The sequence below is a fragment of the Pogona vitticeps genome, chromosome 4 (assembly GCF_051106095.1).
Source record: "Pogona vitticeps strain Pit_001003342236 chromosome 4, PviZW2.1, whole genome shotgun sequence".
NCBI lineage: Eukaryota > Metazoa > Chordata > Lepidosauria > Squamata > Agamidae > Pogona > Pogona vitticeps.
In genome coordinates this window covers 232,544,991-232,689,169 of record NC_135786.1, presented here as the reverse complement: position 1 = coordinate 232,689,169, position 144,179 = coordinate 232,544,991, and the positions used below count along the sequence as shown (strand labels likewise).

General features: G+C 42.4%; 1 protein-coding gene across 1 annotated transcript; it reads right to left on the bottom strand.

Annotated features, from left to right (window-relative positions):
• Positions 1–46,225: 46,225 nt before the first annotated feature.
• On the bottom strand, positions 46,226–130,164 carry LOC144589100 (uncharacterized). The gene is made up of 2 exons (XM_078393057.1): positions 127,586–130,164; positions 46,226–46,238 (listed from the first exon to the last, which is right to left on the bottom strand). The coding sequence occupies exon 1, from the start codon at positions 129,604–129,606 to the stop codon at positions 127,987–127,989; it is 1,620 nt and encodes a 539-aa protein (XP_078249183.1). The 5' UTR covers positions 129,607–130,164; the 3' UTR covers positions 46,226–46,238; positions 127,586–127,986.
• Positions 130,165–144,179: the final 14,015 nt, after the last annotated feature.

Below are 144,179 nucleotides of genomic sequence, written 5' to 3'. Positions count from 1 at the left end.
AGAGGGATTCTAGCCAATTGAGTTTCATGTAGTGAATATGATGATCTCAAAACTCAACATTTCCAATCGGAATCAATGTCATGACAGGCCCATAACACCAACAGACTAGGGTTCGAATCCCCACTCAGCCATGGAAATTTACAGGATGGCGATAGGGGAACTGGTAGAACCACTCCTAAAATATCTTACTTACCTCGAAAGCCCTATTAGGGTCTTTATGGGTTGGTTCCAACTCTTTGGCACATAGAAACGGCCACCTACCTTTGAGGGTAGATTAATCTACCTCAGAAATAAAGTATTGTTTCAAAGATAACTACGTAAAGTACTGATTTCAAAATAACTAACATGCATGCATATTTGACTGGTGCAATAAATATTAGGTAGGTAGGTAGGTAGGTAGGTAGGTAGGTAGGTAGGTAGGTAGGTAGGTAGGTAGGTAGGTAGGTAGGTAGGTAGGTAGGTAGGTAGGTCGGTCGGTCGGTCGGTCGGTCGGTCGGTCGGTCGGTCGGTCGGTCGGTCGGTCGATCGATCGATAGATAGATAGAGACAGACAGACAGACAGACAGACAGACTAGACAGACAGACAGACTAGATAGAAAGATAGATAGATAGATAGATAGATAGATAGATAGATAGATAGATAGATAGATAGATAGATAGATAGATAGATAGATAGATAGATAGATAGATAGATAGATAGATAGATAGATAGATAGATAGATAGATAGATGATAAGAGTTTAGCTGGGACATCTGCACTTCACTTAATAGACTTTGAACTGGAATAGAAAAATCGAAGACTAACTAAGTAAAATGGGGCTCCTTGGATGCAGGACAAACTTTCTGTGACTATGGATAAATTCAACTAATGCAGCATTTATGTGCATGCAATTTATGCCCCAACACATGTACAAAAAGAAGATCTAGCAAATGGCCCAAATAATGCTATTGAAGTAGCCTACTGGTGGTCAAAGTAGTCTAATTATCTTAACGTTTTAATTTGTTTTAAATTTTACCTACATTCATCTAGGTCCACAATTTTAAATCATGCAACACTCTGATATAAAGAAAGAAAGAAAAAAGACAGAGTAATCAATTAAGAGGAGGAACGGGAACAGTGAGTTTGGAAAAAATAAGCCTAGTTTTCAGGAAAAGAAATCTTTGGCTTTGAATACTGCCCCTTCCTCCCTCCTCACCTCCAAAAAGAGCAGGGTGAATGTCTGTGCCACAAAAGCCAAATGTTTTTTCCCCTACCTCTCTCTCCCCCCTTTTTTTTCAAAACACGTTGTGTGCTTTTTATGGCTACAGCTCTTAGCAATTCTAGAAATATTTCTCCAGTTTAGATGATGGGAAGAAAAGTCTATCCAATGGATTTCACCTTCAGGAGCAGGAGACAATGGAAAGTCAGAGAATGGGATTCTGGGTAACGGAGGAAGTTGCTGACAAAGGCCAAAGTTTAAATAAAACATGTTCCACCGAGTTAAATCAATACTTTATTTGTTAAGGAGAAGTAAAAGTACAAAAAAGCTTGTACGACTAGGCATAAAAAAAGCAAGAAATCAATTCTAGTTAATTCAGAATGCTTGAGGAGTCACCTATGCTGTTATGTATGAATAATTCAAGAACAGATATTTATTGCCAGACATACATTGTTTGGTTTGGATAGAGCTTTGCCCCTTGTTTGACCTGAATCCTGTAAAGAATGATATTCAACTAATTGAAATAACATTTTTGCAAGTCAGACAATGCCATGGGGATGTTTCCAGACTAATTTTGGAACCGAGTAGAACGGGAGAGATGAAATGTCTGATAAGTTTATATAAACAGCAACCCAAATCCTGTTGCAAAATCCTGTGTGCTTAAAGGCCATCGCACAAGCACAAACTGCAGAAGCTGCTCTTCGTGTGCTCCTGGCACACAACTGAGTGAGTCACCCATTGTACAATCTGGGTGTGTCCAAGTGCTCAAGAAGTAGCCTGCAAGATCCCACACATTTCTTGTGTTATCTGCTCAAAGCCAATAGGAATCTAGTTACGGATATTTTTATAAATAACAATGTGTGCCATCAAATCGGTTCTAGGTTTCTATAGATGCAAGATACACCAAAGTAGTTTACTATTCCCTTCTTCTGGAGGTATCCTGGGACTGTGCAGGTTGCTAAAGGCCACACAGGCTCGCTCTGGTCACAGGAAGCACACAACCTCTGGCTTTAAAGCCAGACACCTAATTCATCCAGCACCTATCTATATTATTCCATATATACTATTCACAATTGTTTTGTATTTGGATAATAACTGGTTAATGGACAAAAAAAAAGGAGTCAGCTTCTGGGATTTTCCTTTGTGTGGTATCCCTTTGCGAATGGTAGTGAGCAAAAGAGGGGATCCTGTAGACCATCTTGACTGCTGCCATTGGTGTTGTCAACATTCAGGCTGCCCTTTTTCTACGTAAAGCTTGGCATCCCTTTTCCTGCTGGCAACATGGGCATGATACTGAGCAGCAATATTGGGTCATTTCTTGGCTTTTTGAATCATGGATACAGAAGCACAATATTCCACATTCATAAACCAGAGGTTTTTTGAAGAATTGAATCTAAACTTTGATCCCTAATTTTCAACGTATCTAGCAGCTAAAAACATAAATACTGCTTAAAATTCTAAACACAGTTTGACAATAATGTAGCCACTGAATGCTAAAATGGAAAAGAGACAAAAATACAAACAATTATCACAAGTAATTTAACTACAGCAGTGAACTGAAGCCGACTTCAACAACCAAACAAAATGGAATATCATCCAGATAATGAAGAGATACAAGGTTGGGGTTTGTAAAAAGGGTTGCTGAGTAATGTCATAATTTACAGTTTTAATTTAGGAAGGAGAGGTTGATGAAAAGAAAATGAGACATTTTCACCAAGTCCAGACCTCCCCCAGATCCGAATGGGGAGATGACAATCATCATCAAGAATCACTGCATTGTGAAAAATTGCATGCATTACATGGGAGAGATAGCCTGTTTAATGATTTAACTGGGAAGATAAGGATACATGCTTCAATAAAAATTGTTCACAGTAATTATAATTTTAGCTACAGGTCACTGGCCTCATGCTTGTTGCTTCTTTCTTTTAAAAAAGGGAGAGAAACTGGAGGTGAACTTGCCTTTCCCTCCCCCTTTCTCTTCTCAGACCACAAATGATGCTGAGGATGTTGCTTTTTTCCCCCAGTTCCTTATTTCACTGACTTTGAAACAAAGCTCATTCATTCAGCTGAAGAAAAAAACTGAAGTTCAAATGGACCTGACTCCCAAATCCAGCATATCCCTATGCCATACAGAAGAGCACCACGCTTAGAAAACTCCAGATGAACTTCGTTAATTTCTAGTCAGTATATTCATTTTGGGGGAACAAAACATAAAAACATGTTAGCTGTCATGGACAATAATAACCTTTTAAAAAAATGTCCATTCTTTTTTAATCATTGTTGTTTTATTCGAAGATGTAATTTTGAGCAACCTTTGGTATTGGCAAAGCCAGCTCAAGAGGAGGTTCTAAAGCAGCGCCTTTAGAGGAGAATCTTTGCAAATCAACATAAGTTCATCTTTCACAGAGGGGCTGTAGTTTTGCTCTGGAAAATTATATTTTGCAAGAATATCCATGAAAGACCAAAGTCTATATTGTATTCATTTGTGGGAGACTTGCATTGAACTGATTTGGGTTCCGGTAAGAATTGATTGCTGGGACCATCATGCTTAGGCTAAGCAAGCTCAGAAAGTTATCAATAAACAGCAAGAAGTAGACTAAATAACAAGATAAGAGATACTGCATGTAAGGAAGGAATACAAAAAGCTGTGTGAGTAGCAGCAGGAAATTGGAGAGGATGAAAGTAGAACATCAAAGGGGGAATCAGCCGTGATCTAAGTCTTACATAGGTTACATTTACTGAATAGTTGGAATTAACAATTGGATTTAGGCCCTTTAATAATCATCATAGAATCATAGAATCAAGAAGCTGGAAGGAGCCTATAAGGCAATTGAATCCAACCCCCTGCTCAATGCAGGAATACAAATCAAAGGATATCAGCCAGGTTGTTGTCTAAACTTTGTTTGAATGCCTTCAGTGTTGGAGCATTCACCAATCACCCCTCAAGGCATTTGGTTCCATTGCTGTACTGCTCTGACAGTTAGGAAATGTTTTCCTGATATTCCACCAAAATCTGGCTTTCTATAACTTGAACCCATTCTTGTGTGTCCTGCACTCTGGGATGATTGAGAACAGATCTTGCCCCTCCTCTGTATGACAGCCTTTCAAATATTTGAAAAGTGCAATAATATCACCCCTCGGTCTTCTTTTCTCAAGGCTAAACGTGCCCAATTCTTTCAGCCTTTCCTCATAAGGATTGGTTTCCAGCCCCTTGATCATCCTTGTCCTCCTCCTCTGAACTTCTTCCAATTCGTTAACATCCTTCTTGAAGTGTGGTGTCCAGAACTGGACACAATACTCAAGGTGAGGCCTAACCAGTGCTGAATAGAAGGGAACAGGTACCTCATGGGAGTTGGAGACTATCCTTCTACGAATGCAGCTTAAAATAACATTTGTCTTTTTTGAGCTTGTGATCTATGACGATTTCCAGATCCTTCTTGCTTGTAGTATTGCTGAGCCAGGTATCCCTCATCTTGTCACTGTGTGTTTGGATTCTTTCTCCTAGGTGCAGTACTATGCATTTATCTCTACTGAATTTCATTCTGTTGTTTTCAGCCCAGTCCTCAAGCCTATCTAGCTAACTGTGAATTTTGTTTCTGTCTTCTAGGGTGTTAGATATACCTCCCAATTTTGTGTCATTCCCGGCACCACCTGATCTGGGTCATTAAGAAAAATGACCTGGGATATCCCATTTAGAACGGCAGAGCTGCAAATGATACTATGGATCACTTCATCATGCCCAGCTCCTGTCAAGAAGCTACAGTGGGGAATTGAACTCTCAACCTATGACTTCACAACCAGAGACCTAAACTACTGAATGATGCAGAAGTATAATGTAGCACAAACAAAAATAGACAGATTTGTCCATCGAGGTCCAGGGTTGCCAGCACTTAATTAATTAATTTGTTTAAGAATTACTTATTTAAATTGTTTAATTAATTAAATTGTTTAAGAATTACTTAATTAAATTGTTTAATTAATTAAGTAAGTAAATTGTTTAATTAATTAAATTGTTTAATTAATTAAGTAATTAAATTGTTTAATTAATTAATTTGTTTAAGAATTAAGGACAAATTCTGAAGAATTAATTAATTAATTAATTAATTCTTCAGAATCTGTCCTTGGATCCTTGGATATTCCATCATATTAATTATAAATCAGGGTTACCACCAGGGATGGGAATGAACCACCTGTTGGGCAATTCATGCTCATTTGTTTCTTGGCCAAACAAGAGTTTGACACTTCAGAACCCCACCTCCTCCAGCGTGCACCCACTTGGACATAGCAGCCTGGTTTCCCTGCCCTGCCTCCCGAGGAAGTGGTCCTTCGTGAAATAGCTGCACCTTTTAAGCTTGGCTAGAACAAGGGGGAAGAATTTTATTTCAGTTTGTTTTCAAGAATTTACCAAAACACACATTTCTTCATATTTGAGACAAAAGGTACTTCACGGCATTTTATTAGTGAATGCAAATAAATGTGATGCTTACAGATTTTCCCTGTCTGGAAATTGCTGGAAGCAAAGACAGAGGCAGGAAGCAAGGAAACGGAGCAGGCTGGCAGAATAAGATCTTACAAAACAGGAACGTTGGAAAAGGTAAGGAGCAACGATATGGACTTATGGGCTCCGTAGACAGTTGTTTCCCTTAATTAATGCCCATCATTAGAGGCTTCCAAAAAGAGTGGGATTTCTGTCCAAGAGGCACCATAAGTTGGATGGAGAGGGCCCTGCTTCTGTAGTACGGTTAATAACACTGCAAAATAAATTAGCTGGCTGTGTAGCTCAGTGGGTTAGGTATCTGTCTGTGAGGCCAGAAGTTGGAGGGTGGATTCCCCACTATGAGTCTTTTCTCCTTTTTTTTAAAAAAAAAATCGGAGTGTCTAGTTCTTATATTTGTGAAGGTTCCATTTGAAAAATGTATGGGTCATTGCAGAGGACAGCAGAAAGCCTAATACGATGACCCTATAAAATACACAGACATGCTTCACAGGCACATGCAAATTTGCGATACTTGCCCAACTCATTGTGTACCGCTTTGTGTGTGTGTTGTTGTTTCAGGATCTTGAGTTTCCACTTAATCTGAGACAAGAAGGGGCTATTTACAGAAGACAAACAAAATGGTAATTCTACATGAGCTTAATTATTCATAAATGAGCCTCCACTGAAAGCACTTTGACAAAGACCTCTCGATAGTCCGTAAGCATGTGCTGATATCTTGATGAGAGTGACTTAAAATCATTGATTGCACTTGGGAGCATCCGCTCAAACACATCACTTTTTCTGAAAGTGGTCTCCAGACTTTATTACTGTACATCATATAAGTATGTAGGGTGGGCATGAAACAGTCCTGTCTATTTTTGGAACATCTCCAAGATTTCCTTGATGGAGCATTTTTTTGGAGGGGGGGTCCAGAAACTACTGTTCAGAAGGAGACAAATCCATATTTCATGTTGTTTATCTCTTCTGTTTATTTAGCAGTTTCTCGTCTTTTCAAACATTTCCGCATGACCCCCCCAAGGATTAGAGGGATCAATTTGTCTCATTAAATAAGAAATAAGGCAGCTGTGGAGATTCACTGTGGAGTTATTCTGGGCAATGCTAAAAGCAAAGGAGGATGGAGGGAATTCCTTAAAGAGTTGCCCCCACCTACAAACCTTGTGAATGAAGCGCATCCTTTATCCACTCTTAAATTCCCGTTAAAAGCCTTCGCTCTGAATTTTTCTGGTGCAATGTAAAATGGTCCTGCTCTCTAATGCTACCAGTAGAAGTTATCTTCAAAATGAAGAGTAAAGAACACAGTAATCAATAAATCATATTGCAAGGTGTCCTGGCCTCGTTTTATCAAAAGCGAAGTGAAGCACATGTAACTATCTGTTCCTGACATGCCTCCCCTTAGCTTTTATGCCACGTGATGTTCAGCACTGAACTCCTGGATAAAAAACCAAGTCAATATTAATTAACATCTGACTGATTCTGATTATCTGCAGTCACAAAGTGAAACAGTGTCCTTTCATGGTGATTTTGAATATTCCAGCTGTCGGGGAATATTTTCTATGTTGACAAAAGACACCACATTAAGTGCTTTTAGGATTACTCTCAACGGGATCACCATCCTGGATTCTGATGGGGAAACAGGGCCGGCACCTGAGCAAAATGACAATGGATATGTATGCTTGAGACACACAAAACAGTAGGGGCTGCTGGAACCATTTGTAAGTTGGAACCCACAGTAGATGAAAACAGAACCAGTGGTTGATGAATCCATAGTCGATAATAGGTGGACCAAGATTCAAGTATCCCTGCTTTTATTCCCCTCAGCCTCCACAATTAAAGTAACATGCCTTAGCAGATGGCAGATAATGGCAAGAATTGGGTGGAGAACAAAACAAAACATGATTACAGTGAAGTTTGGAACACCTTATGGGAACTGGAAATCGCATTCTGGATTAGAAGTTGAGTCATGGCGACTGGACTTCTTTTTTCTGTGATGGAAATGTTTCGCTACACATCCAAGCAGCTTCTTCAGACAGACTGACAGAAGAAGCTACTTGGATGAGTAGCGAAACGCTTCAACCTAGTGAGAAAACCGTCCAGTTGCCCATGACTCAACTTCCAGATAACTTCACCTGGATGACTGGGAATCTTCACAGATATTCTGGATTAGAATGTCTGTGAATGAACAAAGCACCTACCCCAATCCAGAAATATAATGGCCAGCTAGTCTAGATTCGGAGACAGAAGAGAATGTGGTCATTTTGTTCATGGAGGTGAGCACTTATCTGCTTGCGTCCTTAAATGCACTTAAGAACATGTAGAATTTTCTTTGGAAAATCAAAGAAAGAGGATGAAGGTTTAAAAAAAAAGTCTGAAATGGTTTAGGGTTTGATTCCATACTATGCTTTCTTGTCAGGGGCTGGACTTCATAATCCATAGAGGCACTTGTAGTTCTTCAATTCTAATCTTCTTCTTCTTCTTCTTCTTCTTCTTCTTCTTCTTCTTCTTCTTCTTCTTCTTCTTCTTCTTCTTCTTCTTCTTCTTCTTCTTCTCCTTCTCCTTCTCCTTCTCCTTCTCCTTCTCCTTCTCCTTCTCCTCCTCCTCCTCCTCCTCATTATTATTATTATTATTATTATTATTATTATTATTATTATTATTATTATTATTATTATTATTATTATTATTATTATTATTATTATTATTATTATTATTATTACATAAAATTGAAAAACTGACAGATTTTTCCACCCTGGAGGTACATAAAATTCCCCAGTTCAGTTTCATTGTTTTGGAAGCTGGCTTTGCCCTCCGTCCCGTTCTGCTTGCCTTTTCACTGAATATGAAAAGCAGGACCAATCCTACCATTGAGAAGAAGGAAGCAAGGGGCTAGAGAATGCTTTCTGTTCCCCAGTAATCAAGAAAACTTCACTTGCTAATCTTGTCCCTTTTTCTTACCTGGGACGGCAGGAGATCCCATCTTGTTCTTTGCTTTAGGCAACAAAATCTTTGGGGTGAAGAGTTTTCACAGAAAATAAAATTTCAGATCTGGCCCATGAACAGCTTGGCGCGGTTCCTCCCGCTGACCAATGCTGCTTCCCTATCCATGCTACCAAAGTGCACGAGCAATGCTACAACTCATATGACGAAGTCTGCCCAGAATAAATCAAACCATGGTGGCCAACAGAGCCACTTCTAGGGCAAGGTGTTCGGGAATTTGTCCCAGGATATGAAAGCTTATGGAGCCTAAAAATGTGTTGCTGTATCCCACCCACCCCCAATGGTCTTGATCTACAACTCCTACAAATCCTGGCCAGCCCAGTTCATGGTGAAGGCTTCTGGAAGTGGTAGTCCATGAACATCAGGGGACTCAAGGTTGGGAACCATCGTAAGGGAGGTAACTCTGCCGATTGATATTTGCAGCTAGAAAAGGCACAATCCTGGCTGCATCTAAGCACTCTCCCGTGGACAGAAAGAAACACAAAACAGACAGGCTTGGTGCAGAACCAATATGGCCGGCTCTTGCATGTTCAGAGACAGTTTATTTATTTTATTTATTTTATTTATTGTATTTATACCCCGCCTATCTAGTCATTTCGACCACTCTAGGTGGCTTACAACATAAGGATGTGCAGTTCCTGCACATGCCAGTGTCACACGGGCTTAAACAACAGGTCAGGAAAAGCTCTGGACACAAAAACTCCTAGTTATGGTTCTGGTGAGCACCTAGCACTAGGCTTCATCCTGGCACTTTATTTTCCCCATTTGCAGTTTTTACTTCTTGGGCCTGGAAAGGGTAGGGGTGGAGTCCCTAAAAGCACGAGCAGCCACAAAACATAAAAGACCTGCTTGAAACAAACCCACTAGCACTCTTTTTGCTTCTTCTAAGCAAAATATTTTAAGGAGCTACTGTGAAGTAGACCCCTCACATTAATAGGACTTGATACATCAAGCACTTATATAAACCCAGTTGATTCCGTTAATCTTACTTTAGCCGGAGACTTCAAACCAGATTTAGCCAGATTCGTCATCTCAGGACCCCACGATGCAGATGGCCAGGCATGAAAAATATCTGTTTTTTTAAAAAAACCTACTTAAGGTGAGGAATTGAAGGTAATGACAGGAAGATTAGGATTGCTGTGAGCATGTAAACGAGTCCAGAGTCTTTGGAGCGAACGTACCGCTATGATTCTTTATTGAACTATGCATCTTTTTATAAGATGACAGAAGTAAGTGGATTTGATGACAAGCTTTAGCATGGCTTGACACTTTAAATACCCAGAGAAATAAGAAGTGGATAGAGAGGGTGCAGAATGGAAGCTCTTACCTCCCACTGCAGACCTGTGAGTGTACAGGTGTCAGCGTCCAGTGTGGACGAGAGACGGCATAGGAAAGAAACAGAGGAAGAAAGTTGAGCACAATGTGTTTTTTTGGTCTAGGCTGGTAGGCAGTTTATTACTCTTGTCCCCCAGGATGCCAGCCATTTTATTTCCCCAGCCAACAACAATAAACCTTCAGGCTGTCAAACCTTCCTCAACCGCCCACCTCCTCTTCCACTAACATACTTCTGGTGTCTTCCCGGGCATCCTTGGTAGCTAAGTATTTTAGTCCCAGTGACAGGGCGAGATGTGGTGGAATGTCCGTTACAGCAGCCATGCGGGAGATCGCTGGGATTTGACCTGACTTTGTGGGAGAGAGATGGGAAGCAGGGAGTGACATGAACAGCCCCAAATTAAATTTTGGATGCTTTGGGAAGAAATGGAGCAAAGGAGGGTTTGCTTTTCAAACGGGCTTCTCCGAAAGGCTGCCAAGCTTTCTGATGCACAGTTAACAAGCTGGGCTGCTAATAAATGAGCCAGACTACTGTAGCCTCCACCAGGTTTTCCTGTCCATTGATGGCTCCTGGAAGCATTGCCAATTGTCTGGAAGATCAGCTAGACTCCCCACCCACCTCCTGCAGAGTTACCAGATATGGCTTCCAATGAGATGAAATGAAGAGTTAGTTAGATACTTAGTGAAGGCTGCAAGCCAGCACTGTGGCTGCTGATCATATGGCATTCCCCCTCACAAACGGAGTCTGTTATCTCAGCAGTGAGCTGCATGAGCTGAGCTCTTTAGCTATGGGAGCAACAATCTGAGCAAGTACTACTAGAAAATATGATTTTTATGGTTTAGATCAATGATTGGCTCTCCAGATGTTCTCGGACTAAAATTCTCAGAAGCCTTCACCACCATCCTGGACAGGATTTCTTGGAATTGTAGTCCAAGAACATCTGGGGACCCGAGGTTGGGAACCACTGGTGTAGATGTTAGATTACAGATAACTTGAAATCAGGCAGACTTGTGTGAGAGAGAAATCAGACCTGCGGGCAAACTAATTTGCAAGGTATGTGAAATGAGCAAAGCTTCTGCTGAGACAATTGCAATCTTTCAGCATTTGAGAGATACCCTCTTCAAATAATGTGTTATCTGTGATATACATTACTGAAACAGTGATGTCTACGTTGGCTCGGGCAGGTTGTGAGAATGGCTGATGGTCGGATTCCAAAAGATCTCCTGTATGAAGAATTAGTACAGGGAAATCGCCCCAGAGGGAGACCACAGCTGCAATACAAGGATATCTGCAAGCAGGATCTGAAGGCCTTAGTAATGGACCTCAACAGATGGGAAACCCTGACATCTGAGCATTCAGCCTGGAGGCAGGTGGTGCATCACGGCCTCTCCCAATTTGAAGAGACCCTTGTCCGGCAGGCCGAGGCAAAGAGGCAGTCCCAAAACCAGCAAAACCAGGGAGCTGAACAGGGGAAAGGTTGTATTTGTCTTCAGTGTGGAAGGGGTTGTCACTCTTGAATTGGCCTTTTCAGCCACACTAGACGCCGTTCCTAGTCCTCCATTCAGAACATGTGACCATCATCTCTCAAGACTGAAGGATGCCTAAACTAAATTGTGATACACAGCTTGACCCTAAGTCATTCCTATGGAGTCACAAAGAAGAAAGGATAGAGGTTTCATTAACACAAACCCACCCTGATTTGATCAGATGAATTGTTCCCAAAGAGATGCTTCACAAGAATGTAGAACAAGGAGTTCCCTCATTCTCACCCAGTATGGGCATGCCACCTGTGAGTACTGGGAGTTGTAGACCAAGGTAGCTAAATGGTGCCAGGGGATAGGGAAGACTGAATTATCTCATGAATGCCTTACAGGTCCCCTATGGAGCTGAGGAAATTCTGCATGAGGTTATTCCATTTTGTATTCACATGTTTATTCAGTCAGGCAGAGATAAAGTTAATGGATGTAGGTCTCCCCATTCTTGATGAGCAAAGGGTTTTGAACCCTAGTCTTCAACCTTTTTTTTTCAGTTAGAAAGTAGTGTGCAAAATTAGATGATAAAATATAATACTAAAACAATCATAATTCGTTAAACACATCAACCGTAATGCAAGCATCACACATAAAAATAACAATCAGGGGAATATATGAATGACTTTATTAGCAATTAAACCAGAGCGAAACAGAAACACTGGGGAGGGGGAAGAAGGAAAAGCATGACAGCCTTAATTCAAGACATATGGCTGAAAATGGAGGATCTCAAAACCAGACCTTTAGAGTGAGCACAAAAAAGGTTTTGGTAATGAAGGAAGATGTTTGTCAACGCCAGCTTTGATTTTCTTATCAATTTCGTTCTTTTCACACCAGAGATTGAAACATTGGTGGATCTTTCTAAATTCAAGACAAAAAAAAAAAAAGAAACACTGATTTGAATAAAATGGCATATGTTATTTTCTGTGTATCAATAACTTGGAATAGCCTTTGTCATTTAAATAGAAGGACAATGCTTTCACTCAAAAAAGCCAAGTCTATGGCCTATGTGCCCACTGAGGTTGCTCTCAAGATTTTCACTGTAGATCAGTATTTCCCAAATTTGGGTCCCCAAATATTCTTGGACTAAACCTTCCAGAAACCTTCATTACTAATTGCATTGGCCAGGATTTCTGGCAGTTATAGTCCAAGAACATCTCAGGACCCAAGGTTTTTTAAAATTTTATTTTATTTTATTTATATCCCGCCTATCTGATCAACGGACCACTCTAGGCGGCTTACAACAGGGATAAAACAATAGCTAATGCAACTTATATAAAAACATATTCAACAATTAATTCGAACGCAAGGAGGGAAAAAAGAGTGGAATCAGAAATTGGCTGGGGGGGGACCACTGCTATGGATAGTCAACTTCATGGCTCTGATCTTCTTCCTTGTGTTTCTCTTTATTTACTTTAGATATAGACTAGAAAGCCCTTTAAAAGTAGAACATCTTCAAAAAGAGGATTACCGTCTGACAACCCTTTAAATGAAGGAGCATTTTCCTGGAAGGAGGAAATATGACCACCCTCTACGCCACTGGAATTGAACAAAACATGTATTTCTTTGCCGGATCAGGGCCCATGAATCCTAAATGCTGTTAAGCAAGAGCGAATACCTGGGTGTGAAAATCTCACTACCAGTTCTAATCCAATTTGAACACTGTTAATCTCTAATCCTTAGAAACCAATGAGTTGTGACATTTCAAGGAAGCGTAAACACTAATAAAAACGATTCTAGAAATTCTGATTCCACAGCCAAATAGCTGCAGTAGTACAGCGTGTTCCCTCATTAATTTTTTTTCCTCATTGCTGAAGCCAATTTAATTTTCAATCTGCCTTTAATGCCAATGAACATGTAATTTGGATTTTTCTCTTTATTATTTTATTTTAAAACTCATCTACTCTGCTGTTCTTCCCTAATAGCTTGACGATGGAAACAATTTAAAACATTTAGAGGCAAATGCTAAGGTTAACCTTTCAGTTGAAGCCTCTCTCCTCCCCTCTCTTGATAATGGCCATATATATATGGCCATCACCAAGAGCAAAATGTTAATGTAACTCTGGAAATTGTTAAAAGAACAGTACACATACTGCTGTTTTTTTTTTAAAAAAAGAACGAGCCGAAGCCAAAATTGAAATATATTGACCTAGTTTTCTAAAGATTGATGGAGGTGAATTGGAACAGACCTGTGGGTATAAATTATGTTTTTCACAAATAACTAAGAAAGAAGAGAGTAAGGTTTTAGTGCATTTTTGCAGACATAATAAAAAACAAGAACACTGCAGCATCTTCCAGTCATCTCTTCATGAACTGGAAAAAAATTATAAGTCTGCTGTACTGTAATTTAGGAAGGTCTAAAATTCTAATGAAGTCCATTATTTTAGAGGATGACCAGAAAGTCAGGGGTGCTGGAGGAAACCAGGTTGGAAACTAAAAAAGAAAAGTTTCTGAGCCTTTACTGACTGAATAGCTCAGTAGTTTTGTGTCACGTTCCCAGGGGTTATAACAGCAGAGTCCGATAAGCCAGTCCAAAGTCAGGAATTCAGGGAATGCAGAGCCGATATCCAAATACCAAAGCCAACTCACACAACATAGTCCAGGGTCAGAATCAAAAGCCAAAACGCACAACGTAGTCCAGGGTCAGAGTCCAGGGTCAGAGTCCAGAGCCAAGAGTTCAGAGAACAAGGTTCAAGGTTGTCAGCAGCATGGATGCAAGCCAGAGGTTTGACTTATTGCTTCCACAGATTTTCAGCCGTCTGAGAGCTGTTTATATAGTAAAACAGCCCCTTGAACTCCTGGAAGCCTTTTCATCCTGTCAGTACATCAGGGCTAGTTGATCAGATGTTTCTGCAGGCAGCCTTGAAGCGATCCTCTGACCTTTTGGACATCAGTCTTCCCCTCAGCCTGGCCCTCAGCCTCTCTACTGGGGGAGGAGAATCTGGAGGCGATTCAGGTGTTTGTATTTCTAATTGTTCAGCATTCTCCTCAGCTACAGTGAACCCTTCAGGTTCCAGATCTTCGGCTCCACTCATGACATTTTGGTACCTGGCTGAAGGGCCAGAGATTGAGAGTTCAATTTCTCACTGTGTCTGCCGGAAAACCCAGCCCGTGTAGCCTTGGGCAAGCTGCACAGTCCCAGGGCGCCCCCAGAAGAAGGACTGGTGGACCACCTCTGAGCATTCTCTACCAGGAAACCCCTGAAAGGGTCGCCAACACTCAGAATTGACTCAATGGCACATGGTTATTTATTAGTACACATTTTATGGAGCAGAGTGATAAGATGGGGCTTCTTCTGACAATATGTGGAGGAAGAAGGCAGAAGAAGAAGGAACTCTTAGATTTAGGAAAGATCAGAGAACATCTCCAAGGCAGGAGAGGAGAGATAGATTGCCAAATTTGGCTGTTGAGGAACAGAGAAAATCTATAAGGATGACTTCCCCACACTCACCTAAATGTGAAATGTCACATAATAAAATATTAAATGATGAAAGATGTGTAAGAATTGTAACCCTGAAAATATGAAATATGATTATAACATGGAGGTTTGGACAGGGATGAACCCCCTGTTAGATGTTACGTCAGGGCAAGTGGTTGCAACCTTGAAAGCAGGTGGCAACCATGATGTACTGGATGTCCATTAGAGGCCACTGCAGAGTAATTCACAAAGTCCTATCTAATGGCAATTTGTCATTATCTGTAATTTGTCAAGGTCAACAAATCACAAATCACAAATCTATGATTTTTTTTCTAATGAATCAAATTGTTGATTTCTCTTGAATTTAAAACCCTATAAAGCAGATCTTCAGGCACATAGAGACACCACAATTGCAGAGATGCTTCCTCTATCTCTCCTCTATGAGACCTGCAAGTGTGGTGAATTTTGCATTTCAGGCATCTGAGTTATAAAGCCACAAAGAGGGCTCCCAAAGGAAATGTTTAGTGAAGATTTGGCTTTGGATGTTCAAGTTATACTGTTGATGAATTTTGCAATTCATTTTTTAAATTCATACACATCTCTACTTTTCCAGTATCTTTATGCTTATGAAACATAGAAGCAATGTAAATGAATAAAGCTTGTAGGAATAGACAAGCTAGTATTGCCTGAACTAATTTTCCTCTGTTTGCCATAAGTAAAAACAGTGGTTTATTCTCTTCCTCTGAAAAGAGATGGATCAAGTTGGGAAGCTACATTTCTGGTGAGCCAGGCAAGAGCAAGTAGATGATTTATACCTCGATATTCAGATGAACTTTGATGTGATTATCATGATTATCTGGTTCACACTGGAATTAACTCTTTCAGGGATAAATGTTCAGGTGTAATGGACTACCACAGAATCAAGCTACCAAACAGTCTTGTATAGTGCTCTGTGTGTGTTTAGTCGTTTAGTCATGTCCGACTCTTCGTGACCCCATGGACCAGAGCACGCCAGGCCCTCCTGTCTTCCACTGCCTCCCAGAGTTGTGTCAAATTCATGTCGGTTGCTTTGCAGACACTGTCCAGCCATCTCATCCTCGGTCATCCCCTTCTCCTCTTGCCGTCACACCTTCCTAACATCAAGGTTTTTTCCAAGGACTCTTTTCTTCTCATGAGATGGCCAAAGTATTGGAGCCTCAGCTTCAGGATTTGTCCTTCCAGTGAGCACTCAGAATTGATTTCCTTTAGAACTGATAGGTTTGTTCTCCTTGCAATCCAGGGGATTCTCAAGTGCTCTGAGACCTTTTGATTTTGACATCTGGATTGCTCCTACCATGAGGAAGGTTGAGATGTCTACCTTAGGCAGCAGACATGAGGGGGACAAAATGTAGCCTCTCCCTATAACCAACTTTCAAGGCATCCTGGTTTCTTAAGATTCAGTGGAAAATGTCTTAACACCAGTGTTAAAATATGATTCATCTGTAACTCTAATTTGTTTTTGCAATGGTTTGAGGAAGTAGGAATGTGGAGAGTATGTAAAAAAATCTTTTATAGCAAGGTCATAAAGCTTTCCATGATGAGATTCCTTCCCAAAACCTCCAGCTGTGCCAGTGAGATTTCCTGGCTTCCTTTGAACACAAGAGTCTGTTTCCTTTTCATTTTTCACCTTTTGCACAAGAAGAGATAGCCCGCCGCTAAGTCCGTGGACTTTGAGCGAGCGGGCGGGGTTTGCCGCCTAACCCGGAAGGAGACGAGCGGTTGCGGGACCGGAAGTGGTTGAAGGGCGGAGGGCAGGCTTTATAAGCGCTGCTCCCCCCTTCCATCTGCCTCTTTTTCCAGAGGCAAGCAGGAGAAAGGAAGCCTCGCTGTGACGAGCCTGTGAGCTGCGTCACGGCGAGCAGAAGAAGAGCGTTGGGAGCTCGGGACTGCGGCGGCAGAATAAGTACGGGAGGGGATAGTGGAGGGCTGGAGCAGAGGACGGTCTGCCCAGCCTCGAGCGGTGCGGTGGTGGCCGCGATGGCAGCGCGAACCCCCACCCCCACCCGGGTCGAGGCGGCAATGGGAGGGGGTCCTAGGAGGGGTTTGCTTCCCCCCCTACTGTGCAGCCTGGGGTCCTGGGCGTAGGGTCGCCCGGCCGCAGGCGAGCGGTGCCTTCAGGGGAGCTTGCCCGTGCGGCGGGCCCGGCCAGGAGGGCAAAAAAAAAAAAAAAAAAAAAAAAGGGGAAGGAACCGGCTGCAGGCCAGAAAAGGATCGGCGGCGGGAAACAGGGGGTGCGCGGTGCGGGGGCGGCCTTGGGTAACAGGGAGACATGCGGAACCCTGCCGCGTACCCCCCCTGCAGTGCCCCCCCACTCAGTAATGGCGGTCATTCGCGGGGATGGAGGGCCATGTGCGGGCGCCATTTTGTTTTGGGCGCCATTTTAGGTGGGGCTGGAAAATTATTTAAAAAAAAAACGGAAAGGAAGAGCAGTGAAGATAAACAGAAGGCAATGGGATAAAATAAGGTGAAGGAGAACATAAAGGTGGAATAACGAAGGGATGAACGTCAGCAAAAAAAAAGAGAGAAAAGAAATAATAATAAATAATAATACTGATAAATAAATTTAAAAAAAAAAAGAAAGAAAAAGAAGAAAAAAGAGAGAAGGCACAAGCAGAGTGGGAACGGAGAGAAAGGAGAAGAATGGGGAATGAGTGCATGTCTCTGCTAGTGCTCACTATAATAATAATAATAATAATAAAAAAGGAGTATGGTAATTTAACCTAGTAAGGAATCAGATTTGGAAACAGGTAGAGGTGTGTGTTTAGGGACTGTATGTATATATGTATATGGTGTGAAATCATAGCAGTATTATAAAAAAATATAATAAATTAAAAAAAAAAGAAGGGAATGGAAACGCTTGGTAACAAGTGCAAAGGGCACGGTTGGTAGACATGGAGGGCCAGGGGTTGTGGCCAGGGCCGTGGATGGGTACCAGTAGCGGGGCGGCAACTTCCTATGGCCGAACAGGGCCACGATCATGCATGCATGAGGAGAATAACGGTGGAACTGCCTTTTTTCTAGGACAACGGACAGACGGCTTGGCGAGGAAGCTTTTTGTTACCAGGTTGTATCTTTCCTTTCGGTTTGGACAGGCAGGGCGAACTCCTTCATGAGGGTTGCAGTTGCACTAGAACTACAGTGATAGGCTGGCGGGTCGTCAGTGGTGTCTTCAAGGGCCTGGTAGTGGTGGGGCAGTCGCTGAAGGTGCAAATTAGCTGGTGGGCTAGAATATTAAGGGAGAGAGATTTGGTCGGTCAAATTAGTGCCTGAGGGGCGTTTGGTGCAAGGTTGGAGGATGGCGCCATGCAAAGGACGCGGAACATCCAAGGGTAAGCAACCAGCTAAGAAGCGAAACGTACCACAGCTGTCGCCACCCCAATCATCTTCGGACGAAGATTCATGGCCGATATGGCAGGAGCTGCAAGAAAAAATGGCAGCCCTGGAAGCGCAGAGGTTGGCTGGGCAGCAAACACAGTGTAGGGAGGAACGGCTACGCAGGTCAGCTAGAGAGTCAAGGGGTCTTAGGAAATCTAGGCTGAAGTCAATAGCCCAGGATCTGATGGCGCGTTTTACTGCTTTTGAGTCCTTGCAGGGGCAAGAAACTGGGGGCACGGTGGAGCCCCCCAAGTCACCGCTGCGTTACAGTTCGCGAGGTAGCGATAGGGAAATGGCGACTACTTCAAAGAGTTTTGATGCCCCGACGGCAAGACACGAAGCCCGGGAGGACTTGGAAGAAGGAGAGATTGGGGCGGAAGCACCAGGGGAGCCTTGCGTAGCGGCTACTTCAGAGGGTGAGTACATTATCGCACCACAATTGCACTCGCCTGGGCCCGCCTGGCCGTGGGCAGGCGGGGTGGTGGGCACACCACCCGGGCATACACCGCAGATGTCACACGACAGAGGGTACGTAGGCGCACCTTGGCCCTATATGGGACCGCAGCGGGGTACATGGGGCAGTCCATGGGGGGCGCACCTCCACCGCCGCTGCAGGGCAGTTCAGAAGCTTTAGGGGGCTGGCATCCATCGGTACCTAATACTGGCTACAACACGGTGCCAGCGGAGTCGTTGCCGTATGCAGATTATGCGACGCCCGTGGGAGACCACCTGACGGCAGCCACAAAGGAAAAAATTTGGCGTGGCGAATACGTGGATTTTTTTGATCTCCTTAATAGGGACTGTGAGAAGAAAGACTGGGACAAGGAGGATGAGAGGGAGAAAGAAAAGCGTAGGAGAAAAAAGCCAGATAGGAACTGGACAAATTGGTTGCCTGGCTTTGTGATTTACGCTGGTGTGTTGATCAACATGCAACCCTGGAGGGCACCAGCGTTGATCCAGTATTTAGACACAATGATCAGGGCGTCCACAGATTTTGAAGGTTTGGCATGGCTCCGTTATGATGAGGCATTTAGAATGCGTAGCGCCATTCAACCCAATCTTCGGTGGGATGAACCTCATCCCCGTTTATGGCTCCAGCATATGACGCCAGCCAAATCAAATATGGGGGATAGATTTGACAGTGGACATCTGAATAAGAGGTCCAGGCAGACACAGTTTGCCCGCCCATGGGCGGGTCAGGCGGTTCAACCCCGCTTGTTGTGCTTCCAATATAATGCCAAGGGAGCTTGTGCGAGAAAACCATGCAGATTCAGGCACGAATGCCTTACGTGTGGAGGTCAACACCCGAACACCAGTTGTTTTAAAGCACGGCAGGATAGAGGAGCAGGAGGTCCTAGGAAGCAGGGAGGAGGAAGTGCTCCTGGAAAAGGGGCCCAGCCCAATTAAGTTGGAGGTGTTGGAATTATGGTTGCAGGCATACCCGAGACGGGGGGATGCTGCGTATTTACTGGAGGGATTTAAAAGTGGTTTTAGGATACCCGCTGTGGGAGAGCGTAAAAGTTATTTTGCGCATAACCTGCGATCGGTTAAAGGGATGGAAAGTATTGTTTTGAGGAAAATAAGCAAGGAGGTTAAGGAAGGGCGGGTACTGGGTCCTTTCCGTGACCCGCCCATTGAGAATTTGAGGGTTTCGCCGTTGGGTATCGTGCCTAAGAAGACTCAGGGTGAATTTCGCCTCATTCACCACTTGTCTTTTCCGGAAGGGGAGTCGGTGAACGATGCTATCCCAGCCGAATTGTGCACAGTTCGGTATACGTCGTTTGATGAAGCAGTGGAAATGGTTAAAAAATGTGGTATCGGAGCAGAGCTAGCGAAATGTGACGTGCAGTCAGCCTTCCGGATTTTGCCAGTCCACCCTAAAGACTTTTGTTTGCTAGGCTTTCAATTTGAGGAGTTATATTATGTTGATAGAGCGCTGCCCATGGGTTGTTCGGTATCTTGCGCGGCGTTTGAGAAGTTTAGTACGTTTTTGGAATGGAAGGTTAGACAGGTAGCGCACTGTACTTCGACGGCACATTATCTCGACGATTTCTTATTTTGCGGGGCAAGGAATTCAGGAAGGTGCCAGTTTATATTGAAGACATTTCAGGAATTGGCATGCGAGCTGGCGCTGCCGTTAGCAGGGGAAAAAACTGAAGGGCCGACTACGGTATTGACTTTCTTAGGCATTGAAATGGATACTGAACAGCAAACTTCGAGGTTACCGGTTGAGAAATTAGAGGTTTTGAAAGTCAAAATAAGAGCTCTGCTGGGGAAGTCGAAGGCGACGCTTAGGGAATTGCAAGAGATAGTAGGGCACCTTAATTTTGCATGCAGAGTTGTGGCGCCAGGTAGGGCTTTTATTAGGCACATTAGTGCAGCCATGGCAGGTCTTAAGCGCCCGTTGCATCGGGCTAGGGTTACACTGGGCATGAAAGAGGACCTCAAGGTGTGGATGCAATTTTTGGAAGGGTTTAATGGAGTTTCTTTTTGGCGATCAGAGAGGAGAGTACAGGTAGGATTTCAAGTGCACTCGGATGCCGCTGGAGCTCACGGCTTTGGCATCTACCATCGGGGGAAATGGTGTGCAGGGTCTTGGCCAGAGGCTTGGCAGGAGGAAGGCATTACCAGAGATTTGACCTTTTTGGAATTTTTTCCCATCGTGGGAGCACTTTGGTTGTGGGCAGAAGATTGGGCGGATTCAGTAGTGCGCTTCTGGTGTGACAATGAGGCGGTGGTGTGCATCATTAATAGCCTTACGTCACAGTCAGAACGTGTTATGAGGTTAGTAAGGGCGTTTACGTTAAGGGCACTTAGGTATAACATATTAGTACAAGCAAAGCACATTCCAGGCCTGGATAATAGCATTGCCGATGCTTTGTCACGTCGGCAGATGGATCGGTTCAGGCAATTGGCGCTGGAGGCCAGGGAGTTTCCGGAGGTGCTGCCACAGGAGGTCTGGCACATTGGCGTCATGACGCATCCGAAGCAATAGGTTTGGCTTTGGCGGAAAGGACGCGGAAGGGATACTCGGCTGTGAGTAAAGATTTTGTAGACTTTAGACGAATGGTACGGTTAGAGCAGGTTTGGCCATTGCCAGTGGAACATTTACAGCAGTTCATGATTCATTTACATAGAAAGGGGTTAGCACCAGGGACCATACAAGGAAAATTGTCCGCACTGGCATTTTATTCCAAGGTTCGAGGGTATAAGGACTACTCGAAGGACTATAGGATCAGAAAAATGCTTGAGGGGTGGACAAGGCAGAGAGGGAAGGTGCAGGATTCCAGGTCGCCCATTTCTCCAGCACTGCTGCAACGGTTGTGCGGGCAATGGGCGATCTTGTGCAGGAACGAATATGAGAGGTCATTGTTTCATGTTGCATCTCTGGTTGCATTTTTTGGGGCGCTCCGAGTCAGTGAGTTAGTGGCAACGGGCAAGGAGGACACGTCAGGTATGGCCCTGCAACTGAGGGATGTTCTGGTGGGAGCAAATAGGTTGGAATTGTTTATAAGGCGCTCGAAAGCTGACCAAACAGGAAAGGGACAGCGTTTAGTGTTAGGGCAATGTAGTATTGGGAGTATATGTCCAGTGCGTGCTGCCAGGGAGTACATGGATCAACGGGGGCAAGAGGAAGGGTACTTCCTTCTACATGAGAATAAAGCCCCTCTAACGAGGTACCAATTCTGGAGGATGACTGATTTGGCATTGCAGAAAGTGGGAATACAAGGCTTGCGTTTTGGCACACATTCCTTCCGGATAGGTGCAGCTTCCACAGCGGCGGTGTTGGGTTACAGCCCTGACGACATTAAACGCATCGGCAGATGGTCCTCTGCCAGTTATAAAAAATATATTAGGAACCTATCTAATGAATAGGTAGGGTGTTGGTGTTTTTCAGGTTCCAGGGTTCACGGACGGCGGAAGGAAGTTTGGATCGTCGGTCACAGTTACGTGTATTGGGCAGAACGTTATGCTGCCACCTCCTCGTGGGGGAGGGATTTAGGTTTGGGCGCTTTGGCGCACGTTACATGGAAAGGAATCCGTGGAATGCGGTGGATGCAGTTCAACAGGACAACGGCATTCGGTCAGTCGCCGCCTGCCGTTTTGGTCGTGCATCTGGGAGGCAATGACTTACCCAGAGTGGTTGGTAAGGCATTGATACTAGATATCCTGAGAGATTTCACCTGGCTGCAGAGCAGGTATCCTACGCTGCGGATCCTGTGGTCTAATATCACTCCTCGGTTGGCCTGGCGAGGCTCAGGGAGGACTGATGCAGTGAATAAGGCCCGACGGGGCGTGAATAAGGAGGTGCGCAGAGGCGTCTGCGGCGGCGGCCTCGGATCAGTGATATACCATCATCGAATCCATGTGTCACAGTCGGAATTATTCCGCAGTGATGGTGTGCACCTGTCGGACGCAGGTCTAGAAATCTTCCTGGATGATATAAAAGGGGGCCTGCTTCGCGAGCTCCAGGGGCTCGGTGGCGGGCATGCAACATAGCTGAGCTAGTGCGCATGCGGTGGCGGGTAGTGCGGAAATAACCGGTATTTCGGTGTGTCCCATGGGGTAAATCAAGCAAGCTAACAGCGCATCTGACCTTCCGGCATTGCGGATCGTGCGATCACAAGGCCTGTGGGGGGAGGATGCGCTGGGCCACTCACAGACCAACAGACATCAGCTAAAGATGGCTGGAGGTCTGGGGGTGTTTATTAGCGGCTAGGCAGGATCCGACGGTTGGTTGACCGAAGGAGCTTGGCGGCCGGGGACTCGCCCTTGTTTGTTTCGATGGGGTATGAAATACCCCAGCCTCACGGTTTTCCGCACTACAGCAGGCCCCCCATATTTATCTTGGTTTGCCAAAAGGCAAGTTAATTGAAGTTATTAAGTTTAATAAAAGTGTGGCCCGCATTAACCCAAGCTAACGTCTCGTGTCTTTATTCCGGGGTTGGGGTGGCAAACAGGCAAATTCGGTGCAGTTTGATGCTATTCCTAAGGAATTTGGCACAGGAAAAATCATATCAGTCCTTCCTACTGGGGGACAAGTTACCATAAAAAATCCAAGAACGCCTGTGAGGTTCCCCACAAGATTTCTCAGAAAGTCAAAACCCCACACAGACATTTCGTCTGTTTCTCCCTGATAATGAGAGGCTGCATGATTCACATCCCACTTTTTTTCCCCCTTTTTACACCATTTTCTCAAAACTTTTTAAACCTTTCTAAAGCAAAAGAAAGTGCCAGAATATGTATCAATATTAATATATGGATCAGCCCTATTTTCATTCCCTCTAGATGTAGGATAGCTCTTCCCACAACAGAACTCATTTCTTCATTTCCTTTTGATATGTAAAGGTAAAGGTAAAGGTTCCCCTTGACAATTTTTGTCCAGTCGTGTCCGACTCTAGGGGGTGGCGCTCATCCCGCTCTTCAAGCCATAGAGCCAGCGTTTGTCCGAAGACAATCTTTCCGTGGTCACATGGCCAGTGTGATTTAGACACGGAACGCTGTTTGCCTTCCCACTGAGATGGTACCTATTTATCTACTCGCATTGGCATGCTTTTGAACCCCTAGGTTGGCGGGAGCTGGGACAAGCGACGGGCGTTCACTCCGTTGCGTGGATTCGATCTTACGACTGCTTGGTCTTCTGACCCTGCAGCACAGGCTTCTGCGGTTTAGCCCACAGCGCCACCACGTCCCTCCCTTTTGATATGGCCCAAGTGTAAATGCTCACACTGTTGCTCAGTCCCATTTTTATATGTGTCCTCCTCCTTCTCTGTTCCCTTCTTAGGCTGAAAGCTGCTTTAGTATCTTTGTTCCAGAGCTGTAGAAATGGGAACCAGAGGAAACCAGCTACATTGGACCCTCTACTTACGGAATTAATCCATATTGGAATGGTGGCTGCAGGTCGAAAAGTCTGTAGGTCGAGTCTCCATTGACCTACAATGCATTGAAAACTGATTAATCCCGTAACTGGCCATTTTTGTTCCATTTTTGTTCCATTTTGGTTTTTTTCTGGTCTGTAGGTCGATTCTCCGGCTGCAAGTCGAACCTAAATTTTGCAGCCAGAGAAGTCTGTAACTCGAAAAGTTTGTGAGTCAAGCCGTCTGTAAGTTGAGGGTCCACTATAAAAGGGACCAGAATCCAGGTGAAACCTGGATAACCAGACCGAGAGGAAAACCCACTTTTCCAGCAGAAATCCACAGCAAATGGTGTCCATCAGCTACAGTGGTTGCTGTCATTTGTGTAAAACTGTGTCTACATTGGCAAATACTTTGAGATTTGTTCCATGAATAGCACAGGGAAATTTGAAGTATTTTCCAACGGTCATACAATGCAAAGGCCAATGTGAACCAGCCCAAACATTTTGCTTCTGATTCACAGGTTTCCCCCTGACACTGGGTGTTTATTTTTAACTTTTTGAAAGCTGGGATGGTTCAAACAGTGTTTTCCCTGTGTGAATTTGAATTCTACAAAAGAATTTGTTTCATTCTGCAAAAGGATGGAGGTATGGCTCTGCGTGCTGTTAGATTGATGTATTAAGTTGGAGCATGATGCTTTGGGAGAGCGGGAGCACCTTCACCATCATTCTCCCGAGTCATCTTAAAGTTGCTGTTTTTAATCACATTGGACTGAGTGCCACTGTGGAGACTAGCGCCAAAACAATCCGGGGTCTTTGAATGATCCCCTAAACTGAATACAACTATAAAATAGACTGTGAATCACACTGCAGCAAAGCCAAATCACTTCGATTCAGCTTCCCACTGTAGTTGCAGCCTAAATAAGCAAGTGCTTATTCACCACATAGGAACATATGGTGAGCTTTCCTGAGGCTCGCAAGCTGCGATGCTGGCATGCCACTCTTTCTCTTGCTTCACATAGTCTGAGGGGCTCATACTGACATTCTGCCTAGTAACCTCCCTTTGGTCTCAGGCTTTTTGGCGTGCCAGTATTACTCTCACACAATGCATATAGAAACAACTCGTAATTCATTCAAAACTCATGAGTCCCGATGCTAGGTGGGCCTACCTTTGGAAAGTGTTCGGAAACGCCAGAGGGTCCAAATTGCTGCAGCCAGAATGCTAACGGGGGCTGGGTTACAGAGAAAATATAACTCCACCGTTACAGCAGCTCCACAATTTCTGGGCACAAGGCAAAGTGCTGGTTTTAATCTTGAGCAGAAAGATTGGCATATGAATGAATGAATGAACAAACAAATGAATGAATGAATGAAAAACAAACAAACAGGTGAGAACAGGGAGAGAATTAAGTCATTCCCTCTTCACACAAACAAAATCAGCCTTTTTCCTCCTCTAGCATCACTTGCCATGAGGTTTGTCCCCTTGCTTCCATGGAGAAGCACAACAGTTCCCTGAGACTCCAGCCAATTCCCTGAGGCCAATTCACTACAAAATTGTGTGTGTGTGTGTGTGTGTGTGTGTGTGTGTGTGTGTGTGTGTGTGTGTGTGTGTGTGTGTGTGTGTGTGTGTGTGTGTGCGCGCGCGCACACACACACACACACACACACACACACACACACACCACAAGAGCAGATTGCTGTCAGGGTCTTGAAATGAGGGACTTTTTACATCCTTGCAGCTACATCTTGAAATGAGGGACTTTTTACATCCTTGCAGCTGCAGAATGTGGAGGGAGCCAGAAGGCAGTTACCTCAAAACAGTGGCTATTGTGTGTTAAGATGAAGTAACGGTTTGGTCAAACAAGGCGAGCCTGCCCTTTGCTACACCTAGGATTGCAGGTGTAGCAAAAGAAGGACAAAGAGAGGAATAGACACTTCTGGAACTATGATTTTAGACAACACTGTTCTAAAGAACAAGTGTGCTAAAAGACATAGCAAAAAATGCTATATAGAGTAAAACAAAGAAGGACAAAGCAGTATAAAGAGGGGAGAATGTGGTTGATTGATTGGCAGATTAATTTAATTTCTACCTATCCTTTCTCCTTTTCGGTGGCCTTGGCGTTATCAGTTTTCTGGTGTGTGGCCCATTAGGGCAGCCACCAGCCATCTCTGAGGCTTTGTTGTGCCATCCATTCTTCTGTTGCTATCCATTCAATGTCATTCCCTGAGAACCTGGAAGAGGAGGGCAAACACACCCTATCTGTCTTGGTGTGGGTTGCAGATCTGGCCTTGTGAGCAAGGAGATCAAAGTGAACTCTGGCTTGGTTTAATCTTGCAAAGTGAACAAGACAACAAATATGTAATCAGATACACTGATACATCTTCTCCCTATGAGACATATGAGGCTCGTGGTGCAGTGGTTAAACTGCTGTACTACAGCCAAAACTCTGCTCACAACCTGAGTTTGATCCCAAGGGGCTCAGATAGCTGGCTTGAGGTTGACTCAGCTGTCCAGCCTTCCAAGGCTGGGAAGTGCTGGGGTGGTGGGGGTGGGAAATATATAGCCTGCATGATTTAATTGTATAGCACCCTAGAGAGCGCTTTAAGTGCTATGGAGAGGAATATAAGCAACACACTTGGCTTTAGCTTTAAGGTGTTGTCTGGGAATGTGGTCATTCTTGGAGAGATTTTTTTAAGACAGTGTCGTGTATTTCTATGAAATTCACAAAATGGTACAAATTTGGTAACTAGTCCATGGAATAGGAAAAGCGATAGCATTTGTGATGTGTCATCCTGTCTTTTTGTGCTTAGCTACTCAGAGTGGAAAACAAAATTTGCACTAGTTTTGCAAATAATACTAATAATCTGAAATTGTGGGAACTCCATTGGAAAGAACATTTGGTGTATTGGTTTCACACTGGAAAGAAGAATCCGCCCAGAGTGGTATAATATGCCAGATGGGTGGGATATAAATCAAATAAATAAATAAATAAATAAATAAATAAATAAATAAATAAATAAATAAATAAATAAAATCCTGGGGCATTGTGAGAATCATTGAAGTGCAGTCGAGAAATCCACTTTCACCTCGAGTCTTGTCTGTGGTGAGATTGCTTCATCTTGCTACTTGGATGCAACTGATTTTCAATAGTTGTGTTTGGATTTCTTTTCTAAACAATAACAATGTACCATATTTTTCCATGTATAGGACACCCCCATGTATAAGACGCCCCCTTTTTAACCCAAAATTAAGAAATCAATTTTAAAAACATTTTATTTAGTAATTAGATAACATTTACAACAAGGCTGTATATTGTCTCCCTGCTTATTTAACTTATATGCAGAATACGTCATGTGAAAGGCAGGACTGGAGGGATCCCAAACCGGAATTAAGATTGCCGGAAGAAATACCAACAACCTCCGATATGCAGATGATACCACTCTGATGGCAGAAAGTGAGGAGGAATTAAAGAACCTCCTAATGAGGGTGAAAGAGGAGAGTGCAAAAAATGGTCTGACACTCAACATCAAAAAAACTAAGATCATGGCCATTGGTCCCATCACCAGAGGAGAAGGGGACGACAGAGGACGAGATGGTTGGAGAGTGTCATCAAAGCTACCAACATGACTTTGGCCCAACTCCAGGAGGCAGTGGAAGATAGGAGGGCCTGGCATGCTCTGGTCCATGGGGTCACAAAGAGTCAGACACGACTTAATGACTAAACAACAGCAAACATAGTATGGCAGTACATACCAGTACTGCCATATTATGCATTACACTTTAACTTTATTCAGCCTTTGGGCTCAGAACACTTGGACATTAGGAGTCCCTGTTGCATCTGAGCACTGTTGCAATTGGCTTGTTCAGCATCAGCTGATGTCAGTTACATAAGGCTTGTGATTGCATAAAGTGAAGTCTCCTGACTGTAGGAAGCTAAGCCTCATGACTAAAGACAGCTACGCCTCGGGATTGAAGGAAGCTTGCTTGCAGAGGGAAGGTATGGACCACTTTGTTTTTTCCTCAGCTTACTTCCATGTACAAGATGACTCTCAATTTTTAGTCTAAAGATTTCAGGGGAAAAAAATTGCATCTTATACATGGAAGAATATGGTAGCTACAGTTAGTCATGACTGTTACTTAGAAAGCAACAACTTCACTCATTCTGTGGTCTAATTGTAAGAATTAGTTTGAAAGTTACAGGGCATGTAGCCTCAACCAGTGCTGGAGAAGAAAAACCAGATGTCAGCTTGTGGGCCTTGGGATGATGGCAAGGTGGATGGCAGGGGATTAGGGTAATTTGAAAAAAGTAACTAAAATGTAACTATTAAGTTACATTGTAAAAACCAAAAAGTGAATTGTTTTGGTCATCAGAGTGGTAGCACTAACAGTAGATAAAGGCTTTGAATGGGCCTTGGGAATATTAGCTCTGATGCAGGAGCTAATGAATGAGCTGAGGCAAACTTGGCAAGAAGCTGGAGACATACATCTCTAACTAAAACCCACCTGGTAGAGAAAACATGGGAAGAATTCACTTCTGTAGGAATAGCCAACAGCAAGGGTCTTTCATTCACACTGGCCCACCCACTAAAGTGGGTTATTTTTGCACAACTCGCAGCCTCATTGCTTCTGGATCCGTCATTTACATGTGGCAGGCAGTGCATTTAAAGGGCATTCTCAGGTGGGTTTAAATTAGCTCTCCTTTATTTCCCCCTCCAGGAGGCGAAAGCATTTATCAATGTTTAATTTGGGACAAATATAGGCTTCAACACTGTGGTGGAACGTGAAGAACAAGTAAACAGCTGTTGAGAAGGCCCCCAAAAGGCATACTGTAAGTGAACTGTACGGCAGTAATGATCAGCAAATGCATGGAATTATTAAGCATGCTTTTAGCAGGGTTATTACTATTATTAGAGGAGCTGGAATCAATCAATCTTAGCCCCAAACCCACATAGCTTTGTAGCTTCTACTGTAGGAAGAATGCTTTCACAGTCGGTCAGGGGACTTTCCCATTCCATATCTTGGGGTTCATGAAGTAATTTGTTTCTACCACCATATCACCCTAAGCACAGCGAGTTTTTGTTTTTTATTTTTGTTTTGGTTGGTTTGTTTTGCTTCAGAAATCCCGGCTTTGTTTTGCAAAGTACTGTCAGTAGTTTTCATAAAGGTAAAGGTAAAGGTTCCCCTTGACATTTTCAGTCCAGTTGTGTCCGACTCCAGGGGGCGGTGCTCATTCCCGTTTCCAAGACGTAGAGCCAGCGCTTGTCCGAAGACAGTTTCCATTGTCACATGGCCAGCGTGACTCGGGAACGCCGTTTTACCTTCCCACCGAGATGGTACCTATTTATCTACTCGCATTTACATGCTTTCGAACTGCTAGGTTGGCAAGGAGCTGGGACAAAGCGACGGGAGCTCACTCCGTCGCGTGGATTCGATCTTACGACTGCTGGTCTTCTGACCCTGCAGCACACAAAGGCTTCTGCGGTTTAGCTCGCAGCGCCACCACGTCATAGTTTACCCTATTTTCATTTTGGGTAGCTTCTAATTTTTCCAGAAATAGCAGCGGTGGAAGTATTATTTATAACCACATGGCCACTGCTCCATCTAGCCTTGTATTAGCATAATAATGAAATAAGTAAGATAGCACAGAATGCAGCTCTTCCTTTATACGGGTCCCATTCTCTGAAGGGAAGTCTGAAGTCTAGAAAGAGCTTCTAAACCACTAGTACATCACCAACAGTTTAAAGCTAGGAGGAGGTCTGTAGAGAGCTAGAACCACCCATCTAGCAGAAGGGTGCAATCAGCTGAGTAGCTAACACCAGTGTATAATGCTGAATGGGATGTGCAGAAGTTTCTGAACAGATTATGTAGTGCTGTTGGATAATCTAAGAAAAAAAAATTAGAGAAATGGGAATATTCACCGACTGGAGTAACATGTGAATGTAGAGAAAACTCAAACATGTGTCATCTACTCTATATCAATGCTCATAATGTTGTGCAACATGCATGGAAGAAGGTCTAGTTAGGAGGAGAGGTAAGATGCCAGATGTAGCATGATTTAGCTCCCCTATATTTTTCCAGTGCAAACCATCCTATCAACACAAGAGAGTTTTGGGGGCACAGATGGAGTACCTGGCCCTAGGCCTCCAGGTATGGATGTTTTAAATGCTTCATCAAGGCTTTTCTTGATTCAGAGTGTACGGCTTCATACTGTGAATCCTTTCATGTCAAGAATGATAGGTTGAGAAACTTTTTTCTCTTGCCTGGAAGGTTCTGAGATATTTTCCATCACAACACAAAACACATAAGCCCCCCACCCCACCCCCAAAAATCCAATACTTTCTCTTCAGGCAAGCTTTCTATTAGTGACTGGCTGCATGAGTGACTGGCTACACAGCTGGCTACATGAGTGACTTTTAGATAGATCCTTAAGCGTTACTGCTCTGACTGGGTCTTTAGTATGACTTGTGTTTACCATTTCTCAGAGTGGTATTTGTTTGTTCCTTTTTAATACTTGTATACTTATTTTCTTTAGCTTTATATTGTCTTCTCATAATGTAAACTGCCTCTTTGAAATCATCATTCCTAGCTTTAAATTTTGCCCTTTTAATGATGTAAAACACGGTTCTATGCTCATTGTTTTCAGCTTTAAATATTGTCTTTCAAAGATGTAAGCTGTCTTGGGTCCTTTTTAAAGAAAAAGGTGGGGTCAAAATATTTTAGACAAAAAATAAACATAAAGACTTGCTGGCTTGTTGCATGGTCTTTAAAAAAAATAAAAGCATTGAATGGGTTGCTTGTTTCATTTTGATTCATATTTTGTGTATGCTTGCTATAGGTGTGCACTTCGTTCTATGAAGGTTTGCACAGTGACACTGCACAAGTTTCAACAGAAATAAAGTGCTAGTTGTCTTCTCTTGAACTCAGGATATCTCAAGGAAAACTAGAAGTGTAGTGAGATTTCTCCATATTCCTAACTACAGACAATCTCTGTTTAAGCAGAGAAAACAATATTTTCCCCCTCTTCAGTAAGATATTGTAATTTTGGAACAGGAACTTGGATGTTTTACATATGATTTTTTTTCAAAGATCTGAGATTATGGAAGGAAGAGGCAGAGATAAAATGCAGCATCTTATAGATGACTTATTCTTATAACCTCATTTGCAAAGTTGCTGCTGTTGTAATGTTTAGAGCAGAACCATGATAAGGACCTATACATCTGTGGCTTCCTCTAGGTATTATCCTGAGAACATAATTCCTCTGATGAAACATGAGGCTGCCTCACTCACTTTATTATCATATAGTACTCATCAGTAGAGATGGGCACAAACCAATTTATCCCAGTTTGTCCCAGTTCATAAAGGCGGGAGCAAAGGTGCTGCTGATCCCTTTCGTCACCTCCTCTGATTCGAACAGCCGCTCATCCAGTCCAGCATGCTAACGTCCCGCCCCTCCTCGACTGATCTTCCAGTCCTGGCAAGAGCTCAGGCTTCTTTGCCCCGCCCCTCTGGGCTGATCTGCCATTCAAAGAAAAGGGCGGGGCAGAGAAATCTGGGCTCTTGCTCATGACTGGGAGATTAGCCAAGGAGGTGGAAAAAGCAAGCAAGCTGGGCCTGGTGAGTGGCTGAATCAGCTGATGAGGCGGGGTGCTGCCACCTTTACGAACTTGGACCAACTGAAATGAGCTAGTTTGTGCCCATCTCTAGTCATCAGGTTTCGCACACACTCCAAAACTCAAAATTGGCTCCTCAGGGGAAACAGATCCACAAGGTGACACACAGCCAGCTTAGTCAAGGACTGTCAGAGGTTAAAATGCTTAAAATCCATAGCTGGTGCCTCTGAGAGTTTATTGCTAGAGTGGGACAGCCTTATTATTTTTTATTTTTTGACATCTTCTGTGAAGGGAAGACTTTTAGGCTCATTATGTTCAACCCCTATTGAGCACCTCCGGGCAAGAACATAATTGGAATCTGTATATGGAACGTTTATCTGCATTTCAGTTCCTGGGAGAATTAAAATCTTCTCTTTTTCTTCTCTGGTTCCTCATGAGCAAAAATTTGGCTCAACTGCCTTGGTGCTGCCTCTTTCACCCACATTCATTTAAAGTCCTGAAAGCACAGAAGAAAAGCATGTCTGGGCAAAATTGAAAAGATTTCACCAGGCCATTAGTTCATGAAGAATGAGCTGTAAAACTCCCTTCCAGGTGTTTTAAAGAAGTTGTATAGATTCAAGGACCAGAAGGTAGGGATCCCATGAAAGTTTTGACTTATTTTCACATGTTGATGCTAGGGCAGAATCTCATAATTTTTACAGCCCACAACCTTTTCTCCTTTTCTTTTCAAATTTTATTTTATCACCTGTAACTTTTTTTAATCCAGATGAAAATCTGCCAGAAAGCCTTGGTGACAGTCGCCCTTGTGATGAAAATGCTGTTGCTTAATGCTAGATCAGGACATGACTACGTATAACTCCAGCAGTTTGGCCTGAATTACAGGAACTCCAAATAGTCAAAACTATGGTTTTTCCTGTAGTGATGTACGGAAGTGAGAGGTGGACCATAAAGAAAGCTGATGCTTTTGAATTGATGCTTTTGATCTGTGGTGCTGGAGGAGGCTCTTGAGAGTCCCCTGGACTGCAAGGAGAACAAACCTATCCATTTTGAAGGAAATCAACCTTGAGTGCTCAACTGGAAGGACAGATCCTGAAGCTGAGGCTCCAGTACTTTGGTCATCTCATGAGAAAAGACTCCCTGGAAAAGACTCTGATGTTGGGAAAGTGTGAAGGCAGGAGGAGAAGGGAATGACAGAGGAGGAGATGGTTGGACAGTGTCATCGAAGTGACCAACATGAATTTGACTCAACTCCAGGAGGCAGTGGAAGACAGGAGGGCCTGGTGTGCTCTGGTCACGATGGGGTCACGAAGAGCCGGACACAACTAAACGCAACAAAGTTAGAGGAAGCTGGAGCTGCAATGGTGAGCAGCTGGTATTGTAAAACCCCTTTAAATGTGTGAGTTTGTTTGGGGCTGTGTGAATGCCACCAGCTGACTGTGACAGCCCAAACATATTGCTGGGAACTTGGGTTTGGGCACAGATTGGACTTGGGGGGGGGGCTAGTGAAATGAACTGAGTCACCCAAACGCCAGGAGGCATACAACCAATTCCCAGCCCTTCCTTGTACCCTGTTCCCCCAACATTAACAAACCCTTGGTCCAGTAGCTCTGGGAGTCTGGGCTTCAAGGACCTGGATATTTTAAGCGGCTCCTCTACTTATATAGAAGTAGGTATCTTTCAGTCTTGAGAGATGATGGTCACGTGCTCTGAATGGAGGACTTGGAACAGCATCTAGTGTGGCTGAGAAAGCCAATTCGAGAGTGACAATCCCTTCCACACTGAAGACAAATATAATCTGTCCCCTGTCCAGTTCCCTGATTTTGCTGGTTTCTGGACTGCCTCTTTGCCTCGGCCTGCTGGACAAGGGTCTCTTCAAATTGGGAGGGGCCGTGATGCAACGCCTACCTCCAGGCTGAACACTCAGAGGTCAAGGTTTCCCATCTGTTGAGGTCCATTCCTAAGTCCTTCAAATCCCACTTGCAGATATCCTTGTATCCCAGCTGTGGTCTCCCTCTGGGGCGATTTCCCAGCACTAATGCTCCATATAGGGGATCTTTTGGAATCAGACTTATATAAACCTGCTCAGATCACCAAACTCTGCTGGGGAGGCCCTCCTCTGTATCCCACCACTGAGAACAGTTCCTTATGTAGAGACATGGGGGAGCATAGTACTCCAACCATGGAATGTCTTCCCTTGGAGTTTTGACTGGTGCTCATCTGAGCATCATTTCGGAACCAAGTCAAGACGTCCTTATTTATTAGAGTTTTGGAGGGTTGAGGATTATGGCCTGCACAATTTTTAGTGCTATGATTTTTAAAAAATGTTAAAGTTTTTATTCTGTGTTTGATTTTAAATAGCTTTAAATATTTTACGTTTTTAATTTGTTTTATACAGATCTGATGATATAGGGTAGAGCGTAAAGGTTCAAACAAACAAGGAAAAAAAAACATGGACCAAGGAGGGTCTCCCCGCTGCTCCCATCCTGGGCTGGGGCAGTGCCCCACACAAATATTCATACAAATTGTCTAGGCTTGGCTGTTACCCTAAACAAGATGGAATGGCAATGTGAGAGAAGACAAGACTAAGAATGCTTGCTTCTAATGTCCTAAGAGGCATCAAGAGTGTTTCCCTCCACCTCCACCCTTCTAATTTCCACCCCTCTCATCCATTATTTTAATTCTTTCCATCTAATTACCTGCTCACTTCTCAGAAGCCTTCTCAACTGACATTCCATTTAGTCCTGAAGAGCTTAAGCTGATATCCTGCTGGATTGCCTTCATTTGGAAAGGCAGCTATATTTGTGGTTTCCTCATTTCCATCATCTCTGCCACCCGCTTGACCACCTGAGGATCCTCCCACACAAAAAAGGATGAAAATGTCTTGCACTCCATATGGGCTATATTCATCCGGGGACTGGCCTTGAAGTTTTAAAAGGTTGCATGGAGAAGAAAATGAAACTAGTTGAGTTCCCCACTCCTATTCCACAATTGCTGCTTAAAAATCTGAATTTTTTTACCAAAGGTTTCCCTAGTAATCTCCTTATGCCAATTTAAGTATATGCATAGCTGTCTCACATTCATGCTTTCCTAGCCCAGTTTCTCCCATATTTCAGTTACACACATACACATCACTATACAGTCATGGCCAAAAATATTGGCAACCTTGCAATTCTGTCAGAAAATGTAACCCTTCTCTCAAAAAATTGTTGCAGTTGAAAATGTTTTGGTACTTACATGTTCATTTCTTTGGTTTGTTTGGAACAACAAAAACCAAACATGCACTGGCCAAAATTATTGGCACCCTTAACTTAATATTTGATAGCACCCCCTTTGGGAAAAAAAAACCTGAAATTAATCACTTCCTATAACCGTGAATGAGTTTCTTACACCTCTCTACTTGAATTTTGGACTACTCTTCTTTTGCAAACTGCTCCAGGGCCTTCAGATTTGAAGGATGTCTTCTCCCAACTGCTGTTTTGAGATCTCTCCACAGGTGTTCTATGGGATTCAGATTTGGACTCATTGCTGGACATTTCAGAACTCTCCAGCGCTTTGTTTGTAACCATTTCTGAGTGCTTTTTGAAGTGTGTTTTCGCTCATTGTTCTGCTGGAAGGCCCATGACCTCTGGTGGAGACAGAGCTTTCTGACACTGGCCACTACATTGCGCCCCAAAATTCTTTGGTAATCATCAATTTTCATGACACCATTCACACAGTCAAGGCATCCGGTGCCAGAAGCAGCAAAGCAACCCTAAAACATCTTTCAACCTCCACCACATTTGACTGTTCTTTTCTTTGAATGCCTCATTTCTTTTTCTGTAAACAGTGCCATGATGTCCTTCACCAAAAAGCTCTACTTTTGTCTCATCTGTCCACAGTACATTCTCCCAGAAGGACTGTGGTTTTGTCACCTAAGTTTTGGCATACTCCAGTCTTGCTTTTTTATGCCTTTGTGTCGGCAGTGGTGTTGTCCTGGGTCTCCTACCATAGCCTCCCTTTTCATTCAGATGGCGATGGATAGTGCGAGCTGACACTGTTGTGCCCTGTGTCTGCAGTTCAGCTTGAATTTGTTGGGAAGTTGATATGGGTTCTGTATCCACCATTTGAACAACACTTCATTGTAATTTTTCAGTAATTTTGTTCTTCCCTCCACGTCCAGAGAGGTTAGCTACAGTGCCACGGGCTGTAAACCTCTTGATGCTATTGCGCACAGTGGACACAGGAACATTAAGATCTCTGGAGATGTAGCCTTGAGATTGTCCATGTTTTTCCACATTTTTTCTCTCTCAAACCCACAGACAACTCTTTACACTTCATTCTTTTCTCCATGCTCAGTGTCACAAACAACACAAAGGTTGAGTCAACTTTTCTCCATCTTGACTGGTTTCAAGTGTGATTACTATATTGCCCACACCTCTTACTTGCAACAGGGGTGTCTAAAGAGAAATTAAAGGAGCACCACATGTTTGAAAACCAATTATTTTCTACAATTTATACAGGGTGCCAATAATTTTGGCCAGTGCATTTTTGGGTTTCTGTGTGGGATTGTATCAGATTTGACTTTTCTTCTCTCTTTTGTGTGTGTGTGTGTGTGTTTTTCCAACACAAATCAAAGAAATGAACATGTGAGTACCAAAACATTTGCAACTGCAACAGTTTTCTGAGAGAAGGGTTGCATTTTCTGACAGAATTGCAAGGGTGCCAATATTTTTGGCCCTGACTGTAGGTTTCTCCCCTTTATGCTGGTCAGTCCCTTTTACACAGGTACCAGTTGCAGCTTGTGGTGTCTCTCACACAACACATGCTTTCTGTTCAAAGCCTTATTTTACCATGACTCCTGCTGACTTTCTTTTCCTTTTGAAACTGAGGAACACGAGTGTTTCATATTCTCTACACAACCATCTCCGACTTTAATTGGAAATGGCAGTTATGGCCATCAAATCTCTCCACTGATTGAAAAGAAGGGTAAAGATAACTTTTTTTACATTGACTTGCACATGAACTAGCAGCTTATTATTTGAAACCTCACTGTTTAGAAACTGCTTGCTGTGGAGCTGCTGAAGGTGCAGAGTCTCCTTAGTCCGTTGAAAAAGGAGGAAAGAGTGGTGCCACTTCTCCAGAGCCCACTAAATCAGTGGTCCTCAAACCTTGGGCCTCCAGATGTTCTTGGACTTCAACTCCCAGAAATCCTGGCTAGCAGAAGTGGTGGTGAAAGTTTCTGGCAGTTCAAGAACATCTGGAGGCCCAAGGTTGGGGACCACTGCACTAAATGATGGGTGCGGGAAAAGGCAAGGAAGCGGGTGGGATGGGGGTGTCACTGATGGGGATGAACGGGGGCAATCCAAAAGCTTGTTTGGACCCTTCTCGTGGGCAAAAAAATGCCAGTCAGTGTGAATGGAAGGATTCCTCAAGTGAGAGATAAGAGAAATTGCCCAAAAGACAAGAACATTTTAAGCATGAACCAGAAAGTTCCAACTTCTCTTGTATGGAAAAGCCCTAAATCTATATTTCTTTGAGTGCATTTGTGCCTGTATATGTACGTGCGCGCACTTCAAAGGGATAAATAAGAGATCAATGTCTAACACAACAGCAACTGCAAATTCCAACAATTACGCCCATTAATTTATGTGATGAGAAGCATTCACTAATTTTGACAAGCCAGACTTAAGAGATATTTATTGATTTTCGTGTTGCGTTCTGGCAGCAAACCATGCTTTGCCAATGAGGTCTTGTCCACTTGGTCTCAGACTTGTCATCTTCAGTTTGAATAGGCTTGTAGGTAACTACAGCTGAAGACGCAAGTGACCCGAGGTTAATGGAATTGCGTATGTTGTCTGTGCAGAACCTATGTTGGCGGGTACCCAACTGAAGGCTCTTTGAGCGACAGTATGATCAAATTGCCATTATTACAGCATGGGAAAAACAATTGCATTTTTGCAAGGTCCTGATAAATCATGAGGCACTGGAGATGTGTGTGTATGTGTTCCATTTTAATTTGACCTCTTGTTCTCTGCCAGTTTAAAGATATGTCGAGAGTCCAGCTGGCAGGAGGAAAGATACGGCAGCGATTATTTTTGTAAAAAGACCCACTAGATAGAAGAATAATAGGTTCATCTGTATACTCGTTAAAGTCTGTTGATCTTTGACCTTCTAGATGTAGTGACTGAAGAATCAACTGCAATTTAAGAGGAAAAGGCTTAGTTGCTGAGTTAGACCATTTGGTGTTGCTGTTTCATTTATCGATAGTAAATACCCAACATATTTCATGGCCAAGGACCTTCCTCACATTAGTGTCTTATTCCCCAACATCAGTGAATCTTCCCTCATGATCCTGATTATGTTTACTCAGCAGTACATCTCATTGGCTTATGTGGAACTTATTGAAATATCTGCTGAACATCACAGTTTTGTGCTATGAATCACACCCAATGCAGCCTTTTCCCCCCCTTCTGGTTCAATGAATCAAAAGATGTCTTTTGAACAAGGGAGTTCCATGTTCACTGAAGATCCCAAGGATTTGGGGAATGTTCTGGTTAGCAGCATATTCCTTCACTCAGGTTTCTGTAACATTATTTTGTTTTGATGTCAAATCTCTCCAAAATTTTACAAAATTAATCATGACTCTTCCTCCTCCTCCTCCTCCTCCTCCTCCTCCTCCTCTTCTTCTTCTTCTTCTTAATTATTATTATTATTATTATTATTATTATTATTATTATTATTATTATTATTATTATTATTATTATTATTATTATTATTATTATTATTATTATTATTATTATTATTTCTTCTTCTTCTTCTTCTTCTTCTTCTTCTTCTTCTTCTTCTTCTTCTTCTTCTTCTTCTTCTTCTTCTTCTTATTATTATTATTATTATTATTATTATTATTATTATTATTATTATCTTCTTCTTCTTCTTCTTCTTCTTCTTCTTCTACGCAGTAGGATGTTGGTCCATAAATCAGCTTTCCTCAATTTAAGTACAGATATGGATCATGGCAGTGATAAATGGAGATAATAGGGCCTGAAAAGTGATATGTTGCCCACTTTTGATTGATCTGGATCCTCAGCTATTCTCTCAGCAGCTTTAGACATCAGAAGCTAAAATATAATATTTTAGAAAACAATAGTCATTGTATCGTCTAGGCTACAATCTTTTGTTCCGCTGCAGGGGTGGTAAACAAAAACTGGTTGGAGATCCATATTAAACCCATCAGCCTAATGTGAGTTGGGTGAAATAAAGAGGTTTGCCACATTTGTGATGCCAGGAGATTCCAGAAAGGCTCATATTCAGCTTGTGGCCTATAACAGTTCCAAGATCCTTCTCGTGCATAATATTACTGAGCCAAATATCCCCCATCTTGTAATCATGCATTTGTTTCCCCCTCCCCCAGGTGTAGAACTTTGCCCTTAGCCCTGTTAAATTCCATGCTCCTTGTTCTCAGCCCAGTGCTCAAGCCAATCAAGATCTTTCTAAATGTTGTTCCTGCCTTTCAAGGTATTAGCTATGCCACCCAACTTTGGAAAAGAAATCCAGCAACTATTGGTCCTGAAAGCTGCATGCAACCTTTATATGAATCTCATGTTGCTCTTGACAGAGAGATAACTGTGTTTGATGGAGACCGTCTTCTCAGGGAGGAAATGGACGAAAGAGTTATATCCCACACATGTCACATGGCTACCTGATTGTTATGCACAAGCTGTCTAGTTTAATGGACTTCCAGGGTTCTCCACTTTTCTTAATGTCACCAGCTGCAGAGGTGAAACCCAAAGATATTTACAGAAATATAAGTTCAGCTCTTGGCTTTAGAGGAGCAGTGGAGCAGCTGAAGAAATAGGCCTTCTTCTATTTACTGAACTTGTATCCAAAGTTGTGGGCAGGGGTAAGGACTCCTTTCCTACCAGTCAAGGACTTGAGGATGCCTCAATAATAAGAAGATATTCTTTGCCATGTTTGAACACCAAATTCTTGAAAAATCTACCTAAGGCTAAAGGAGACTCTCCTCCTCCAACTGTAAGCTTCCCCATGTGGAGGACAATTTAGAAAACACTGGAGTATGGTTCTTTTCCATCTTAAAATTTATGAATACGCCCCAAGTGACAAACAGTGCATGAATGATGTTGCTAAGAACAAGACAGAACTTCTTTATCACTTCTTCTCAAGCTCGTTATAGTCTGATGGACTCTGTCTCCATATTCTCCTTTTGTTCATAAGGGCCTGGTATACAGACATATGCTAATAACTAGATGACTGCAGCAACTAGCAATGGCTTAGCTATGCACTTAAACCATCATCACAAGCAGAAAACTACAGATAGGAGCTACCTGATCTAGTGATCAAGAATAAAAAAAGCTGCAGTTGAAGGAAAAGTGATTAAAAAAACAAGAACAGTGGAAGGCAGCAACAGTTGGGCTTTGATCTGTTCCATCTGAAGAGTCCGTGCTAATTTTGCATCATGCCTTAAAGTGAAACTCCCTTGTGTCATTGTGGGAAATTTGGTGGTTTCTCAACTCATCCATAACTAATCGGAGTGCTGGCCCTTTGTTTTAAAAGAGGAAATATGGAGATTTATACCCCTGCTGGTACTGTAGCAGTTGCTTGAAGGTGCTGTATGCTGTTGCCAGGTTGGATAGTGCTTGTATATTTTGCCCCACAGGGTCCATGGAATTTCTGAAGTGAAAGCAGGCACAAAGTGAGGAGCTACATGTGTAGATACTGATGTGACTTGTTTTTGAACCAAAATTAGTTTTTTGTTTGTTTGTTTGTTTTTTCCCCTCCTTGCTAGAAAATGGTGAGATTTGCCGATCTTTCTTTTGTTTTGGTATCCTTCCAGGAGAAAACTGACATCTTTTGAAGAGCTGATTTTCATGCATTTTGTCAAATGTGCAATTATGTTTCCTTTTTGGCCACCTGAAGTAGATAACCTTGACAGCCTGTTATGTACACAGTGTTCTCTTGCTTTCCAGGATAAAATTCTCAACATTAACTTCACGAAACAGTCCATCCTTACTTTCAGATACCAGGCTTTTACAAACAATTATGCTTCTAATTTGCACAAATTATTCCTCCTCCCCCCTTAAAAAATGGAAAAGGACTCCCTCCACTTTAGTGTCTCAGCATCATCTTGATGCTGAGATGGCCAGATCAGTGGGGGAATATCAGGAAGAAGGAGATTTTTTTCCCCCACAAACCTGGGAAAAATTAAATCTTCCCTTCCTGGACTACAGCCTTTGTCCAATTCAGTAGGAGATGTTGCTACTGCCATTTTAGAAAATTGCAGGAATACAGTTTGGCCTTCAATCATCTTCTGAAGCTCTCACCTTCTTCTCCAGCAACCAACCTCACGGACTCTTTGTTGGACAATGTGCTACAAGTTCAGGTTCAGATACTGCTTTGCGTAGACACGGGATTGTCTTAAAATGTTTGAACAGGTAGCGCCCTTCACATCACTAGTGTATGAACCAACTCCTGCATTTCAGCCAACAAAAGGACTTCTCCCTGGAAGGGGTTACCTCTCTCCCCCAGTCCAAGATGTAATGCCTTTTGACAGCATGTTTCTCTTACACCCAATTAGAGTTTCTCCCGGGAAGTCTTGTCTATATTTACTCGGTAATAAATGCCATTTAACCTGGGCATGCTTATGGTGTGACCTCCCCATTAAGTGATTTACTAAACAAAACACTGGAGGCTTCTCGGATGGTTAAGAATTATTCAGTCCGGGGATATAGCTTGGCACTGAGATAAATATTCAGTCAGGTCAAAGTCTGCTTACATTATGGCTCAGTCTTAAAACCCAACAGAGACGGGAATGACCAAAAATCAATCTCTGCTAAAGGTTGTAAAAACCAGAAGCCTAATAATTGTACACACTATTATTCAAGAAGGATTCCAAAGTATGTTTCTGCATAAATCTCCCATAAATCAGCATAAGATTAGGTGCCATCTCTGCCTGCAGGGAAGAAAGACATATTTTTTATGAAATGACAATGCCATTGGTTAAATTACAAAAATACACAGCTGTTTCAAAATAGAGTGGAATTTTATAAGTCATGCATACATACAAGGAAGAGCGACATTCTGCCTCTCTTTCTTGATTTATTCAACAATAAAACAGGTAGATTTCTTGGAATACATATCCCATAATTCCTCATGCTAAGCATCCTACCTTACTAATGCACACCTTATAGACAGCTTGAAAGCTTCTTGTCCCCCAGTTTCAGGTTCCAAAGCTTCATAAGACTCACTTTTGCCCTGGGGAAGTTTTTTGGGAGCATCAGGATGAGAGCGAGGTTCTTATTGTAACACTCCTTAGTCTCCTAAAGAGACTAAGACTTATATAGTCAAAATTGCTGTTGTTGTTTAATTATTTAGTCGTGTCCAACTCTTTGTGACCCCGTGGACCAGAGCATGCCAGGCCCTCCTGTCTTCCACTGCCTCCCGGAGTTGGGTCAAATTCATGTTGGTCGCTTCGATGACCCTGTCCAGCCATCTCGTCCTCTCTCGTCCCCTTCTCCTCTTGCCTTCACCCTTTCCCAACATTAAGGTCTTTTCCAGGGAGTCTTCTCTTCTCATGAGATGGCCAAAATATTGGAGCCTCAGCTTCAGGATCTGTCTTTCCATTGAGCACTCGGGGTTGATTTCCTTTAGAATGGATAGGTTAGTTCTCCTTATAGTAAAAAATGGCCACATAATTGCCACAGGATTGTATATGATCAGCTCTTTATAACAACTATGCTCAATCTGGCCATTGATGCCCCCAAACCTTCCTGGGCAGGAGGTTGAAAATGTACAATAATCACCACAAATTACTGTTGGATTGCCACCAGCAGTTCTGATCCCATCCAGAGGTGATCATCCAGAGGTGATTTTTCCCCCCAAAACTTTCCACAGGGCAAATGGGGTCCCTTGGGAGACATGGGAGCTGAAATGATGGACCTGGAGGCTTTCGATTTAGTTTAAATTGAATTGTACCTACACTGGATGATGATATCTTCAATTTCCACTGACATAAATTTACAGCAGTGGGGTTTTGCCCAGCATGTTGTGGTGTTAAATACAGAGAACTGGTGATATCACAGAACTGTGGGCTTAATCATGAAGAGGACCCTAGCTTGCAGCAAACACAGCCTCAAAATCTCCATCCAGACCTGTCACTCTTCATGAGAGCTGAATGTTGAGCTATGAATTGGTCCAATTTCCTCCTTTCTAAACTGTGGACTTCTAAAACTGTGGTGAGATTCAAGGAAATAATGCTCGTGGTTTCTCTCCTGGCAGAAACAAATCTAAATGTTGGCTCCATCACTATATCTTACATCATTATATGTTTCTTGGTGGTATGAGAAATGAAAAATACATACTGCTTGCACATTTTCTCTAGAGATTAATGCTTTGGAATGAAATAATAGTCATGCTACATTTTATCAAGTATTCTTTAAGATGTGCTCTAATAGGCTCTCTCATAAGAAGCTGATATGGCTTTGTGTTTTTCACTTTAGTCACTGTTAAGCTCATGATATTTCTCTTCACGGAGAACTTCAGTTCAGATGGATCAAGGGACATAGCAAATCCTCTACCAGGAGAACAGAAGAGACCTAAGCAAAAGTGATCTCAGAAGGCCAAATATTATTCTCTCTTTTAATTTTTTTTTAATTTACTAAAACAGAAACACAAACTACACAAATCAAAATACAATATAACTGTGTGTTCCCCACCACTGTAGATGGAACCTCTTGCAATAATCTTCTTCCTCCATCTATATTCTTCCTCTTCTTTTATTGTTCTCCAGAACTGCATTGATTCTTGATTTGGAGCTTTCCCCTTTCGTCTTGTTAATACATATTCCAAGAATCTGCCCCATATTTCATAAAAAGTATTCTTTTTCAACTCTCCATATTATTCTCTCTCATCACACAACATTGGACAGTTAGGACTCAGGGTCATGCTAGATGTGAGAATTGATCATGCTGGATAAGGTTAGGCGGTGATTGGATTATATTACAGTTTATCTAATCTAATTTAGAAGCTAAATGCTAGGCCATACAACTCCACATTTTTACTCTTTTACTGTAACTGTGATTAGGCCTTGGTCAAACATCAAGACACCCTTTGGGACTGAATGCTATTTCTCCACATGCTAGCCTACAGGGTGCCGTGAGAAAACCATCATCCTATGTTTGTTTTGGGCAGCTCCATGTCTTCTATAAATAGATTTTCACTAAACATTTGAAAGAACATGCCAGTTGTCAAAACTGTTCAATATTCGAACGGACTACCTCAGAAGATGTTCAACTCTCCTTTAGTGGAAATTTTGGAACTGTATTTGGATCGGCATTTGTCAGAGATGATTCAGCTTTGAATTTCCTGCTTTGGTGGGAACAAGGTCCGAGATTTGTTGAGCAGAGGGTTGGTTTGATAGACAGAGAATTCTACATTTCTATTATTCTACTTTATTACTGGTTGGCTAATCAAATGATTTGTACACATATGTGCATTCCTGCAGTGTTCCTTTCCAACTTAGCCCTCTGCTTGGAGTTTGCGTTTGTAAACTGAACTTGCAGTCACACCAGCAAAACGTTTCTGAGTTACTGCCCAGAAATTTCAGCTGCTTTTTTTTGGTTCAGACAACACATGGCCATTATCGATTCTTTTGTTCCTCTTCTCTGTTATTTCCACATCAAATCACTACAATATTTGTTCTGTGTTTCATCACACAATACAACTGACATCCCATTGAGTGTGTACTCCAGAAATAATTTCCTATGTACCTGGCATGCAATTTCATATCCCTCACCTGCTACCATTTGACTCCCTTCATTTTTTATTAATTTTCAAATGGGAATGACAGCACGTTGGTATACTTCTGTCAAATATGGATCATCAGTCCCCCTATTGTCTTTTAACTGCCACTGCAGAGCACTGTGAGTTCTCCATAGAGGGTAACAAAGCACAGAACTAGGAAGAAATGGTCCCAATCAGTACGTGGCCAGTAAAGACATTTTGCCAACACGTTGATGTATCCACACATTTTTTTTTAAGTGGGGAAGATAGGCCAAAAGAAAGGCACAAGAAAAGGAAGGAGATATATGTCCTGCTCAACAGGTGTAGACAAATGTACCACATCTAATTCATCCCAAAAATTTTGAAATGATAGAAATATGTATGAATCACTATCACAGGATATATGCGACGTGACCACAATCCACAACTATACAACAAGCAGAAGACACAAGAAAGGGGTGTGGCATTTCTCTCATGTGAACATGGCCCATATTAAGTTGGATGGGGGTACAGGAAAGGTACAAAGGCCTTCTCTTCTCAATATTATCTCTTAACTGTGTATTTTCAAATGTGAATGTTGGTGCATTGGTATACTTCTGTCAAATATGGTGCATCTGTCCCCCTAGTGTTTTTTTTTTTTTGCCACCACTGTCTATAATGACATTGCTCAGTCTGCCTATTGCTGCCCCAGGACTTTCCAATGCATGTACGTATGCACTGTGGGCTGTCCAGTTGATCTTGACTTATGGTGACCCTTTCCAAGGTTTTTGAGATAGAGAATACAGAAAAGTGGTTTACCATTCCTTTCTTCGAGGGGCATCCTGGAACCGTGCAGCTTGCCCACAATTACATAGGCTGGCTCTGATCACAAGAGACATAGTGGGGAATCAAACTCCCAACCTCTGGTTCTGCAGCCACATACCTAAACCACTAAGCTATGAAGACTGCTATTCATCCAGTGTAGGATGGGCAGAAATAGTTCTGGTCATTTTTTGTTCAATACAGAAATCAATTTTGGCCTGGTGAACCCAGGCCAAAACATTCCAGTCTGGTTTCTCGGTGATAACCTCTCAGCCAGGAAGATAAATGATCAGACTGGGCGAACTGCTGGATAGTAGTGTTTTAGGTTTCTGGCTGCAGAGCCAGAGGTTGGGCGTTCAATTTCCCACTGTACCTCCTTGGCAGGGGATGGACTGGATGATCCATAGTAGGGGTCCCCAACCCCCAGGCTGTTGACTGATGCTGATCCGTGTCCTTGGAAGGGCCGGTCCGCCCAGACAAATGAGAGGTGAGTGGAGAGCAAAGCTCCGCCTGCTGCCAGCATGCTCCTGTTAGGTTCTAATGCTGCTGCTAATCTGACAGAAAGTGCAGTTTCACTCCCCTTACCCCTCCTGCTGCTGCTACATCAGCTGTGCTTGAGGCATTAGAATCAAATAGGAGCCTGTCCTCCTATTAGGTTCTAGGCTGCTGTTGATCTAACAGGAGGCGGAGCTTCGATTGCATCTCACTTCCTGCTCCTGCTTGCCATTTCCTGTATGAGCTTGATTCAAATCTACTCTCCAACAACCTATTGCATAACAATAGCTGTTCCCTTGGGGGAATGGTCCTCAACTAAACCCTGGTGTCAGAAAGGTTGGGGGACCACTGATCTATAGGGTCCCTTCCAGCTCTGAAGTTCTTAAATTAAGCAACCACTTACCAAATGCATATCCAAGATTTTGGGTTGAAACATAAAATGAGAAGAATTAGCAACACTGATGGATGCATCGTGAATGCAGACTATTGATATTGTTCTACCTCATCACCAATTTAACCCAGAGTGCTTTAAGCCAATTTAAACCCAGAGCGCTTCCCTTTCCATCACAGCACATGGAGACCCAAAGAGAAAGAGGAAACCAAAAGCAAAACAAACAAAAAATATCCAACAGCAAGTGTGATGGAGCGGACACCGAGGCTTGAGGCCAATGACACAGATTGCAAAGAATGAGCCATCCTTCCAGCCTGGGTGCATTGCCAACGTTGACATATTGGTTGACAGCATAATACATTTAGCCCTAATCTAATATATAACCCTGTTGCAATTAAAACCTAGCACATTTTAAACAAGGTCACATTTAGTTTTATTGACCATTGCGAGGCAGGAGGAAAGATTTATGAAGGTGGTGCAAAATGTTTCAAGTGCTGAAGCAAATAGACGTAAAATATTTCCTGCTTGACAGATCAGCTGGGTAATTGTCCTTTCCCGTAGTAATGGTCCTGTGGAGATCTCTTCCTCCCTCCCTTCTCTCTCTCTCTCTCTCTCTCTCTCTCCTTTAAAAAAAATAGTTGAAGGAGTTATAGATCAGCCAGAAAATTCATGGAGTCATTATCAGTCTGGTAAAGATTCTTATACTGTAGGCTTTCATGTCAAGCTGTGCCGACGTAGTAGTGTAAATTTCACGAATAGATGTTATCTTTGTAGATATGTTCCTCTGATTCTTTGTTGAAGAGACAATCGGAATTAGGGAATGAAAGGATGTACCTTATCATCGCTATGCACTTTTTTTCTATCCTGAAACCCAGCTTTCCATAGCTCTTGTTTAATTAGGGGAATGTCCAGAACTCTTGAAGTAGAGTGTGCACAGTTTCCCATTCAGTTTTTCTTCTTGTTGTTCTATTTCTTTGCTAATTATTTGAGCACTGATTCATGTCTGTACATTTTGTTTCACCCAGAGGGGTTAGAGAATAGCATTTACTGGCACATGCCTGCTAAACAGAGCTTACAGGTAACTAGTTTCCTGTCATGTAACTAACAATGTAATGAATATTGACAAGTGTGCTTATCCTGGATGAAAGAAAAATGCTTTGACACACCAAGTTACCTCAGAAATATGGTGAGATTTCCCCCTTCTTTGTGGCATCTATCAGGTTGTCTTTTGTCACGAGCAGCGACAACATGCGGGGGGAGGGGGAAAAAGCAAAAACAAAAAAATTGAGCCTTGTATTTTACACGAAAGCAAAATACAAGCAGAAAAAACCCACAGAATGTTGAGCAAAATCTAATATTTCTAATTTCAAAATGCTTGCAAAAATTAGAACAGTTTTGGACAAAACATTCTGGCTGGGGTGCAAAACAAAAACAAAAAACAAAACAAAACACGGACTCTCTAACAAATGTTTCCTAAAAGGTTCAAATATGAAAAATGCACAACAATTATTGCAAGCTAATCACTGGTGAGCGATTGTTTGCAATGCTTTGTTTTTTTCTTGTGAAAGTGAAATGTACAAATATTTATATTCCTGTCTGTTAATTATTTACTTTGGGGAGGGGGCCACAAAAGTGAAAGAAAATTCCTTTGGAGATTTATCACATCCTGTATCAGTGAAGTTACTTTTAAAAATAAGTTACCAGTTACTTCCAAACCTTACTTTCAAAGTCCCACCACTTCAGTCAGTCACCACTTCAGGAATGCACAAAAGAGGCATAAAATATGTCCAACAAAAATATAAAATACTTCTCTCTGTCTTTTAGCACAAGGAACAATTCTTACATTGGCTGAAATCTTGTTGCTCAGTGTAATAAGAAACAGTAGAGTAGGCCCACTAAGTCAACTGTTTCATAAGTTCTATTGATTTAAATGGACCTACTCATTATGCTAAATTATATTGCAAAGAAAGTAAATCCATTTCAATCAATGAAACCTATGGCGCTAACTTACCAAATCCCCATTGGTTCAATGGCCCTCCTCTGGTGTAACTTACTATGGGAAATTTATATTAAAAAGTTTTTTAAAAATATATGTAGCAGTGAATATATTTTTATGTTTTTTATTTAGCAAAACATAGAATCATAGAATAGTGAAGTTGAAAGGGGCCTTTTGTGTAGGCATCCTTCAGTCTCAAGAGACTATGGTGACGTGCTCTGTATGGAGGACTTGGAACAGCGTCTAGTGTGGCTGAGAAGACCAATTTGAGAGTGACAATCCCTTCCACACTGAAGAGAAATACAATCTCTCCCCTGTCCAGCTCCCGGGTTTTGCTAGTTTCAGCACTGCTTCTTTGCCTCGGCCTGCTGGACAAGGGTCTCTTCAAATTGGGAGAGGCTGTGATGCACCACCTGCTTCCAGGCAGTCCTGAAAGCAGCAAAACCAGGGAGCTGGACAGGGGACAGATTGTATTTGTCTTCAGTGTGGAAGGGATGGTCACTCTTGAACTGGCCTTCTCAGCCACACTAGATGCTGTTCCATGTCCTCTATTCAGAGCATGTGACCATCATCTCTCAAGATTGAGGAGGCCTAATCTAATCTGTTTGTAACTGGGAAATCTACCTGGCAGGAATTTAACACCTAAATGTAATCAAGCATTATATGGTGGTAGGGGGAATGATAAAACTGAGTCTTATTTGTCTTTTGAGCTGAATCACCTTGTTTCTCTTTTCTGAGTGTGAGCTGCTTGTGTCTCCTATTCTGAAGAACAAATCTTTCAGAAATACTTTATAGTCAGTCTGAGTTCTGTCCATCTCAGTTGGGAAATTTGCAATACCCACGCAGGACGTTGTGAACGCAATGTTGATAACAAAGCAATGGAATTTCAGTTAGTGTCTCATTTACTGTGTAATGCAGGGGTGGGCAATTAATTTCCACGTGAAAAATCTGAACTGTGTTTGGGGGCCGAACAAACTTTACTTAAAAATAAAATGAAACAGTGATGTTATGATTGTTTTTATTTTAAACTTGGTAATCTTCACAAATACTTAAGATGTTTTTTTGTGGTATGTTAAAGATAAGCAACTGATCAACTTTAGACAAAAAGCTATAAATGGTTTTGATGTTCAAAACTGTCCGTGGGCCAGGCAGGAGCGGCTCGCAGGCCATATGTGGCCCTCGGGCCGCACTTTGCCCAGGTCTGGTGTAATAGTTGCTCATGCTTAGACCAATCCAACAGAGGGGATAGAATAGCTAACAATCTCACAATTATCAATACATATTTACCTGAGATTCCTAAGCCTCAGAGTAAACCTCCTTAAGAGATGCAAAGCATAAATAAAAAAACACAGAACGTAGGGTCAAACCATGATTAAAAACAGATGATTAACATGAACGATTAAAAGTGAAAATGTACCATCAGCTCCAGTAAAGTCCTGCTGGGATGTAACTACATCATCTTGACATGTCAGTCCTAAGGATTTGTGTAGGGAAAGTGGTAAGGTGCTGATCGGCCAGAGCACAACAGCCATCATGAAACCAGTTACAGGTAGACATGGAAAAGAATTTCAATGGTGCCAAGATTCTCTATGAAAAGATCTCTTTCACACCCCTGAATGCTGCCTGCCAGACAAATTTGCATGTTAGCAAGGCTTGTAAAATATGTAGGAGAAATAAAACCAGCCTAAAGCCATTAGCAGATTTTAAAAATGTGAATAACTGCTGATGCATATGATTGAAAAAGACACACATGCTTTATTCAATGGGAGGAACAGGTCCCAAAATGCTCACATTAAAGCCAAAAAAAGAGTGTAAATGTGCAAACTAGAAAAATCTAATATGAACAAAGTACTGAATGAGACTGTAGATTGGGTCTGGAGGTAGGGTTGAGCATAATCAGGACAGATAATTATTTCCATCTCTGGTAGAGGCTGGCTTAAAGAAACAAGTCTCTAGTCTGGAAAATTTGCAGTCCTCTGTCTATACAAGAGATCACACTAAGTGTCCTGCCGATGTGCTTCATCATCTTCACTGATTGTGGAGTTCATGGAGATAGTTGTAGTGGCCTGAGCTGCGTCATCGTCATTAAGTCGTGTCCGACTCTTCGTGACCCCATGAACCAGAGCACGCCATGCCCTCCTATCTTCCACTGCCTCCCGGAGTTGTGTCAATTTCATGTTGGTTGCTTCACAGACACTGTCCAGCCATCTCATCCTCTGTCATCCCCTTCTCCTCTTGCCTTCACACATTCCCAACATCAAAGTCTTTTCCAAGGAGTCTTCTCTTCTCATGAGATTGTATTGGAGCCTCAGCTTCAGGATCTGTCCTTCCAGTGAGCACTCAGGGTTGATTTCCTTTAGAATAGATAGGTTTGTTCTCCTTGCAGTCCAGGTGACTCTCAAGAGGCTCCTCCAGCACCACAATTCAAAGGGATCAGTTCTTCGGCGGTCTGCTTTCTTTATGGTCCAGCTCTCACTTCCATACGTAACGACAGGAAAAACCATAGCTTTGAGTATTCAGACTTTTGTTGGCAAGGTGATGTCTGTGCTTTTTAAGATACTGTCAAGATTTTCATCACTTTCCTCCCAAGAAGCAGGCATCTTTTAATTTTGTGGCTGCTGTCACCATCTGCAGTGATCATGGAACACAGGAAAGTAAAATCTGTCACTGCCTCCAATTCTTCCCCTTCTATTTCCCAGGAGGTGATGGGACCAGTGGCCATGATCTTAGTTTTTTTGATGTTGACTTTCAGACTGTTTTTTGCACTCTTCTCTTTCACCCTCATTACAAGGTTCTTTAGTTCCTCCTCACTTTCTGCCATCAGAGTGGTATCATCTGCATATCGGAGGCTGTTGATATTTCTTCCGGCAATCTTAATTCCGGCTTGGGATTCCTCCAGTCCAGCCTTCCGCATGATGTATTCTGCATATAAGTTAAATAAGCCGGGGGACAATATGCAGCCTTGTCGTACTCCTTTCCCAATTTTGAGCCAATCAGCCTGAGCTGCAGATGGACTTAAAAGTTATCACAGTGTTTTTGCTTTGAGGGTATCTAGCCCCACGGAAGCCAATGCTTCCAGCATTTCAGGTTTAGGGATCTCTGATCTGCAATAATTCTCAAGTAAATCTTCCTCTCCTGATTCCACAGTCTCTGAGTCTAGCTCCTTGTCCAAGGTTATGAAAAAACCCATCTATATAGGATTCCTGTGGTTGACCAAGCCGCTGCAACAAAATATGTATTTTATGTTGCAGGGTTGTGTGCACTGAATTCTTTCTCACCCACACTGAAGTCAATGGGCCTTTACTTTTGAGTAGGCATAGACATCTTCCAGCAGCTCAACTCCCATCTTGAAGAATCCTGAGGCTCAGAAAACTCCACATGCAGCTTAAAATCAGATTGGGTTAGATCAGATTCAATGGGCAAGATCATCATCGCAGTTCAAATTCTGCCTTTTTAAATTTTATTATTTATCTAAAATATTTTGATCCCACCTTTCTCCTTAAAAAGGAGCCAAGGCGACTCCCATCATTAAAAAGACAATATTTAAAAGCAAAAAAAAGAGGTGTACAATTATTTAAAAAGAATTAAACAAGGATTCTATTAAAAATGGCAAATAAAATCAAAACGAAAACACATTTGGAACAATGGAGCACAGCAATCCATTTAGAAAGCCCTCTCAGACAACTAATCATTAAGGAAAAATCTGCCTTTGCAAATTCATATTCTCTGACACATTCATTCTGAAGAATTTCAGGTGATTCCACCTTGTTGTTCCAACAGAACACCATGGGTTGTGAGGAAGAATTTCTTACACACCCAGCCGTGAGCAGGAACTCTCACCTTTGCTTGTCCTTTTTCTTTGTTCTAATAGAGCAGGAAAACTTTGTTCACCTTGGAAAGACACAGCCCTGGGAGAAGGCTCATTGATTTCAGTTGCCTTTGTGCTGTTGTTTGGCAAGAGGTGAGCCGAGAAGTGTTGGTGAAACAAGGCCGTCACTGACCCCTGTGTTTGCTTTTTCCTTTGAACAGGAAATCTCTGGGAAAATAAATTGCCTGGCGTACATGAGCCCGCCTCCCCCAGTGTTCACGGATCATTTAGAAAGCCTTCGTGAGCAACTAGCTAGCAAGAGGCCATTGGAAAGGACAAAAATGGATGCTATTTGTCTAATGAGGTTTTCTATATAATGGCACTGTGTTCCCGGGCACGGAACTGCAGGCTTCCCTGAGAGGTATCTATTAAATAAAGCAGGGGGCAACCATTACTTGAGACGGTGGGAGAGAGCAATACATTCTGGGTTGTGATGGATGGGGACAACATCAAACCGCATGAGGCTTGCAAGAGAATAACCTTTCCAATTCAAAGTTTCCTACCAGGGTGGAACATCTGAGGAATATCAAGGGAATTAAAAATACAGCATTGTTAGGATTGAGATACATGTGCTTTGATTTTGTGTGTGGGTGTGGGTGTGGGTGGGTGGGTGTATTTGGAGAGGTATCTGCTAAGCCTAATATTTATTGGAACACAATTTTTAGTAGTATTGGTCAGACGCCTATTGCTTTCTGCATAGGTTTTGCATAACTTGCTGTGCGTCGTTGGAGCTAATTGAGGAGCGGCCAGGGTTCCTATGGGTTGCACAATCAGGCAGGTGGTCAGGTACACAACTGAAGCAAATGCTGGCACTCTGTCCATTAGCAACAATCAACAGCTGTGGCAAGTTATGTCAACCTCATATGAAAACCAACAAGATTCGCCCAATGCTTGTATGCAATACTACATGAATACAGTTAACATTGGTCGTTGTGCGTTTTTCAGGCTCTTTGGCCGTGTTCTGAAGATTGTTCTTGTTACATACAGCACTGATGTTACCTGTCTGTCATGGGTTTGGAGGGAAAGTTCCATCCTATGGGGAGTGGAAGGCGGGACATCAGGAGGAGGGGCTGTACTGTATATATATGTGGAGTTTGTGAGGAAGAAGCTGGGGGAGAAGCTGGAGGAGAGCTGAGAGAAGAAGCTTGAGTGGGAGTCTGTGTGTCAGACAGGGTACTACTGTGTGTCAGTCAGTACCAACCTGATAGGTTCAGGTGTCTGTATGGGTAGCCAGAACTGATAGGTTCAGGGTCTGTGCTTTATTTGAAGGTGTTCTGTGTGAACTTAACTGGTGTATGTATGATTGAGACTAAGCCACGTTACTGTATCTTATTCACTTGATCATTTTATTTTCCCTGTGTGTGATTTAAATAAACCTTATTCCTTTATTTGTTAAAAATCCATTCCTGGTCTGTGTGACTCCTTACAGGGAATGGTTGGTGGCAACTTAGTGAAACTGTGGTATATCCCAGTAGGTCTGGGGTTGTCACAGTTCTTTCTGACGTTTCGCCATTCTCTGTGGCCGGCATCTTCAGCAGAATAATCTATAACTTTGAATTGTCTGACTATAGGTGTCGATAACAGGAGCCCTGCATGACATCTGTGGTTCAAAATGTTTTAAAGGGAACACTCACCCTGCAAGGGTTTGGAATTTTGTATGTGATAAATGTTGGAGAAATGGGAGTGGGATATAGAAAAAGCAGCCCTTAAAATGGAGACGTGTTTAAAATTATGATGTAGAAATAGTTTACTATAGTAAAGTCAAGTCTATAGCCAGCAAGGTCATTGATGTATAAACAATTTTAGTAGCTGAATGTTGTTCATAAAAATTGGTATTTGCAGGTTTTATGGCACATCCTGTTAGTGAGCTCAATAGTCTAATATTGCAATGGTCTAGTATCATTTCACATGGTAGCAAGTTTATGCTCAAAATCCTACAAGGTAGGCTTCAGCAGTATGTGGACAGAGAACTCTCAGAAGTACAAGCTTCGAAGGGGCAGAGGAACTAGAAAGGGGCAGAGGAACTAGAAACCAAATTGCTAACATGTGCTGGATTATGGAGAAAGCCAGAGAGTTCCAGAAAACATCTACTTCTGCTTCATTGACTATGCAAAGGCCTTTGACTGTTTGGACCACAGCAAACTATGGCAAGTTCTTAAAGAAATGGGAGTGCCTGACCACCTTATCTATCTCCTGAGAAATCTATACGTGGGGTAGGATGCAAAAGTTAGAACTGGATATTGAACAACTGATTGGTTCAAAATTGGGAAAGGAGTACGACAAGGCTGTATATTGTCTCCCTGCTTATTTAATTTATATGCAGAATACATCATGCAAAAAGCAGGACTGGTTGAATCCCAAGCCGGAATTAAGATTGCCAGAAGAATTATCAACAACCTCAGATATGTAGATGATACCACTCTGATGGCAGAAAGTGAAGAGGAATAAAAGAACCTCTTAATGAGGGTGAAAGAGAAGAATGAAAAAATGCTCAACATAAAAAAAAAACTAAGATCATGGTCACTGGTCCCATTACCTCCTGGGAAATAGAGGGGGAAGATATGGAGGCAGTGACAGATTTTACTTTCTTAGGCTCCATGATCAGTGCAAATGGTGACAGCAGCCGCAAAATTAAAATACGCCTGCTTCTTGAGAGGAAAGTGATGGCAAACCTAGACAGCATCTTAAAAAGCAGAGACATCACCTTGTCGACAAAGGTCCGCATAGTCAAAGCTATGATTTTTCCAGTAGCGATGTATGGAAGTGAGAGATGGACCATAAAGAAGGGTGACCGCCAAAGAATTGATACTTTTAAATTGTGGTGCTGGAGGAGGCTCTTGAGAGTCCCCTGGACTGCAAAGAGAACAATTAACCCTGAGTGCTCCCTGGAAGGGCAGATCCTGAAGCTGAGGCTTCAATACTTTGGCCATCTCATGAGAAGACTCCCTGGAAAAGACCCTGATGTTGGAAAAGGGTGAAGGCAAGAGGAGAAGGAGCCGAAAGAAGACAAGATGGTTGGGCAGTGTCACCAAAACTACCAACATGAATTTGACCAAACTCCGGGAGGCAATGGAAGACAGGAGGGCCTGGCATGCTCTGATCCATGGGGTCACAAAGAGTCGGACACGACTTAACAACTAAACAACAACAACAAAAGTATCCTAGATCAGTGGTCTCCAACCTTGGGTCCCCAGGTGTTCTTAAACTAGCTGGGCTGGCCAGGATTTCTAGAAATGGGATTTCTAGAATATCTAGGGACCCCAGGTTGGGAACCACTCTTCTAGACCCTTGATGCAATAAGGACTTGGTGGTCTAGGGACTTGTAATTAGAGACTACCCATGTTCTAGAACCAGCAAAATCAATAGTCAAAATGATGAAGAAAAACATAGAGCTACAAGATCTGCAAGTACAATAGGGAATTCAATTTTTTTTTCTCAGAACAATCAGATCCTTAGACCACCAGTCTGCAGAAAAGAATGTCAACATTAAAAGAACAAATAAGGATATAAATATGTGCTAGAAAATATAGCCAAGACATGGAGAGAAGGATGTCAGGAGAATAATATTAGAAGGAGGGAAACTGCTGGGGGGTGGCAATAGGGATTTTCTTATATGCTGATATCATAATTGCTTATGTTCTAGAATAGTTTTTTATTTATATAAGCTTGTTAAGATATTTTTATAGATGTGACTTAATTGAGAATTAAACTTTTACAGCTTACAGAAAATGTCTTTGTAATTTTTTATTCTTTTATTCTTATGTATTTTTAACACTTCGAGCCATAATTTTGTTATTCCATTTTCAATCACCCTATTATTTTTTGTTTGAGCATTTTACAGTTTGATATTAGAGGTGAAAACAAAATAAAAATAAAAAGTACCAAAAAAGGAAACAAAAACATAGTTTTCGCCTGTAATGCTTGCACAGACTAGCATTGCTACCCCTTCTAAAACTACAACCACCTTTTGATATTCCTTATGAATATTTTTTATTTAGACTATCAAGTCTAATTTTCCCCCAGAGATCTAGCAAGTTCTATTGAATTCTTAGGAGCAATCCATCCATTAGCTTATCTGGTCTGAGAGCTCAACAAGAAAAGAAATGAAAAAGGATGAAGCGGTTTGTGCCCAAACTAATTCGATTTGTAGTCTGAAAACAAAATGTTTTGCAAATTCACTTTGCTTGTCTTGGAGCTGAACAACCATTCTGCTTTGATCCAGATTTTATTAAAACTTCGGATTTACTGCATTTTTTCCGTGTATAAGACACCCCCATGTATAAGATGCCCTCCACTTTTCTAATCCAAAAGAAATCTAAGTGGGGCTTAGCAACTGTAAGGGGAAAGGGATCAAAGCGCTGCAGGATGATTTTGATCCCTGCTTTCCCCTCCACTTCTTTTTGTTCTCTCCTCAGCTTACTTCCGTGTATAAGACGACCCTCAATTTTTAGTCTAAAGATTTTAGACAAAAGTATCATCTTATACATGGAAAAATACAGTACTTAAATCTGGGGCACAGCCCTAATGCTCATCCTTGCCTTTTTTACATCAGTGTGGTGAGAGGCATTGGTTGCTGATGTCCTCACCTTTGGGAAGGATATACTTATTCAACCCAGCCAACCATTTCATCAGCAGGAATAAGTTGATGCCTAATAGAGTGCATTCATTTCTGAGGACAACAGGGAAATGAGGGTCTCCAACCAACCATTGGAACTAGAGATGGCCATGAACCGATTCATCCCAGTTCATAAAAGTGGCAGCACAGGTACTACTGCTCTCTTCCCCCGCCTCCCCTGGCTCAATCAGCCGCTCATCAGGTCCAGCTTGGTAGCTTCCTGCACCTCCTCAACTGATCTTCCAGTCCCAACAAAAGCTCAGGCTTCTCTGCCCCATTTTCTTGGCTGATCTCCCAATCAGAAGCCTGTGCTCTTGTCGTGACTGGGAGATCAGCCAAAGAGGTGGAAAAAAACCAAGCAAACTGGGCCTAGTAAGTGGCTAGCTCCACTGAGGAAGTGGGGGAGGGCATCAGCAGCACCTGTGCTACCACATCTACAAACCGGGATGAACTGGGACAAACTGGTTCATGCCTATCTTTAGCTGGATCCCATCTGCCATCACCCGCTTACAGGCGAAGGAGTTCTGCCCTTCCCTTATCCAAGGGAAATTCTTTATTTTGTTACAGAGAGATGGAATACAATGGAGAGCCACATATCATGGAATGCTTGAGGTCCACCAGATGGGAGAAGTCACAGTGTTAAAGAATGTAGCTCCAAGAGTCATGAAATAACTATGCTTATAGTGTCCAAACAGATCTAACTTCTCTAGTCTCTGACTATAAAATATCTCTTCCACCATGTTACAAACACTTGTCGGTATGGCTTTCTTGCTTCATTTACATTAAGTGACCTTGAATAGAGGATTCCAGGAGAAAAGAGGTGGTGAGGGAGATTACGATAACGATAACGAAATTGGCTGCCATTTTATTTTGATCTGGGCCCCGCAACTACAGTAAAAGCTTATAAACATATCAAATCTTAGGTAAAGGTTCCCCTTGACAATTTTTGTCCAGTCGTGTCCGACTCTAGGGGGCGGCACTCATCCCGCTCTTCAAGCCATAGAGCCAGCGTTTGTCCGAAGACAATCTTTCCGTGGTCACATGGCCAGTGTGATTTAGACACGGAACGCTGTTTACCTTCCCACCGAGATGGTACCTATTTATCTACTCGCATTTGCATGCTTTCGAACCGCTAGGTTGGCGGGAGCTGGGACAAGCAACGGGCGCTCACTCCGTCGCGTGGATTCGATCTTACGACTGCTTGGTCTTCTGACCCTGCAGCACAGGCTTCTGCGGTTTAGCCCACAGCGCCACCACGTCCTTATGAAGCTGCAAATACAGAAAAAATGATGGTGAAAAAGAATTTCTTAAGCTGGTGTGATCCAGATTTTTCCCCCTTCCTCCAACCTAGGAACCTTTTCTGGGGATGAACTGTCATTTCAGTGTCCGTGTAACTAAATATGATAGAGGCTTTAGACTTCTTAGAAAGGGGATATTGCTGTGAAGGCATTCTCTATCCACAAATAATTGTTTGTAGAATTGTTGCATCTCCCCACCACACTGCTAAATCAAAGGGATCATTAACACATGGCACAAGCAGCTTGTGGTCTTTCATACAGTATGTAAGAGCCATTTTTCTCACCAGAACAATAGAGAAAAAAATGGATCCCCATATTTTGTAGAATCACAGAATGATATCATAGAATAATTGAGTTCGAAGAGGTCTATAAGGCTATTGAGTCCAACCGTCCGCTCAAAGCAGGATTCCAAATAAAAGTAGATCTGACAGATGGTTGTACAATTTTCTCTTGAATGACTCCAGCATCGGAGCATTCACTACCCCTGAGGCCATTGGTTACATTGTTGTACTGCTCTAACAGTTAGGAACTTTTTCCTAATATTCAGCTGAAATCTAGAGTTCTCTAACTTGAGCTCATTGTTATGTGTCCTTCACTCCGGGATGATTGAGAACAGATCCTGCCCCTCCTCTGCATGACAACCTTTCAAGTATTTGAAAAGTGCTATCCAATCTCCCATCAGTTTTCTTTTCTCATAGTTAAACATGCCTAGCACTTTCTGTCTTTCCTCCTAGGGCTTGGTTTCCAATCCCCTGGTCATTCTTGCTGATTTCCTCTGAACTTCTTCCAGTTTGTTGGCATCCTTGTTAAAGTGTAGACACGGTAGTTGAGATGAGGCTTAAGCAGTGTGAAATAGAAGAGGCTAGTACTTCATGAGATTTGGCTATTTTACTTCTGTTAGTACACCCTAAAGTAACTTATGCTTTTTTTTTTTTTTGCATTCACAAGTTGGTTCATATACATTTATTGTACTCACAATTCAAATGGACAGGTTAAAAATGCAAATAGACTCAATCAGTTATGTTATCATTCTGTCTCCATAGGTCGACCATGGCATGGTTGAAAGTATAATCTCCCATGGACCAGAGGGAGGAATCAACTTGCCCAGAGCAAATTGAATATTTGTGGGATCATTTGTAAAAAAAGCTGTATCTTGTCTAATAGTATCTAATAGGAGACCTGGGTTCAAATCCTTGGCCAGCTATGGAAACTCATGGGGAGGGAGACCATGAGTTGGAGGTGACTCAATGGCATACAACAACAACAACAACAACAACAACAACAACATGCAGATTCAAAAGAAAAATAGAAAGTAAATTCCCACTCTTTCAAATTTTGCAAATTTTGAAAATTTCTTAGTTTTTTTAAAAAGAGAATGTCTAAGACGAACTTTTTTGACTTTTTTTCAGAGCAGATGTTGACTGACTGCCGAGAGCTGCAGCTGCTGTCAGAGCTGTCTCATTTTTTAATTTTTTTATTTTTAATTGCTTTCATTACGACCCTGTCTGCTTTCCTACTCCCACAATAACTGGGCTGTCCTTGGGATGTGGAGGACCAGCGTTTTTCTTTCCATCCTCCTTTATTTTACTCATAGACTTTGTTCCTGTGAGCTGGACCTGTTGCAGGAAGTGCCAGTGGAACAGCTGTTGCTGCTTTCAGGGAGAAAAGAGAGATGAATGAAAGGAGGCCTCGTCTTTTGTTCTCGTCCATCAGCAGAAGATCAAAGAGGTATTGAGCAAGATGGTGCATTTCGTGAAAGTGCAAATCCATCTCTATATCTCAATGCTTCCTCCCCCACCCTGTTCCATAGTCAGTGTGTAAAAGGACAAGATGAGTTCCACCTAAATAGATGAGCCACCTAAATAGTGGAGAATTTTGCTTGGGGGCATTCTTAGCTATCCAGTTGTAGGGCCCTCTTTCACCGCCCTATCATTGTCTAACGGTTTTCTACTGCACTTTTTTGCTCGCCTTGATTCATTTCCCTAACTTTATTCCTTGATTAATTTCTCTGTGCATGTTTTTATGGGTTCATGTCCTTTCTTATTCAGCCACATGACTGACGAGCTGCTGTTGGCCTAAGGTTCTGATCCAATCACCCCTAAGTCACCTGCTCAGCAGTTCAGCCCAACATCATTTTCTTTGTGGCTGAGATTTGTTATAAAAATAACAGTCTTCATATCCTGCCAGCATGGGACACACAGCAGGCCAAATTGTAAGCTTGGGAAGCTCACATTGTGTTGTGTTGCTTGGCTGTAGCAAATGAGCAATTGCAGCTGCAGGAAACTTTTTGAGGAGGGCCAGCATTCAGGGGTCAGGTGCATATTCATTTCCACGGGGAAGCACAGAGAGATAGTATTTGTTTGTTTGTTTGTCTGTCTGTCTGTCTGTCTGTCTGTCTGTCTGTCTGTCTGTCTGTCTGTCTGGTTGGTTGGTTGGTTGGTTGGTTGGTTGGTTGGTTGGTTGGTTGGTTGGTTGGTTGGTTGGTTGGTTGGTTGGTTGGTTGGTTGAATGAATGAATGAATAAATGAATAAATGAATGAATGAATTTATGCCTCGCACTATCTGGCAAATAGGCCACTCTGGGTGGCTAACAACAAGATAAACACAATATCAAAACACAATGGTTAGGCATCCTTCAGTCTCGAAAGACTATGGTAGTGTGCTCTGTATGGAGGGCTTGGAACAGCGCCTAGTGTGGCTGAGAAGGCCAATTCGAGAGTGACAGTCCCTTCCACACTGAAGACAAATCCAGTTTGTCCCCTGTCCGGCTCCCTGGTTTTGCTGCTTTTGTGACTTCCTCTTTGCCTCGGCCTGCTGGGCAAGGGTCTCTTCAAATTGGGAGAGGCCGTGATGCACCGCCTGCCTCCAGGCTGAACGCTCAGATGTCAGGGTTTCCCATCTGTTGAGGTCTATTCCTAAGGCCTTCAGATCTCACTTGCAGATGTCCTTGTATCGCAGTTGTGGTCTCCCTCTGGGGCGCTTTCCCTGCACTAATTCTCCATAGAGGAGATCCTTTGGAATCCGACCATCAGCCATTCTCACAACGTGCCCAAGCCAACGTAGACGTCGCTGTTTCAGCAATGTATTCATGCTGAAAATTCCAGCTCAAAAAATAAAATAAAACATATATTCAAATAAATACAATAACCAATGGGTTAAACTAAAAGAGATGGCTATGAAGGTGGTAAAACGGATGATGAAAGGGTGGTAAAAAGGATGGTAAAAGGGAGGCTAATATCTCAAAAACTTAATGCTCCAGGAAAGCCTGGCAGAAGAGCCAGGTCTTCAGTGCTTGTTTGAACCCATCCAGCGAGGGTGCCAGGCAGATCTCCATGGGGAGGTTGTTCCACAGGTGGGGGGGCGACCACTGAGAAGGCCCGGTTTCTTGTTCTTTCCCTCTGGGCCTCCTTCGGGGTCAAGGCCCACAACCTCCCTGCCTGTGAAGAACAGGTATTACGGACAGATCTGGCTGGGAGCAGGCATTTTGATATTATCAACCATGGTACTGGGGCGGCTCTCCGAGTTGTCAATGACAAGTCAAGAACAAACACAAATAAACATAAGGAAACAACAGAGTGTAGTTAAACAGCCCCCCTACCAATCCACCATCTTCAACAGCAAGCAACTATAAGGGAGTAATGACTCCTTTACTCACAAGTGGTACAGGATGCCCACATTAAGCTGAATATGGCTTATTTTGCCCTATCAGTAGGGAAGATCGAAAGTAGAGAGAATGTGGTTGGAGCAAACATTCCTTAAACAAATAGATTAGTCAAATGCCAAATATATTTTATGTGATTTCTAACTGGATAGTATAACCCACTTAAGTAATCTGAGAAGGAAAATGAAGCAGCAGCTAAAAGGAAAGCAGTAACACAGCACTTGGAAAAACAGTCGCTTTGGGGAATTAATGATAACACAAATATACATCCATATAATTACAGAGTCTGTGTATTCAACACAACAGGAGATCTCGATAAGGAATCTTGAAGCTCTGTGAAACGTCTTGCCTCCAGCTGAGGTGAGATTAAGAGCTCTTTTTTCCTTGCTTGAGTTCTTCATAATTTGTGTAAAAACATTTCTCCCATTCTTCCCCTTTGATGAGCAAAGCGCATACACAGAGAGAGAGAGAGGCAGCAAGCCCAGAAGAACTGGATGTTTATCAAGAAAGATACAAACAACCTACCTAGTGCTTCTCATTTCTAAATTAGGCAGGATTCTTCAGTAGCTGGTCAATTTGCACAGAGCATTCAATATATAAATCACACAATTTTGCACAAAGGCAGGCAATTTTTCCTTTGGTAGAGATCGCAGGATTGAGAAACAAAGGGCTGGGAATGATGTGATATGCAAGATGGAATTGCATAGAGATTGGGTCACACCAGTGCCATATTCGTGGGGGCACCATAATGCAGTCTTCCGCTTGGAACCGGGCTTGGAGCAAACTGATTTATTTTATTAATCTGTTTATTGAAGCATTAAATGTACATGCAGGCAGCTGGTCAATGCCCTTGGAGTTATTCAGAATCACAAACAAAATGAACAAACAATGAGACAGCCCATTTCGTATCTAAAAAGGCAAACACTTCAACATGTTGAAAAGCGTTCCTAGGCCTTCAGCAGAAAATGCATGTTAAAAAGTCAGGTTTACCATGGATAATAAAGACAACAGATTAAATATTAAGTGCTACGACAAAGAGACACTGCTGGGCCATAAGACACTTTGGAGTGATCCAGCACGGTTCCTCATGTCTTCTTGGGATTCATTAGCATTTACACCAGTCCAAAGGCCAGTGCAGGGAGTATTTGAATCCCAAAGCCAGACCAAAGCTGCCAAACAGAGTAAACCACAGCTACTCTATCTGTCTAACCAGAAGACTGCATTAATCAGAGGAATCAAAAATGGCTGTCAAAAAGTGGCACTGCCTTTTGTCAACAAAAACATGTCAGTTTATTAATTGTTGACAAATTCCCCTGAAGCTCTTATCAACCTACTTAGCCTTGTGGTTTGTTCTTGTGCTAGGAAATGACTACTGCTGATCATACAAATTATGTACGCAATGTTTAAAGTATTTTCCAAGGATATCTAAATTAGCTTATATTTGATTGATTGGTTGATTGATTGATTGATTCCATTTTTATAGCACCTTTCTCCAGGTAAAGGGTGAAGGGTGCTTTCTTGACAGACAGACAGACAGACAGACAGACAGACAGACAGACAGACAGACAGACAGACAGACAGACAGACAGACAGACAGACAGATAGATAGATAGATAGATAGATAGATAGATAGATAGATAGATAGATAGATAGATAGATAGATAGATAGATAGATAGATAGATAGATAGATAGATAGATAGATAGATAGCAAAGAATACAAACTTAATTGATTCCGGAAGATGGGCGAAGCACCATTTCCCACTGAAATGCATTGAAATCCAATTAATCCATTCTGGCCGAAGAAAATAATCACAAAAATAAATTGCTGCAAGACCCATCATAAACTCTATTAATCCCTTCCGGCCGAAAGGGGTAGGAGAAAAGCAAGCAGAGCATGCAAGACAGATAGAAATGGGGGGAAAGCAATATAAAAAGTAAACGAAGCATGCAAGACAGATCGGAAATGGGGAAAGAGCAATGCAAAAAGCAAATGAAGCATGCAAGACAAATCGGAAATTGTCAGAGTATAAAATTTACAGGCCTGAGCAGAACAAAATGTCCTAATGAGTAGCCATGATGTTCAGGTATATCAAAATGCTGAGTCACTGTGACTCAGGAGGGCTGGCTCAAAGATGATGCAACATCTGTGCTTATTGGACACAGCCAAAGGCATAAGTATAGATATGTGGATTGTGCAGAGAAGATGTATTCCTGCTCTTCTAATGAATTCATGGTGTTATGCTGTCGCTCTGTATACTTGTAAATATCCTGCAAATATACGTCTGGTGGTGGAAGAAGCTGATCGTGTCTGTGTGACACAAGGACCTTGAAGTTACTCTGCTGAAACTTTTCTGCGTGTTTACACACTAACAACGGGGGGAAAGCAATGCAAAAAAGCAAGTGAAGCATGCAAGACAGATCAGAAATGGGGGGAAAGCAATGCACCAACAAACAAACAAACCCCCAAGACGCATCAGAAATGGAGGGAAAACACTCCAAAAAGCAATCAACCCCCCAAAACCCATCAGAAATGGGGGGGGGGGGTAAAAAAACAAAAACAAAAAAACTACCAACCCCCCCAGATCCATCATAGCACAGAAACATAACCCCCCAGCCCAAAACCACACTGCAAAAACACCCAGAACAGTTTTTAACAAGCAGAAAACAGCACTTTACCTTACCAGGCAGCCTCCTCTGATCATGCACTCTCTAACTGCTGGGGCAAAAGAGCTACAAAGAAGCAGTCTCATCGTCACCTACAGTTAGAAATCTGAAGTTCCCGCTTTTTTCCTCTGCCTTTTTTTCTGTTTGTAAGTGGAAGCTCCGGTTGCAAGTAGAAGCAAAATTTTGCAGCTGGAGCTGGTTGTAATATAGAAAGAATCATATTCTCTTGGGTTCCTACTCACAGAACAGAGAAAGGATGTCAAATAAAGCACATATTGATATAAAATACCATAGTTTTAAAGAATATCAAATTTCCAAACAGCCAGGGGTGGCTGGTAACTCTAATTTCCAGCCTCTTGTGAATCCACTCCAGATTTTGATCTCCACTTTACAGCAGTTATCCATTCTGAGGATATGGTTCAGCACTTGAAATAGTTCTTGCAAAGTCCAGACTTAAAACCAGGAATGGATTCCCAGCACTCCTGAAATTGGAGTCATCAGTTGTTCCTGTACACAACTGCCCCACTCCTTTATTAATAAAAGGGAGATTAAAGAAAATAGCAGAGAGAACATGCAGGGGGAAAAATCCCTGGAAATTGAAGGCCAATGAAATGCATTATGATTTTACTTTACATGCTTCAGAAGCAGGCCAGTGCTTCAAAGGGGAAAGTATTCTCTCACTTGATCAAGCACAGCTCAAATGAAGCTTGAAAGGGTATATATTTTCTTTCATTTTCCAGGTGATGCACACAAGACAGAAGGCATAAAATAATGAAGAAACTTTAATGAATTTGCCAGCCCCAGACAGTGAAGCAAACTGCATTTGATTAAGACAGCAAAATGTGTTGATCCTAATTAAAACTGACAAAGGGTTTTCTCTCTGCCTTCCCCCTCATATTGGGTCTTGTTTTCCACTGCTCTTGGCAGGCTTGTGATTACACACTGCACTAAAGGTGGTGATGATCTGGGCTCTCGTAATCATGTGGCCCCATATATATTCAACCCTGGATGGCTTGCTTGGAATCAAAAGGTCTGCCAGAACCAGGGAGGTCACTGACTTAGAGTTGGGGCAGGCTAATTACCTCCCAGAGAGAAGTTAAAGTCTGTTAGTTAAATTTGTGAGGATTTCTGCAGATCTCTGCCTTGTCGGAATGATCCTGGTCAGATTTTTGGAAGCTTTTTTGGGACTTTTAAGAAGCAAAGCAACACAAAGCAGATGTGATTATTACAGTTTGTCCAGAGAGCAGCCATTCCTGGATTTGTGTGAGAGACGTGAATTTGTGCTCTACCTCCAGGGCATGGTGGATAACCATGAGGGGAAAAGCCAGAAGAGAGAGGTTGTCCAGAAAGAGGGGCACTAGTCTGTTGGCACTGGTCAGGCCTCATTTAGAGTTGTGTGTCTAGCTCTGGACACCTCACTTGAAGAAGGATTCCAACAACTTGGAGCAAGTTCAGAGGAGGGCAATAAGGATGACCAGGGGGCTGGAAACCAAGCCCTAGGAGGAAAGACTGAAAGAATTGGGCATGTTTAGCCTTGGGAAAATAAGACTCAGGGGAGACAGGATAGCACTTTTCAAATACTTGAAAGGCTGTCATACAGAGGAGAGGCAGAATCTGTTCTCACACATAATAATGGGTTCAAATTACAGAAAGCCAGATTTAGGCAGACTACCAGATAAAACTTCTTCACTGTTAGAGCAGTGCGCAATGGAACCAATTATCTTGGGAGGTGGTGAGCACTCCAATGCTGGAGGCATTCCAGAGAAAATTGGAGAACCATCTGTCAGGCCTGCTTTTATTTGGATACCTGCCTTGAGCAGGGAGTTCGGCTCGATGGCCTTATCGCCCCCTTCTGACTCAATTACTCCGTGATTCTTTGTTTGCGTAATCAGCACAATGAATTTTGCTTGGTAATGGACTAGTAGTCAATGAACCTATGATATCAGGAAAGGAAAGAACAGATTGCTGAATTAGTACTGTGCAGTAATGTAGTTTTACCTCCAGTCACTGGAAAATAGAACCGGTATCACTATTTGCCAATGAAGCCAGTGCAGTCCCATGATATGGGCTCACTTCATCTTCTTTTTTCTTAATCCCCCCATTGGTATGTTTAGTACATATAATTTCCAAGTCTCAGACCCATAAAGTCATACCCATCTCCCTCCCACTATGGCAGACAGCACTCTCAATGTTGCTGCTGACTATTCGCTCCTGCAAAATCTTTCTTCGGCAGGAAGACCCATAATCCTGGTTGCATCTTCTTCTTCTTCTGACTCCAGCTATATTCCTTTGCTACTAGTGTAGTGGAATGGTTAGAGTTTTAGACCATAACTCAGGTAATCTCCATTTGGCCATAAAGGTCCCTGGTTGCAAAGAGACATCATGGAAGACAAGCATGTACATCAACATCAGCTCACTGGAAGAAAGTCAATATAAGGCTGTAACAAATCAATACAAAATAAATAACTAAATACAGCAGGTCTCCTTTTGCTGTGCATTCTTCATTCAGTATTTTAAATATTGCATTATTTACCTTGCTTTGTGCCATCAAAGTTGCTCTCCAAATTAATGGCAATCCTTATAGGGTTTTTGAGGTATGTGAGATATTGAAGGGGTGGTTTTACCATTGCCACCTTTCCATTGAGCTTCCATGACTACGCAGGGATTAGATCCAAGGCCTTGTCCATCACTCTGTCCACTATACCACACTGCCTCTCACAATATCAATACTTGGGACAATAAAGAATGGTGCATTAACTCCATGCAAAACTGTGAAATGGCTGTGCTGTTAATGAATCAATAGTGCTGAATTAAAAGGGCCCATTGAACATTAAATGCAACCCTAGTGTGGCCATTTTTCCTTGCTCTTAATTATCTCATATAATGCTAATGCAGGGTAATTCTGTGTATTAACTCGCCATACTAGGAGGGCCTGAGTCAGCTCTCAGGCACTCTGTTTTCAATTTCCAGTTAAGTTCTTCTTGCTGTAGTCAGCAGAATGTTCCCGCTCACATTCCGTACTAAAATGGTTGACAACGTTGCATCCACTTCGTGGCTACTTTTCCAGGACCCACTTCAGCTGGCCAGACTCTCTATGTGACTTGAGAGCTTTCATGAAACCCTTATCAAAGAGATTTTCTCTGTCTAATTAATATCTACAGCAATTAATACAATCCTTAGGAAGGTTGTTTCCAGTTCAACTACAGATAATATTAATAGACGGCATAACGCTGATCAAAAGATTACATTTTATTGCACTTCAGCCAGTTGGCTCAAGCTGATACAATTATTACCCCTCCCCAGTGTCATAATGTGGGACGTGGTGGCGCTGTGGGCTAAGCTGCAGAAGCCTGTGCTGCAGGGTCCGAAGACCAGCAGTCGTAAGATCGAATCCATGCAACAGAGTGAGCGCCCGTTGCTTGTCCCAGCTCCCGCCAACCTAGCAGTTCGAAAGCATGCAAATGCAAGTGGATAAATAGGGACCACCTCGGTGGGAAGGTAACAGCGTTCCGTGTCTAAGTCGCACTGGCCACGTGACCACGGAAGATTGTCTTCGGACAAAACTCTGGCTCTGTGGCTTGGAAACGGGGATGAGCACCGCCCCTAGAGTCGAACACGACTGGACAAACATTGTCAAGGGGAACCTTTACCTTTACCTTTACCAGTGTCATAACAGAGAACAGCTCTGAATGCCAGTATCCTTTTCTACTTAGTGGTGGTTGAACTCCTCTTATCCACTCCCTGCTCCTTTCTCCTTCTTTCCTCTACCTTTTTCTGGTCCTCCTCCTTTCATCTCTATCTCCTTCACCTTTACTGGCAAAATCGAAACCATGCTTGTGGCAAGCCAATCAGAGCACCATCAGAGAGCCACCTTCCTCTTTTGAGCACCTTGAACAGAGAGGCCAGGATGAGCCTCCTTGTCCAAGGCACTACATCTTTGCCTTCATCCTGGCCACGTGGGGGCAACACCATGGTATTCCCAAGCTGCTCCTCTCAATCCAGCCGAGAGATGATCCACTAGGGACCTTCAGGAGAAGTCATACAACCGGATGTAGAAGGAAGTGCCACCTCCAGTATTCTCTTTCCCTTTTTGTGGGGTCATCCTCTTCATGATGTGGAAGGTGATCTCACCAATACATATCTCAGCATGAGGTATTTTCCCCCAGAGCAAAGCATTTGGAATGTGATGGGGTGACGACCAATGTATCAGCCAGCATTTCTTTTGCCACTGTGGAGGTAAAGTCCTCGGTCCTTTTGGAACACGGTTGAATGTCGGGGAAATGAACAAGTAAAAAGTGAAAATGTGCCATCACTACTGGGCGGCAAGAATACTCCCACATCTCATCCTTGCACAGATCCCCATCCCATAAGAAGGCAAAGCATTCTGTGGCACCCAGTCTCTGAATTCAGGGAGAACTGTAGGGCCATGTCTTTCGCAAGAGAGAGTGTTTTGATTTTGCTCACTTACGCTTTCTTGAAGCCACAGATCTGAGGATAGTTCCTCATCTTGTAACGAAAAGCAAAGCTTAGTGTGCTGTCTATATATTGCCCCTTAGTGCTTAAAGCATCCTCTCGTAGGTTTAAAAATTAATTATGCAAAGTACACATTGCCCCCACCCCAGTGAGCTGAGCATTGAATTTACCAACTGTGCAAAAAAGGAAGGATGAGTCAACTTTGAGACAGCTAGCTGAACAAACTGAAGTCAGAGCAGAGTCTTGACTGCAGTACTGCAGTTTAACCACCGCTCCATGAAGCTCCTTCGTAAAGCCTCATCCACTATGTTTTGTTGTAATGACAATGTTTAGGAAACACAGAATGTGAAGCAGGATGGAAGCAGTTTATAAAAACTGGTGAACTCCAAGACATCTGGTCCATACCGAAGACCTTAATCCGGACAGTCCCTTATTCTGGAGAGTAAGAGGCATCATTGTTAATCCACTCCTGGCAATCAATGACAACAATGTGCTCCATATGTCTGAAGATACTTAGGGACTGCGTACCATCCCTGATGAGTACGCTACACTCTGTTTGGCTGCTTGTAGTTCAGAAAAGATGGAAATACTCCAATTCTACTTGTCTTCCAAATTGCAGTCTAATTAACATATAGATCAGCCAGCTAACATTGCTGTCGGAACACGCACTCCGCTTACTGGGAAAAGACGAACACTCTTCTGAACCTAATCAGCCACTTGAAAACTGTTAATTTTTTCAGTCTGTCTTTTGTTTGCAATCATTTCATTTATATATATATAAGTGAAATGATTGGATAGATAGATAGATAGATAGATAGATAGATAGATAGATAGATAGATAGATAGATAGATAGATAGATAGATAGATAGATAGATAGATAGATAGATAGATAGATAGATAGATAGATAGATAGATAGATAGATAGATAGATAGATAGATAGATAGATATGAAAGGAGCTGGCTCAGGATCAGCACATTACATTCCAACATTTCAAATGTTCTCATATTTCGTTCGTTCGTTCGTTCGTTCGTTCGTTCTTTCGTTCGTTCTTTCTTTCTTTCTTTCTTTCTTTCTTTCTTTCTTTCTTTCTTTCTTTCTTTCTTTCTTTCTTTCTTTCTTTCTTCCTTCCTTCCTTCCTTCCTTCCTTCCTTCCTTCCTTCCTTCCTTCCTTCCTTCCTTCCTCCAGGACACTACATCTGAGCAATAATTTGGGCATGATTAATGTTCCAGTTCTATCTGTATTTGCTTAGCCACATATATTATGCATAAGGAATCTGAGGGTTTATCTAAATTGAATGTGCTATAGCAGATGACAGAAAGAGGATTCCATTCAAAATTAGTTTATTTCTTTTCTTTTTCTCTAAGCAGAGTGAATTTTTCCCCAAGTCCCATGGAATCAATAACAGTAGCATCCAATTGTAGTCAGCATCACAGATACGCACTGCAGTGGGTTGTCCCAGTGACAGCTTGGAGGCAAGTTGTCACTATGAAAGATTTCTGTCTTGGCTTTATCTTCTCTGTTCCAGAACAATAAAAGAGATCTGGCATTGGGCATTCCAATTCTTCAGACACACACACAGAGAGAGAGAGACAGAGAGTGAAACAGACAGATAGATATTCCAAGAAGGGGCGGGAAAGGATTTCAATGGTTTTGAGCTGCTCCCCCAGATGATTCATTTATCACCTCCAGAGACTCCTAGTGAAATAAAGTATACCTTAACTCAGAAATTGATACCTTTTTTGAGGCTCACAATACATTTTGTACTCATAAAATCATGCATTAGCTCTGAAAATATATTGAGAGCCACCCAGTTCTGGGAGAATAGCAGGGTGCCATTCAAACCAAGAAATAAATGGCTAAAATGCATGCAGATGAAAAAAAAAATCTTCACAAACACATGTTAGTCAGAGGGGGAAAATGCATTAAAATGTGTGCATCAGTTCAAGTCTGTAAATAAATGTGCACTAGAGAATGCTGATAGAAGATGCATAAAAATTTCCATGGAGGAAAAAAAAAACAAGAACCAGTTTCACCACGTGATCTGAAAATTCCAGAAAAGTGGCTGGAATTCAGAGAAACAAATCAACTAAAATCATTTGTTAAAAAAGTAAAAATAAAACTGACACGTCAGAGATTTCATATTCCTTATTCGGAGAGCCACTGAGGTGTTCATTACTAGAGATAAATCCTCAGTGGCCTCTCCTAGCCTAGCTACATGTGGCATGGGAGATCTAAATCCATCTTTTGAGAACAAAATATTTAAAAATGTATCTACAGTGGAATGTGGACTAGATTAGACATTCCTGGGCTGTTTGGAAGTAGACAATCCCCAACTTGGCAATTCCATATGAGAAAAGATAGAAATTACATTTAACTTAAATTTAGCAAAATCTGTAGCTTCAACATCGAATTAGGGTGATCCTTGGACTTTTTTGGAGGGTGCTGTTGCGAGTTAAACCACAGAAGCCTCTGTGCTGCAAGGTCAGAAGACCTGCAGTCGTAAGATCGAATCCACGCGACGGAGTGAGCTCCTGTCGCTTGTCCCAGCTCCCACCAACCTAGCGGTTCAAAAGCATGTAAAAATGCAAGTAGATAAATAGGTACCACCTTAGTGGGAAGGTAAACGGCATTCCGTGTCTAGTCATGCTGGCCACGTGACCACGGAGGATTGTCTGCAGACAAACGCTGGTTCTACGGCTTGGAAACGGGGATGAGCACCACCACCTAGAGTCAGACATGACTGGACAAATTGTCAAGGGGAACCTTTACCTTTACATTTGGACTTTTTCATTACTTTCTTCATCTGCCACACCCCTGGCAGGCAATGAATAGCCAGAGTCTTGGAAGACTAGCATTTTTGGGTTTCAATGTTCTGGTTAGAGACAGGCATGGCCATTGGCCCAAAAGGGGTTCTGCTGTTCTGAGCCCCACCTCCTCCAGCAGGCACCACTTGGAGGTAGAACACCAAATTACCTGTTGCACTTTCCTTCATGTACAAATAGTATTTAATTCATAGGTTTGTGCACACAATTAATACGTCTTTGGGAAATTCTGCTCTTACCTTTTTTTTTTTTTTTTAATCACCTCCGGAAATTCTGTTGATCACTGGAGTGGGGCCACTGAATCAGTGGGCGTTTGGTGAGTCAACTCTTTCATAAGTTCCTTTGTTTCAAATGGGTCTGCTCTAATAGTGACTTGCCACATGAATGTAAGTCACAACAACTATAATAGGTCCATTGAATCAATGGGACTTATGAAAGAGGTGAAGCAGCCAATTCTCCACTGATTCTTTTTTAATCTTTATTGCATTTAAAAAAGAAAATATAAAAACAACTAAATAATTATCACAATATTAACACATAACCAAAATAACTTTCTATTATTCATTTCGCAAAACAGTAAGTCTTTAACATTTTTACTTATTTTTCAGCAGACATTTATTTTCTTTGCAATCTTAATAATACCTTTCTTAATTCTTATTTTATATCTATATTAACAATCTGCATTACTTTGTTTTTACTTCTTTTGAGAGCAGTTCTGCCTCTAATTTAAGCCTTGAACTTGGTTCAAGTTTGGAATCTTTCTTCCATTTCTCTTTAAGATAATTCTTTGCTTTCCCCCCATTGAGATTCGTGCTCCGTCCTACTCTTTCCTTTCAATGAGTCTGTTAGTTTGTCCATTAATATTAGTTCCTGTAATTTTATTAAACAATCCTCCACCAAAGGTCCCTCCTTGTCTTTCCATTGTTTTGCCCCTTGAATTCTGGTCGCGTCTAATATGTATAAACACATTTTTGTCTCTTGTCTCGAGTTTAACTTTACCGTATTGAACAAATAAGTTTCAAGTTTCATCTTCATTTTTATATCTATGGTGATTATTTTTTCTATTTCTTTCCAAAATTTCCTAATAAATTTACAACCCCACCACATATGATATAGTGTTCTTTTTATTGTCTTACATTTCCAGCAATTATCTTTCTCATTTTTCTTCACCTTTGCCAATTTCTCTGGTGTCATATACCATCTATATAATATTTTAATATAATTTTCTTTCAAATCTGTACTTACTAATAGTTTTTGGTTATCATTCCATGCTGTGAACCAATCCTCTGTTTGAATTGTTCTACCTAATTCCTGCATCCATTTTATCATATTTTCTTTAATTACTTCCTGTTCCATATTTCTTTCCTATAAGAGTTTACACAACTTTGCATTTGGTGATTTTCTTTTCCCCATATTATCTTGTCTAGTTCCGTAGGTTCTTTAACCAATCCTATTAATTTATTATCCATTTTCATTCTTTCTGATAGCTGTCTGTGTGGAATCCACTGGCATATTATTCCTACTTGATTCATTTCTTGTCTTGCTCTTAGTCTTAGTTGTCCATCATCTTCCATTTATCATTCTTTATGTCAACTTCCTTTGAGAGAGCTTTATGGGGGGACATCCACATTGGAATCCCACGATAAAATTTCCCTTTATATTTCTCCCATACTCTTAATTAATGCTTTTCTTATTATATTATTATCAAAAGCTTTGTTCTCTTCCTTTTTTCTCCACTGATTCATGAGGCAACTCTAGAGCAACTTACTGCACTGAACAACAGGATTTCAGAAAATGAATTTGCTTAACTGTGTTAGGCCAGTGGCACAGAACTAGTTCACCCCACTGATCTTACGTCCTCCCTAAGGCTCCTACGAGGGATATTTTTCATCTATCGCTTCAAAATCAAGAACTATAATTGTAAATTATGTCTCTCTGTCAAAATGGCTTCTCAGGTAAGAAGCGTTGTTAGCACACTCTTACACTTCCATTTGGCATGTGTGAAAGAAAGGGGCTTTGATAAATTATCCAAGAAGTTTACAGAATACATTCATGTGTACATGAGATTTTATTAATATTCACTTCAAAATATATCTCTCTTTACCATTAGAAACAGGGACTGAGACACCAAAAGGACAGAAGTCCCTAGCTATGTTATGTCCCCTCCCCAAAATTCGTCCCTAATTCACTTTGATATTGTCTGCTGTTTGGCAGGGGGTCAGTGAATAGAAAATGATAGCTCTCCAGGGTATCACCAGGGAAACTCAGCTTAGAACTGTGATGCCTGGCCTCAGGGCTGTATTTCTGATCCACAAATTGTTGTCTCTCTTTTTTTTTATTCTGTGATTAAAGTAAGACTTTAAAATGCTATGCAAAGTTATTTTCATAAATGGCAGATCCTTGATGAGCAGGTTAAAAAGGTCTTGTTTTATCAGGCACTGTTTGATTCCAATTAGGGATACTTCTGATCTTCTGAAAGGGAAAGGGAAAGTTCTATGTGTTAAAAAGGAAGCAGCATACATTTGAAAGGTGAACAAGAAATGTTGTGTAGCTAAACAGAAAAGCTGCTCTAGTTCCCTACATTGGGTCTCCAGATGTTCCTGGAATGGAATTCCAAGGAGCCTTCACCACTAGCTGTTCTGGCAAGGGCTTCTGGGAGTTGCAGTCCAAGAACATCTGTGGACCCAACAATAGGAACCGTTGATCTAGCTACAGTTCCAAACACAGAGAGCTGTGGAGCTGATTGTTCTGAACAAAGAGCCAATCTAACATTTCAGCCCTTGCAAGAAAGCTGCCGCCTCTTTCTGCAGTTTGAATTATTATCACCAGTGTGTTGGTTGCACAATTTTACTTATTTTAAAATTAAAATAAAAACCTTCTCATTCTCATCTTGTGTCAAGAGCAACACATAATACTTTGTCTTTCCCGGAGGGTGAGTAAAACTATTGCAGTTCCTCACCTTTTCATACAAGGGAAACAAGAATTTGCATCCATAGCTTCAAGTTGCCACTTTAATATACCTTATTTTTCCATCTATAAGACACCTCCTATATATATTATCCTCCCCCTCCCCACTTTTCTAACTCAAAATTAAGAAAACTTGAGTATTCAGCCAACTTAAGGTTGGGAACCAGTGTTTTAGATGAGTAGTTTTCAACTTCCCCTCTTTTCCTCTATTGAATCCCAACAAAAACTCTAAGAAACTGAGCCCCACCATAACAGAAAGAAGCCAATGAACAATGCCCCACCTACTGTCATTATGTTTTATGATTTATGGTAAATTGATGGGCAGCGGATTGGTGAAGCATGAAGTGCCCAAGGCTACTGCTATTATCCTAGTGAATTTCCATGGCAAGTAAGGATTTGAACTCAGTTTTCTGGAGTCCTAGTCTGGCTTTCTACACACTGTAATATATTGACTCTCAGAGTTACTCCTCGCCTGTTAAAAAGGAGTAAAGGGATACTACGTGACTGTTAAGGTGAGCAAAAGATAGGATGTCATTTGTAGGAGGATTCATGGACTAGGGATAGAAATATTGCTCCTTAAATACCTTGGTCTTAGTGATTTAAGTTTTCACAAAACTGTTGCTCGAGCTCTTTTTGGATTAATTTTTTTAGAGAATCTAATAACTACGATAAGTTAATGGAACTGTGGAAACCTATGGAACTACATGAGGCCGATAAACTTGTAAGGAGCTATGAAAAAAGTAGAGTTATGAATGTTTAGATTCCCAGTGTGGTGTAGTGGATAGAACCATGGACTAGGACTCTGAAGAACAAGGTTCAAATCACCACTTAGTCATGGAAACTTGCTGGGGAATGAAACTGGTAAAATCATTTCTTAAATATCTCACTTACCTTGATAGCTCAATTAGGGTTGCTAGAAGTCAGTTACAACTTGATGGCACACACATGCTTGTTTATCTGGAACTATGGAGCTGGACCATAAAGAAGGCTGACCGCCGAAGAATTGATGCTTTTGAATTGTGGTGCTGGAGGAGACTCTTGAGAGTCCCCTGGACTGCAGGGAGAACAAACCTATCCATTTTGAAGGAAATCAACCCTGAGTGCTCACTGGAAGGACAGGTCCTGAAGCTGAGGCTTCTCATGAGAAGAGAACACTCCCGGGAAAAGACCCTGATGTTGGGAAAGTATGGAGCCAAGAGGAGAAGGGGACAACAGAGGACAAGATGGCTGGAGAGTGTCATCGAAGCAACCATCATGAATTTGACCCAACTCTGGGAAGCAATGGGGGGACAGGAGGGCCTGGCATGCTCTGGTCCATGGAGTCACGAAGAGTCGGACATGACTTAACGACTAAACAACAACAAAAATTCAAACCATCTGCAAGTTTATGTGTAGAAAATTCCACTTCTTCAGGTTTAGCACAACTCCTTTATGGATAACACAGAAAAGTTGTATGTAAATGTCCAAAAATTGTTGGTACATGTCTATGAGAGCTTCCTGCTTAACATGTGGAGTGAGCTCATCAAACCTACTGAAAGAGTGGTGAGCTGCTTAAATACTGAAATGGTGCATTCATGTGAAGGAGTCAAGAAAAGCAATGTTGTGTTTGCAAACCTTTTTTCTCAAGTGTATTTTTTTAGAGATGGGCACAAATTACCATTTTGGTGTTTTTTGCTGGTTCATTTATCAGCTGAACCGAGGTGTTTCGTGCTTCCTAGCCCTTCCTAGACCACCGAAGAATGGATGCCTTTGAATTGTGGTGCTGGAGGAGGCTCTTGAGAGTCCCCTGGACTGCAAGGAGAACAAACCTATCCATTCTGAAGGAAATCAACCCTGAGTGCTCACTGGAAGGACAGATCCTGAAGCTGAGGCTCTAGTACTTTGGCCATCTCATGAGAAGAGAAGACTCCTTGGAAAAGACCTTGATGTTAGGAAAGTGTGAGGGCAGGAGGAGAAGGGGACGACAGAGGATGAGATGGTTGGACAGTGTCATCAAAGCTACCAGCATAAATTTGACCCAACTTGAGGAGGCAGTGGAAGACTGGCATGCTCTGGTCCATGGGGTCACAAAGAGTCGGACACGACTAAATGACTAAACAACAACAAATGTACACCAACCAAAGACCAATCTGATGTAATCTTCTGTTCTCAAATGGCTGAACAGTTTTCTAAAGAAAGCCTACAAGAAGGCAACTGTATCCTCCATTTAGATTGGTGACAAGGGTCCTCATTTCTTGTGATCTGGAACCTTGGTTCACAAACTCCATGGTGAGGCTTGTGAAACAAGGAGCCCTGATGAGAAATAAGGAGGTGAAACCCATAGCCTCTTACTCTCAGCAGGAACCCAAGGGGAGGGGGAAATGCCTGATTCCCTCTGAGAAATCTCACAGGAAACCCAGCAGGATTTCTCTGAGGTTTATCTTAGAACTGCAGAGCTGGAAAGGATCCTACCGAGCCCGGAGTCCAGTCCCTGTCAGGTTTTTGTGGGCTTTCGTTTCCCTAGAAGAGACGCCAGAATGTGGAGACTCCATTCGTGTGCAAAATGGCATCTTTCCTGCCATTTTCTGCACAAAATAACAAGTCCTACATGGAAAATAAAATGGGGAGAATGTGATTACTCTTTCATCTTTGCAGGAAACCGGAAAATCTCACGAGGCAAAGCCTGGATGAGGGTCTCAGAATGGTAAGATTTGGAAATTCACTAAAAAGAGGAAATGTTTCAAGTATTCATCACATCCCCAATAAAAGACTTTTTTTTCCTGGTGAGAAAGAACTACGAGAAAGGTAACACTGCATTATTTTGCATAGGGAATCCCGGCCAAAAATGCTAAAATGAGAACTTTGAATTGCCTAGTTTTGAAATGACATAGCTGTACTTTGTACCTCCTTATATGCAAACTTAATATTTCATGGATTTCCGTCACTTTTATTTCTGCTTTTTATCTGATGTACACATTTCTCTTGTGGAACAAATTAGTCTCTTGTATGTTTTCAACCTTTTTGGCCTGCGACCACTGTCTTATGTGTACTTCCTTTCTCTGAAATACCTGCAGGTAAACCTCAGAAATGTGTAAATTTTTGACTTGAGGTGCATTTCTGCGCATGAGTCTCAAGATGTAAGAAAAGGCTGCTGTCGCTGAGACTCTCAGGTCTTCTGAAATTCTCTCCCCCCTCCCAAAGAGGACTTTAATTTTCTGTTAGAATGAAATTTAATTATCTGGGGATGAGAGAGGAACAGACATAGATGGACGTCTGGACTTCATCTTCTCCTGGGGACCATTGCAAGTGAATCAGATCTTATTTCCATGGCATTTCCCATTAAACTGCATGGCACCCCCTTGTGTTTTGCCTCTTTATCAAAGTACCTGTAATGGAATGAAGACAACTGGCTTCTTCATAGAGACAACCAAGAACAATTCTGTTAATACACGCGGCCCTGCCTTGCTGTGACAAACATCTAGACATTAAATGCTAAGTGTTCAGTAAAAATGGAAAAATCTAATAAAAAGAGCAGAGGCAAGGTTCGGGTTGTAGTTCCGCCGGACGGCAGTGGTGTGTCCTCCCCCCCAACCTTGTGCCCTCACTAGTAGTTATGGCGGGAGAATATGGTGGGGTGGGAAAAAAGATATATGTTCACTGGTTTGTTAGGGGTAAAATATTGCATGTTTCGTTTAAGTTTTAGTCTATTTTGGTTAGTTTGGTGGGGGGAGGGGTTGCACTCGGACCTGTTAACAGGGGTGGGCAATTAATTTCTACGGGGAGGGCAACATAAAAAATCTGAACTGTGTTTGGGGGCTGAACCAATTTTAAAAATAAAATGAAACAGTGATGTTATGGTTGTTTTTATTTTAAACTTGTTAATCTTCACAAATACTAAAGAGGTTTTTTTTTTGGCGGTATGTTAAAGATAAGCAACTGATCAACTTTAGACAAAAAGCTATAAATGGTTTTGATGTTCAAAACTGTCAGCGGGCCAGACAGGAGCGGCTCGCGGGCCGTATGTGGCCCTCGGGCCACACTTTGCCCAGGTCTCTGTTAGGAGGAGAAAAAATTATTGTTCCAAGGAGTCCCGTGGGTATGGGGTGCAGGGTGGTTTAGATTGTATAGTAACTATTTTGTATTTTTGTATTTGTTTTGAAATTTAAAAAAGAGAAAGAAATTAAATGTTCTTCCTTCTGGGTAGGTTACTAGAATGTAGGGAAGAGGGATACTCAGAAAAAAAGGGGTATAAAAGTCAACATGGAGTGAATCAGAATTGCCCAAGGTGAGAGGTGTCAGAGTTTCCTAGCAAAGGATCTCCTAATTATAAATGTCAGTTCATAAATAAGGCAAAGCCTATGTTTAATTCATTCATTAATTATACTAAAATTAAAAATAACTTTTTAAAAAGAAAAAAAGCTCTCGTAAGAGGCCAGAATGCACATCCGCTCACCTCTGTCTCTTTCTTATGGTGATACCTTGGAGAATAATCTTTGGGATAACAGGCTGTGAGTATCTTGGCTTCTTCGCCATCAGCCCCATCAACCTCACTTGCTGACTTTTCCATTTCTATTGTGTGTTTGCTTTCCAATAGGGGTAAGTGTTGACATCACGAAGCGCTGATGATGTTTATTTCAATTTGAATGACTCTGACAGCTTCGCACACCGAAGCGACTGCGATCCATTCAGCCTAGGTGCAGCTGCTACTTTTGAATATGTGGGGTCTCTTTTGTTCAATGCCTTTTCTAAGCCGGAGCATTTGAAGCTTGGAAACAGAACACAGAAGACTCCCAAAGGAATCATGTTTTTTTTTCCATATGAAAGGAAGGTCTGGTGCTTTTCCTCCTGGTCTTAAAAGAACAAACAAAAATAATAACCCACAACATTAAAGGAGAAGCATTTATTCAAATATTTAATTTGATCCAGCTTTCATTTTATATTGTCAATTCTCTCCCTTCCTCTTCAGTGAAATGTTGAGGCCTTTCATCCATATCTTTGTATGAGGGAGAATAACAACAGACAGGAGGACAGCTTTTGTCCAGACTATTTAAAGCAGTGGTCCTCAACCGTGGGCCTCCAGATGTTCTCGGACTTCAACTCCCAGAAACCCTGGCCAGCAGAGGTGGTGGTGAAGGCTTCTGGGAGTTGTAGTCTAAGAACCTCTGGAGGCCCAAAGTTCGGGACCACCGATTTAAAGGATCATATCTCCCCATATGAGACTTTTTGGCTCTTAAGATTTTTTTTTTTTTGCTCTTCCCTCAACTGCAAGATCGAATGCATGCGACAGAGTGAGCGCCCATCGCTTGTACCAGCTCCTGCCAACCTAGCGGCTCAAAAGCATGCAAATGCAAGTAGATAAATAGGGACCACCTCAGTGGGAAGGTAACAGCGTTCCATGTCTAAGTCGCACTAGCTATGTGACCACGGAAGATTGTCTTTGGACAAAATGCTGTCTCTATGGCTTGGAAACGGGGATGAGCTCCACCCCCTAGAGTCAAACATGACTGGACAAAAATTGTCAAGGGGAACCTTTACCTTTACCTAAGAAATTCTCATAAAGTAACTCTTGAGCAACACATAACATGTTACGTGGTGAAAAATGCCTTAAATGTTTCTTCTTTAAAACAGTATTCCAAGCTCTGTCTAAAAAAATTGCTATCACTATCAACCGGCTTTGGGAATTCATTAGAGATTACACTACATAACAATGGGATGGAGTAAGAAGTTGAAGATATCTAATGGATAAATCTTCCTCCCTTATAGCTGCTCACTAACAGGGACTGAGGCATAAAATTCTAGGAGTTGTGATGCTGCACTTTGCAGTGTGGCAGATGCTTGTTTTTACAAGGCTTTCCCTTGAGAGCAATGATGAGGAAATTAGCTATGCCAACTTGATAGCTGGAATAATTGATGATCCTGGATTAGGCCCATTGAGGGGAATGAAATGGCTTTGAATCTAACATCTGTCATGAATTATGAATCAAAAGGAAAAGAGTGATGTTTAAAGGGGGGGAAAAGGTGTCATTTCAATTTAATTATGTTCAGTCCATTGAGGCTGCCAGAGCAAAGCAGGGCACCCCCATCAGAAACGGAAGTGGCCCTGAGGTTTGAGAATGTGGCATGAGGAGTAACAAATGGTGGGGCTCTAGGGATAGTTTATTGTGTCTGAAAATGCAAGCAACTTTGGTAAGGTCCAAAATAAACATTTGCCAAGGGATGAGGGCAGGGGAAAGCAGTGGTTCATTTTGCCGACTGAGAATATTTTCCATCAAAATGGAGCTGGATACTTTACTCTGTGGGTCCCATGCTTCCCTCCATCCCTTCCCCTGGAATTTCAGGGGTCCAAAACATAACAGAGATCCTGAAGCTGAGGCTCCAATACTTTGGCCATCTCATAAAAGAAGACTCCCTGGAAAAGACACTGATGTTGGGAAAGTGTGAAGGCAAGAGGAGAAGGGGACAACAGAGGATAAGATGGCTGGACAGGGTCATCGAAGCGACCAACATGAGTTTGACCCAACTCTGGGAGGCAGTGGAAGACAGGAGGGCCTGGTGTGCTCTGGTCCATGGAGTTGGACAGGACTTGATGACTAAACAACAACAAAACATAACAGAGTTGAAATGAGATGCCTTCAAACTGTGCTTCTGAAATTCAAGGATGGATAGTGTTGCTGGTTACATGTTCGGGAGAACTGGTACATGTTTAACTTTGCCATAATTCTTTCACCCTGCCCTTGAAGAGGAATTGTTGCACAGAAAAAAAGTTTTCCTTCCGGTGCTGACAGCCATCATAGCAACTCTTCACATTTTATCCTGTTGATACCATACAGCTGGTCGGTAAATGATTCATGCCTCCTTAAGTCCTGTTTCTGTTCCCTCAGTGTGGCCTCTTCCTATTTTCTCATGGTTCAATTCACGAAGCAGGCAGGCCAATTTCATGACACATGACTTGGAAATACCATGTTCAATGAGATTGAGTTGGTTCCGGGTAAATCTCCATAATCCACCTTCATAACAAAATGTTGTATTATTCCATTTCCTTTCCTAATAATGGATAGAAGCATAATACCCATTTCTAATGATTTGTACATCATTAATGAGACCTCTTTCTCACACCTTCTGCTTTCCTTAGTATTCCAGCAGTGCACTGAACACAAGCAGACTTAAAGGGAACAAACTTTGATTAAGATGATATTAGATAATTAATTATGCTTCCTAGTAACCCTTAACCGTAGCAACCACCCTCTTTCTTTTTGAAATGCAAAAGAGGATGAGGAGGGAAAAATGATCAGATAATTACAAAACCCTGTGTTGAAATCTTGCTGGGGACAGAGCTGAGAGGGTGAACATAGCAATGAATGGGGATATGGAGAGTAAAAGAAAAGATACCTGTGAGATGTGATTATAATTTTAACAGGAGATAATGGAGAATTGGTGTTTCTAACAGATGTTAAAGGAGCAAGAGTGTGTCATTAGCCTAGCTATATTATTCAAGGAATGGACTGAGATATAATTAAGGCAGGAAAATATCTGCAAAAGGGCATCTCAGTAGTCTAAATAGAGAATGGATAAGAAAGGAAGCAGCCTACATTGCTAACAGTTGTTGTTGTTGTTGTTTAGTCATTAAGCCATGTCTGACTCTTCATGACTCCATGGACCAGAGCATGCCAGGCTCTCCTCTCTTCCACTGCCTCCTGGAGTTGGGTCAAATTCATGTTGTCGATGACACTGTCCAACCATCTCGTCCTCTGTCATCCCCTTCTCTTCTTGCCTTCACACTTTCCCAACATGGACAGGTCATCATGGAGAGTTCTGACTAAACGCGATCGACCTGGAGCAAGAACTGGCAAACCACTCCAGTATCTTTGCAAAGAAAACTCCATGGACAGAAATCTTAAAAAGCAGAGACATCACCTTGCCGACAAAGGTCCGCATAGTCAAAGCTATGGTTTTTCCAGTAGTGATGTATGGAAGTGAGATTTGGACCATAAAGAAGAATGACCACCAAAGAAGTGATGCTTTTAAATTGTGGTGCTGGAGGAGACTCTTGAGACTCCCCTGGACTGCAAAGAGAACAAACCTATCCGTTGTGAAGGAAATCAAGCCTGAGTGCTCACTGGAAGGACAGATCCTGAAGCGGAGGCTCCAAGACTTCGGCCATCTCATGAGAAGAGAAGACTCCTTGGAAAAGATCCTGATGTTGGGAAAGTGTGAAGGCAAGAGGAGAAGGGGACAGAGGACGAGATGGTTGGACGATGTCACTGAAGCGACCAACATGAATTTGACCAAACTCCTGGAGGCAGTGGAAGATAAGAGGGCCTGGCGTGCTCTGGTCCATAGGGTCACGAGTGTTGGAGATGACTTAATGACTAAACAACAGCAAATGATTTTTCATAGCTTGTAATATAAGCTCTACCCAAAAAATAATCCTTAGTTAAGTGAAACCCCACCCTCCACCATTGTGCAGCATTGTGCAGCAACCAGAAGATGAGATGACTGTAAAATAAAACATCCCCTGAAAATAAGCCCTAATGGATTTTTGGAGCAAAGATTAATATAAGACCCTTTCTTATTTTCAGGGAAACAGGGTAGTGTTGTGTTGGTGTATCACTGTAGATAAGATCCCATATTTTAGGCAGATAACCTTCATCAACCTCAAAGTTTTAAGACATGTCAGATTCCATCATCCCTCGTTAATGATTGCACCATGAAATTTGTAATCTCTTTAGAAAAGAAGGCCAGATAAAGGAAGGCCGTTTTACTGCAAGATCCTGCAGCAAATGTGGGGATGTGGTGGTACTGCGGGCTAAACTGCAGAAGCCTGTGCTGCAGGGTCAGAAGACCAAGCAGTCGTAAGATCGAATCCACGCGATGGAGTGAGCGCCCGTTGCTTGTCCCAGCTCCCACCAACCTAGCGGTTTGAAAGCATGCAAATGCAAGTAGATAAATAGGGACCACCTCGGTGGGAAGGTAACAGCGTTCCGTGTCTAAGTCACACTGGCCATGTGACCACCAAAGATTGTCTTCGGACAAATGCTGGCTCTATGGTTTGGAAACGGGGATGAGCACCGCCCCCTAGAGTCAAACACGACTGGACAAAAATTGTCAAAGGGAACCTTAACCTTTACCTTTGCCTTTTACCTGCAGCAAATATACCATTGAGTTCCAATAGTGAAGAAGCCTGGTGAATCCCACAGTCTTCTTCCAGAACTAGAAGCAATCAATTAACAGCAGTAATTTAACAAGTTAAATGTCTTCACCTTTAAACAGCAATTAACTAATTTTCTAGCATTAGTTTTCCAATTGCACATGTTTAAATAGTAACGAATTTGTGTGAAAAATTAACATTCCACACCCATTTTATATTTTATTCATTCATTCTATCAATTATTCACTCATTCAGTTTCTTGATCCTCGTCTGAGCCAAAAATGTTCTGGGAGAAGCGTAGGTACAATCAGTTTTAAAAGGGTTATCCTTGTCCACAGACTGCTGATTTTAAAAAGGCAAGACATTAAAGAAGAAAAATGCTTAGGGATAACAGTGAACCAAAAGGAGGAAGTCTTTTATCCAGACTAGTGAAATAGCTGTTTTGAAACTCATCTCCCACTTTTTTCTGCCTCTTGAAAGGGCTGATGGTGATGGCTTCGTGGAGGTGACCTTTTACTAAAGGTGGTGGAACAGCCATAATTATCATCTCTACTACTGTTGCAACCTCCTGGGAAGCTCATATATGCATGTGTTGTTGTTGTTGATTGTTTGGAATAACATTCAAACAAGATGGGTACAAATGGCCGATTCAATGCTTGGTGCCAGTTGTGGTTCAGTGCTTTCCAGCAGGTGCCCACTCAGACTCTCCTGGAGGAGGCGAGGCAGGGAAGCCAGGCTGCAGTCTGCTGATGGGCACCCACCAAAGGAGGCAGGGCTGGCTGGGCAGCAGTGAACACCTGCTTGGCTGATAAACAAACCAGCAGAAACCACTGAGCTGGTGGTTCATGCCCATCTCTAATTCTATGGTACAAGCCTCCCTGACATCTGAAGCATAGAAGCCAATGCAGGACTCCTGAGGCACTGAAATCTCAGCAGTGGAAGCCAACAGAGCCTATGGAGATACTTCATGTTCTCACATGCTTTCACTCTCTAAGTATTGCCATTGATCATATATGAAGTACAAAGGAAGTGTTTGTGACTGATATTAATGAACCCCTTTTCCTGTGTGTCACACTTTGGCTGAACATTTCATCACCTATGATGTCTAAAAACCCTCCATAGGGATTAATTCTTCGCTGCATAGCCTGTTTAATTTCTTTTACAAGACCAACCTTTCTCACACGTCACTGGCTTGCATGAAGACAGCCGAGCGGTAAGTTTGCATTTCCCAGTCCAATGCCATTTTAATTGCAAAGAAAGGCATTTTGGTCTTGTATAGGAGAGAAGGCCCAATTACTCAACTCATTAAGCATCTGACGACGATCCTGGTGGTTATACCCAGCAAACGAACAGAGGTGGATATTTTTTTCCAGTTTCTTCATTTTCTTTTCATCAGAATGAATGGATGCTCGAATGGTCGCTAAAACCACAAGTTGTAATTATGAAGCTTTAAAAAGAAAAAGAAATGAGTAACTTCTATAATGAACATTTTTTAAAAATGTTCATTTAGTGAAAGCTGTAAATGGAGATGTTTACACTAACATGTGTACCATATTGTCCAACATCCTACATCAATAGAACACCATGTGTGAAATATGAAGATCCCCCATCTTTATCCTAGAAGGTCACTTTTTTTTTCAAACAGTATTGTTGTGCCACTGGAAATAGTCTAGTCCAGAGCCCCCTTGTAATCTATCTATTAATATTGACCACAAAGAGTAAAAAGAAGCATCTCCTGAGGACTTTATTTTTATTTATTTATTTATTTATTTATTTATTTATTTATTTATTTATTTATTTATTTATTTATTTATTTATTTATTTATTTATTCAATCAATCAATCAATCAATCAATCAATCAATCAATCAATCAATCAATCAATTAATTAATTAATTAATTAATTAATTTCTATGCTTCCCACTCTACCCAGAGGTCCCTGGGAGGCTCACAACAATTAAAGTTCAATACAATAAAAGATAAAATGATTAAAATACAATTAAAATACAATTAAAATACAATTACAATTTACAAGATAGTGCTTTGTTCCTTTCACCATGTAACTGCTTTCAGTTGCTCAGGCTACTTCTCTCCCTGCATGTTTGGGCTATTTTCCAGAATCCTTTATTAACTTGCTTTTCAATTTCAGCTAGCCTTGCCCTCATATTTTGGAAGGGTTGCTTAGACTGTGAGAGTCAGTATGGTGTAGCATAGAGAATATCATGATAGGACTCAAAGAGACCTGGATTCAGTTCCATTCTCAGCCTTGGAAACTCACTAAGGAAGACGGGCCTTGCAGTGATAAAAACATTCCTTGAACATCTTTCATACCTTGAAAACTTCATTCGAGTGGCCATAAGTCACAAGCTACTTGACAGCACCTAACAATAATACTTTAGCTGTAGAGTGTGCTACATTGCTGGTCCGTAGAGTCCCTCACCTCGTGGTCTACGGTCAGTGGGTCTGAATCTGGTCTATAGAGAGAGAGTATGAGGAATGTCCTTCACACTGCTTCACTTATTGGATAACAAAAGATGAAACATATACGGCAGGAGATAAAAAGTATGGGACAGTTTCATACCATCATTTAGAAGAATATAATTAAGGCGAGCACTGATTGGTGTCATTTTTGAGAAATTGTGAATAGATAAATAGTCAAAGCTATGGTTTTTCCTGTCGTTATGTATGGAAGTGAGAGCTGGACCATAAAGAAAGCTGACCGCCGAAGAATTGATGCCTTTGAATTGTGGTGCTGGAGGAGGCTCTTGAGAATCCCCTGGACTGCAAGGAGAACAAACCTATCAGTTCTAAAGGAAATCAACCCTGAGTGCTCACTGGAAGGACAGATCCTGAAGCTGAGGCTCCAGTACTTTGGCCATCTCATGAGAAGAAAAGAGTCCTTGGAAAAAACCTTGATGTTAGGAAGGTGTGATGGCAAGAGGAGAAGGGGACGACCGAGGATGAGATGGCTGGACAGTGTCTGCGAAGCAACCAACATGAACCTGACACAACTCCGGGAGGCAGTAGAAGACAGGAGGGCCTGGCGTGCTCTGGTCCATGGGGTCACGAAGAGTCGGACACGACTAAACGACTAAACACAAACACACACGGTGGGAAGGTAATGGTGTTCCGTGTCTAGTCATGCTGGCCACGTGACCATGGAAACTTTCTTCGGACAAACACTTGGAAACAGGGAAGAGCACCACCTCCTAGAGTTGGACACGACCGGACAATTTGTCAAGGGGAACCTTTACCTTTTACTAGCCCTGGAAAACTTTTTCATATCTGACAAATCAAAAGGGTTGGGTGTAGACAAGAGGCTAAATTCTATAATTAGTTTCACCTAAAATAGACTTATCAAATCAATAGGACATTTCTAAATCCACAGTAATGTAACTTCCATTGATTCAAAGGGTCTACTTAAGTTTGGGTTAACAATATGATTTAGCTGAATAGAAGAGATGTATCCAAACTCACAGAGAGCTTGTTTATGGAGAGGGGCTATAATTCTTTTCCCTCAGAAAAGCCAACAATAAATGTCAGTACTTTCATTTACTGTTGTTTGTATCAGGTATCCTCAGAAAGAAAACTTACTGGCAGGGTTCATTTGATGATATTTCTATAGTATCACCTCAGTGTGATGCTGCAGATATTAATTCACCTTTTTCACACCTAAGCAATGAGGCAGTAGGAAATGAAAATTCTGAGATCTAGAGAGGTAACTTAAGTCAAATAATTGTCAAAAAATATCTCATGCAGAAGAATTTATCTTGGACAGTAGCCAAGACATCCAGTCCCTGTCTGTACCATTATTTTTTCCCCACCGACAATCTAAATGAACACATGTAGTGCATTAAGGAGATCAACTGCATTCAATCATTAGGCTTGATTCATCTCCCACCTAATGAATCTTCTGTTCTACTACTTTCCATTGATTTTATTTCCCCTCAAGTTGCTTCTGACCTATGGCAACCTTGATTGTATTTTCAAGGTATGTGAGTAGACAACCACCTGGCAGATATCCTTTGATTTCTCTTCCTGCATTGAGCAAGGGGTTGGACTTGATGGCCTTATAGGCCCATTCCAACTTCACAATTTTATGATGATTCTATGGCTGAGCAGGGATTTGAACCAGATTTATCCAATTGTAGCCTGATGTTCTTTGTCATTACAGGTGAAAACAAAGTAAAAAAAAAGTGGGTTTTTCGGGCTCTTTGGCCATGCTCTGAAGGTTGTTCTTCCTAACGTTTCGCCAGTCTCTGTGGCCAGCATCTTCAGAGGACAGCACTTATTTAGTGCAGTATTTATGGCTGTGAGATAGGCTTTTGTCTTTTTCTGTAGATGGGTGATTAGTGTGTCTTGTTGTGGGTGTATTGTTGTGCTAAGGAGAAGAGATTATCTGTCACTGTGGTTGATGGGTGTCATTAGCTGGTCTTTTGTGTGTAGTGATCCCCAGTCCTTGTGGCTGGGTAGAGTTTGTTGATCTTTTGCACGCTGTATTTTTTGAGTTGGGAGCCAAGTTTTGTTGAGCTTCACACTTTCCTCTTTTTTGTTGAAGTTCTGCTGGTGCTTGTGGATTTCAATGGCTTCCCTGTGCAATCCGACGTAATGATTGCTGGTGTTGTCCAGTATTTCAGTATTTTGAAATAGAATTTCATGTCCAGTTTGTTTTAGGGCATGTTCAGCTACTGCAGATTTTTCTGGTTGTTTTAGTCTGCAGTGTCTCTCATGTTCTTTGATTCTGGTGTGCATGCTTTGTTTTGTGGTTCCAATATATACCTGGCCACAACTACAACTATTATCTGCTCAGTTGTAAATAAATGAAACATTTTTCTTCTTACGAATGTCTCAGAGTGAGTTATTCAGACTGTAAGTGACAGTTGATGACTAAAAAGGGGTGGTCTAATCTGGGGTACATGAATCCCTTAACTTCTGTTGCAGTGCTAGAAAAATTTAACCAAAATTCAAAACTCTGCAACAACATTTAGGAGATGACAAGTTGCACGCTCAGGGTGATCGTCTTCCTACATTCTATTTGCAGACAGTTACTTTCGACTTAGGGTGGGCTGGACTTATATACATACAATCTCTACTGTATAATTAGTTTGGAAAACCAAAACTTTTTAAAAAACAAACAACCCAATAACATGCAGTAGCTCACAGGATTGAGACAATGTGGTAGCTATAGAGTTGAACTGAGTATTTTCATAAAAGGAGGACATTTCCTACATAAATATCACATGGCAAAACCAATTATTTTCCAAGAGCATAAGCCAGCTATTAAGGTTGTTTTTAATTAAAACTAGCTCAAGTGCATTTGTGCACAAATGGACAGTGCAAAGCTTCATAAGCAATGACTCAGAACATTCAAAATAAGTTGCTGAAGTGGAAATTGAATTTCTTCTTCTTTTTAAAAATCCCCCCTAGGATAGAAACCACAGCTTACAGTTAAAGCTTACATTACCTGGGCATCTATACGGCTCTTAATTTGTTTCACTTTATTTCCAGAAATTCTCTGTTTGAGGTCTATACATTTCTGCCGACTTTTCTGAATCTTGCCTTTCTCTGACTTGCAAGTTCTTCCATATCAAACTTCTGGGGAACAAGCTAGCTGCTGAGACATTAAATTAACAAAAAAAACCCCCTTTTTTCCCCGTTTCACACATCAGATGAAGGGCTTTCTGAAATGCCAAGGGTCTCAAAATCCCACAAAACTGCCCAGGTTCAAAATGTCAAGAACTTGCAGCTGTTAAGGGCCATGCCCTTGTCCAACAAACGGACTCCCCAAGGGGCCCTATGCAAATAGAGAGGTGATCACGCAAACCTAACTCATATAAAGTCTATGAAAAGCAGCAGAAACAGACAATAGCTGTCAAACTGCCAGGGATCACTCATGAAACTTTAGACTACTACATACAAGTGGCTTTCATCTCAAAATTTGCACAAGTCATCTTCAAAACTGTTGGAAAGAACTGAATGTAACTCAATTTACCCTCCCAAAGCTGCGTGTCTTTACCTGGGAGAGGAGGAGAAGAGAAAGAAGGTCTCTTTCTAGGTTCCCTAGACTGTCCTTGAGCTGGATAAATAGCTCAGTGGTTTAGGCATCTGGGTTGGAAGTTCAATTCCCCACTGTGTCTCCTTGTTAGGAGAGCCAGCCTGGGTGGCCTTGGGCAAGCTGCACAGTCCTAGGGCACCCCCAGTGGAAGGCAATGGTCAACCACTTCTAAGTACTTACTCTCTACCCTGAAAAGGGTCACCATAAGTCAGAAGTGACCTGTTGGTACATGACTATTATAACTGGACTGTTCTTTACTTGCTCTGACCTGTAATGGCCTTCTTTCAACCTTAGATTGCTCTTCTTAGAGTTGTTAATGTCACTTGTTCCTCCCCACATCTTTCTTCTCGTTCTTCCAAGGTGGACACACCTTGCCTTTGTTCTCTAGGGGTGAAAAGGGCAGTCATGCTCCATGCATATTAGTTAGAACTAGGACTCGCATCATATTTTCCATGTTAAATTTATTTGAAAACACAATGTCCCTTGCTTCTCAGATAGAAATGTGCTTCCCTTATAAAGGGAGAAGTGTGCGCAGGTAACCCTTCAGACTTTCAGAGGGCCGGGCTCCACAAGTGAACATTGCTTCTGTGCCACTACTTTGCTGGCACACTATTTGCAACCTCCTCACACAAACTCATGCGTATCTTGGCCAGAATCCTTTTGATGATTTACACTTGGGAAAGGGAAATCTTGGTGGCAAGCTGCCACTCATGAATGAAGTGCTGGTTGCATTCCAGGCCACACACACGCTCAGGATCTTGTTGAGCAGCAGCAAAGAGAGAGATGTGACAGCTAAACTCTGCTTGAATGTTAAAATCATCAGTCACATTTCACCTGTGCATCTGGTGAGGACAATGGAAAGGGCCTTTTCTGCAGCTACTCCCAGACTTTGGAACTCCCTCCCACTGGAGGCCTGATGCTCCCATATTTGCTGTTCTACAAGCAGGCAAAGACCTTTCTCTTCAGCCATGTGTCCCTTAAGTCATGGGTTCCCAACCCCTGGTCCGCGGCCCAGTGCCGGTCCATGAGCTTCCCAGGACTGGGCCGCAGAGAAGATCTCAGGCCCACCCTGCACACATGCACAGGAGGGGTGGGTTGTGTTCGTGGGGGACATGCTGTGCTCACGGGGGGCATGCATGCGAGCCAACATGCCCACCTGCGAATGCAATGTGCCCCTCACGCACAGAGCCCACCACCCCAAAACGGTCTGTGGTTCCAAAACAGTTGGGGACCACTGCCTTAAGTGACTGTCTAGTTGAATATTGTTGTTTTTTTAAATTGAATGTTGTACCTTACTGCTTTGAATGTTTGGTGTTGATTTTGTTTCCTTTTCTTGGTATTGTATTTATTTGATCTTTTTTAGTATTTGTATACCCCCTGTTGTTAGCTTTAAATGTGACCTTTTAATAAAGTAAGGCACCTTGGATCCTTTTTAAGAAGAAAGGTGGGGAATAAATAAATAAATAAATAAATAAATAAATAAACAAATAAATAAATAAATAAATAAATAAATAAATAAAAGTACCATTTTTTTTCCTTTTTAATTTGCTTACGTGAGGGTTAAATGCGCACTATGAATCTGATGGCATTTCTAGAGGATCTTCCTTGAAATCAAATATACTTTTTGTGGCCATACCATTATTATTATGACTCTGATATGTTCTCTAGAAAATTGAGATTGACAGCATGATTCCCCAGGCAGCCATGAAAGCCGCAGAGAGTCTTTATCGAAATGGGATGGCAGCGAGGTCTATCACATAACTATTCCAGCAATCCAATTTGTGAATGCAGGTTCTTTGTCATTTTCCATAAAAAGCAAAATGTATGGGAAAAGACTCTACACTTTGAAAAATCCCATAAAGGCAAACTCCGGACAGCTGGCTCTTGTGTGTGATGACTGTTGGGCCAATTAAACTGTGATCTAAATGCCACTTCTAATGTTTTGTGAGAAAATATAAATTAAGAGGATCAATTTCCCACCAGAAACAGTTGTCTTTGAATGGGATCATCTTGGCGTGCTAATAAAATAAACCACAAATCATCTTTTCTCTTGGGTTTACACTCTTGTTTTAATTTACTCTTACTTGAGACAATATGGCAAAATCCATTAGCAAAAGCATAATTTACTTTGTCTGTGCAAGTGGGTGGGTGGGGGAAAAAGATATTCTCTTTCAAGGTAATTTTGGGCAGATATGGTATCTCTGAGCAAATTCATTACACGGTATAAATATTTGCTTATTAAATTATTTAACAGAGAGCGTGCTCAAATTAACACACTCTGCCATGTTTAATAGATTAAAGCAGAGGCACCGGTGAACCTTGCCGGGGACTTCATCACATCTAAACGCCAGTCGTGACTACCAATGAGGCTTTTGACATACCTGGTTACCTAATTGTTGTTGTTGTTTAGTCGTTAAGTCATGTCCGACTCTTTGTGACTTCCATAGACCAGAGCACGCCAGACTTTCCTGTCTTCCACTGCCTCCCAAAGTTGGGTCAAATTCATGCTGGTCGCTTCGATGACACAGTCCAACCATCTCATCCTCTGTCGTCACTTACTCCTCCTGCCTTCACACTTTCCCAACATTAGGGTCTTTTCCATTGGTTTCTTCTCTTCTCATGAGACGGCCAAAGTATTGGAGCCTCAGCTTCAGGATCTGTCCTTCCAGTGAGCACTGCAGGTTGATATCCTTCAAAATGGATAGGTTTGTTCTCTGACCGGAAGTTGGCTCTGCTACTCTGTGTTTTAAAATCTCCACATGGGCAGATATTCACTCAGGGAAGGCTTGCCTGAAGAGAAACGTCTTACCCTTCTTTGAGCCACAAAAAGAATGGTCGTTGTTGTGGGTTTTTCGGGCTCTTTGGCTGTGTTCTGAAGATTGTTCTTCCCAACGTTTTGCCAATCTCTGTGGCTGGCATCTTCAGAGGACAGCAGAGTGCCGTCCTCTGAAGATGCCAGCCACAGAGACTGGCGAAACGTTAGGAAGAACAACCTTCAGAACACGGCCAAAGAGCCCGAAAAACCCACAACAACCATCAGATCCCGGCCATGAAAGCCTTCACGAAAAAGAATGGTCCTTTGGTTGCACCAGAGATGTGGAAAGATCCAAAGATGTAAAGACAGGCTTTTGTCTACAGAGAAGGGAGCTATTGTATGATGACACATTGACAATTTGTGTTGTTGTTGTTATGGGCCGTCAAGTTGGAACCACCTCATAGAGACCCTAAAATGGCTTCCAACCACTTCACCACCTTGAATATTAACAATTTGTTTTGTACTAAATAACAACTCTCTTCTAGGAGTTTGCTTTTCCATCTAGCCTGACTGTTTGGACTTTTTGCTTCTCCTTTCCCCCAAATTGTGTAACATCTATTTTAACAATCAATTTTAAAAACTCCACTCAGGCAAGTCATTCACTCAGGGAAAGCTTGCCTGAAGAGAACGATCTTTGCCTGCTTGAGGAAGGGCAGGAAAAATGGTGGTTCAAACATTTCCTCCCCACCCAGTACCTGTGTGTGTTTAGTCGTTTAGTCGTGTCCGACTCTTCGTGACCCCATGGACCAGAGCACGCCAGGCCCTCCTGTCTTCTACTGCCTCCCGGAGTTGTGTCAGGTTCATGTTGGTTGCTTCGCAGACACTGTCCAGCCATCTCATCCTCGGTCGTCCCCTTCTCCTCTTGCCATCACACTTTCCCAACATCAGGGTCTTTTGCTTACTTGTTCCTTCTTTGGCATAAGTACAACCTGACCCTGAGGTCTTATTTCATTCATAAATCCCTTTCAATAACTCTTTGAGTGGAGAACCTAGGGTTCGTATTTATTAGCACACCCGGCACGTTAGATGGGGACGAAACCTCCATAGTGTAGGAAAGGGAACGGTGGACTCCAAACTAGAATTAAGCCAGAAATGTGGCAGTTGGGTTTGTGCGTGTGGGCATTCTAGTGGTGCCATAACAGGTGTAGGGATCCACAGAAACATAAACTTAGGCGGAAATAGTTGCCCTGCTCTTTCCTGTCTCACAGGGAAAACTGGGACATTCCTTAACAGCTGGAAAGGGAGGAGATGCTGGAGATGCTTTGGCTGCTCGCTCTGAAGTTCTAAATGTGATGTCTGGAGGCTCCCACACTCTGTCTAACCTTCACACCTTAGACTGATTGACAACCAAACAATGTCCCTCCGTGTCTCCCTCAGGCTGAGCAACAGCTGCCTCTGGAACGGTGTCTAAGAAAGGGCCAGAGATGTGAGGGTTGCTGGCCTTATGCGGAGGAAATAACTATGTTAGGGAGTGAGAAGTATGCCATTTGACAGCTCCCAGCAGAGCTTCTAAACACCCTTTTTTTCAGCTGAAATGTGGCCACAGAGAGAAACAGAGAGAAAGATTCAAGCACATCTGTTAGAGGTCATGACCTTTACCGAGGCCTTTTAATCATCTTGCTGTTTATACTGGGTTTACAGTAGCTCTCTCTCTCTCTCTCTCTCTGTGTGTGTGTGTGTCAGGGTGGAGAGGTGGGGGAGAGAGACTTCTCTCCATCTTTGCCTCTTGCACGACTTACACTTTTTAGCAGCCTTCCCAAAGCTGATGGCTCTCAGATGTACAGTGTTACTTCCTATAACGTGTTGATCGCATTAGGAGGGGATGATGGGTGTTGTCATCCCACACATCGGGATGGTGCCAGCTTGGGAAAGGTGGTTTTAAGTGGCCCTTGGGCCTCTCCACACTGGAGTTTTAAGTTCTAGCTTAGTTTCAATGCCTCTCGTTACATTTTAAGTCTGAATATATTTCATCTTGCAGTTCAATGTTGCATCTGCTCCATGAGCCACTCAGTTGATTTGTGTTGTGGGGGCCCCGCTATTTCAGTATAGTAAACAAACAAACACACAGGCTGTTTCAGGAGTTTCCCAGCCAGCTGTGTGTCATATACAGGGTTTGCTTTTGTCAAATGTCACTTCTGAAACATCTGTGGCAGTAGCCAAAGGTCCCATTCTTCATGCACCCACGGATAATGAAGAAAGCTTTCAAATTGGGCGTGTCACAGTAAGGACCTGCCCAGACAACAATGGCATGCTAATTCCTCTTTCTGTTTGACTTTTGATGTCTCCGTGGGCTGAAAAGAGAACAGTGTGGAAGATCTGAAGGGCAATCATTTAATGCTGATCATGACATACTGTAGCTTTTTGCTCCAATGAACATCAGCAATGGGTAAGCGAGTGTTTCCAGAAATGGCCTCTTACCCACATTCCCCTCCCCACATCTGGTACTGAGAATGATAATGAAGTTATAGCCAGGATCCTATGATCAATGCATGCTTCACTTAAGGGAAATCATAAAAGTATGTTAATACTTTTTATCATAAAAGTCACACAAATGGCCCTTCATTATAAGAGGTGCAGCTTGAAGTTCTGGGGACATGTTAGGCACATAACCAGCACCTTGTTCATGAACAGCAATTTGCCAACAAGACTTTTGTGACTCTCTTACCGAAGTGTAAGTTGGCAATGGGATTCTGACCTATACAGTCGGATCCCCATATAGTAGGGGCATCAGACCCAAATCCCCCTCCTTTGGACACTGAAAAGTGCAGATTATGGCTAACAATCTGTTGAACCCAGGATTTCCCTATACCTGTAAGGAAGCTACAGGGTGCTGGATTTTGGCTGAATATTGGGGGGGGGGGGAAACTTCCTAACTGTTAGAGCAGTATGACAACTACCTGTGACAAACCCAGACCTACTGGGATATGCCACACGTTAACTAAGCTGCCACCAACCATTCCCTATAAGAAGTCACACAGACCAGGGATGGATTTTCAAACAATAAAAAGAATAAGGTTTATTTAAATACACACAGGGAAAAATAAAACGATCAGGTGAATAAGATAAAGTAACGTGGCTTAGTTTCACTCATACATGCATACAGTTTGGTTCACACAGAACCCTTAACTTGAAGCACAGACCCTGAACCTATCAGTTCTGGCTAACCAACAGACACCTGAACCTATCAGGTTGGTACTCTGACACACAGTAGTACCCTGTCTGACACACAGACTCCCACACCAGCTTCTTCTTCCCAGCTGCTGCTTCGTCTCCCAGCGTCTCCTCTTCTCCACACAGGCTTCACCTATATATACAGCACAGCCCCTCCTCCTGATGTCCCGCCTTCCACTCCCCATAGGATGGAACTTTCCCTCCAAACCCATGACAGACAGGTAACATCAGTGCTGTATGTAACACTACCTAGGAAGGAGGTGAGTGCTCCAGAGCCGGAAGCATTCAATAGTTAATTAAGGACCTGGCTCTTTAAGCAGGACTTCCCTCCTATCAATACTTTATTTTCTTTTCATTTAGTTTTCTTTATACTTTCCATCTTGACCAGTGTTAATCTTGTTAATTTAAATTGTTGTTTCAACTGTATATGTATATTGTTTTATGAATGATTTTATGTAAGGCGCCCTGAGTAGACTTTGTCTAGAAGGTGTGGGATAGAAATCAATCAATCAATCAATCAATCAATCAATCAATCAATCAATCAATCAATCAATCAATCAATCAATCAATCAATCAATCAATAAAATAGACAACCATCTGTCAGATGTACTTTGTTGTGGATTCCTGCACTGAGCAGGGGGGAAGACTCTATGGCCTAGTAGCCCCTCCGAAATTCATTATTTTGTGATGTTGTGATTCTCACCACTTTTGTGTACTGTGTGCTCCTGCAGCACAGGCAGAAAACAGCCTTCAATGGGCCGTGCAAGATGCTGGAAGCAATCGGTCTCATTCTTGAACATTTTGCTCTGAATTGCCTGCATCTTGTTGGCCCATTTGGGCTGCTTCTTGGACCTTTGACTTTGGATTGCCTTGCTTGGTTGCTGCTCTTGTCCCTGCTTCTCCATCATCTTATTGTTACCTGGGGCTTTATTATTTAGTTGCTTTGTTTACCCCACTGAGTGTAGAACAAGATATGGACTATGCAAATAAATGGGCTTCTGCATCCTGAAACAGCACAATTGAGAAAAAGTCTTCTGTTCTCTTGCAGAACGAAGCCTAAGACTAAACTAGAGATAAGCATGAAACCATGGACCAGTGGTTCGTGTCAGTTCATTTTTCGGCCAAACGGGTGAGCGCCCATTCAAAGGCTGTGCCCAGAGGAGGTGAGGCAGGAAAGCCAGGGCAGTGCCTCTAAGAAGCCATCAGCTGGATGAAGCAGGACGGGGAAGTACCAAAGAATGTGTCCGGCTGCAAAATCAACCAGTACAACCTCCCGAATCAGCGGTCCGTGCCCATCTCTAATCCAAACTTTACATCACAACATGATGATGATTCAATACGGACTTGATGTCAACACCTTCCTGCCAGTTTTGCCGGAGACTCTTAAACCATTCCAGTACGTTGAAGGTCAAAACGTATATGGCTCTTATCTTACTCTATTGCGACTTTCATCACACGTCTTCCATACCCTTCCATACTTAAAATTACATGCAACTGCATATATTTGGATCTAAATTTATAGCAAGGTAAGTAATACGGCTGACAAAGCAAACTGTGCAGTTTTAGTCCAACAAGTGGTGTGTGAGAGTCATTGGATGATTCATGTTTCCCCCTTCAGCAAACAACTTCCTTGCAATGAATGATTTATCCATTTCTTTATGAACTTTAACATATCCCTAATATGGGATATTTTTTTCAAGATGCAGTGCATGCATTTTTTTTTAATCGGCTGTGGTTTTCCATTGTTAATGAACGCAAGATGTTTCTGTATGGTTGGTACATGTCTCCTCTTTATAAGTCCAGAGCTTGGAAATGTTAGTGGGGGATTGAGCTTCAATTCCCAGAATCCCCCAGCTGGTCTAGCTTTCATTGAAAGGTACATGCAGAAAGAAATGAATGTGAGCTATTGCGAAGTTTAAAATACTAGGTTTTCTGAACTATAGCTATGCTGGCTGGGCAATTCTGGGAGTTGTAATCCACAAAACTAATATTTCCAACCTCAAGATTGCTTATATTAATGTATTTCTGCACGTACCATTTAGTGAAATCCATTCCCTTTTAATAATTGCATGGTTTTCCGGAAATGAACCTTTCCTTATCATATTTTCCTATATGACGATGGGAAACTGCAAAATTATTCCCCTTGCCCTATGAATGGGCAAAGTATTTTATGCCACGGTCAAAACAACTCCCCCCCCCAAATTTTTTTGATGTCTCTAAATGTTTATCCACATTGCACAAATGATCAAAACCATGGCAATAGGTCCTGTTTCATAACATGGATTTTTTAAGGAATATTTCTAAAGATGCTTCTAATCAGCCACTTTTTCTGTGCATGCTCTCTTTATCTCCCTGTGTGTGTGTGTCTATGTATGTATGTGTGAACACACTTGTGTGCTTTGCTTCTCAAAGAAAAAGGACACTAATTTTGCTCACAGTACTTGACAAGAAAAAAAAACAGGATTCCTTCTGTTCTACTTTCCTGAACATGAGCACTTTTGATGAGTTGGAGGATGGTTTGTTGAGGAATCTCATAAAGATGAAAGTGCCTCAGCTGATGAAAATGAACCAATTATTAAGCGTTATTTAACATCCCCGAAGAGCTTGAAGGTCAAGTTTAAGAATAATGACCTGGGTTCAGTTTCAGTTTCCAAGGAGTTATCTGTGTTAGGAGACAAAAACATTGCCAAGCAGGGTAAGAAATGCCCTGGAACTGGGATGGTCAGATGCTTATTATGTTCTGTTGACTACATGATGTAGATGTCAGTGTGAATCTGGCCAGCGTCTCCCTCTCCATCTTTAGGTTTTTCCTCCACTGTTGGGCCCTCTCAGTTTTTGGACTTGAATGCATTCACATCTGTTCAAGTGTTGTGATCATTTGAGCTAGTATGGAAGGGTTTTTATCCATTTTGTTTGAAGCTGGTTCCAGCTGGCTACAGCCGCAGTGAGAGAGACAAGGCAGAGAGGGAATTTTTGAATCTTCTCCTCCACAAACCTGTTACCTGGGTCTACTTGTTTTCACCTTACCTTACCTTCTTGTTCTGTTTCTTTTTTCATTCCTCCCTTTTCAAAGCTTGTTGGCCTAATGCTAGGGCAGCTAGGCAACCAAAAGGGAGAAAAGAGCAAGGTATTGGCAAGGAGAGGATAGGAAGTTATCAGCCCACCTTGTTTCCAGCTTGTTAAGGTAGCTCTGCTCTAACCATGCCTCCTACAACTCTAGATGTCCAGAGAAGAACTACCTTATGAATCTGCAAACAAGGTTAAGTGCCAATTTCCTGCCCTCTTCCTCCTGATCCCTGTCTTGTCAGCTAAAACACTTTTCACATCTATATACTGCATTTAAAACAGAAAGTCCAGATAATACTGCATGCATCTGTTCTTGGATTGACTTCCAGCTTAGAATATCACTTAAAAACTGGTTCATTCTTGTGTGCTAAATGGAAATTTGTTGTTGTTGTTGGTTCTATTTTTTTTTTTTGCACATTTGCAAAATCACATATAAGATCACATTTAGCACTGTAAAAGCGGCTGTCTAGTTGCACGGATTATAAAAGGTACACATAGCAGACTGGCTGTTCACAAACAGCCTGTCTTTTGGGGTGTACTGCTTGTTCATTTTTAACTTTAGAAAAGAAAAGAAAAAGAGGCCATAGACATTTTGCACAAATCCTGTTAAAACACAGTGGGGGAAAGTGCTTGATGTCCTGCTTTTGCACTTGAAGTGAGTGCAAAGGTCCCTCTCCTAAAGGAAGTAATTTGACTGAAAATAGTTATTACCATTCATTGCACGAGGGCAATGTAAAACAGCAGTTTAGGTACATGGCTGCAGAGCCAGAGGTTGGGAGTTCGATTCTCCACTGTGCCTCTTTGGCAGGGGCTGGACTTGTTGATCCATTGTAGTCCCTTCCAGCTCTGTAGTGCTAAGATTATTACATAATGCCATTGTAAAATAAAACATGTGACAGTAAGTTCTGCCCTGATGTACAGTGGTGCCTTGCTTAACGAGCGCACCGTTTAACGATGAATCCGCATAGTGATCTATTTTTTTAGATCGCTAATGCGATCGCATTGCAATGTTCTGAATAGGCAAAACAGCGCATTGCGATGATTGGTAAGCATTTCGCTTACCGATCTTTTTAACAGCTGATCGGCGGTTCCTAAAAGGCTGCCGGGTGCCCAAAATGGCCGCTGCAAGTGTTTTCACGCCCTGCCCTCGCTTACCAAGGGCGCAAAAATGGCGGCGCTATGGAGGAACTTCGCTGAACGGTGAGTTTGGGAGCCATAGGAACGCATTAAACTAAGTTCCTATGGCTTTTTCCGTTCCGTTTAGCGATGTTTCTGCATAGCGACGATTAATCCAGAACGGATTAACTTTGCTATGCGGGGCACCACTGTATTAATTTTGAGCAGAGATGGGCACATACTGCCGGTTAGATTATTTGTGCTGGTTCTTTTAGCAGCAGAACAGGTGTTTGGCACTTTATAATCCTGCTTCCTCTCATGGGGACCCACCCAGAGGCAGCACCCGAAGGAGATGGGATAGGGAAGCCAGGGTGGGCACATGCTGGAGGAGGCAGGGCTGCACATGCTGGAGGAGGCAGGGCGCCTGAAACACTTCCAAACCCATAATTCATGCCCATCTCTCATTCTCAGTCATAAATATGTATGTGGTGTATGATGTGATGCCCTACATAGACATCTTCCACAAGAGACTCCTTTAAGGCAAAGCAACCAACTTCTTAAACAGCACTTAGAGAACCATTTAAGTGCTGGAGTCTACAGTTATCATAGCAGTGTGTACCTTTGGAACATCTCACAAACTGCAGGATAGGCACTCAAGGACAAACGGTACGGAGAAAGAGAGCTGTCATTTCTTGAGATATTTGGGGGCAATTTCTTGAAGGAGTACTTCTGGTGGGAAAGAAATCCTGAACCTTTTTTTTTGTCATCCCTTGCCTCAAGACAAAATCATAGGATTATATCAATCAGCTGGTTCCTCCTATTGAGGTTTTCCCTTTTAACACACGGAAACCTTTCAAACTCTCCCCGTGCAATCTTTTCCGATGTCTGAAATTCCGAAGGCAGGTGAAAATTACATACTATTTGTCTTTTCATTTCCACTTTGTCTCCCAGTCCTTTGAAAAGAGGCAACGAAATGGCAACAGTTAGAGGAGGGCTATTGTTTCTTCTTGTTCACAATTTTGAGGGGCGTGAGTACAATTTATGTTCACCACTCCACTCGTACATCCACGGGACAGGAGGGTCAGCCTCCCTCCCTGTAGTGTGGCAGTAGAGAGAAGCAGGAACTTCTCTGCACATAGGTGAGTGCGGATATGGAGATAAATACAGATATAGATAGATACCAGGCCTATCCACATTGTCACGCAGATATGGATTGCTGATAATTTGGATCGGGGGGAAAGGCTATACAGTATAGGCTTGCATTTGTACTTAGAATGATCCATCATACACCTTTCTGGGCATTTGGGGATTCAATCATGATTGTTACAAGCCAGCTGTCAGTGGAAGGCTAAAAGGTAGGAGGCCAGCTTGATCTCCCGAGCGAGAGTATTTCATAACCTTAGGGCTGCCACAGAGAAGGCCTTCTCTGTTTGCTCTGGCAATGAGACCAATAGGAGAACTTCCTCTGATGATCTTAAATGCCAAGAAGGCTCTTGTGGGGAGATACAGCCCTTCAGATAGCTGGACCCAAGCTCTATAGGGCTTTATAGGTAATGATGACCAACGCTTATGTACTATAATCCTCCTATACGTTGCCCATGAACATGATATATACCAGGCAATGGTGGAATCAGACAGCAGTGGCTGGGTGTGCAAGACAGGGCTGAATCTGTAATAGGTAGACAGTTTTGAATTTCAAATCCATTTCAGGAGGAAGGACCAAAGCTTCAGATTAGAGACCTGAAGCAATCAGATCTGGCCTGCTTTGAATCTTATCCAAACCCAATTAGTTAATTATAGGTCACAGATGCTTTACACTTTCTCAGAAAAATCAAGGCAAGCTTGATGTCTTCAGAATCAATGGCACAATAGAAATATGTCTGCCCAAGCCAAATATTTGATTACATTTAGCAGGGCGCTAATGAGAACAGGCTAATTAGTCACTCAACTAAAGCTGCTCCTTTTTTTTTTTTTTTGCAGTCGTTAGAAGTAAGCTGATGATTATATTTAATAGACCATGTCAGTTACTGCATCTCAGCGACTTTACTGATAAATTAAGATGAAACACCGAAGTAGGCTGTAGTGCAGGGAACTACCATGGTATAGCACAGTTTAGATAACCGGACTGCAGGCGAGGCTCTGTATGTGTGCATTTTATAGAGATTTTCAACCATCTCTTGAGTTTGGTGTTATGTTTCGGCAGGACCATCAGGTCCTCTTTGACAAGACTTGTACACACCCTGTACTCTCACTTGGTCACCACATTTCTCTAGGACTTGCTGAAGACATTTTCTGCTTGAGGCAAAGGAGATGTCGGCCAACTCCACTCCCCGTTTCTGTGTACAAAAGCTGTTCAGAATGGCTCCTCAGGTTCCTTAGCCACTCATGACAGGACTCCATCCACCCCCAACACCTGAGGGCAACTGGCTACTTGGGTAGGCAGGCATTAGACTAAGTGCTGCACCGTACCCTGTTTTGCTCGCCAACATTTTGCCACCCGGGCCTGAAGCACCTGCCTTGTTCTTTTGTATGACTGGCTCAATTGTGTACCAATGCTAATATCATTTTATTGATCTAGAATTAATTAATTAATTGATTGATTGATTGATTGATTGATTGATTGATTGATTGATTGATTGATTGATTGATTGATTGATTGATTGATTGATTTATTGCATTTATATGCCGCCCATCTAGACATGGTCTACTCTGGGCGGCTCACAACATACAAATAGAAAACAATTCAAAATATACACAATTTACATAGATAAAACAGAAAAATATATAATCGAAGAACTTACAATTTTAACAATCAATTTTAAAGCAAAGCAAAGAGTCCCAAGATGGCATGAGTTAAAAGGAAAGAAATAAGAAATAAGCATCACTTAATTGACTGAAGGGAAGGCCTGCTTGAATAGCCAAGTTTTCAGTTGGCTTTTGAAGACGCCCAGCGAGGGTGCCAGCTGAATTTCAGTAGGGAGGGTGTTCCACAGCTGAGGGGCCACTGCCGGGGAGGCCCGGTTTCTCATTTTTTCCTTCCGGGCCTCCCTCGGCGTCAGACCCCTCAGCCGTCCCTGCTGGCTATGGCGGGTGATTCGGGTAGATCTGGGTGGAAGAAGACGATCTGCCAGATATTGAGTTCCCAAACCATTTAGGGCTTTATATGTGGTTGAGGGAATGGCTTCTTAGATTCCTGACCATCTGCACCTCACAAAATAGCTGCCAAAGTAGTGGTCAAGCATGGCAATTACATATTTTTCAACTACAGATTCCATAATGCTCCTTTCTGGGAGTTTCACCTAGCATACAGATACTTAAAGTTGCCTAATTGTGGCTCGCCTGGGAAAAAGGCCTACGCTGGAAGGCTTTGTGGCCTAGGTAGTCCTATATGTGCCTAGTTTCCTGTTCAGAAAGGAAACTGCCCCACTGCTAGCTGGGAGCTTCCTTTCTGAATAGGAGGCTGGAAGAGCTAGGCCTAGCTAGGCCACAAAGCCTTCTAGCCTAGGCCTTTCTCCCAGGCGAGCCACATTTAGGTATCTGTATGTCAGGTGAAATTCCTATCTGGCCAGTGTTTTAGAGAAAACTACTCTCAATACTGTTAGCAGTAAATAGTACTAACTATGGCTGACCAAATATCAAAAGGAGTGTAGGATGGAAAATGGCATGTATGATTATATTCATTATTAATTAGAGGATCTGATGCTGCGTTGAAAGGAAAGGGGGGGGGAAATGTTTGAATATTGGATACAATAATTGGAAACATGGGGATAATAAACTAATAGTAATAATGTCAGTACTTTAGAAATGAATTATAAATTAATGTCTTTAGTTAATTTTACAGTAATTTGTGCACTGCTGGTGTGTTGCATTTCCATATGTGCACGCTTACACATCATTCCCTTATTCCATTTCATCTCATTTTCATTGTTTGGTTTTCTTCATGACTATATTTTTATGTGGATTTAAAATATTCAGTTCCACAATTTTTTGTTTGTTCAGTCGTTTAGTCGTGTCCGACTCTTCATGACCCCATGGACCAGAGCACGCCAGGCCCTCCTATCCTCCACCGCCCCCCGGAGTTGTGTCAAATTCATGTTGGTTGCTTCGATGACACTGTCCAACCATCTCATCCTCGGTCGTCCCCTTCTCCTCTTGCCTTCACACTTTCCCAACACCAAATTCTTTTCCAAGGAGTCTTCTCTTCTCATGAGATGGCCAAAGTACTGGAGCCTCAGCTTCAGGATCTGTCCTTCCAATGAGCACTCGGGGTTGATTTCCTTTAGAACTGATAGGTTTGTTCTCTTTGCAGTTGAGGGAACTCTCAAGAGTCTCCTCCAGCACCACAATTCAAAGGCATCAATTCTTCGGCGGTCTGCTTTCTTTATGGTCCAGCTCTCACTTCCATACAACACTACAGGAAAAACCATAGCTTTGACTATTTGGACTTTTGTTGGCAAGGTGATGTCTCTGCTTTTTAAGATGCTGTCAAGGTTTGTCATTGCTTTCCTCCCAAGAAGCAGGCGTCTTTTAATTTCGGGGCTGCTGTCTCCATCTGCAGTGATCATGGAGCCCAAGAAAGTAAAATCTGTCACTGCCTCCATATCTTCCCCTTCTATTTCCCAGGAGGTGATGGGACCAGTGGCCATGATCTTAGTTTTTTTGATGTTGAGTTTCAGACCGTTTTTTGCACTCTCGTCTTTCACCCTCATTACAAGGTTCTTTAGTTCCTCCTCACTTTCCGCCATCAGAGTGGTATCATCTGCATATCAGAGGTTGTTGATATTTCTTCCTGTAATCTTAATTCCAGTTTGGGATTCCTCCAGTCCAGCCTTCCACATGATGTATTCTGCATATAAGTTAAATAAGCAGGGTGACAGTATACAGCCTTGTCGTACTCCTTTCCCAATTTTGAACCACTCAGTTGTTCCATGACCAGTTCTAACTGTTGCTTCCTGTCCCACATATAGATTTCTCAGGAGATGGATAAGGTGGTCAGGCACGACCATTTCTTTTAGGACTTGCCATAGTTTGCTGTGGTCCACACAGTCAAAGGCTTTTGCATAGTCAATGAAGCAGAAGTAGATGTTTTTCTGGAACTCTCTGGCTTTCTCCATAATCCAGCGCATGTTGGCAATTTGGTCTCGAGTTCCTCTGCCCCTTCGGAATCCCGCTTGTACTTCTGGGAGTTCTCGGTCCACATACTGCTGAAGCCTACCTTGTATGATTTTGAGCATAACCTTGCTGGCGTGTGAGATGAGTGCAATTGTCCGGTAGTTGGAGCATTCTTTGGCACTGCCCTTCTTTGGTATTGGGATGTAGACTGATCTTTTCCAGTCCTGTGGCCACTGTCGAGTTTTCCAAACTTGTTGGCATATTGAATATAGCACCTTAACAGCATCATCCTTTAAGATTTTAAATAGTTCAACTGGAATGCCATCACCTCCACTGGCCTTGTTGTTAGCCAGGCTTTCTAAGGCCCACTTGACCTCACTCTCCAGGATGTCTGGCTCTAGGTCAGCAACTATACTGTCTGGGTTGTCTCGGATATCCAAAACTTTCTGATATAATTCCTCTGTGTATTCTTGCCACCTCTTCTTGATGTCTTCTGCTTCTGTGAGGTCCCTTCCATTTTTGTCTTTTATCATGTCCATCTTTGCACAAAATTTTCCTCTAATATGTCCAATTTTCCTGAACAGATCTCTGGTTTTTCCTTTTCTGTTATCTTCCTCTATTTCTTTGCATTGTTCATTTAAGAAGGCCCTCTTGTCTCTCCTTGCTATTCTTTGGAAGTCTGCATTCAATTTTCTGTAACTTTCCCTATCTCCCTTGCATTTTGTTTCCCTTCTCTTTTCTGCTATTTGTAAGGCCTCGTTGGACATTCACTTTGCTTTCTTGCATTTCCTTTTCTTTGGGATGGTTTTTGTTGCTGCCTCCTGTACAATGTTACGAGCCTCTATGCAAAGTTCTTCAGGCACTCTGTCCACCAAATCGAGTTCCTTAAATCTGTTCTTCACTTCTACTGTGTATTCGTAAGGGATTTGGTTTAGATTATACCTGAGTGGCCCAGTGGTTTTTCCTACTCTCTTCAGTTTAAGCTTGAATTTTGCTATGAGAAGCTGATGATCAGAGCCACAATCAGCTCCAGGTCTTGTTTTTGCTGACTGTATAGAGCTTCTCCATCTTTGGCTGCAGAGAATATAGTCAATCTGATTTTGATGTTGCCCATCTGGTGATTTCCATGTGTAGAGTCGCCTCTTGTGTTGTTGGAAAAGGGTGTTTGTGATGACCAGCTTGTTCTCTTGACAAAACTCTATTAGCCTTTGCCCTGCTTCGTTTTGAACTCCAAGGCCAAACTTCCCTGTTGTTCCTTTTATCTCTTGACTCCCTACCTTAGCATTCCAGTCCCCTAGAATGAGAAGAACATCTTTCTTTGGTGTCAGTTCTAGAAGGTGTTGTAAATCTTCATAGAATTGTTCAATTTCAGTCTCCTCAGCAATGGAGGTTGGTGCATAAACTTGGATTATTGTGATGTTGAAAGGTCTGCCTTGGATACGTATTGACATCATTCTATCATTTTTGAGATTATATCCCATTATGGCTTTTCCCACTCTTTTGTTGACTATGAGGGCTACTCCATTCCTTCTACGGGATTCTTGCCCACAATAGTAGACATAATAATCATCTGAGTTGAAATCACCCATTCCCATCCATTTTAGTTCACTGATGCCCAGAATGTCGATGTTTATTCTTGCCATCTCCTGTTTGACCACCTCCAGCTTCCCAAGGTTCATAGATCTTACATTCCAGGTTCCTATGCAGTATTGTTCTTTGCAGCATCAGACTTTCCTTTCACTTCCAGGCACGTCCACAGCTGAGCGTCCTTTTGGCTTTGGTCCATCCACTTCATCAGCTCTGGAGCTACTTGTACTTGTCCTCCACTCTTCCTCAGTAGCATGTTGGACGCCTTTTGACCTGAGGGTCCCATCTTCCAGCGTCATATCTTTTAGCCTTTTGTTTCTGATCATGGGGCATTCTTGGCAAAGATACTGGAGTGGAATTGCCGGTTCCTACCCCAAGTGGATTGCGTTTAGTCAGAACTCTCCACTATGACCTGTCCATCTTGGGTGGCCCTGCACGGCATAGCCCATAGCTTCTCTGAGTTACTCAAGCCCCCTCGCCACGACAAGGCAGCAATCCATGAAGGGGAGTTCCAGAATATGCATTTCTAAATGTATTGTCTTTAAGAATAGGCACCTTTTGCACATGTTTTTGCAACATTTAAACTTGTAAAAACTGGGTCACACCATCTGGAAATCTGTTAAATCTAAATAAACAGCTGTTTTCCAGTTTGCAGATTATTTCAATAGGTTCCGACAGGAATCTGCAAATTTGGAATCCTCATGGTTCCCTTGTATGGGATGTAAGGTTTCCCTGATCAGACTGTTTGAGTCCAACCCTAGAAAAAGTGATGTTTAATGTAACTTATATTCAAGGATACATTACAATCTGATTTTCGTTGAGAAGGCTTGGTCAGTGAGGAATCTCACGTTGGGTTAAAAGAGATGGAGTTAAATAGCCCTGGGGACATTTTCCAACTCTCTTGTTTAATCATTAAATTAATGCTTATCTCTCAAGCCTTTTGGCCCATATACGTGATCAAAAGCCCATCAAAAGCACTCCAAGTTTTCCCCCAGAAGAGACTTCAGTGGCCTTTGTCAGCAGCACGACAGTCCAGAACAAATGACTTTAAGCCTGTAATAATGGTCGTCCTCACGTCTCCTTTGTTACTTCCCTCGCTTGTTGGCTCATTGTAATGAGAAATGGGAAGACTAATTTGCTTTATGCCTAAATCAAACACGCTGCCCTGGCAGAATGAAATCGGTTCAGAACCAACAAATTTACATTAAAGTGTGGTTTACTTGGGAAACATTTACATGATATTCATATATTAGCATAATGTGACTTTCACAACGCACAGACCCTGAGATTCCTCACAATGTTACAGGGAGATGGAAAGAAGAATTATATGAAAAGTACTGCTATGCAGCACTATTACTGTCAGGTCACAGGATTATTATTGGTCGTTTCTAGATATGGATTATTCGTACTTGTATCCCTGAAGATACAAATATGAATATTGGCACTACTGGTGCCACAGAAGTCCAGTCCCTCCTGCTTGAACCAGCCAGTGAGCGTGGCTGTCATCTTCACCCTCGTGCCAATCGCAAAAGGACCCCAGACAGCTCTTCCCTGCCTCCTTCCATGGCTGACCTCTCCGACGGTGAGGGAGGATGATAAGTCTCCTCACTTAGCTGTGGAGCAGTTGGCTGCTTATAGAGTTGGGAAATTGCTGGCCGGGGTGCTTTCGTGTTTGATGCAATGACAAGAATTATGGCTGACCGCCGAAGAATGGATGCTTTTGAATTGTGGCGCTGGGGGAGGCTTTTGAGAGTCCCCTGGACTTCAAGGAGAACAAACTTATCCATTCTGAAGGAAATCAAGCCTGAGTGCTCATTGGAAGCTGAGGCTCCAATACTTTGGCCATCTCGTGAGAAGAGAAGACTCCCTGGAAAGACCCCCTGATGTTGGGAAAGTGTGAAGGCAGGAGGAGAGGGGGATGACGGAGGATGAGATGGCTGGACAGTGTCATCGAAGTGACCAACATGAATTTGACCCAACTCCGGGAGGCAGTGGAAGACAGGAGAGCCTGGCGTGCTATTGTCCAAGGGGGTCACGAAGAGTCAGACACGACTTAACGACTGAACAACAACAAATGCCATGCGGCAACCTGTGAGTGGACTAGCCAATTCGGAGAGGGGGGACACTGGATTTTCTCAACACCTGTGATGCTGATATTTGTATTCATATGCCGAGGAATACAAATACAAATATCTCATGTCTAGTAGTTTCTTCTGCAGCTATGAGGGTGTGATCTGCCTCCATGGTGGAAGAGGAACATCACATTTTGTCCTCTACTAAATCATGCCCCCTGTCAAGTTCTGTTCTGTATGTTCAGGTGATCATGAGGTGGACAGGAGAAGACAGTGTTTTGTAACATAGGCCTGCAGCTTGTAGCACTCAGATTTTTACTGAGAAGGTAACTGAAAAGAACTCCTTTTGAGAAACTGGAAAGTATAAAATAGGTTGTGCAACAGACTGAGTCAAATCTCCAATTCTGAATCAGTTTGAGAGATTTGGACGGTGTTTGTGAGTTCCAGATCAAAGCAGAAAGGCCAGATTTCATTCTGGGATGGAGCAAAGTAAATGTTTAGATCAGTTTATGCCTGGAGAACAAACAAAATAGGATGGGACACATTATATTAGTTAAGCTTCGTTCTTTTTTAAAAAAAGCAAAATAAGAGCAGTATGCAAAGCTGTGAAGCTAGCTATCACAAATGTCGCCAATTTGCTTTCCTCTGTAGGGAAAACTATACTGTAAAATGTCCTGTGTCGAAACAGAATGGGCTATAGTCAGTTTCGTTTTTGGATTCAACTCAATGGGAGGTTTTCGGATCCCGAACTGCATTGAATAGGGGCAAACTGCCTTGAAATGCATTGAAACTTATGTGTTTCAAAGCCCTGAACTGGCTGCCAAATCAGACCAGGTGACCTCTGCGCGGCCATAGTAGACAGCTTAAAACCAAAACAAAATGAAAATATAAATATAATGGTAACTAATTTTAGCACCTTCGAACTGTAACTAGGAATGAGCATGAACTGGAAAAATGACAAATAGGGGTGTTTCGTGGCTACTCATGAACCACGAAGCACCCCAGAATCCCAGGAAAACAATCCAGTTTGTGGGGCATGTGTGTGTGTGTGTGTGTGTCTGTGTCTGTGTCTGTGTCTGTGTTTCATGCCTAAGGGTGGAGAACCTAACACCTTCATCACTCTGCCACCTACCCACCCACCCTTTCCCTCTGTCCCCATGACCTCCCTCCCTGGTCCTCCTTTTCCTCCTCCGCGGCCACCATCTACAGAGTCATGCACATCGTAGATATGTGCATGTGCAGAGACAGCAGGCTTGGCTCCTGGAAAGGGAGCATAAATGCCTTAATTTAGCCAAAGAATTGTAGACCCTTAAAAATCTAATGGCCTGATCCTATGCATTTCTTCTCTGCAATAAATTCCACTATATAGTGTTGGACCACAGTTTTATTATAGTAACCAGCTACAGTAAGAAGCACATCTCTGAATCTGTCACATGTGATTCAGATCACATGTTGTTATGTGCCAGTCAAGTTGCCTCCAACTTACGTGTGTGTGTGTGTGTGTGTGTGTGTGTGTGTGTGTGTGTGTGTGTGTGTGTGTTTCATGCCTAAGGGCAGAGCCACCCGCCCACCCCCTTCCCACTGCCCCCATGACCTCCCTCCCTGGTCCTCCTTTTCCTCCTCTGCAGCCACCATCTACAGAGTCATGCACATCGTAGACATGCGCATGTGCAGAGACAGCAGGCTTGGCTCCTGGAAAGGAAGCCCGGATGCTCTCGCTGAAGTTGGTGGCGGCAGAGGAGAAAGAAGAGAAAGAGGCAACAGGACCAGGTAGGGAGGCAGTGCGGGGCAGAGGGAAGGGGGCGTGACATTGTTTTTCCGAAAGGCAAAAAAGTCCATTTCTTTGTTTCATTGCAGCAAAACAGCTTGCACAAACCAAACCAAGAACCAGCTTGGCTTGTGTTTTGTTTTTCTTTTCCCCCAAGTTCGTGGTTTGGTTTATGCCTATCTCTAACTGTAGCTAAACCTCATTTCTTTCAGGCAGCAACTTTCTGTGTTAGGCATCCTTGTTCTTTCCTAGGTTGCAGACTGCTAAGGCTGGATAACGTTCAGAGATTCTGTTGGGAATTTGATTTGCTGATAGCTGTGCTACCTTGCCTCGCCCTTGTCTGAATGTGGACACCGCACACTCCCTTTGTCTATTCTGTAGTGCCAAATTGAGAATATATGGGTAACTTTCTTCCCAACTGAAAACTCACTCAGTGGGAAAATATTAGCATTCCACTTGCTTCTTGCATGGACTACTTTTATTCCTCTACGCGAAATGAACCAGAATTAAAATTTCCAAAGATCAGCATTATCTGTAACTCAGTTGTTTTTCATTAGCTATTTTGCCCGTTTTTTTTTATTCCTAGACCGGCTAACGAAAAAGGGGTTGGGATTTTTTTTTTCTCTCTCTCTCTTATTGATTCTCCTTATGCAAATCTGCCCTAAATAAGCTTTGATATTTTCAAAACTGCAGAGCTGGTCATAGAAATGTTTGTTTTTGATTAGATTTCATTGTGTTTAGGAATAGTGCAGTCTTTTATCTGGGTAAAGAACCCTTGATACACACATCGGACATATCAATAGATGCAAAAGCTCCAGGTGGACTTCATCCATTATGGAGCAGAAGAACTGGAGAAGGTACATTGACCAACATCACTTTGCTTTGATCTGGGACTGACACACATTGCCCAAATCACTCAAAACTGGTTCAGACTGTAAGTGCAACTGCTTGTTACTTTGTTGCCTGATCTTCCCTGAGGATTTCCATCTGCAGAAGGTCCTTCTTCTCTGAGAAGTAGGTCCTCCATTTGCTGATGCCATCCCCATCTGTCACGTCCTTTTGACTTTCTACATCTATAAGAGGAGGGAACAACTACAGTAATAAGTACCAGGAGAGCAGATGTCACACTCCCTGAAACACAAAGGAATGGAGGATGTCATGGGTGATCTGCTTGACTTAGCTATTTCCTAGGGCTGTTGTGGTAAAGGTAAAGGTTCTCCTTGACATTTAGTTCAGCTGTGTCCAACTCTAGGGCATGGTGCTCATCCCCGTCTCCAAGCCATAGAGCCAGCATTTGTCCGAAGACAGTTTCCGTGGTCACGTGGCCAGCAGGACTAGACACGGAACACTGTTACCTTCCCACCGTGGTGGTACCTATTTATCTACTCACATTTACATGCTTTTGAACTGCTAGACAAGTGACAGGAGCTCACTCCATCGTGTGGATTCGATCTTAACGACTGCTGGTCTTCTGACCCTGCAGCACAGAGGCTTCTGCGGTTTAGCCCACAGTGCCACCATGTCCCTATAGGGCTGTTGTAGCTGGGGCCATTTCCTAGTGGTGTTGGGATTTGTCTTGAAAGGTGTTTGGGTGAGCAAAGGAACCACAAGAGGTAGAGGGTACACAGTTAGATACCCATGGAAGAGGGGAGATAGACAATCTGTTGTTACTTTCTCCATGCCAATATCAATGAGTGTGGCCTACACATGACCAGGACTGTGTCATTTTCATACCTGTCGCAGCTTGGATGGAGGAAGCAAAGAAAAAGGGAGCAAAGAAAGATGTTCCCTTCTAACTAAGCGGATGGAGCTCCATTTGAAAATCAGTAGAGCTACAGCCAAGCATACTTTGAGTAGCAAAAGTAAATGTATACAGCGGAAAAATTACAAACATGTTTGCCAGCAATAAACGCATTGTCAGTTCCAGTTCTTTCCTTATCAACTGCACACTGCAGGCTGTTCATTTCATAAGGAAAAAGAAGATGATTCAAAGGTGATCAGGAGGTTCAATAGAAGATGCACGAAGAGACGCATATTATGGAAAACATGTTGGGGCATTCCCTCTGTGTCCCATTTGCATCTTACTCGAACTAATGGTCACACAACGGAATTGATTCACAACTGATAGCAGGGAATGTGATTTGACACCTCACATCATTAAGCTATGGAACGTTCTGTTTAAGAGGCACAGTTGGCTATTGCATGGTGTGTTTCTGAAAGGGGAATTAGACAAATTAATTGAGGCCATACCAATTTCTTTAATGGTTATAATCCACCTTTTCTTTCCAATAAAAGAATGACCAGTAGCTAATTGCCATTTTTTCCACATTTATAATCAAATAGTTCTGAGTTGAATCACAGCTTGAGAGAGGGTGAGCTATAGAATAAGGAAGGTCTGTCACCTTCGTGACATGCTTGCAGTTTTGTGAAGCATGGGGCTAGGTTCTGGACTGGAATTGGCCTTCATCCAGTCTGTCCCATCTGGTTTTTCACATTCTTAATTACATAACAGTTTTCACAATGTCTGCATATAATGGACCCCTTACGTGGGAAGCTGAACCAACTGTGTGAGTCATTTCAGATACCTTACTCATGTGGATGGAGTTGCTATTTTAACATCCATTAGAGACACGAGTGGGAGGTGATTGGTGTTGAGGTTAGAGTGTTATTCTCAGGAGATCTGAATTCAAATCCCTACTTAGCCATGAAACGTACTAGGTCACCTTGGCTAAGTCATGTGCTTTCAGCGAGACCTGCCTAACTGGGTTGGTATGAGGATAAACGAGACAGAAAACAGTCATATGTCTGGAAGTCACTGAAGCAAAATTGGGACATACTGTAGATGCAACAAGTAAATAATCAAGAATTGACAGTAACTATGATGACTGTGTTTTCAGAAATGTCCACAGTGCACATTAGAATTATCAAAATGAATAAATAAAACGTCTTCCATTGCACACACCCAATCCACCAGCATGATCTGAAGTACTTTAAAGTTGCCTGATTTTCCAAACCTGAGGAATTCTGTATTTTATTTTATTTTTCATGTGGCACCTCATTTCAGTTCCATCCCTCAGATCTCCTCAGGGGAAGGGTCTCAACATTTATTTTATATTTCTCTTGAAGCGATCTCTTTAGTTGAAGTTAGAACATGGGACACTAACTTTTTCTTTCTCCCCAGTAAAATGAGGAGCTGGCCGGATAGCTCAGTGGTTTAGGTATTTGATTGCGGAGCAAGAGTTTGGGAGTTGGATTTCCCAAGGTGCCTACTGGGAGAAGAGCCAATGTGTGTAGCCTTGGGCAAGATGCATACACCCAGGGTACCCGCACAAGAAGGGAATGGTAAACGACTTCTTAATAGTTTCTGCCTGGAAAACTGTGAAAAGGGTCATTATAAGTCTGAATTGACTTGATGGCACTTTTTAAAAAAATATAGTAAAATGAAGCCCTAATCTTACACCGCATTTAAGTATTAAAAAATTGAACTGGGCTAAACTACAACAATAACTTTAAAGAATTACTCTGATAGAGAAGCAGTTGCTATGCTGGAACTTCTTACTCATTTGAAACGGAAATCAGGAAGTTACCTGAGAAAAGAGAAACTATTAAATAAATCACAGTTGTACGGCACTTGGATAAATAAAGAGCATTTGAAAATATGAACCTGCCGGCTTGAAGCAAGGTCCTTCTACAATGCTCCATTCTATATCCACCAGATGGCATGTTTTGGAGAAGCTTCAAGATGAAGTGTCCAAAGAACAAGACACCTACCATTGTTTGCTCCGTTCACATGATATTAAGTGGCAGGAATTGCAGTGGATTGCATACAATATTAATTTTTATGCAAATTGGCTCAATGCAAACTTCCTGAATTAATGTTAAGTATCACAACACAGTTGTACTTTGATTGTTCTCTCCTCTGAATTTTGCAATCTGGTTCTTGGCTCAAAAAGTGCACTTCAAAATGCAGATTGGAGAGAGAATAACTGGGGAAAATGTATACGTAAATGTGCTTTCTCAGCCACACTAGACGGTGTTATGAGTCCTCCACACAGAGCATGTTACCATAGTCTCTCGAGACAGAAGGATGCCTAATCTAAAAACCAACGTGTTGTAATCTATAAAGCAATCCGGAATCTTCTCCACAAACTCTGCTAGACCTTACTATATCTCCCAGTTTTTGTGTTACCCCTGCATACTATATGAAGAGGAGGAGGAGGAGGAGGAAGAAGAAGGAGGAGGAGGAGAAGTAGGAAGAAGGAGGAGGAGGAGGAGGAGGAGGAGGAGGAAGAAGAAGAAGAAGAAGAAGAAGAAGAAGAAGAAGAAGAAGAAGAGGAAGAAGAGGAAGAAGAAGAAGAAGAAGAAGAAGAAGAAGAAGAGGAAGAAGAAGAAGAAGAAGAAGAAGAAGAAGAAGAAGAAGAAGAAGAAGAAGAAGAAGAAGAAGAAGAAGAAGAAGAAGAAGAAGAAGAAGAAGAAGAAGAAGAAGAAGAAGAAGAAGAAGAATAATTTAAGAGTGCAATCCTTTTTTCGGATTAAGGGACAGGTGAAGAAGGTGCTTTGGAAACCAAGAGAGAAAGCAATGTGCTTGTTGGACTGGACAGGAGAATAATAATATTTCCTATTTGTTTGCATCACCTTCCTGCCAGTCAGCAGTTTGAGCTCCCCCAAGCCTAAGAAAGACGAAGAGCTGACAGTTTCTCTGGTGTCGGGGCTTTCAAGGGGACAGAGAGCTCCTCCCTTGGATGGTGGCAACTTGTTGTAAGAGTTAAAGGTGAGGGCTGGAACACCTCTGAGGTGATGGGACTGATGCTGAGAGAAGGCTACCAGAAGATGCATTCTGTTCTGGGGTAGATCTCCCCAGGAATAGGTGGCTACTCAAGAGGAAGAGTTCTCCTCAAGTGAAGGACTTCCTCCAAAGGAGACCAAGTGGAAGAGTGATTGCACTAGAATTTTCATTTCTGGCTCAGTCATAATAGCTTCAGAGCAAAGCCATCAAAATTGTTGAGACCAATGCTGTTCCTCAGCTTCCACCTGTGTCTGATTTCTAGTATCTTGTGACTCATGGTGGGATTGATGTGCCAATTCCTGGTCTTGGGCTGTGTTTGACTTTGCCTCCTGGAATATCCCTGCTTCCTTGTTGTTCATATTGCGCTGGGTGGAGCCATAATTGTTACCATTTTTTGGCTCTATATCCCCCTCATTTGCCTTACCTGACCTTCTAGTAGGGCCCAATTTGTTTTGTTCCTCTGTGAGGCAGGATGGATTAGGAGAGACTGATTGGTCCAAAGTCACCTCGTATGTTTCACAGTGGGATCTGGGTCTTCTAAGTCCAAATACATTAGATGAACATCCAGCTTTTTGACTACCATCCCACCCCGCCCAGTATAAAATCAAGGAAGAGGTTTTGTTTTGTTTTTCTCCAGAACACTTGTGAATCTTGAAGACACAGTTAAGAATGCCAGGACTGTGATGAGCAAATAAAATAATAAATAAATAATTATAATAAATAAAAAATAATATAAAGAAAGAACTATCCATATTTGAAAATGGATAGAGACCTCGGGAACTGTAGCCTTTGGTCCCATGGAGAAGTGCATTATCTGGAAGGACCTTGGTAACCTATGGAGTGGAGTCAATAGTACCAACAAGAACCTGAGAAAATGGGATTCCTGCACTGACACAGTCCTTTGCGAGCGTGGAGATGAAACAACTTCACATCTATATCAGTGCCCCTTAGAAAACTGAATGCAGGCATCCAAAGAATAGCAAGGAGAGACAAGAGGGCCTTCTTAAATGAACAGTGCAAAGATATAGAGGAAAATAATAGAAAGGGAAAAAACCAAAGAGCTGTTCAAGAAAATTGGAGATGTTAAAGGAAAATTTTGTGCAAAGATGGACATGATAAATGACAAAAATGGTAGGGACCAAACAGAAGCAGAAGACATCAAGAAGGGGGGCAAGAATACACAGAGGAATTATGCCAGAAAGATTTGGATGTCCCGGACAACCCAGATAGTGTGGTTGCTTACCTTGAGCCAGACATTCTGGAGAGCGAAGTCAAGTGGGCTTTAGAAAGCATGGCTAACAACACGGCCAGTGGAGGTGATGGCATTCCAACTGAAGTATTTAAAATCTTAAAAGATTATGCTATTAAGGTGCTACACTCAATATGCCAGCAAGTTTGGAAAACTTTGGCAGTGCCAAAGAATGCTCCAACTACTGTACAATTGCACTCATTTCACACACTAGTAAGGTTATGCCCCAAATCCTCCAAAGTAGGCTTCAGCAGTATGTGGACCGAGAACTCCCAGAAGTACAAGCTGGATTTCGAAGGGGCAGAGGAACTAGAGACCAAATTGCTAACATGCTTTTGAATTGTGGTGCTGGAGGAGATGTTTGAGAGTCCCCTGGACTGCAAGGAGAACAAACTGATCCGTTCTGAAGGAAATCAACCCTGAGTGTTCACTGGAAGGACAGATCCTGAAGCTGAGGCTCCAATACTTTGGCCATCTCATGAGAAGAGAAGACTCCCTGGGAAAGACCCTGATGTTGGGAAAATGTGAAGGCAAGAGGAGAAGGGGACGACACAGAATGAGATGGTTGGACAGTGTCATGAAAGCCAGCAACATGAATCTGACCCAGCTTCGGGAGGCAATGGAAGACAGGAGGGCCTGGTGTGCTCTGATCCATGGGGTCATGAAGAGTCGGACACAACCTAATGACTAAACAACAACAACATCATTGGCCTACATTCTAGTGTGATGCCTCTAAGATGAAGAAATAAAGATTCTCCCCTCATTCCCAAGCCAGTCTGATGTGAACATAGACAAGCTGGCCCATTCGTGCTGATTGTATTGTTCAGCTTGCATTTTCTTTATTTCCCTCTTTCTGTCACTCTCTAAATGTGGGATTGGACTCAAAATGAAAGGAAATCACCGCTGAGCACTTCCTTCTTCTGCCTCTTCCAGACAGAGCTGTCAGGAAACGGGCTTGATGAATTATAATGAAGGCATTGTAGAAAGGAGGGAAATTCAGGTCTGCCATAAATTATTGTCATGGAAATGATTCGCTTGTTTCATAAATAGGGCCCTAATTGTCAAAGAGGAAACGAGTCATGGTAAGCACAAGGGGACTGTCTTAAACCAAGATGTAAACAAGAATATAAAAGATAGATCAAAACCTTTGATAAGTTACACAGGATCTAATAACTAAAGGGATTGGGCTCATTACTGAGAGAAGAGGAAATAACAAAGAATGCGGGTAAACGGCAAGGGAAAAACACCCCCACCTCTTTGAATAACACTAGGCACTAAACAAATAACATGATTTTGCACTGTAGATGGTAGACAATGATGAGATAAAAAGGAGGATTCTCAGAAGATTTATCAGAAGAATTAAATACAAGGGAAGAAGGAACAGAGCAGAAGTATTAAATAATTACTCATCTGTCAACGGAAAGTGGGGAAAGTGGGAGGGGGTTAGTTTCTTTCCAGGTGTCCAGAGAGGGGCCGTTAAGGAAGTTTTGAAACTCAAAGACAGTGTCACACTCCTCAAGCTTTGAGGAGCGTGACATTGACAGGTAGCTCAGTTGTTGCACAAAGAATGTTGAAATGCCACTTGCATGGAACACAGCTCTCCAATATGATGCTAAAATGTGGGAAAGAAAGGAGTCTGAGAAAGCACAGAAAGGAGAATATGGCATCAGTTTCACATGGCTATGTAAATAAGAGGTGAACAGCTTGGGAAAATACGGCAACTCAATGACCTTGGATACATCTAATACCACGGCTGAGTCTAGAAGCTAATGGTGGTTGGATCTAGTTGCTAGTTGGATGAGAGACCACCAATACCATGTTGAGAAATGGCCGAAGCTCAGTGATATGATTGCATACAGAAGATCCCAAGTTCCATCCCCAACATCTCCAGGCAAGGTGAAGAAATAAGGCTGCTGACACACAGAGTTGACAATGGATGGAACAGTGATTTAACTCAGCAGAAAGCAGCTTCCTATGATCCAGTTTTGTTAAGGCTAAGGGGAAGCTAGAGTGTCAGCCTGTCTTGGATGGTGTGATAATTAACAAAAAGCAACACTGACTACTTCAACAGATGCAAGAGAGGGAAAGAGAACACTCAGCAAGGAGACGGGGCTCTCTTCGAATTCAGAGGTGGGAGGAAACGATTGGTTAGTGCTGGATATTTGTTGGTTGGTTTATTCATAAACACTTGGGGTGGCTTAAAATAAGATCATATTTTTTGGCACCAAATGCGGTTTTAAAAGTTTGATTGTGGTGGCTGATAGACAACCAGATATAAATTTTCCAAAGACATCCCAGGCTTGGGGGTGTGTGAGGAAGGAAAGGTGTGCTGTTTTCCCAAGTAAGTAAAGAAAGTTCTTCAACCTTTCTCTCCCTACTGCTTTGGGAGAGCCCAACCAGATACTGTAGAAACAAGATTTCAGATTTCATCCTTCAGGTCTCCAGGTACAGTCAACCCTCGACTTACAAACGGCCCTAGTTAAAAACATTTAGACTTACAAACCGCTCTGATAGAAAAATATTGACTCGACTTGCAAACTTAGATTCGAGTTAACGAACCGAAAAAACCGTGTGGGAGGTGGGGAAAGCGCGAAATTTGAACTTTTAGTTAACTGTTGGCCAATGAAGATGGTGGCTATCTGCTTCCTCGCTCTTCTCAGCATTTTGAGAGTGGATTTGGAGACAGTCTTCAGACTGCCTGGCATTGCCTGGTATTGCCTGGTATTCCCTGGTACAGTGTTGTACAGACTGTATTTTTATTTTTTGGATTTTTTAAAAAATTTGATTTTTGGATTTTTAAAAGGTGTTCCCTCCCTCCTTTACTGCCCCCTTTTTCTGCAAAAGGTGCTTGTATTGGCTTGTCTTGATTGAAAAGGTGCTTTCCAAGGTGATCTGTTGTCTGAAAGGTGCTTGGTTTTCCTCAGAAGGTGCTTGTCTTGGCTGAAAAGGTGCTTTTCAAGGTGTTCTGTTGAAAAGGTGTCCGTTCTCTCCTTCCCTCCCTCTTTTCTTTCCTTTTTTTTAAAACCTAAGTCATCTTAGATTAAAAGGAAAAAAAGAAAAAAATCTGCCTCTAGTGGTAGGAACGAATTAACCGGCTTTGCATTAGTTCCGATGGGAACTAATGATTCGAGTTACAAACCTCCCCTCGACCTACGAACCAAAAACAGCCAGAACGGATTAATTGGTTTTCAGTGCATTCCTATGGGAAATGCTGATTCGACTTACGAACTTTTCGACTTACAAACTTCCTTCTGGAACGGATTAAGTTTGTAAATCGAGAGTTGACTGTATTCCTGCCTGAAAATCTAAAGAGTCACTGGCACAACTGTAAGTAATGAAACCTTTTATTCTTCTATAAATGTCTCAGAATAAGTTATGAAGACCTTGTGTGATGGTTGATGAGAAAGGAGTAGACTACCTGGGGGACGCTTTATTTTACTTTACTTTAATTAGATTTATACCCCGCCCCTCTAGACCAGGTCTACTCAAAGCTATCTTCCCCTGTTGACCTCTGTACCTCTATTTTAACAGAAAATTAAAACTCTGCAACACAGTTCAACAGTATCTAGGAGTCTTCACATTTCCTATTCCCCATCCAGAAGCTATGGCTTACAAGTGTGCAACCCTTGTAGAAAGCTGGCACCAGATGAAAATTTGTATCCATAGCCTCTCCCAAAGATGGTTCCAAGCCTTCATTTCGAATCAACCTTGAGATGAAAATGTGGGGCCCTGATCATGCCGATTGCTATCCCCTGATGTTCTTGCCTTGAGTTGAAATACGTAGTCTTCTCTGAAAGTCACTGTTGTGGAAAAGTCCTGAACAGAAATGGCTTTGTTGTGAAAAAAAAAACAGCCACCACCATAAGCACGCGGGATGTTCGGTTGTTAAGGTGACTGAGGAGAGAATAATGGGAACAAGAAGGAGGAAACGTCTGTGAAAGCTACAGCTAAATGTATAGTTCCAGTGGAGAAAATAAACACAGCACTGGCTTTGAGTGCTTCAGGAGTATAATATAAATCTTAGGAGGAGGTATTACTGCTCTGGAAGGCTCTCGTTATACCCCTGCCAAGCCATTTTCGACAGCATTTGTCACAATACCTCAGCAAGAACATAATTGCCCTTGAGCTTGTAAAGAGCAGAACAGCAAGACTAATATCCTTCGAGATGTGTCATAGAGGAAGGTTAAAGAAGCGTTCTTTAAGGCACCCGGAAAGAGGGGTTTTGCAACCTATCCACCAAAGTCAGTGCTTCTTGGCTAGCGTGAAGGACCTGAGAGACAGAAGGGTCGTGGGATGGGTTTGAAATGATATTTGATGGCACGTTTTTATTTAAAGTTTGCTTCTTTGCATGTTAATCTTGACCCCTCTTTATCCTTATGGTTTTTCCCCCACTTAAAAAAAAATAGAGTTCAAAAGCCTGCCCTAAGGCTGTTACTCATACCGCAGGCTTTCAGCTGAAATTTGGGGGTATCTTGAGATACCACCAATTTACCTTGGACCTTGCCCACCACCTGGGATCCAGTCTGAAACTGAATTCCACCTCAAGTTGAAAGTGCTTCCTAACACTTGAGGGAAGGAAGGATTGTTATTCTGCCAGCATGGTTTAAATGGGGCACTTGACTTCCCTCCCTCAGTATTAGTCCCCATGAATATTAAGCTTCACAGGGAAGTGCCTTAGTCTTACCACTTCCCCAAGCATGTCTGGTGAGGACTTGAGAGGTGGGGCTTTTTCTGTAGCTGCTTCCAGATTATGGAACTCCCTCCCTCAGGAATTGTGGATGGCCTCTTCCCTCCTTTCATGATACCAGCTGAAAACTCAGCCCCACAGACGACCACCATTTAAAATTTGATTGTTTGTTTTTAAATAGTGTGGATTTTTTTTTAAAGAAAAGAATAACATTTGCATATCATGGTTCTAAATTTTAATTGGTTTCATTTTTTATTCATTGTGGCAGGATAAACATAAATTAAAATAAATAAATATCTCCCTTTGGGTTGCATCAAATAATTGCTGTGTCAAAGGATGGAATCAGGATGTTACCGATTGAATAAGAGCATTAATCCGCCTAGTTTGATACTGTGAACACCGACTGCCAGTAACTTGTTAGATTTTAAGGCAGGAATACCTGGAGACCTCAAGGACTGAACCCGCAACCTTTGGTATGCAACGCAGCTGCTATGGTGCTGAGCTTTGGCTGTTTCCTATCAAGACCTCCATGGATCAGAGTCTAGCTTATTGGGTTGCAGGTAAACGTCAGGTGTTAGCTACTGTCCCACTGGGTTGTGGGCAATCAGCTTCTACCAAAATTGGAGGGAAGCTTCTAACTCTGATTGAGATAAGTGACAGTAGAAGGTGTGGAGCAGCATTCACAGGTGGGAGTATCTGTGTAGGAGATTATGTCATTGATATGGCGATGTTTTGTACTCAGGTATCCTACGCAGTGCTGAATCTCCATTAAGTAAGCAGCAAGTACATATATGTTAAGTAAGCTACAGGTTGGGACCATAGAGTATGCTCTTGTGTGCCATCAAGTCTTTTCTGCCTTATGGTGACTCTATGAATGTAGACTTTCTGAAATGTCCTGTCATCCTGAACCCTGCTAGAGTCCATGACTTCCTTTATTGAATCAGACTATGTGTATTGTAACTTCTTAAGGTTCAATTGAGAATATGGTAAATGTAAAGGTTCCCCTTGACATTTAGTCCAGTCGTGTCTGACTGTAGGGCGCGGTGCTAATCCGTTTCCAAACCGTAGAGCCGGTGTTTGTCCTTAGACAGTTTCCGTGGTCACGTGGCCAGCACAACTAGACATGAAACACTGCTACCATCCCACCGTGGTGGTACCCATTTATCTACTTGCATTTTTACATGCTTTCGAACTGCTAGGTTGGCAGGAGCTGGGACAAGCGACAGGAGTTCACTCCGTCACATGGATTTGATCTTACGACTGCTGGTCTTCTGACCCTGCAGCACAGGCTTCTGTGGTTTAACCTGCAGCGCCACCACATCCATTGAGAGTATGAGTTACCTTTAAATATAAAACTAAAGTTATTTATGTTACAAAGCTGTTAAAGATCACAAACATATCCAAAGTGCAGCTCTGGCACAATAAACAACTCCCATGGCTGTTTTTGTAGTCTCTACCTCCAGAAACTGCAGCACACCTTTTAAATACATTGCAGGCTGATCCTGCAAGTGTTTAACACCATAAATGTTAAATGGCCTCTAGTCCTGTCCTAGTTCTCCACTCCTGCCTTAGGGACACATCATTAGCCATGCAGCTGGCCATGCACCTTCATGGCGATGGACTAACATCTGTTGAAGTTTCTGCTATTACCTCCTGATAATGGTAAGAGTGTTGGTCCAATCTTCTTGTTGTTACCTGCCATCAAGTCACCTCCAGCTTATGGTGACCCTATGAATGAATGAACTCCAGAATGTCATCTCATTACCTGGCATGTTCAACTCTGTTGCGGAACAAAATCTCAAATGAAATCTCAAAAGAAGCTGCTTCCTCCTCCTCCTCCTCCTCCTCCTCCTCCTCCTCCTCCTCCTCCTCCTCCTCCTCCTCCTCCTCCTCCTCCTCCTCCTCTTCTTCTTCTTCTTCTTCTTCTTCTTCTTCTTCTTCTTCTTCTTCTTCTTCTTAATTTTAGAAAATTGTTTATTTTGTTCTGAGACTAATTTAAACCTTGACTGGGGTAGTTCTCCCATCACCGATTTTCATCAAGAGCTAAGATTATTAAAAATGACACCACTTCTTAAGACATAGTTTGATTACTCTTGTTCTTTGGACCTTCCCCCCCTTATAGCTATAGGGAGCAATGCCTCCTCTATTATGTCCAATGTTTTCAACACTGTGAGCCAATGAAACAAACCAGGATGTTAAAAAAGGAGGTAGAAAATTATCAATGGTTCAAATCCTGTGGTTATGAGTGATGATGAACATCCCATGGAATTTTCTGACATCCTTAGAAAACTGCTTGCAGCCAACATTCTAGGCCTATAGGAGAGCGGAGCTAATAGGAGGAGGTTTCCAGAAGCTGACTTATATATTCCTCTTCTCTTTCCCCAAATCAATGAATTCACATGGGGTGCCATCGCCTGAAATGTATCTCTAACAACAGCCGTCAATCAATTTTCTTCCATCTTGCGTGCCACCTTGGGTAACCCTATTAAACTATTCTAGCAGATTTAGGGTTTATTGATACAAGACGGACTTATAAACAATACCCCGAAATGCTACAAGATTTCACTATTCTTCAGCATTTGCTATTTTTTCTGGCTAACTGAAAGATGAAGAAAGGAATGAGTCTTATACTTGGCCAGCTCTGTTAGATTTGCACAATACTAGATTTGCCCAGCTCATCTTTGAAAGCCCTGGGAGAAATTGAAGGCCTGGAAGCTGAGTTATGCTTGCCTCGAAATCTAACACATGTAGGCACGCAACCGATAAATGCTTCGGCTGCACCAACAACAGAGAAAACCATTTCCAGCTTTGTTAGTTTTGGGGTTTTTTGTGTTTATTTATTTTTTGGTCCGTCTCTGTAGAAAACCAATTTTTGCTGTGCAGATTAGAAAAAAAAAATCAATGGATCACAATTTGCTTGACAGAACTAACCTGTCAGCTCTAGTTCTTTGTGTGGTAGTGCTGGATGCACATTCTTCAGTGCTGACCTGTGTGACTGGAAACAGATTCTGTAGTTCAACATTTCAATAACCATTCAAAAGAAGAAGAGAAAGAGTTGCTAAGAGGCTGGTTACGAATTCACCTGTGGAGTATTCAGCTGTGACTGAGAAATGGCAAAGTTGCCAGCAAGACCAGCGGGCCAAAGGTCCATCTATTTGTTCCCCCAAATAGATCCACAGTTTTAGTGCTAAGACCCCAACAGGTAACTAGCAGGGACTTAAATCACAATGGTGATTCAACTCAGACTCAACTTAGGTTGCTTTTTCAATGACTCAGATTCAACTAGCAACCTAGAACCTCCCTTTTTTTCATGGTGGGGGTAGACTTTTTAAATAGGGACTTGGACTTGGGACTTGGGACTTGGTACCAAAGGGACTTGGGACTTGATATGAACATTTCAGCCTTCAGACTTAGATCCAAAGACTTGCCAACATCCCTGTTATTTAGTTGTTCATTTTAAAAGGGGCTCGACAGCTTTTTCTTAAGGTCACTGCAAGTCGGAACCAACATGACTTTGTGCAACACAAAATTGCTACAATGCAAGTGTGGGCAAAATGTAGCACAAAGGTCTCATTCCCCTAGCGCCATGAAGCTCTCCCATCCCACTGTTCCACAATTCAAATAAACAAATAAATAAACAACTCGGGTCAAAATACAGTCTCTGATTTGGGGTTTGGGGCTATGTATAAATGTATTATTATTTCCCATCAGTCTAACTCTTACATCTGAGGAAGCAGGCTTGTCCATGTTGGTTCCTCAAGTGTTCTTGGACTGAAACTCCCAGAAAGCCCTCACCACTAGCTGTGCTGGCTGGGATTTCTGGGAATTGTAGTCCCAGAACATCTGGGGACCCAAGTTTGAGAACCACAGGTGTAGAGGAAAAGCAGGATCCTAGACATTTTTCTTTTAATTCAGAGAGGAGGAAAAGCAAAGTCCCCCACAAAACCTGTTGCCCTTTTAAAGCTTTAAAGCTTTGGATTTCCTTTAATTCTTCTGTTGGGAGAGTTCAGGTGTGAACACATGTGCATGCATGTGCGGATGTGAGAACATCCAGGAAAAGGATGAAGAAAACAATAATGCACAAAGTCTGCAGACATTTGCATCCCTTTCCATTCCATACCCAGCAACAAGTAACAGGTGCCATGCCTTTGGATTCCGCTGGAAAAGCAGTAAACTATAGTCATGGATCTTAACAAAAAAAGTGAAGATGTTTTTTACATTTTAATTCATTACAAAAGTAGCTCATTTTAAAAAAAAGGTGATGCTTGCTCAGATATTTCACTCATTCCCATCTTTCCACATATAGGGTCACCACATAAAAAGAGGCAAATCTTGCATGACAAGCGACACTTCCTGATATTTCATCTTCCACGCAACGGAGGTGACCCGCGCACACTTTCTCCAGCTGTGTGCGACTGTGCCCCAAATGAAACTCCCCACACACTCAAACTTCTCCTATATATGTTTGGGGTTGCCATTTAGACCTCTAAACAGGGGCTGCTTCCTTTGAATTATCCCATTATCAACCCAAGCACAACAGAGTTCCTTTTTACACTGCTGTGTTAACACCACTACAGCTTAGGGGTTCACCTCACACTGCCCTTTTGACTATCTAAACCATTAGTCACAGTGCTGACCTATGGTGTACACAAATATAATATTCTGTGAAATAAGAAGTTGAATTTGTAAACCCAAAGGAGTTTTATTAGGAAGAAAAAATGCAAAGGAATATAAAGGGCTCAGTAAACAGGTGGAATTAAAAGACAAGAACAATATTGGAAACTTTCAGTTTTAGCAATATACATATTCAAAGGCTTTTACTTTTGTTCTTTGTACTTTAAACCCTTCCTGTTCCTTGTATACAGACAGATGCTTGCTTTGACACAAGGGCTGAAAAAACCACATGGTTATTCACAAACTCTTCACAAAACAGAACACTCAATTCTCACACAACTCTGACAACGTTAACTAATCCACAGCTCTTAACTCTTCTCTTCGTACAACCTTCCTTGTATTTTTTTTTTTTAAAAAAAACCCTCTCCAGTCAGGAACAATGCAGATGAATTAGCTTGCAGCTCCGTTTATAAATGCTCTCTCACATTTCTGAACCGTCTTAACTATCACTCCTGGCACACAGTCTCCATAAAGCTATCCATCAATCCCAACCAGATAGCGTTCGAGCAAACACAAACCTATACAACTATACACAAATTAAATTAAATATATATGCAGTGCAAAATTACCACATCTATCAAAGATATATGAGTCATGCCCTTCCTTTCATCCTCTGCACATGTGCACAGACCTTAATTTTTGTAAAGAGTATAATATAACTTTTCTTGGGAAGCAGAGAAGAAAAAAGGAAGCTCTTGAATTTTCAGTCACCCCCAATACAATAACTTGGCTTCGGTGTTTTTCAAGGATACTGCAACCACATGTACTAGCGAAGGAGGCAGTTTGTGTAGCTGGATCAAACAGCTCCATTCATAATTCTTCACAGAGGCTTACTCAGCAGTTGGAAGGGTGTAGATTCCTTTCAAAAGATCTCCTCATGGTTGCTAACAGTGGTCAGAGCAACCTCCAGAAACAGGGAAAAGCCCCTTTGATATGAATTACTTAGCAGTCAAGGCTAAGCTGGCTGCCTTACACCTCAAAGCTTCTCACGTCAGCTAATGCCTTCCCTGAAGTCTTGGCTGGGCCTGCTTGATAAGGGCACTTGAAATGCTGAAAGTTGCGATCTTGCTAAGAAGGGTCAAAAGAGCCATCTTTAGTAATATTTCCAATGCTCAGATTATTGCCTGTGAAGAGAGAAGGAAATGCCACGCATGGGTATGTTTTCCCTTTCCTCACAAGGCATGGACAGCTCTCCTTCTGATAGTTCCCCCACCTTTCTGTGCTCAACGGCTGTTTCAGAAAGTTAAGTTGAATTTATAAAGAAAGAAAATGTGTGTATCTGTGTGTCCAGACCTACTGGAGTATGCCACCCTGTATTTATGCTGCCACCAACCATTCCCTGTAAGGAGTCACACAGACCAGGAATGGATTTTACTAAATCAAAGAACAAGGTTTATTTAAATAACAAACAGGGTAAATAAAATGATCAGGTAAAGAAGATACTGTAACGTGGCAAAGTCCCAAACATATACAGATAACAGTTTGGTTCACACAGAACACTTTAAAGTAAAGCACAGACCCTGAACCTATCAGTTCTGGCTACCCACATAGAAACCTGAACCTATCAGGTAGGTACTAACTGACACACAGTTGTACCCAGTCTGACACACAGACTCCAACTCTTCACTCTCCACACAAGCTCCAAATATATATACAGTACAGCTCCTCCCCCTGATGTCCCGCCTTCCACTCCCCATAGGATGGAACTTTCCCTCCAAACCCATGACAGACAGGTAACATCAGTGCTGTATGTAACACCTCCCCTCTTTATAAGTTGTTTTGCAGGGGAAAAGCTAAAGTGCTTTTCTCCAAAAAAACAACCAGGATCACAACACAAAACAGTTATACATCATAACACACAATACCATACTTACACTCTAGGTTAAACATATCAATTAGGCATTTAAACATTCATATTTACAATACATTAAGTTACCTTTATTAATACAAACCAAGACTGATCAATAAACAGGTACAATTAACTTTTGGTCACCAAAATATACATAGTCCATATTTCTTTCGCCGTCTTCACTCTTCGGGTCTTCTTGACAATGCGTCAGCAACACAGTTCATTGACCCTCTGACCACCTTCACTTCAAAGTCATAATCTTGCAGGTTTAAAGACCACCTCATAAGTTTACTATTATGGGTTTTCATTGTCTTTAACCACTGCAGTGGTGAGTGGTCAGTGCACAGAACAAAATGTCTTCCCCAGATGTAAGGCTTGGCCTTCTGGATCGCGTATACTATGGCCAGGCACTCCTTTTCTACGGTTGCCAAATGTCTCTCACCTTTCTGGAGTTTCCTACTCAGGTAGGACACTGGATGCTGGTCACCATTTTCATCCTCCTGGCAAAGAACTGCTCCTACCCCGCTGTTAGACGCATCGATGTAGATGATGAACTCCCGGTCGAAGTCTGGAGCACGCAGCACTGGATAATGGATGAGCGCCTCCTTCAACCTCCGGAACGCCTCCTCACAGTCGCTGGTCCACGGGATGCGGTCATCAGTCTTCTTCCGCGTCAGATCGGTCAGCGGAGTCGCTATCTCGCTAAACCTCGGGATGAACTTTCTGTAGTAGCCCACCAACCCAAGAAATGATTTGACTTTTTTCTTGGTGTTGGGTCTGGGCCAATCACGAACGGCTTCTATCTTGGCCTCTAGGGGTTTGATCACTCCTCCCCCTACTATGTGACCCAAGTATTTTATTTCTGGGCTACCCAGCTGCAGTTTGTTCTCTTTGCAGGGCCTAGGCCAAAGCACTTCCTCCCCTAGGTTAAAGTGCCTCTCCCTGGCTTTCTGGTCATACCAGGTTTTCTTTCTGACCTTCTGAGCTTGCAGGTTTTCTGCTGCTAGCTCTAGGTTTCTCTTCAGGTCAGTCATTAAAGTGTCTATATACGTCACAACATCTTCTGGGTCATCCTGGGTGATCTGCTCCCAATTTTGCTTGATTAAATCAAGTGGACCTTTCACCCTTCTCCCAAACAAAAGTTCAAACGGACTGAACCCGGTACTGGCTTGTGGCACTGATCGATAAGCAAACAAAAGGGATTGCAGCTTCCGGTCCCAATTGTTTGGATTCTCTGCCAAGTAAGCCCTAATCATGCGCATCAGAGTCCCATTGAACTTCTCCGTTAACCCATTACTTTCGGGGTGATAGGCAGTGGTTTCCTTGTGTTTAATTCCACAGATTTGCCATAACCGTTTCATGAGCTTCGATGTAAACGATGCGCCCAAATCTGTGATTATTTCTGAGGCAAATCCCATCCTGGACATATACCCCACCAAGGCATCTGCCACTGTGTTAGTTTCGATGTTAGTCAAGGGAATGGCTTCGGGGTACCTTGTGGCATGGTCCACAATGGTGAGAATGAACCGGTTCCCCCTCTTTGTGGCCTTGGGCAAAGGTCCCACAGTATCCACTCCTATACATTTGAACGGGGTGTCAATCACAGGCAAAGGGCACAACTTCGCTTTGGTCCTGTCACGGTTATTCCCCTGCCTCTGACACACATCACATTGTTTACAGAACTCCTTGATCTGCTTCCCTATTTCAGGCCAGTAAAAATTCTGTGTGATTCTCTGCTGTGTTTTGTTCACCCCTAAGTGCGCAGCAAACATGTCAGAGTGCCCCCTTTGTAAGATCATGGGGCGATACTTTTCAGGTACCACTAGCTGACTTCTGATCCCATCTCCCCCTTTTGAGATATTCCTCAGGGTCTCTCTATATAAAATTCCCTTTTTCTCACGAAATCTCGCTGGGGTTTCAGGTGTTAGCTGGGTGTCTGTCACCTGTTCAAAACACTTTTGGAGAGTGGCGTCTGCCTTTTGCTCTTGGCCAAATTTGCTGTCTGTGGTTAAGGTTTCCGCCACAGCTTCGGAACTACCCTCATCTGCTTCCGCCTTGGGCTCGTCAGTACCCCCCTGAACTGTCTCCGTGGTAGCTTGTGAGCGTGTAATCACTAGCACCCGTTTCACATGTTCAGCCAGGTCATTTCCCACGAGCACGGCTGCTGGCAGAGTCAATGAAATCGCTAGCCGCCAAACTCCCCTCCAGCCTTGAAAGCTCACAGGTACCTCAGCTACTGGCAGTGAGATCACCTGCCCCTCAATCCCTGCCACCTTTAGGCTCTCATTTGGGATTATATACTCCCTAGGAATAATGTCTGGATGGCACAGGGTCACCTGGGAACAAGTATCCCTTAGCCCCCTATACTGATGGTCAAGTATTCCTACGTCCATTCCTGCGGTCTCAAACAATTGTGAATCTGTTCTCACTAGTAAGCAACGCTTGACCTCCACAAGAGGACCATTTTCCCCAGCCTGATCAGCAGATGTAACTGTTCCAGATTGAGTAGCCATGGCAACAGGCTCCCTCAGTGGCAAGGAGCTTTGCTCTTTCTGGACACAGAACACAGCTTTTGGCTTGGTTCCACCCAAATCATGAGGCACATTTCCCTTTAGCTGCTTTACTTTCTCACACTCTGAGATTAGATGGCCCTTTCCTTGACAGAAATAACATTTTCTGCTGTACTTGGAGTCTTTCTCATCTGGTTTTGGTTTTCCCTCCAAAATCTGAGGTCTTGGTGGTTTCATGTCTGAGGGCTTCCCTTCAACATGGGCCCCTCCCCCTTGCTGGTTTTTCCCTGGTCCCTGAGAGTACTTGCTGTAGGTTTCTTTGGGTTTACCTACAGATTTCCCCTCAGCACCTAAGGGCTTTCTTATTTGGGAAATAAAATCTGCGATCTCTGCCGCTTCTGTCACCGATTTCGGTCTCCTCTCCCTCACCTGGAACTTCAGTTCCCCATGTAGGACTGAATAAAACTGTTCCAGCGCTATCAGGTCTTTGAGCTGCTGGAAGGTCTCTGTCCCCTCCTGCGATAGCCATTTCTCTAGCAGCCTCACCAGTTGGGCCCCCACTTGGGTAAAAGTCTGCTCTGGTTTCTTTGTGAGTGACCTGAATCTTTGCCTCAGCTGTTCCGCATTTATCCCATGTCTGGCAAACACCAGTTTTTTAAACTCAGCGAAGTCTTTCAACAGCTCCACTGGCATCTCTGCATAGACTTCTGCCAGGCTGCCACTGATTAAAGATCGCATAATGGTCATCTTCTCAGTTTCCCTTACTGAGAAGTCCACAAATGCTCTTTCCACGAGGGAAAAGAACACCTCAGGGCAATCTCCCTTGTTGTACACAGGGAATTTCTTCAGGTCAGTTTTAGACAATTGGCCCACCTCAGAATCCCTATTGTTATTGTTGTTCTGGTTCATCATTTCCAATTTTCTTAACTCAAACGCCATCCTTTCTTTTTCCAGAGCAATTTTCTCTCTCTCTAATCTTTCCTCTTTTTCCATTTTCTCTCTCTCTAATTCGAATTGTCTCTGTTTCTCCCTTTCCCTTTCCTCCATTTCCCTCACCCGCAGCTCATGCTGTTGGGCTAGGCGCATTCTTCTGAGTTCTGAGGTCTGTTCTCCCGTGTTCTCATCCTGCACTGAGCCAAATTCCTCCTCAGAACCTTGGTCTACCTGTGGTTCTCTTACTTCACCCATTTCTGCCATTTGGCTTCGAGTCAAGGGCATAATCCCCCCCCAGAACAGGCTGCCTTCAAAAGTCAAGCCTCAAAATAAAGCGACGACTTTTTTCCTTTTGCCTCAGAAACAGCCTTCTATAGATTGCTGCTGTTCCTTCAGCACTAACTTGCAACTGTTGCCAGGCAGAATTCACCCCCTCTGCTAGGCCTCTCAGCAGACAGGCTAGATCACTGTTACTTCACACAGCTTTGCCTCAGCTCTTTCCCGCCAAAACGGGTTGCCTCAGAGCTCCCTAATCTAGTCCCCAATCTGAGTTTACACGTTCTTCCACTAGCCTACCTCCCCGTGAGGTAAGCCTAGAAGATTACCTACGCGCTCTCAGATTTTCCCTGACTAGACCCCCCTTGCTCTGGGCACACTTGCCAAGGCTTTGCTGGACCACTGGACAACTGGACCAGTCGTATCCCACACGCTGGACACCAATCAATGTGGCAACCCCAGACCTACTGGAGTATGCCACCCTGTATTTATGCTGCCACCAACCATTCCCTGTAAGGAGTCACACAGACCAGGAATGGATTTTACTAAATCAAAGAACAAGGTTTATTTAAATAACAAACAGGGTAAATAAAATGATCAGGTAAAGAAGATACTGTAACGTGGCAAAGTCCCAAACATATACAGATAACAGTTTGGTTCACACAGAACACTTTAAAGTAAAGCACAGACCCTGAACCTATCAGTTCTGGCTACCCACATAGAAACCTGAACCTATCAGGTAGGTACTAACTGACACACAGTTGTACCCAGTCTGACACACAGACTCCAACTCTTCACTCTCCACACAAGCTCCAAATATATATACAGTACAGCTCCTCCCCCTGATGTCCCGCCTTCCACTCCCCATAGGATGGAACTTTCCCTCCAAACCCATGACAGACAGGTAACATCAGTGCTGTATGTAACACAGCTCCATTCATAATTCTTCACAGAGTCTTACTCAACAGTTGGGAGGGTATAGATTCCTTTCAAAAGATCTCCTCATGGTTGCTAACAGTGGTCAGAGCAACCTCCAGACACAGGGAAAAACCCTTTTGATATGAATTACTTAGCAGTCAAGGCTAAGCTGGCTGCCTTACACCTCAAAGCTTCTCACGTCAACTAATGCCTTCCCTGAAGTCTTGGCTGGGCCTGCTTGATAAGGGCACTTGAAATGCTGAAAGTTGCGATCTTGCTAAGAAGGGTCAAAAGAGCCATCTTTAGTAATATTTCCAATGCTCAGATTATTGCCTGTGAAGAGAGAAGGAAATGCCACGCATGGGTATGTTTTCCCTTTCCTCACAAGGCATGGACAGCTCTCCTTCTGATAGTTCCCCCACCTTTCTGTGCTCAACGGCTGTTTCAGAAAGTTAAGTTGAATTTACAAAGAAACAAAATGTGTGTATCTGTGTGTCCAGTTTGTGTGTCTGAAGGAGCTGTTGATCACCTTAAAAAAAATTAAAGGTGTGAGAGAATCAGAAGCAAAACTTGAAGAAGAGGTTGTGTTTTCAGAAGATTCTGATAGCTAGAGTCCAAAAATTTACCTTTTTCTAAGAGAATGGTCCATGGGATATATATACTATACAGCAGCAGTGCCCAAATTTCGGTCCCCAGATGTTCTTGGATGAAAATTCCCAGAAGCCTTTATGACGTTCTGTGCTGGCCAGAATTTCTAAGAATTGTAGTCCAAGAACATCAGGGGACCCAACATTGTGGACCATTGCTGTACATTAACACCGATCTGATATCTAGAGCAGTTAACATAAAATGGCAGAAAGGGATACTATATGTTTCATAAGTGTGTGGAAGGGGAAATTTTAGCCGATGTAGCTTGCCATATGAAAAGCTCATCTGCTTAAATTTCTCCTTTGCACGAAGTCCAAAATATTCAGGAGCTCTATCATTTTTTCTCCTATGACCATCTTACTGGTACCAATTTAACTACCATGGATCCATTTTATGGAATCCTGGGATCTGCAGTTTGATGAGGTACTTCGAATTGTCTAACCAAGCTTGTTGTTGTTTAGTGGTTTACTCGTGTCTGACTCTTTGTGACCCCATGGACAAGAGCACACCAGGCCCTCCTGTCTTCCACTGCCTCCCAAAGTTGGGTCAAATTCATGTTGGTAGCTTTGATGACACTGTCCAACCCTCTCATCCTCTGTCGTTCCCTTCTCCTCTTGCCTTCACACTTTCCCAACATCAGGGTCTTTGCCAGGGAGTCTTCCCTTCTCATGAGATGTCAAAAGTATTGGCCAAGTGTATGGATAGTATAATAGGAGGATCTCACAATTTTTCTACACTGAGGAAGAGTGAGTGCTTCCAACTAGCAATGTGGCAGTTATATAATACTTTTGCTTCTCTCTTGCTACTGGCCACGATAGGTGGTGTGCCTTCAGTGACCAAGCAGATAGGGTGGGAGAGAAGAAGGTATGGGCGGGATGGTCATTGAAACTAAGGGTCATGATAGCAATAAATTACTCCAAATATTGAGAATCAATTTGTAGCTGGGTTTTTAATTTAATTTAATTTTTTTACCATAACCCATGTAATCGCAGAGGTACTGTGAGGGCAGAGAAGTAATTAACTGGCCAGGGTACAAGTATTTATTTGTTTGTTTGTTTGTTTGTTGATTGATTGATTGATTGATTGATTGATTTTGATTTGAATTGATTTGATTTGTATCCTGCCCATCTGGACTATACGACCACTCTGGAGTAAACCTTTTAAAAGAAGCATACAAAGCTTGCCAAATTCCAACGGGGATGCCCATCTTCATCGATCCCAGTGAAACAACACATACACTATTTCCTCATTTCAAGACAACAAGATAGCTTTTCTGTTTGTTGGTTTATTTGTTTGTTTGTTTTTTCACCGCCTCAAGTGAAATTGTGCAGTTTCCTAATTTGGCAATACCATTTCTTGTATTCTGAAGGGGTAGACTGAAACCCAGTCATAAGTCACAACTAGAGTAGACCTGCTTTTTTCTCCCTCTCCCATTGTTTGCTCCCATCTTGTTCAAATGTTTTCTACTATGTAAAAACTGTTTATATATTTGGCGGAATGCCTCCTCCCACCAAGGTCTACTCGGATCACCCGCACGAGTCAGGAGGTGAGGCTGAGGAGCCTGATGCCGAGAGAGGCCCGGAAGGAGAAGACACAAACCAGGCCTTCTCGGCGGTGGCTCCTCGCCTCTGGAACAATCTCCCTCCGGCAATTCACGCGGCCCCCACGCTGGGCACCTTTAAAACCCAATTAAAAACATGGCTGTTTATTCAGGCCTTCCCTCCAGCCAACTCTTGATTTTTTCTTACTTTTCCTTTTTATTTTTACTGCTGTTCTTGTTTGATTATTATGTATTTGTCTATGTTTTATTATTTGATTTTATATGTGGAAGCTGCCTAGAGTGGTCCGGTGGGCCAGCTAGGTGGGGTATAAATTAATAAATAAATAAATAAATAAATAAATAAATAAATAAATAAATAAATAAATAAATAAATAAATAAATAAATAAATAAATAAATAAATAAATAAATAAATAAATATTTATTGTGTTATTTTATGTTGTTAGCCGCCTAGAGTGGTCTTAACCGACCAGATAGGCGGGATATAAATAAATAAATAAATAAATAAATAAATAAATAAATAAATAAATAAATAAATAAATAAATAATGTAGTAGAATGTATGGAAAAATAGATTCACCCAACCCCCAAAAGATTCATGGGTATACTCTAGTATGACTTACGGCTGGATTTTAGCCTACCTCTTCAGCTATAGTTTGAAAAATTCACTTCCCCTGTTTGGGTTTCTCAGCCTAAAGAAATGCTCCCGATCAAGCCTCTTGGGATGTAAGATCAGGCAGTGGGCGCTTAGCGTGAGCAGCTTGGTCAGGAATCATTTGAACCTCCAGATTGAAACATCTCTCCCCTGCTCGCCTAACGGAGCTATTCAAAAGACCGAATCAAATGTGTCTTCTGCTCATTTCCACTGAAGGACAACTAATAGTTTCCCAGAGGTTAATGCAGTATTTCTCACGCTTTTTTGCAAATCCCATCACGAAACCAACATTTATTTTTAAAATTTTATATCAGTTCACTCATGTATAATTGCAAATTGGATCTCCCAGACTGTTATCTTGTACACCTCATTTAACTGCAATTAAACTTTGGGTGCCTTTGTGTTCAATAATGTATTAATGGATGGTTTAATAGATGCTCTGTCATTACAATCTGTGATGCAAAGTTCTCATTCGATCAATGAGAATAATAATAATAGTAAAATCATGGAAAAGAAATTGTCACCTTAACAAGACATTGGGCCTTGGAAGCGCTCCGGTAACGGTAGTATAATTTTGATGACCTAGCATGAGCTTTTTCTTCCTATCATATCCTAGGGTGGCCTTGGTGATAAATATTGCTAACGGTTCAGGGAAACTTTGCAGTGACCTCTGTTTGCATAATGAAAACAAGGGTCCCTTTTTTCCCCCCTGCAGTTGGACAAAAGTCCTAAGCATTGAAGTGAAAGATAATTTTAATACGTTGCAAAATCATTGGAAAATTTCAAATTACTAATGTTCACAGGGGAAAAAAAAATACAGTTTGGGGTTCTGGCAGCAGCCACTGTTATTAATTCAGCGTTGGGCTTTCAAAATGTTGGGCTTTTAAACTTTTAGTAGATTTTATTTAAATAAATAAATGACTTGGAAAACCTATTCCAGTCATAACTGAACAACTAGATTTCAGCAATTAAAAAAATGCTACTTTTTCAGATTAGAGCCTCACGAGGCAAGTGGGGTATTCTGAGTATTTTTGAAACATAGTTCTATGAACCAGTTTTATGGGGTGGTGCAAGGTCATTTCTAACAGTTCTCTCCCTTTGCTGTATACCTACCCGTAGTTCTCTTTTCCTTCTGCCTGCCAACCTTTTTCCACTGGCTTTTCCTTTCATCCAGTACCTTGTTTTTTCCTTCATGACCCTCTTCAGCAGGATAGTGATAGTCATGGCCATGTGGGATGATGACTTCTGTCGAGTTCCCCCAGTGTTTGTTTTCCCTCAAACACGGGTCCACCTTCGGACACGATGTACTATTTACTCCCTTTACACGCTGCCACCAGTGGATTTTTATCCACACTGTCATAAAGAGGGGCAGGATCTCTTCTTGATCATCCCAGAGCGCAGGACACAATGGACTCAAATTACAGGAAGCCAGCTTTTGGTTGAATGTCAGGAAAACTTCCTAACTGTTAGAGTAGTACGACAGTGGAATCAGTGACCTCGAGAGGTGGTGAGTGCCTCACTGGAGGCATTCAAGAGAAACTTAGACAACCACCTGGCAGATACCCTTTGATTTGTGGGTTGGACTCGATGGCCTTATAGGCGCCTTCCAACTTCATTATTCTATATTTCTATGATTCTATGAGAAGACAGGCAGGCAGTGAAGCACAGCAGTGGAGAGGGCTTCATGTGAAGATGACTAGCAAGAGGCAGGAGGCCTGAGGTGAAGCATCAGAAGAAGAAAGACAGAGAGGGCAAGTGGAATTTCAGTTCATGTCAAGACAGCTTGATTTGTGGACACAGTATTGTGTGTTGCACTGGAGAATGCACCACTGTGACAGAACAGGGCGCCTGTTTGGGACTGGAAGATTTACTGCACATGACCCGGCTTGGTTGGCACAGAATGCTTTGGGAGACTGCTGTGCAAGATGGCATCACCTTAATCATTCAGCTAAGAGCATGGGAGCTGACATCTTGTGCACATTCAAGGAAGACTCAATGGACTTAAGAACACTGTGCATCCTTTGGCTGGTCAGACTGGCTCAAAACGTTCCACCTTGACATAGCAATAAGAAAAATCGCTAGCAGGTTCAGACAGCTGATGCTAGAACTTGCTAGGGGTGAAGGAGGGGGTTGTGGCTCCCCCAGAATTGTCTATTTGTTCGGAGATTTGGTGGGCAGGCAAAGAAATATCAAGTGTGATGTTGCAAAATATGCATTGCAACTCCTATGTGACTCCTTTGAACAAACCATTTATTTTTATCAAGTGACTAATTGATTTCAGGCAATTAGGCAGTGATAGAAACATAAAAATAGTTAATTAGCTAACTAAATGATATTACCTTGCCGGCATTCCCCAGTGTGCTCTTAAGCCTTTAGGAAGAATCTCGAGACAAATTTGCTGAAAAGTGTGTTTTTTCTGTAACTTGATATATAGATTTTTTTAAAAAAAAAATTGCGAGCAATGGGGAAAGAGATGATATAGGTTATCACAGTGAAACCAACTTCCTTGTTACAGCTTTCTTACCATCTGGATTGTTCCCATATAATTAATAACTATATGCTGTTATGTCAATCCCAATTTACAGTAACCATCCCAGAGTTTTTCTGGGTCTGGAAGTGCTCAGAAGTGGTTTTCCAGTTGCTCCTTCTCTAGTGGTATTTTGGGACAGTTGGGCTTGCTCAAGGCTAGGCAGCTGAGAGGTAGGAAAGCCTATCAGCTAATTCCCACTCTGGCCAAGCCCCTCCCAAGAGGCATAATGGAGATTCAAACTCAGCTACTAGGTGCTCCAATCCACTGAGCTACGACATATATATCTATGCCCTTAAATGAATTGCCTCTCATTATTCTATATCCTGTGCCTCTTTTTAATCAAGCAAATCAACCACTGTTACTAATTTTACAAGATGTCTCATAGCTGGGGAACGCTAAGTCAAACACAATCCATCAGCCATGTACGGTGGCCAAGAAAATAAAAACTGATAAAGGGCTGAGATTAGCCCTTTTCGACTGCGAGCTTGTGTCACACTCTTACAGTGGAGCTCCAGCAAATTTAAAGGAGAATTCCCCACGCTTCCTACTTGGTTCAGTGGTGGACTTTCTTAGGATAAGCAGCTTTGAGCGCAGGTGACCCAAGAAATGCTGTCTGAAGTGGAGCAACAAACAGCATTTCCTACCCTCACGGGTCAAGATATATAGTCCGCAAACCCAGCAAAAAGATTGAAGTACATGAAACAGAACATCACTTCAGATTTCTGTTAGTAGAATACACTTCTAACCTCTAAGAAATATTGGTACAGCCCAAAGGGACTAAGAAAGAGAAGGGCTGTGAGTAAGAGGTTTGAATCTCAAAAAGAGTGGCGAGCTGAAGAGGCCAGAGCTGCTGTTGCCAGTTGGACTATTAAGATCCTTTCCAGCTTGGTTTGGCTATAATTTTATATGTTTGTGTTGGAGGGGTGAATCTGCCTAGCGAATTCATGAATTACATGCAATTGTGCAGATACGTTGTTTTAAGGTTTTGAAGATTCTCCTGGTTATGGATAACCCACACAGTTGTGAAATATACTTTGGATTTTGGTCTGACTTTGAAATCAAAGGAACACTTGAACTTTGCTAATTCTAAAAACTCCTGTATTGGTGCTGTTAGCAAGGTCTTGGGTGCATAAATTACAGCATTTTGCTGCTGTTATAATTTTTCATGTGGTCTGTTACATGAAGGCCAAGAAGACCACTTATTTTGTGAAACTGTGTTTGCAAGATTCATCGATAGTAAGCAAATAGCCCCACAGAACTTCAAAGGGTTGCATACTAACAACAGAATAAGCCAAAACCATATGGCACTCTTTTACACCATCCCAAATCAGTTTTTGAAGGAATACTCCACTCTGTCTGATGATATGACATCCTTGACTTTGGTGACCAGACTACGTATACTAAGATCTGGAGTTGCTCCTCACCAGTTTGAAGTGTAGTGACTGTTTATCTTCTTCACAATAAGAGATAGATCTACATATATATGTATGTTCTACCCCAAACTGCAGACCTGACAGTTTTGGAGTCTCAGGATGAAACTAAACATTAAGATGAAGCAACATTTCCTCCAGTTATCATGTTTTTGTCTCACGAGAGGATTGTCTCAGAAATATATAGTATCTCGGAAATCAGACTAGCAAAATATATGAACCCAAATATATATTCCACTGATTAATCACACAGTAAAATATGCCAAACACAAGATAGCATACTTGATATACTGTGACAAAGAAGAGCCTTTCATCTCTTGAAGGAGTCCTGCTTCTCCAAACATGCAAAACGTTATCACCTAGCTTCACCCTCAGTTGTTCCATATTCAGCATTGGCGTCCAAGGATTTTCTATCACAAGACTCTGAGGGAATCAGCAACATGCAGAATTGCAGACTCTTTTCCTAAGGACTGTTTGTTATAACTGTGGTTGTTGTTTTTTTTCTCCCTCAATATACCTTTTGATGGACCTTAGACTTGAAAAGAAAAGATTCAGATAAGACTCAGTTTTTCATTGAGGCGAAAATCTAGAGGTGTGTTCACAATACAGAAAGCCAGAATCTTTCTGACTTCCTTCAAGAGGTCTCAGAGGATTCTAAGATGGGACTTACTGGAATTTGGGGGTGGGGGAAAATTCTAGTGCCATATCTGGAATGAACACGTGTGGTCAATGATAGCATCACATCACAACTCCCAGTTCTCTGAGAAATTATCTTCTACAATTGTGTTTCCAAATAATTTTGGAAGGGTGGGCATGAGCACATTGGAACATCCCACTCTGTGGGGTTCTCTTGCCCAATCATTATTGCCCTCTCCCTATAGCTCCAGTGGGACTAGATATGCCATCCAGTAGGGTGAGGTGAATAAGCGTTCTACAGAATATCCTGTCCTCAACATCCCTGCTGAGCTCTTGTAAACTCAAGCCTGTGGTTTCCTTTAGGAAGCCAACCTATCTTGTGTTTGATTTCCCTCATTTCCTGCTGCCTTCCATCATTGTCGGCATTATGGTCTTTTCCAGAGAATCCTGCCTTCGCATGATGTGCGCAAAGCAGGAGAGCCTTGGCTTCCAAATGTTTGCCATCAGAGACTGTTCAGGCTTGATTTGCTCTAGGGCCCACTTGTTCGTCTTTCTGGCAACCCTCAGGCCTAATTTAAAAAAAAACACTAGAGTTCATGCCAAGATACGTGCTTGGCTCCAGGAAAACAAAAGGTTTTGTTTGTTTGTTGTAGTAGATTCAAGCTCAGTCGGTACAATCAACCCAGAGGCAAGAACAGGACATTAGGAGAAAATGCTGCTCACTCATTGCTCTCTTGCTACGGCGGTCCACCTACGGTGACACAGAAAGCAGGGGAGGAAGTGGAGAAGACTTAGAAGGACCAGATGACCTTCAGATGCCGTAAGTGGCTTTTCCCAGGACACACGCATCGCCACAAAAACCCAAGGCTCTCTAACCACCCAAATCCAGCCACGTATCCCACCAGAACCACACAGAGTTAATACCGGCTACGAACAGAAGGGAGATTGGGTAATCATATACTATTTGTCTGCACACACTGAAGCTTTGCTACATTCTCTCAGGGCAGCTATAATTGTAACAGCAAAAATAATTGGTACATTACTCACAGTGGCCCTTTGGGACTGGCTTCTCTTTATGCCGCTCTATGCAATGCATGCTTTTAATAGCAAATGTGTGTGCACCCATACATGCATGCACACACACACACACACAGAGTAAATTTTCAAATGGAAACTGAAATAGAAAGCAAGAAGTTTGTGCGCTAAGTGGAAAGGGCTGGCAGGAATAAATGCAGAATATCTGAAAATAAGTCTTGCCGGAAAGATTACGCCCTCAATTAAGCCAGTTAATAAACAGAAGCAACCTGCTGAAGGTAGATCTTCCCGGTGCCCCTTTCCATAATCTGTTTTAACGAATACTTTACAGAAAGTCAACTTAAATTTGGTGAACACAAACACACATACAGTACTCTGTCAGCATAGAATGAGAGAATTAAAAAATTATTTTCAGTTTCTTGGTAGCGTTAAAGACTTTTGCTTACCCATCAGCCTGGAAAAGGCCAGGGAATTGCAGCTGTTAAGGGCCATGCCAGACCAGCTCAATGCTCAGAGATTTCAAGCCTAGCCATGCTCTGTTCATTTCTGGCTGCCCTGCAGGGCACAATTGAGTTCACAAATGTTCAGTTGCATAATCTCGGTTTATTGTCATTTCAGCTGGTGAGTTCAGTTCACTCACAACCTCATACATCTAAAGCTGCAGTCCTCTAGCTACCTACTTGGAAGTAGGCCTGTGGCTAAGACTTCACGGTACACACATATTAGGGTGTAAATTACTGGGAATCTCCTTGGTCCACAAAACAAAGAGGCAAGGGCTATGGTCTACCACAGTGGTTCCCAGCACTGGGTCCCCAGATTTTCTTGGACTACAACTCCCAGAAATCCTGTCCAGCACAGCTAGTGTTGAAGGCTTCTGGGAGTTTTAGTCCAAATATTTTTTTTATTTAACTGAGATTCTATTTTGTATTTATTTATGCCATTTTTGTTCTGTCAACAGTCATGAAAGCGGACATACCAATTTCAGTTTCCCATTGTTAGAGACAAACCACAGATATCATATTCTTCCTCCTTTAAATAAGTGTACATTTACATTAGCAAATCTTCATTCTAGCTAGCAAGAATGCACCCATAACACCACGTAGGTTTCCCTCCCTTGACTTTCAACATGCATAGAACCAGCGACACGTCTGCTTGGTTGGCTGGTTAGCCAAGGCTACAGGTGTGTGCCACAATACACATCATAAATAAACCAACATTAGCAGAAACTGTCAGATGTAGTGGGGCTTTTTCTGCAGCCTGTAGCATATCCAGATGTTCCCATCACTGGCAAGGAGGCAGTGGTGGAGGTCAGAGGTACAAAAGTGAATGGAAAGTGAACAAGATTGAATTGAGAGCAACTCACACTTTTGACCTCTCATTTGGGGGGGGGGAGAGGTAGACAGGTCTTAAGAAAATAAAATAAAAAAAGAAGAGATTAATCCTGCTTTGTATCATAGACAGGAGAAGGTAACTTCATCTTGGCGAGCCACAGGGAATTCAAAGAGAATTACGAGGGGGAGCTAGTGAGGGTCAGGCTGTCTGAAAGCGTATCAGCATAGCACAAATAAGGTTCTAATGCTTATAGATTGAACGGTGAACTGTCCTTTCAGTTCTATTTGTCTGTGTATACCAAGATAGTATGATTTATAGTAATGGCACCCAGGGAGAGTTGAAAAGTGCAGGGCACAAATATCCGAGCAAGTCCTGGCATGGCGGGGGGCAAAGTTTCTCTCTGTTTCCTTCCCCTTCTCAGCCTCCACTTCCCCATTAGAAGCAGTCTGCCGTGGGCGAGCTGCAAGACAATCCAAGGAACAAATTCCTATTATGAGGCAAACCAGAGCAAAAACACTGAGGCCATGCATCAACCTGACAGGAAAACAAGAACTGTGATGGAGGTAGCAGACAAATAGAAACTCTGTATGGCATGAGCCACCCAGCTCAAGATCACTTTAGAATGGGGAAATTTTTCCTTCAGAGTCCCTCAGGGATGAGCAGGGAGGATATTTCTATCCATCTTCTTGCACATCTTGGAGTCCTCACACTACCTTCTCTCTTGTCACAGGGTGGGCAACTCCAGGGCACGTTCTCCACACAGAATGCAAATGGGATTGTCCTGAAGCTGTTCCGAAGTAGGCTTCATTGGCGTGAAATCTCCATGCGTCCGCCGGTGAGCACTGCAATATGCTCTGTGGGTGGCTGTCATTGAAAAGTGTTTTAGGATTTCAGGCAGCCCAGAGAGCTGCTTTTAGGTTGTTGATTGGGGTTAGTATTGTCTTTCCAGGCACTATTCAAAGTGTTGGGTATGGCCAATCAAACCCTGCATTGTTTGAGTCTTGACTATTTGAAAAACCATAAAAGCTGACTGCCGAAGAATTGATGCTTTTGAATTGTGGTGCCGGAGGAGACTCTTGAGAGTCCCCTGGACTGCAAGGAGAACAAACCTATCAATTCTAAAGGAAATCAGCCCTGAGTGCCCACTGGAAGGACAGATCCTGAAGCTGAGGCTCCAATACTTTGGCCATCTCATGAGAAGACTCCCTGGAAAAGACCCTGACGTTGGGAAAGTGTGAAGGCAAGAGTAGAATGGGATGACAGAGGATGAGATGGCTGGACAGTGTCATTGAAGCAATCAATAAGAATTTGACCCAACTCCAGGAGGCAGTGGAAGACAGGAAGGCCTGGCATGCTCTGGTCCATGGGGTCGGACATGACTTAAGAACTGAACAACAACAACAACAAACCATCCAACACTTCTAGGGATCTGAAATCTTCTACGAAGGGCCTTTGAAGACCCATCACCCTCATAGGCCTGTTTGGTGGGGATGTGCAAAAGGCACTCTAGAATTCCCTTCCAAGACGGGTGGTGGGAGATGAGATGAACTTCTCCTGCTTGTATTTTTGCTGGCAGGCAAATATACATCACACCCCCAGCAGGCTTTTGGTAATTCACTGTCTGTTTTAATGACAAGGTATTGAGTTATGCTCTACTACTTTCATTCATTCCAGAGAAGAACAGTGGCTTTCAAGCAATGTGTACATGCATACCAAATCAAGGATATATATGCATTTCTCAACTAGGAGGAGAAGCAAAAACAAAACAAAACAAAAACCTGGGTAATGTTGTGCCTTTTAGGAGGCAGGGCGACCCCTATTTCTATATTCCTCCAAGAATTGCCTATACAACATTCTGGGAGTTCTAGCACAATCACAACCTATTGACACCTAAATTTTATTTATCCAGAA

Excerpts from the sequence above, each read along its gene's own strand:
- LOC144589100 (XM_078393057.1), bottom strand. The coding sequence starts at position 129,606 with ATGATCTTACAAAGGGGGCACTCTGACATGTTTGCTGCGCACTTAGGG.